Raw genomic sequence first — 123,341 nt, 5'->3', positions numbered from 1 at the left:
AAATGGGGTTACCAATTTACGAATGGGCTTATCATGTCCCTTAGAATTAGCCAAGGGTATTGGAGTTTTAGAAGGGGATTTTCAAGTCTCTATGATTGGGGTTATCCAATATCAAAATGGGGTTACCAATTTTCGAATGGGCTTATCAAGTCCCTTATAAACACGTTTTTACATCCTGTTTTTTCACTCATTCATTTTCACCATTTTTTTCTTTCTACTCTACAATTCATCTTCTTCATCTGTCATTGAAAGGGAGAAGGAGAAATGCAAAACCATAAAACAAATGAAAAACAAAACCTAGATACAAAGAGATAGATGGGAATGTGAAATTCCAAGGGTAGGCCCAAGTGGCAACCTAAAAGGAGAATAGGTTTATAAAAATAAAATTTACCTTTTGAAATTTTAACCCAATTATTTAAACTCTCTAATGAAGGATTAAGAGATAAAAAAATAAAACAATTTAAGCAAGTAAGTTAAATCTAAAGTGCAATGCAAGAAAGGAGCAAGAGACAAGAAAGAGTGCACCCGAGATTTAAAGTGGTTCGGTCCTCAAACACACAAGGCCTACTCCACTCCACCAACCAAACCCGTTGATGGCTTCACTATGTTGATCTTCTTAACCTTGGCGAAGACCGGTGCCAATTACAATCGCTTTAACCTTGGTGGCAATCCTCACCACGGAAAAGGGCTACGCTTCTCCGAACACTTGCCCAAATACAATGAAAGAAAATAGAAAATTAAAACTTCCTCCTTCAAGGGTAGATAGCTCTCAAGCTCATACAAATTCCACTCTTGAAATGATGTACAAATTCAAGCCTAGGTCTAATCCCTTTAGATATCCCAAATTGAGGCACAATGGTGATTACCACTCTCTAATATGTTTAGAACATGTTTAGGAATGAGAGAGATGTGTTCTAAGGCATAGAGAACACATATATATAGAGAAAACCCAAATATGACCGTTACAGGGGCATAGTCGTAATTTTGTGAATTTTCCCAACGACTATAATTGTTTTTGCCGACACAGTGTTCTCGGAGTTCCGGGAATTGAAACAGAAGTTGGAAAATAGTCCCTGGACCATTTCTCGAAATTCCGAGAACTTTCTCGGAGTTCTGAGCTCGAAGCTCCGAGAAGCCTAAATCAGCAGATTTTTCAGATTTTTTATGCTGATAAATTTTGGGCTTCATAGGCTTCCAAATTTCACATAGATGGGATTTTTATTTCAATTAGGGTCAGTTGTTTGGTGACTCCATTATGCCTCAAGGTGGGGTACCTAATAGGGATTAGATGTACAATCTAACACAAGACTTAAGCCTTCAAATCTTCTACTTTTGAAGCACATCTTCAAGTCTTGAACTCTTGCATGGATCACCTCCATTTCTTTAGCTCTTCAAGATCTCTCCTTGAATGCTCCAAGCCTTCATCATCATTTGGCTTCAAATGGTGTTCAAGGATGTACAAGCCTCGATCCATGCCGTTTTCCTTGATCTAAGTATTTGAAATGCTTGAATCTTCAATACATACACTTAAACATCAAACACGTTAGAAATACAACACATTTCAACTTGTGTTTGGAATCATCAAAACATAGGAAATTGCCAAGGTGAGAACCATTAGGCTTAGAGAATGAAATCACGTTTTAAGTTTTCGAGCTTTCCGCCTCCAATGGTGGCTAAACGATGAAGAAGATGATTGGTAGGGTAAAATGAAACAAAATTGAAAATGGAAAAGTAAAAAAAAAAGAGGGAAAGAAGAGAGATGAGGGAAAAGTGGAAAAGTGGAAAAGCAAAACGTGTTACTTAAGAAAAGGGCATTTTTGTCCAGCTTTTACTGACAAGACCTCTTTTGTCCCTCGTTGATAATTTTAGAAAAGCATGGGTCTTGTTGATAATTCCGCCTTATTTTTGTCCCCCATTAGTAATTGTTCCTAGAATTATATTACTCACATCTCTCTCGCTAACATCATGCAAATGGCATGCATGCGTAAGTGATAATTGAAGCCACTTCACCGTTTTATCATCCAATGCCTGAGTATCCAAGCCACTTATTTAAATGTTAAACTTCACAAAACCATGATACCTAATGATTTTAATCAACACATGCGGCCTACCAAAACAATGGGGCCCACTCATGCATTAGGTAGGCCCCCAACTGAAAGAGAGCAGGCCCAATCCCTTCCACCAATCGCTGTGGAGCTAAGTGGGCTTAGTAGCAATGTCTGATAGCCCACTCCATCCCATATCAATCCATATATTTATGGGAAAAAGTTCAATCCTTTCACTAGGCAAGTGATGGGACCTCCCTAAAATTATATAGGTACACCCCCTTGTTTTGTCTTATGTCCTATTATTTGCTTCAATAGGAAGGGTGGAAATACCATTTGGGGCCTTCCGCACAGGTCTAGAGAGGGGCCAGATACCAAGTTGCAAGTTTTCTAAAAGCTATAGATCAAAGAAGCTGAACCTTTTTAGGGCTGAACCCATGAAGGGTTAGGCTTGGGCCTTTGCCTATGGGCCTTAATGGCAAGGGCCAATACTTATCTCTATTTCTGGGGATTTGTTAGGAACCATCGCAAAAGGTATTTTGCAGGCCGGCAGTTGCATGAGAGAGCAGCCACCTCATTGATAAGACAAAATCTGTTGAAAAGTGAGGCTATGTGGCCGCTCTCACATGCAACAGCCGGCCCGCGAAATACCTTCTGCAATGGTCCCTAGCAAAACCCATATTTCTCACTTCTTATTGTCCTTGTCCTTATGTGTATACATAAAAACATTATAATACTGTCCTGTAGTGAAAAGCGTTGCTCAACTAACTACTAAAATAATATTCAAATGAAAGAAATGGCATGAGTTGATAAGACAGTCCTTACCATCCAATCAGAGGACTTAAATGTGGACAATTTGTTCACCTCTTGTTTTTTCTTAACCATCCATTTGGAGTTGTGACATTGGCGAATGGGTATGTTGGTGTGAGTTCAAAAAATCGGAAATAGACTCGAAAGTGAACCCAACTGAGTCAACTCGACCTACCCACTGTAGACTCACTCAAAACTCAAGGTTACTTTTCCATTACAATACCCAAATTTCATAAATTTTGAACTTACTTCCTACATTTTTCATAAGAAAATAGCCGATGACTCGACTTTTGATCGACTCGAGTCACTCGCCTGTTTTTCAACTCGTTGAGTTATAATATTATGCCCCTTGTATGATATATTATTGTCCCCCCCCCCCCCCCCCCCTTTTTTTTTTTTAAGAATTATTGTCTTCTTAAATCAGATCTCTCATCAACAAGGTATATGTCACATTCCACACAATATAAATTATTATGTGTGTCTCGTATAGGCCAAAGGATGCTTATTGCTAACCTGGTGGTTGACTCATAATTACCTTATTTCACCAATCAGCGGCTCCCTACATGACCGACCGCTCATCCTAATCACTAAAACATATGGATTAACTTAAGAGGAATCTTGCTTAATTAGTTAAATCATTTAATTTCCCTGTGTTGGATTCCCTTGTTTATTCTGTACTTGGAACCCTAATATTGAATGAAATTATTTTTCAATAGAGCTGCCTTCTTCAAGAGTGATTATGTCACAAAACATTCCATAATATACTAATAAGTACATTTGCTTTCCATTACAAGTAGATCAATCACATGAGAATAGCATATCTAACAAGTGTGACAAGGGTGGTGTCCTCTACCTTAAAGAAGAAGGAGAAGGGGAGCTGAGAAAGAAGAAGTGGGTCCCAATGGGTCTTTTGTTTCTTAGAGGGAGATTAAATTAACATTCATAAAAGGCACTAGAACACAAAAGGTGGCAATAGTTGTTGATCCAAGGGCCGAGGAAGGCTGAAGCTAGGTCAAAAGAGAGTCACCTATGTGTACGACCTAGGGGATCCCACTCAAACCCTAGCTTAGTTTAAACATTGTCAGGAATTTGCTTACTAAGAAACTAGTTAGAGGGACTCCACCCAAAAGAAAGCCTAAAAATTCGAAGGACCCATGATTGTGTTCACACGTTTTAACATGGATTCCAACCCAAATGCATGGTTTTTTAATATTTGTGAGGAACCCACACCAAATAAACTAGTAGCTTTGGTTCCAACACAAGTGAATGTCTTTCTAATGTTTTTTGAGGAACCCACATCAAATAGACTAGTAGCTTTGGCTGTGAAGAGGGGAAGAAAAGGAGTGGGTAGACCTCATTGTGGGGGATGTTTGACATAGATTAGCTGAGCTTAGCCAAAATACACCAGCCAAATTGCTCTAGTGGGTGTAAATCCAAAAGCATTACCCCACCAATCATATAATCCGCAATATAAGAATGCAAGAGTGGCACATCAATCTAGATAGGAGGTCTGCCTCTCTCTCTCTCTCTCTCTCTCAAGAGGGGAAGAAAAGGAGTGGGTAGACCTCAGTGTGGGGGACGTTTGACATAGATTAGCTGAGCTTAGCCAAAATACACCAGCCAAATTGCTCTAGTGGGAGTAAATTCAAAAGCATTTCCCCACCAATCATATAATCCGCAATATAAGAATGCAAGAGTGGCACATCAATCTAGATCGGAGGTCAATGTCTCTCTCTCTCTCTCTCACACACACACACTCACCACTGAAATATTCAGAGTTAAATGGGAAGAAGTCTAAAGATTCTCTAGATATCAAAGCATCGAAATAAACAATTGAATAAAGAAGATAAAAAGGAAGGTAAAACTACAGTAAATAAAGGCTAAGTTCTAAGCCCTAAGGAGACCTATTCACCTGAAAACTTGACACCATGACAGTACTGTAGCAAGGGCCAGAAATTTTTGGATGAATTAATTAACACATAACCTATCGTGATACTTACTAATCCTTACCATGGTTAGTCTACTTTAGTTAAATTCATGTTTGGTTCAGGTGAAAAATTGAAAAGTTTTAGACATCAATTCTACAGATAGGATTCCTGTCCAAATCATTAAGTTAGGTTCATATAAGAAAATCATGTACATTGATGAGAATCCAACTCATTAAGCGGGGCCCAAAGAGTGTGTTACAAACGAGTCTAACAGGTGCCGTCTTTTAAGTATCTTTTCATATATAGAGTTTGATGGATAGATGCCATGAAGTGATGGTGGAATAAACTAATGTTAGTGTCAAGAAATGATAATCTGGTAAGAATCTTTGAAATACCCCATTGAAGAGAGTTGCTTAATATGAAAAGATGCAAAGGAAGAAAGCAAAGACTTACACAGTAGGGCCTGTTGCATGGATTATTCCTTACTTTAGGGACTAAACAAACCATTTTCATTCCCCAAATAGCTCTAAAAAGCTCAATCCAAATAAGACCCATGTCACATTATTCGGCCTTTGATTTCCCTTGATCATCCTCTCTAATATCGTTTAATTTATTAAAAAGAATAAACAATGATAAAAAATAAAAAATAAAAAATAAAAATAAAATGGAAGATCCATTACTATGGCATATACAATCTGGCTCCAACTGATGAAGGGCTCAGATCACACCGACCGCGTGTGGGTGGGCCCGTAAATGGGATACTAGTAGTTTGCAGTGTAATTTAGTCTTCCTAGCTTGAGACAAACGGATGAAGCTAGATGGCGGGGTGCCCTTCACCCACTTTTTTTGTAAGGGCACCTGTGAGTCTAGCATTCCTCCTAAAAGTAACTATTAAGTTGTCTAATCTAGCTACCACCCTAACGATCTAACGGTCAGATCTTTCTAGATCTGATCTGATATATTCTATCACGTCTTACGGCCAGTCAAGGAAAGCACTATCCCCATGCCGAACATGCCCATTGGGTATGGACTAGAGGCGGGGCATTTGCATTGTTTGGACAGCTGCCAAATTTTAAAGTGGGTGGTACTTAAAATCATCAATCTCGTTTGAAATGGATTTTTCTACCCTAACTGGGTAATGAAATGATCTCTGCAAAAAAGCTGTTTTCATCTCATTCATAAATTGGGAACATGAATATTTGTTAGGTTTAGCAAATGATTAAAGTTCCCTGCATCATCCACCAAGAATTTTGTTTTGAATTCAAAGAGACAGAAACCTAAAAAATGGGAGTGGATAGAAAATTAACTAAATACCCACAAATTTCTCTATTTAGGGAAATGATATCCCCCTTCACCTCTCGGAACGGTTTTTGTGAGAATGGTTCACTGCTTGAGGATAAATTCACCCCAACGTTATTCGTTACAGGCAAAGAAAAACGTTAAAGGGCGTGAATTTATCCTCAAGCAGTGAACCATTCTCACAGAAACCGTTCCGAGAGGGGAAGGGGGATATCATTTCCCTAAAAGTATTACGTTGTCTATGGAGGGAGAACAGAAGAAGTATAGGCCGTTGATATATTGAAATGGACGTTTCCCGGAAGTTTGGAAAAAATGACTAATGTACTTCTTCAATTTTACGTTTATTAGAATCCTTCAAACTATTACAAATTATAATACAAACTGGATCATGCTTTGGACCACTTATGTTGATAGGTTAGGACCTAAAATTCTTCTCGAGAAAATAAACTTAGCCCTGGGATCAATTTGGTGAAAATGAATGGCCTAGGAAAGTGCAAAAAAATATAAATTAAACTCTTAAATATTACTTCATAGATCATATAGTGTTGCATTATAACTTTTTTTAGGCTGCTGATATTTGCACTACCACATTTTGACGACACAAACTCACCTCGTCTTTTACTATTTTACCGCATGTCAAAAGCTATTACAGTTACCCAAAAAAAAACCTGTTAGCAGCACAAAAAAGACAAGGTGAGTTGTGTAATTATCAAAACAGGGTCGTGCAAATATCAGTAACCAATATTATTTACAAAAGGAGTGATATCCGTACTGCCGTATTTTGATAATGCCACTACTCACTTTGTTTTACACTTTTCTGATTGGATGCTGATACGATCTTTGAGTATTGTGACACCCCTGAAAAGCTAATTAAAATAGTGTAAAACAAAGTGAGTGGTGCCATTGTCATAAAACTTTTAGTGTCGATATCAGCTGCCTATTTAAGGTAGATAAACGTATATGTATAAAGTTATAAATACAGTAACGGGCTTGGATTTGGTGGTGGGCATGGCCAAACAATGACCGGCAATATAAATGTACCTAGTTTAATGGATAGACATGGAGATTAGGGCTGCAACTCGAGCCGGGTAAAACCCGACCCGCATCGACCCGACCCGAAAATAGCCTGGGTCGGGTTCAGGTTTCATGGGTTTCGGGTCGAGCCGGGTTCAGCATTCAAAAGCCCGCATGAATCTCGGGTCGAGCCGGGTTTGAAGGGGCCCGACCCGACCCGAGTTACATAAGTTATAGTATGTACATTTTTTTCTATTGTTAGTTAAAAGTTAAAGGGATAATTACATTTACACCCCCTCTAGTTTCTGACACATCCACTTCCACCCCTATAGTTTAAAACGTGACAAATACACCCTTGTAGTTTCAATTTGTTTAAGGTAGGCCCCCTCAGCTGAAGGTTCGTCCATAGATTGAAGGGTTAGGATGATCCGATGGAGCTGATTTTTTGGCACACCCTAACTATGTCAGGACCCATCAAATGAACGCTTTGGATCATCCAAACAATGTGGGCCCACATTATTTGGATGATTTTTTGGTAGTGTTTGGATTCGGGTAGGGGCCCACATTATTTGGATGATCCAAAGCGTTCATTTGATGGGTCTGACATAGATATGGTGTGCCTAAAAAATCAGCTCCATCGGATCATCCTAACCCTTCAACCTATGGACGAACCTTCAGCTGAAGGGGCAAACCTTAAACAAATTGAAACTACAGGGGTGTATTTGTCACGTTTTAAACTATAGGGGTGGAAGTGGATGTGTCAGAAACTAGAGGGGGTGTAAATGTAATTATCCCAAAGTTAAAAGTGAAAACCCACGCACCCACTGTTACTGTATGTGAGTGTAATTTCTGCTTCTATGAGTTGAGTTGATTCAAGTGTTTGATTCAGCATTGTTTGATTGTAATTACAACATTGTTTGATTACAGCATTGTTTGATTCAAGTGTGATGTGAGTGTAATTACATCATTGTTTGATTCAAGTGTAATGAATGTGAGTGTAATTTCTGCTTCTATGAGTTGAGTTGCCTTGCCAAACAAGAATTTTTCTTAAAAATTTGCGTCAACGTGAAAAAACCCGACCCGACCCGAACCGACCCGAGATTTATCATGGGTAGGGCCGGGTTTGGGAATCGTGGGTTTTCCGAAAAAAAACCCGACCCGACCCGACCCGAGATATTTCTCGGGTAGGGTTGGGTTCTCCAAAACCCGACCCGCCCGACCCGAGTTGCAGCCCTAATGGAGATACACGGAAGTAATCAAATCAGAAGGACATGTCCGCTACGACATAAATTTAACGTACCTTAAATGATAAAAACACCCCCAGCCAGCTGGTAACAAGAGAAAGGTACTAACCCTCCTGCCTACATATTCCAATCACATACCGAAAGTTAAATGTCTCCATATAAGCTTTCCATCATCTTACCCAAAGTGGGGCCTTGATTTATCTCAAATCTTTTTCGAAAAGTACAATGGGACCCACTTTGTAGGATGATCCAGACCGTACATTTGTTGTCACTTAACATAAAGAGGCCGTATGCCAGAGGCCATATTCATAGGATGATGATCCTAACCCTCCTATCTATAGAGCTTTCTATAATGTCCAGTCCCTCTACTGGTTGGAGGGTTAGGATCATCCTATGGAAATGATCCTGTGGGATCCCACAATTACAATCCGAAGGTAAAAGATTGGATCTAGAATTAAAGGCATACTTCGTTGGACTCATGGGTTTGAGTAAGATTCAAAATTTTACAAAAATAATCTTTCCATAGCCTAACTATTTAAGAAAATATATGAGGAATTTTTGAAATATTCTACTTAACGAATGTAAACAACTCGATTTCGGATTAAAGATGTGGTAGTTACCATGGTTTAAAATACCAGTTTCGGTCCCGAGAAATGCGAAATTCTGAAATTTCGGTCAAATTTTGGTAAGAAATTAAAAAGAGTATTTAATTAATTTCTAAATTTTGTAACAATTTTTTTTTTTTAAAAATGTCCTAAAAATGAAATTTCATACCGAAATTTGGTATTTAGCGCAAAATGGGATTTCGGGAAATTTCGGTTTCGGTCCCCTCCGAAATCCGAAATTTCGGTCGAAATTTAAAACCATGGTAGTTGCTAAGTCTAGAAGTAGAGATCGAGAAGAAACAAGAGAAAATATCATAATCCATAATTAATGTTTCAGCTTAGGTTTATAAATTTTATTATTGAAAAATATCCCTACAAAGGGTTAATTAGGCACAATGGTTAAATCCGTCGGACCCAATTCGGATCCATATCCAATGGCAAAATAAGTAATATATTTGCCCCCCTCCCCCTTTTGCCCGGTCGACCCCCTATAGTGTATTTATGATTTACTCTTTTTACTCCAAAGGGTGCGGTCTGGGGAAGAAAAGGGGGATACGATCTCATTTCCCAAAACAAATATGCGGAAAGGAATGGCTGAACCGCTTTGGGAGATGAGAAATGCTTCAGATGTCGCACTTTCTGAGATTTTGAGTTTTTAGGACACAAATAAGAGCACGTGGATCTGGCCCACTTTGCCAAGCCACGTGTCAATGTTTCCGTGGTATGAATATCCGACGTGTGATTTGTCAGCAATAGTACGAAATCGTAATTTCGTAATTTAGCGAAAAATGAAAGTTCCCATTAAAGGGTGGGATGAGCAAATTTTAGCTCCCTGGTTTATACTTTATAGTTAAAAACTTAAAACGCAAAAAGGGTGAGCGAAACGGCAAGAGAGAATTATAGCGGTTTGGGGACTTTGTAACGGAGATTTCAGGTTTTCGGCTGTAAAGGAGTTTTTCGTGGGAAGGTAGAGAGAAAGGCGGGTTTTAAACACCGAATGGCAGTTTCGAAAATTTCCCGGCATTTATAGCGGTTTTCCGATCTCCATGTTTTTTTTTTTTTGGGTGCTGAAAGGGAGTTGGAGAGTCGACCGTTTCAGGAATTTGAAAAACCGTTTTTTGTTGTATATATAATGGGATAGATTTTGTAACTGGAAAGATATTTTGTGCTTCTTTTTGTTCCATGGATTATAAGTTGAATTTCTCGAGTGAAGATGCGGAAGCAGGTTAATGAATTAAAGCTTTTAGGCTGATTATAACTTCTTCTTCTTCTTCTTTTTTAAGTGGGTTTATTTTTCTTTAGTGGGTTTTTTGTTTATTAACTTTTTTTTCTGGGTTTAGGAAAGGATGATCTTTATCAGGAACTATGGAGAGCTTGTGCGGGTCCTTTGGTTGATGTTCCTCGGCAAGGAGAGAGGGTTTTCTATTTTCCTCAAGGTCATATGGAGCAGGTACAGAAAAAACATTTCCCGAATTTCAGTTTCTCTCGTTTGTTTTTTCTTCAGGAATTAGAACACCCTTTGTTTTTTTTTTTTCTTCTGGGTTTTTGTTTTTTCAGTTAGAAGCATCGACAAACCAGGAATTGGATCAGCAGATTCCCTTATTTAATCTTCCTTGTAAGATCCTTTGTCGTGTCATTAACATTCACTTACGGGTACGTATCTTTCTTTCTTTTTTGTAAATTTTGTTGACTCATTTGGTACTTTTTTATATATCGTTATGTAATGATTTTATTTATTTATTTTGGGTTTTCAAATTATAGGCAGAACCTGAAACAGATGAAGTGTATGCACAGATTACCTTGCAACCTGAATCTGATGTATGGAACCTGTTTTAATTAATTTATTTTAAATTAGTTTCAAGTTCCTCTATATTTTTTTTATTGAGTGGTGTTTTCTTTTAATTCTATTATCAGCAAAATGAGCCAAAGAGCCCTGATCCAAGCCTCCCTGAATCTCCACGGGCGAATGTTCGTCCGTTCTCTAAGATTTTAACTGCTTCTGATACGAGCACCCATGGCGGTTTCTCTGTTCTTAGAAGACACGCCAATGAATGCCTTCCTCCATTGGTGAGTGTTGATAAGGCACTGTTCTATAGAATGAGAATAAAGAGAGATAAATCAATGAAGATTAGAAGAAAAGGTTAATTAGGAAACCCAAACCTCCAACTTATATCGATAATATTTTATGTTCCTTCTCTTAAAATTAAGTCCGTCTTTATACTAATTCTACCCTAATTAACTCTACGTAGTTACTCGCTAAATCAAGCAATTCTAGAAATATACAATAAAGATAATTTAGTAAGGTTCCTAACAAGTGTGTTTTTTCTTTCAGTTCACTATTTTTATGTTTGTTTTATGACATGAGTGATAAATTTTCTGTGATTAGGACATGTCCCAGCCAACACCGACTCAGGAATTGGCTGCAAAAGATCTTCATGGGTTCGAATGGCGTTTTAAGCATATCTTTAGAGGTATGGATTCATCTTGCTTTTGCATTTCCTACAGAAATTAAGATTTCATTGAACTATAGATGAAACAAAAGTATCCTCACACGATTCAAATGGGTTATACATCTTAATTTTATTTTTGAAAATTGCATCTTAATTTTATATCTAGATTAAATTGTGTTTTAGTGATAGTTGATTGAGAATTCAAAAAACCCTTGCCCCCTGTTTTCATTATTGATTGGTTTATTTCATCCCCAATTAAATGGACAGGGCAACCCCGCCGGCATTTGCTTACCACTGGCTGGAGTACGTTTGTCTCTTCTAAGAGACTGGTTGCTGGTGATGCGTTTGTTTTTCTGAGGTATTTGTGCTCAAATGCCACAGTTGTTCTTCATGTGGATGTTTCTATAATGAAGTAGAGTAACCCTTGAATCTCCATGTGAATTTCCGCAGGGGGGAGAACGGAGAGTTGCGTGTGGGAGTTAGGCGTGCCCGGCAACAGAGTACTATTCCGTCATCTGTAATTTCCAGTCAGAGCATGCATCTAGGAGTGCTTGCTACTGCGTCTCATGCTGTTATGACCAATACCCTATTCACTGTTTACTACAAACCCAGGTTAGAATTATTCTCTCTGATTAACTGGGTCTGGGTGTTTGTTTCATGTGATGTGTGGATATTAAATTGCTGCATCTGTTTTAATGGTATCGATCAGGACAAGTCAATTCATTATAGGAATGAACAAGTATTTGGAGTCTGTTAAGCATGGATTTTCAGTTGGGATGAGATTGAAGATGCAATTTGAAGGCGAAGATTCTCCGGAGAGAAAGTAATTCTTCTACCTTCTTGGATGATTTTCTGAACTGTGTTTTGATGATTTTTTATGGATAATTATGTTTTCATCTACCATATCAGGTTCACGGGTACTATAATCGAGGTTGGAGACGTTTCTTCCCAATGGACATACTCTAAATGGAGATCTTTGAAGGTTAAATTTGCCCTCAGTTTTTACCATTTTATTTGAGTCTGGTCTTTATTTTCTTGTTTAGGATCCATGGCTTAAACTGAAAATTCATTTACAGGTTCAATGGGATGAAGCTGCTACTCTTCAACGGCCCAAAAGGGTTTCTCCATGGGAGATAGAGCCTTTCATTGGTTCTACTTCTTTGAGTCCCCCAACTCAACTGGCAGCAGTGAAGACCAAAAGGCCACGACCATCAATAGATCTCCCACTCCTTGGTGGACTAAGAATCTACTCCCTTTCTCCTTTGTTTATATATAGGTTGAAATGCTTTTTGATGACTTTTCTATTTTTCTTTTCCCTCTTATAGAACCTAGTTCAGCATTCTGGTATCCTGGATCAACCCAATCACACGAGTTGAGTGCATTCAGAAGTACTGAAACTCGTAACTGTGAAACCCAAATTGCCTGGCCCTTGAAGCCAGATGAGATTGCCGGAAACAACATTAGCAGCAACAAGAGCTTGCAGAAGTTCGTGCGACCAGAGAAGAATTGGTTGAAGGAACTCCAAGTCCCATTTATGAAGCATACAGACTGTTCCCACACTTCCCTTGCAAATGTTTCTCTGAACCTGTTTCAGGATGCAAAACAAGAAAGTAAAGTCGAAGTTTTATCGCCAATTCCCTCGGGTTATTCCACAATTGATCACTCATTCAAACTGGGTGATGGCTCCATGCCCCCAGATGTGACTGAGAAAGGGAAGAGACCAGGAAGTTATCGGTTGTTTGGAATCGAATTGATCAATTGCCCCAACAGCTCAGATGCAGTAGCTAAAATATTGACAAGTCCGGTGAGTGTGTCTAGTGCCACGGTCGAGCCCATCACGGCTACTGTTTCTGCAGCTGATTCAGATCAACAATCAGGACTGTCAAAGGCTTCGAAAGAGCAGAAACAAGATTTAGAAATCTCTCCAAAGGAAATCCAGAGCAGGCAGAGTTGTTCTATCAGAAGTCGCACCAAGGTAAAATGCTGAAATTTAGCCAATTTTAGATTGCGTCTGTGAAACAACCAATTACGCCTATTATTGAATCATTTATGCTTCAACACTCCCCCTCACGTGTGGCCCCTCTTTCTTGGGTTGGTTCATGTGGCACATGTGACCCCTCTTTTGGGTTGGCTACACATGGGTTTTTTAATATCTAGGAGGAGTTGGGTTTTAAACCTAGGACCCGGCGTGGGGCAATAACTCTGATACCACCGTGTGAAACAACCAGTTACTCCAAAAGCTTAAGCTTTTAGAGTTGGTGTTATTTAATCATTTATACTTCAGCAACATCCTCTGCCAAGTAGTCCTAATTTTGAAAATTTTGGATGCTGTTAAAAAGGTTCACATGCAAGGGGTTGCAGTTGGAAGGGCCCTGGACCTGACCATATTGGAGGGCTATGATGAGCTGATAACAGAGTTAGAACAGATGTTTGAAATCAAAGGTGAACTCCATCATAGGAAGAAATGGGAAGTTGTCTTCACTGATGACGAAGGCGATATGATGCTCTTGGGTGACTACCCATGGCCGTAAATTTCTGCTTTCCCTACCCTATTAAATTCTTGGGTTATTTCAATCCTAAATTAAGGCTACTGATAATTTTATTGTTCATTACATTTAAATGCAGGGAAATCTGTAAGATGGTGAAGAAGATTTTCATCTATACATGTGAAGTGAAGAAAATGAGTCCAAGAGGGAAGCTCCTTTCTCCTCTAGAGGGTGAAGGGGCTATAAGCATGGATTCAGAGCTGAAATCTGAGACATGAATGATTGGTGTTTCTTGTTATTCCTGTTTTTTTCTTTTTCTGTTATTTGAAGGTTAGAATTTAACAGTAGCAACAACAAGCAAGCTAATTTGAAGCTGGGTTTTTTAGAGCTAAAGCTGGAGTAAGGACCCAGAAAGGGGAAGGATTAACGTGGGGTATGTGCATCATATACACCACAGTAGGCTTAGAACATGGGGTTGGAATTTGTGTATAGATGGGTGGTTCTGGATTGAGGGATTGGGATTTCTATACTTTTTTCTTTCCTTGTAAATATTATGCTTTGTGAAATTGTGTAGGCCATCTTTCTTAGTTGTTTTTATTTTTATGAAAAATGTTATTCATAGTCCAAATGATTAGGTTTAGGAAATTTTCCTAATGCACATGGTCCATCTTGTAATTGGGTTTGTAGATCTACTGAATTTCCGGAAGTCCTTTCAAAAGATTTTAAAACATTGGTTTTGGGGTTCCTTAAAAATGAAGGTGAACTGTTGATTTTTTATGCAAACTGATTTCAGCTCTTGCCAAAAATGAAAAGCTCTAACCTGCTATGATTACAAAGTAAGACCAGATTAACGGTCACTCAGCAGATATATGGTCATGATCTCATGTGCCTGTGGGGGACCCAAGCTAGATAGGATGTCAAAGATTGAATACTTCTTTTAATCCTCTCCCTACGCACGCATGATCCAGCGTTTGGATGTTCAAGTAGTGAGATATTTTTAGGCATCTCAAATGCTGTCAATTGATCCAATTTTGTATGCATTCTTTTCTCTCCCAATACAGTGCCCAAATTAAATAAAGGGTATATTCAACCCCCACATATTGATATTTGCAACCCTATAAGTAAAACCTGTAGCAGTATGGACATTTTCCTTTCCTCATTCTCTCTGCACTCTACTTAATCCACTTCAATGCAACTTTCGCTCTTGCCTTTTTATCTCTGGCCAGAGAGCTTGAGGTCGAAGAAAACCATCAAGATTCAAATCATCTCTCATTACCACCATTACTTTGATAATTTGTCCTTTTTATATTTCAAAATGGAAATGATCATAACTTGATCAACTGCTCTTTATATGCTAAGGATTGATTCTAATCTACTTATCTTTGGATTTAACATAAATATGCCCATTAATCAGATCTAGATGCATTGGTTGTTTCACTAGTCTATTTTGCATGCAGTGCATTTGGCACAGTTTACTAATACAAAATTAAAAGAGAAACAAATGAAAACCAAATGACATTTTATTCTCTGAAAAGAAATGGTAAATACTAACCTCAATCTCATCAACATGATGATTAGATGGAAAATGAAGAAATGGTGAAAAGGTTACAGTCTCTAAGACTAATGAAAACACAAAGCTCTCTCTATTTCTCTCTTCAGTTGGCCTTCAGAAATATCGAACTGGAGTTAAAAAAACAAGAAAATAAACTACTCATATTTTTCTCAGGGCATGAACGGAGCGAAAACGACCACCGAATTGTGCCCGCCAAAGCCAAAAGAGTTGGAGATCCCTGCCATGAAAACAAAGATAAAGTTAATCAGGAGAATAGTGATGAGTAAAGGCATAGGGTTTGGGCTTGAAGATAGAATTTCATGTCAGATCACATGTGTGATGCAATTAACATGTTTTCAACATTTGTACATATTTTCGGACTGAAATGACAAGGACAGTAGAAAAACTATCAATAAAACAGAAAAAATGTATGGGAATTGAAAATCTAGACACTACTTTACACATACCAACATGAACATCATGCTTTTTCTTGACATTTGGAACTGTGTCGATGGTAACAGCAGGCTCCAAGTTCTGCAGAAAAGAAAGACACACAAGTGAAATAATTCGAGAATTGTTATCCTAAATTACAAGTAGCAGAAATGTATACGGAAATTTGAGGAAAAGTTCGCTGATGAGCAATACAAATTGGTTAATGGTTGGATGAAGCCAGCCAGTAGTGATAGCTTTGATGGTTGCTATGGCTTCCAATCCTCCAGCAGCTCCGAGGCAATGCCCGATCATCGACTGGAAAATATGATTTCAAGAGTCGGGAGAATCCATAGTCACGTTTATGAAATAATGAAAATGCCATTAATAAATTAAGAAAAAGGAAACAAACATAAGAGCACCTTAGATTGTTTAAAATGGACACTCTTGGTTCAGATAAAATTTAAAACAACTCTTAGTCTTAATCTTTTGAGACAAATTGCCATAGGTCAGATTTTCTGCCCACACTATAAATGGGTTAAGATGTCTTGCCTTAGTTCCATTCATTTTCATTTCTGAAGTGTCCTTGAAGACCTTCTTGATGGCATTAACTTCTGCTAGATCTCCTGCAAGGGTTGATGTAGCATGAGCATTCACATAGTTCACCTGCAAGTATCAGAAATTTACATTTCCATCATAAACCAAAAGAATGTGACAAAGAAAGAAATCGAGGATTAGCTGAATAATGGAAGTTTGATGTAATAAAACAAAACTGAAAACAAAAAATTGAAGGTGGGTAAATGTAGAAGTAACATGAGTTCCAATAAGATCGGCAGATTCTAGGTCAGGTACAATAGCAAAGGTTTCCTGTAACAAAAGGTGACGTACTGGGTCATATTCTCAAACATATTTTATTGAACAAAAAGGTGTTAGATTATAATGTACAGGTTTTCATCAGATACAGTCGGTCAAGTGCCTAGGGTTTGGATGGACATTGTTAAGCGCCTGTATATAGCTTTATTTATTAGGTTATTCACGAGCTTGATGTAAAAGAAACATGTAGTCACATATAAATAGATAATTCAATTGGCAAAGAATCATCACCTACGCTTATATTTTGCAATTAGGGTTCTGACAAGCAAATGCAATAGATTACCATGGCATGCTTTTATTTTGTAAAATGTGTTTATATGACAATTGCCACAAAAAATGAGACACTGACTCATTAGAAGAGACACTAAATCAAAATTTTCATATAGGTAAGAAGAGACGGCAGTTTTATTAGAATGTATTGATATCCTACGAATGTCATTGCTGGTTAAAATTTCTTTCTGATATCCAGAGATATGTGCACAACCTTTGCTATAATTGTTGCTTACTAGTATTACTAACTTAACTAGCACTTTGACCCTTTAATGAAAGAAATATTAAATTGCAAATATTACATATTTAGAAAACAATAACACTGAATGGAAGCAAATTAGTCTAGCTCAATACAGAGGTTAGAGTGCTCACCTCTTCAGTGGATACTCCTGCATCTTCTAAGCTCTTGAATATGCAAGAAGAAACTCCAAGGCCATCGGAGCGAGGATCGGTCATATGATAAGCATCACAGGTTATGGCACCCCCTAAATACTCTGCAATAATTTTGGCTCCTCTCTTTGTTGCGTGTTCCAAGCTTTCCATAATCTTTCCCCAGAAACCCATATATAAGTTGAAAAATTAGCAAATATTTAAAATATATGCATGCATTTCTTCATGGATACTATATCTACTTATTCAGAACATTTACATGAATTTCCTATCTATTTAAAATATGAAAAAATAGTGTGATTTTCCAAACGATCATGGTATCCTCAATTTTCCAATATCCTTCACTTTCAAAGAAAAGTGTAGACTTGTTTTTGTCATCAAATATTTTATGAAAATAAGCATGTAACAATATATATTAATTTCTAAAATCATTTTACAAAAATCAATGGAATTACTATTATCAACAGCTTATTGAGGCTTTGGATGGGAAGTTCAGTCAATCCAAAATAGTAAAATGTAGAAGTTGGAAACACAGAAATTCAGCGAGATGACAATGTTACCAGTACACCAGAGCCTTCTCCCATGACGAAACCGTCACGATCTTTATCCCATGGCCTTGAAGCTTTTGCAGGCTCGCCATTTCTCTGTGACAAAGCCCTGCATGCGATGAAGCCACCGACTCCGGTAGCCATGACTGCAGCCTCTGTTCCTCCAGCTACCATGATTTCTGCTTCTCCCCTTCGTATGTGATTTGCAGCCGCATAGAAACAGTAGTTTGCAGTTGCACATGCTGTGGAAATGGAATAATTCGGTCCCATTAGGCCCGTATCTATTGCTAACAGTGCAGATCCCATATTAGTGATGGAGTAAGGAATAAAAAAAGGGGTAATTTTCTTGAAGCCCTTCTGGATTAAAGACTCTACTCCACTGCTGAAAGCTGTCAAGCCTCCCATGCCTGTTCCCACCAGCACCCCGATTCTAGATCGGTCCATCTGTGAAATTTACAAAAATTACTGTTCTTATACCGTTTAATCTCCAGAATGGTGCTTGATAAAAAAATGTTTTCTATGGGTCAAGTAATGAACAATTTGAAGCGTTAAAAACATAATAAGAGTTATTAGTCTTAGTCACTGTTTTTGTTTCTTTTAACACAATTCTACTTACATTTTGCAAGACTTCGGGTCCGAGGCTGGCATCTTCAAGGGCTTTTTTACCGGCGACAAGGCAATACCGCCAGCAGTCATCAAGCCGACGGTCATTCTTCCCATCGATGTAACCTTTGGAAGAGAAATCACGGATCTGACCAGCAAATCTGACAGAGAATGTAGAAGCGTCGAACCTATCAATTGCGGTTATTCCACTCTCCCCTTCCAAGAGTGTATTGTAAAATGTATCGATGTCATTGCCAAATACAGAAACTAGGCCCATTCCCGTTATGACAATCCGTTTCTTGGGATCCTTCTCTCGTTTTGGAGCTGCAACTGTGGGGGAAGCCACAGCCCTCACTGCTCTGAATTTTGGAGCTGTTGAAAGAAACCCAAATAGAATTGTTCAAAATTGGTATATGATAGAACAGGGGCATGCTAAGTAACAACATTGGGATGACGCCGATGTTAACGGAATAGTGATTATACCCGCATTGTGTTATTAATTAAAGTTGACAGCATTCTGAGTTGGGGATTAACTAATGTGTAATGTGTGCATGTCTTTTATTGAGAAAATGATTGGGATTTTTAAATCAAACTAGGATGTTAGAGATTAAAGAAAAATAACAAGAAACAAGAACAGAGTATAGAAATACCTCACTTGTGCCTAAATCATTAGACACGAAAAAGATTAATTTGAGAGTGTTTACAAAAGGCTATAAACTAAAACAAGAACAGAGTATAGAAATACCTTCACTTGTACCTAAATCATTTGACTTTATACGAAAACACGCAAAAAATATTACTTTGAGCAAGTATTTGAAAACCCAAAGGCTATAAACCAAATAAGGCTGGTTTTTCTTCCTTCTTTTGTCTTGAACACACTAAATTCACAGACCAACAACAAGATTGATAATCCATTTTTTTGTAAATTCTGTATTCTCCATACTTCCAAACATTTTCATTTTGATTTGTATGAGTGCTAATTACATTTGGTTTGATTACAAAAATGTATATGCGAATATTTTTAGAATACTGTATATAAAAAATCAACTTATTTTATTTAAATATTTGTTCTCCTCTCTACAAATTGTCATCTTTTAAAAGAATCTTTCAGACCTCTTAAAATTCCCACTAAAAATTTAACTCTCAGCACCACCTTGAACTCACCGATTCTAATCGTCACACAATAACTAAAATGGAATGGGTAAGAAACCCAAAGTTGTTTGTAAAACCAAAGATCATGGTATTCAATCAATACGCCATGATCACAAACACAACAGACCTAATCAAAACAGTATTACAAATCTATTAATTCAAGGATCTAACCATCCAAATTACTAGAATACAAAGAAGATATTAGAACAAAATATTTAACTAGATCGATCATGGTAGTGATCGACGGGATGGATCTTCTACTGCCTTTCTGGTCTCTGGTGGGAGAGATCTCCTTTGGTCATGTTAGATGGCAGTAGAGACCAACCCCATATTTATAGAAAAGGCGTCTAAAGTTCCACCCACAATAGAACTCTATTCGGCTTAATTTGGCTTAATTTGTTTAAGAGAGCAACAAACTACACTATCCAAGACTTAACTGATGTAGTTGAATTGGGCTACACACTAACCATTCACGTCTCAAGAAAGACTTAATTGATGTAGTGAGTGTTTAAAAACGCGGATGCAGGTCAAAGGCGGCCAAGAAAAATGCTTGTTGACTCGGCGCAGACGCGGACAAGAACATGTTTGACACGGATGAGCAATCGGTTGAAGCAGTCATAACTCGGGAGAGTCAAAGGAGTTTTTATTAACTATGTAGGGCAAAATGCAAAACGGGGTAGCAAAACACAGAACGCGGCCAAGGGAAAGGGGAGTTGTCAACTCGGCAGAGTCCATAATGATGCTGGGGAGTTTTAAAACTATGCGTGAATTGGGCTACACACTAACCATCCATGTCTCAAGAAGAGGATGAGATACATTAATTACCCTTATACCCTTTACTGATCACTGTCTTCTGTCTTCAACGGGTAATTCCAGTCATTTCCCTCTTAATCACATTCATAAATCTAGACCGTCGATCTTAGACCAATGATAGCCCGTGTAAGATCTTACATTGTGCACAGAGCAAAAATCAATTTTCACAACTTATGAAAGCACAAAAGAAGAGAAATCAGAAAAATAAACAACACCCACATATAAAACAAACAAACCCGGTAACCAATCTAAGCTAGAAGCAATATCAGTGAAATAGTAAGTCAAAAATTATAAGACTCAGATAATTCAGTGGTGATAGAAATCATGGAATGGATGATACTCACTTGATGAACCACGAAACCCATTCGAGTTTCTCACAACTGAAGCCATTTGCTTGTTTTCCAGTGGTCTGAGGCCATTGTACTGAAGCAGAGAAGCCCCATTGCCTCCCAATTCTCTGTTACCAAAGACCAAATTAGAAGAACAAGAACCAGTCATCGTTGCCATCTCTCTCCTTCTCTCTAAGAAGTTGCTGTTATTATATTCACGAGCTTTGATATAAGAGAGAGAGAGAGAGAGAGAGAGAGAGAGAGAGAGAGAGGCTTTGGGTTTTCAGAGAGGAGAAAGAAGCATGTGGAGAGGGATGGAGTTCACGAACAGGCCTTTTCTTGCTTTGAAATCCGTTGGAAAATCCGCCATTGCCACCAATAAAGGCCAAAAATGGCGATACTTTCAATACTATTTGTTCATTCATCCTTTCCTTTTTAATGACGACTCCACACTCCACGCGTCCTACCAACTCAAAACAACCACATTAGTACATTACTTCTCTTTTTGAAATTCCTCTCTTCCTTATATACCCTCCGGTTTGTCTCCAAATGACAGAATTAAACTCATCTTCTAAATCCCTGAAATCCTTTCCCTTTTTTCTTTTTTTTCTTTTTTTTTCTAACGAAGAAAGATAACTAAGGGCCCATTTGGATGGCGAGAGGATTTTGATTTGGATTTGTCACATTTGCAGCCCATTTTGCGTTGTGATTTGGTACACCTGGCAAAAGCGACCAGTGCCCCACCCGCAAATTTACGGGCACGGGTCTGAGTTTTAGTGACCCATCAAAACTAACCCGCGGGTGACCCAACCCGCAAAAACACGGGTCGGGTCGGGTCAACCCGCGGGCACCCGCAAGTCACTTGGCTTTTTTAAGGGTGGTGATTTTGTTATGCTAATTAGTTAGATGGCTTTTTTTTTTCTAATGTAAAGGATGGTGATTTTGTCATGCTAATATATTTTTTAAGGGTTTGATGCCTGAATAGGTTATGGCTAGCACCATAGAATATAAATAGGTTGTGGCTAGCACCATAGGTTGATCCCAACCCTCCGATTTGAATGTTAGAGGGTTGATCACTTGATCCTAACCCTCTATAGATCAGAGGGTTAGGATCAACCTATTGAAATGATTTTTGGGGCACAATCTATGGATGGTTTGGATCATCCCACGGTGCCGGCCATACCCCCCTCATCAAAATCCAGTGATAACATTTTCAAAAATAAACAATTGTTTGAATTTGCGGGTGACCCGCGGGTTGACCCGGCCCACCCAAGGGCCGCGCGGGTCACCTAAATTCTGACCCGCAAAAATGCGGGTCATCTCTTGACCCGACCCGTGTGACCCGCATCATCCGCGGTTGACCCGGCCCGACCCACCCGTTTGCCAGGTCTATGATTTGGATCCGGATCAAATCCTTGGATTTCCAAATCAGCGATTGACGGCAAAAAAAAAATCAGATTTCCAAATATGCTGTGGAAATAAGTAATTGGAAATCCACAGATCTGGCAGTTTCCTTCACCCTCTTTGCTCCTCAACCTCTCCCCTCCACTAGGAAGTACCCCCTTCCCTCTCTGTCTCCCTCTACATGAGCTGGCGGATCTAATTCATTTTGTATTTGAAACTCAATTCCAAATCCAAATACAAAATATGAGGTATCCAAACGGGCCCTAAATTTAGGAATGAATAGACATTACATATTCACGTCAATGGAGAGAAGCCCCAGAGTAAAAAAGGAGTTCCTCAATGCTCCAGATTTAGCAAGGCGATTTGCTAAATCTTTTGCACACCTAGGAACATGATTAAAAGAGAGAAATCTATCATTATCATAGAATTAATCTCATCCAAAAACTTAGCTAGTCTCCATGGACCCATGCTACTGCCTTGAACCCAAGAAATGACATTTGATGAATCCCCTTCTACTTCCAGCTTGCCTTCCCTTTAATCCCTAAATAAGCAAATGCAGACGTGAAGAGCACGAACCTCCGCTTCTCTAGAGTCCATTGTTCCAATTGGTCCAGAGAAGGCGTAGATGATGGAGCCGTTACTATCTCTAAAAACTCCTCCGATTCCCGCTTTGTTGGGGTGGCCAAGGGAGCAACCATCGACATTTAGCTTGAAAACATTATGTAGAGGGAGGCTCCAAATCGCTATCCTCTTTTCCTTTGGAATGGAGTCCACCATGATCGTCTTCCAATTCCTTAAAATGCAATCTGTTGAGTAGCCCCAGAAATCATTATTTTAACGAGCCCAATTTGCCACGCTGAATATGTTCTTCCAAGGTATCATAAAGGAAGATCAAAACCTTTCATTTTTTTAACGAGCCCAATCATTTTTTCATTTTTTCTTTTCAATGATATCTGGTAGGGGTCTTGCCTAACCCCAGCTTACCTATCAAAAAAAAAAAAAAAAAAAGGAAGATCAAAACCTTTCCTCAAAGGTCCGAGCATTCTTTTCCAGCCAAATCTCCCATTTGCGAATGAGATGCCAAGGAACCAAGACCTATCATGTTCCAACTCAATAGAAGATTCCTAATAGAGTCTGATGCTGCCCGCTGAATGCCAAACCAATCATACACACGAGACCATATACAGCGAGTCTCTTTACAATGGAGGAATGAGTGGTTTATAGATTCTTCCTCCAAAAGCAAAGAATGCACCTGTTCGCCATTGGAATATTGCTCCTCTTGAGCCTACCCAGCATATTGATTCTATTCAACACTACCCTCCAACTGAAAGCTTAGATTATAGTTGGCATTAGCATTAAGGAGTTCCACACCTTATTCCATGTAAATGGGGAAGCCAAGGGACGACCGAGAAACCTATAAAGCGATTTGAGCGAAAAAGGCTTCTCGGATCTGGGGTCCTTTCCCTTCTCAGTAGTAACAACAAAGGCACCGTTATTTTGTGTTGCAGCATCTTATATTTATTCTTTGGATGAAGAAATTTGAACAGCGGCATTTTGGTCCATTGGTACCAATGCCTAGAATTCATTAAGGGTGTCAACGGATCCACTTCGGATCTGATCGGATCCACCTACGTCTTAGTCACCATCCATTCAAAATGTTCTTCGGATCCTGCTTCCTGTGTCCCCATCACGATCCATTTGAAATCATACTGACCCTTGGAGATGAGGGTGTGAACTGTGAAGCAGTGGGTTTAGGATTTAAGGTCTATGGTTAGAGAAGGAAGAGAAGGGGGTGACTTGAGAGGGATGAGTGACAAAAGACTTAAATTAGGAATCAATTGAAAAAAATGCATATAATTTAGGAAAAAATACAGGGTTTCTGACACATTCAACTTAACCCCTAATGTTTAAAAAGTTACAAGTAGACCCCTTGTGGTTTCAATTTGTATAAGGTAGGCCCCCTCAGTTGACGGTTCGTCCACAGATTAAAGGGTTGAAGGGTTGGGATGATCCGATGGAGCTGGTTTTTTTGGGCACACCCTATCTATGTCAGGGCCCATCAAATGAACGATTTGGATCATCCAAACCAACTTCGTTGAAGTACCCTACCTTCTTTTTACTATTTTTTCTAATTTCTCATTTTTCTTCGCCTTTGATATAATCTCACACAAGAGGTGAGTTCTTAAATTTGGTGGGTGCCTTTGTAGTTGGAAACAACCACAACATGAGGGCTGAATCAGAATAGGATGCCAATTCCAACAATATCCAAGCCAACTGTTGAAGTATAAATGATTAAATAACACCAACTCTAACAGCTTAGGCACAGTTCGTTTCAGATTGTGACAACCTGATGGTGAGGGCCCCAACCGATTATTGGCCCAGAATTATGTTTTCTAGGCCAATAATTGGTTAGTGCCCTCACCATCGGTTATCACAATCTGAAATGAACTTGGCTTAAAAATCTGTTGTATTGTCCATTCCCATGACGTGGGACCCACTCTCACACACATAAGTTTCCTATTTGAATTAAGAAAGAAGATGAAGATTTCTTTTTTTACAAGGAAAGAAAGAGAGACGCTTGTGGCTCTGACAGTCCAACAGACGTCTCTCTAACTTCTTCCATTTCCTCAAGTTTTGGGTGGAAACTTAAGAGGGGCAACTATCTTTCTAATTTCTTGTATTTCCTTAATTTGGTGGAAACTTAAGAGTGCCATTGTATTACCCATTTTGATTAGTTGACATTTTGTGCCATTGTATTACCCGTTTTGATTAGTGGAAATTATGTTGGATTTGTGAAACAACCCGTTACTCCAAAAGCTTAAGCTGTTGGAGAAAGGGGTTATTAATCTTTTATACTTTAACACTCTCCCTCACGTGTGACCCCCCTTTCTTTGGGTTCGCCTACACGTGGCACAATGTGGCCCCTCTTTTGGGTTTGGCCATTGCATGTGGATTTTTGCTATCAAGGAGGATTGAACCCAGGCATTTGATACCATGTGAAACAACCAGTTACTCCAAAAGCTTAAGCGGTTGGAAAAAGGCGTTATTAATCTTTAACAGGATTCGCCCCGTGGTTTTTCCCTCTTCCTTGGAGGGTTTTCCACATAAATCTATTGTGTTATCTGCTTTGATTGCTCTCTTGATTGTTTGATTCTTTAATCTACATATAGTTTTGCTTTGGAATTTTAGTGGTTTTTCTTAGATCAAAAACCCTAAAAAAATCCACGTCTAAGGCAAAAGGAGAGGGGCAACACCATCTCTACCAGATTAAGCCTTCGGTGTAATTGGTTGTTTCACATCCAATATGTGCTTGATTTCTTATATTGATATTGTTGTTTCCGTTTATGATGTAGGTAAGAGCTGTTACAAGGAAGAACTATGAACCATTGGAGGAGGATTCTTTTAGGCCTATCCTTCACTACTACGACGGGCCCAAATTCCGCCTTGAACTAAACATTCCCGAGGTACCTTCTTTTAGTTTTAGCCGCCCACTCGTTCTCATGTCGCCATGAAGAACTATCCATCTAACTAATCTCCATTTTATGGGTTTTGTTGATTTTCAGGCACTGACATTGCTGGATGTATTTGCAGAGAGCAACTTCTGAAAACTAAGGGCGGATTTAATACTTATATACCTCCAACTTTGTGAAGAGATGAATAGATAAGATAAGGGAAGACAAAATTGAAAGCACTATTACACTGTACAGTTGATGAATCAAATCTTTGGCAATACAGTTAGGACGGGGTTGGCAGCCATGAAATTTTTTTCCTTGGAATATTAGATTATAGAGGTAGAAAACTGTGAGGGCATGAGTGAGAGGGTGGTTAGAATTGGCTGAAAACAGGGAAGAAGACAAAACACTACTTAAAATAAAGATATATTTTTTTGTTGGTATATAATATAACCCATATATGTTCTAATATAAGCCCGATAAGATAATGGACCGGTGTAGTGGGCCTATTTGGGCTAGAGCCCACTAACCTATTAAAACCCTACTGTATCTCTATATATAGGGGCCGGAGGCAACAAACTTGGTATTCCCAATTAGATACCTTAGGTGTAATGCTTCAAGCAACCTCTTGATTGACCTAATTACTCTAACAATCTTGAAGCATTACAAACCCTAGTTTTTGGATCGTTACTCTCTCTCTCAGGCTCGTGGGTTTTTCTTAACGCTTGTTTGGGTTTCTTCAGCCATCCGTTTTTTGCGAGTCATGGTTTTTTGAAGAACAATAGAGAGGACGTCTGCCTCTTGGATCTGTTCCTTCGAATCAACAAAAAAAAAAAAAAATCGCCGGGCTCTTTCTCACGGATTTGGGCGAGGTATACTCTCCCTCGAATATATTTTGGGCGTGTGGTTTCGTTTCTGAAAACAGAGTAGGCTTACTTGACCAAATTTGTGGCGTGGGTTCGTCTCCCTCAACTAGCCGCCGGGCTTCGACCATCTTAGCAGGGCTCGGCAAATCGTACCAGGGAGTCAAAATAGCAAGCCTCGGTTTCTGATTCACGGAAAGAGTTCTGTTACTCGAAGGAGGACGAAGGGAAAACAATAACTCATCACTCTCCTCTGTAATTGCCGTCTAAAACCCTTGTTGCCGGAGATCCGCATTTACCCTCTTTTCAGCCCCAACCGGAATTGCCGGAGCGGTAAAAATCGCATCGGAATAAACCTGGTTTGGTCTTGGATTTCTGCAAATTCCACAACATAGTTGGTGGAGGCCGAAAACTTGCAGTCCTTTCGGGGGAAAATCGTTTCTTGGCTTCGGATTCTTGTAGACCTCTCTCTGAATCTTGTTTTTTGGTGATTTTTGGTCGTGGGTTATCACACCAGCAACTTCGTTTGGGTTTGGGCTTCATCTCTCTTGGTGGACGAAAACCCATATGCAAGTTCTGTTTGTAGAAATCCCGAAGTTGTAACTCTCTTGGAGGACAACTTTCAATTTGGTTATTGGACCTCGGTTTTTTGGATTCGGATCTTGGAGTCTCTTGGATTCGGTTCTTGCGAACGGTTCACGCGGTTCGGTTCTTGCCGTCATTCTTGGATTGGGTTCTCGCAATTTGCCGATCAAGTGCAATATTTTCACTTTTTATTTAATATAAATAATACAATGGAAAAGAATGGTATGCATTTTGAGATGGTCAAACTTCAATCCTTTGGTGGATCTGAGTTTAACTCATGGAAGCAAAAGACTCAATTCGGTCTAAAATATATGAATTGTTTTTATACTGTTTTGAGTACCTTTGCTGAGACGGATGAAGAAGTTGATGAATCTCAATGGCTTACATACTGTTTTGACTACTTGTTGAATTGTGTTTCATATCGTCTTGCAGAAACCTATAGTAAATTTAACACTGCTAAAGCAATATGGGACAACTTAGATGCTCAATTCAAGAAGGAGGAGGAATTGTCCAAGACCCATCTTGTGAACAAATTCATGGATTTCAAGTTTCAAGAAGACAAGAAAATCACTCCTCAAGTTACTGATCTAGAGAATTTGAGATCTAAGTTGCATAATGAAAAAATAGTTGTCTGTGATTCATTTCTTGTGGGTGCAATTATATACAAGTTACCATCTGCATGGCACTCTTTCAAAACCGAGATGTATCGGAAAAAGGTGCAAGTGGGACTGGATGATCTCAAACGATTCATTCGAATCGAAGATGAGAATCGAGCTAGGAATAACTTGGAGATGGTTAGACAGCAACAGTCTGCTGCTAATGCGGTAATATATCCCAAGAAATTTCCTCGGAAATCCAAGTCACCTAAAAGTGAACATCCCAAGTTGGAGGCCAAAAAGACTATCTTTCAGAAAAAGAAGGGCAAGTGCCACAAATGTGGGAAATGGGGTCACTTTGCTGCAGAGTGTAAACAACTAAGAAGGCTAAATCTGACACAACCCAAAAGGAAGCTCATATGATGGTGGGCAGTGCTGCGCCTAAGAGTTTTATTGCCATGTTAGGCAATGGTAAGGCCAGTACTTCTTCAGACTGATGGTTAGATACAGGAGCCACCTGCCATGTTTGCAACTCAAAGAAACTACTTACGGGTGTTGTTGGCGTGAAAGAGACCGTTATAGTGGCTAGTGGAGCTGAGGCAAAGGTGACTCATACTGGAACTGCGAACCTGGTCCTTTCTTCAGGTAAAATACTAACTTTAAAAAATGTTAAAGTAGTTCCTGCTATTCAAAAGAATTTAATTTCTATTAGTCTTTTAGACAATGCTGGCATGTGTTCATCTTTTTTGGGTGGTAGAGTCACTTTAACTGTTAACTCTTATTATTTTGGTTGTGCTTTCTTAATCGATGGTATGTATAGATTGAGTTTAGCAAATGAAACTGTTAGTCCAGTTTGTTCCACTTTGATTGATCCTAAGTTGTTACACACTAGATTGGGACATGTGAACTATAGGAAAATGGTCACACTTGCTAAAACTCATACTATACCTTTAGATACATCGATTAGATTTGACAGATGTGAAGTGTGTGCACAAACCAAGATCACTAGAAAACCTTTTCCTTCGGTTTCTAGGAGCACACAACTTCTTGAGTTAATACATTCTAACCTCTGTGACTTTAAAAGTTTCACTACTCGAGGTGGTCGGAAGTATTTAATCACTTTTATAGACGATTTTTTTAGATATTGTCATATTTATCTCCTAAAATCGAAAGATGAAGCTTTTGATAAATTTAAAATTTTCAAGAATCGTGTTGAAAATCAATTGAACTTGAAAATTAAGCATTTAGGAGTGATAGAGGAGGAGAATACACTTTGACAGAGTTCAAGGAATTCTGTGCCTCTCAGGGCATAATACTTGAAACTACTGCTCCTTACTCACCTCAATCTAATGGCATAGCTGAACGTAAGAACCGGACGTTAACTGGAATGTTAAACTCTATGTTATTGGCAGCTGGCATGCCTACTAGCTATTGGGGAGAAGCAGCTTTAACTGCAAATCACATCCTGAATAGAGTACCACACTCTAAGTTGACCACTACTCCTTATGAGTTATGGCATAAACAACCTTGTAGATATGACACTCTTAAGACTTGGGGCTGTATTGCTTATGTGAGGATACAAGACCCTAGGAGACCTAAGGGAGGACCTAGAACAAACACTTGTATTTATCTAGGTGGTGCAGAAGATAGTGCTGTTGATCGGTTTTTGGATCTATCTACCAATTTTGTTATAGAATCTAGAGATGTAGTATTCTTTGGGAATAAATTTCTCCGATATCATGGTTTGAACCTACCTGGCGATACTAAGATTGTTACAGAATCGCATGTAGAGTTTGAACAGAATATTTCTGGCCCCTGTCCTACACTGATTTCTACATCAGAATCTTTAAGAGTTTCTACAAGAGATAGAGTACCCAAGAACTTTGGTGAGGACTTTGTGACCTACCATGTAGAGATTGATCTATCAACCTATAAGGAAGCGATGAGATCTATGGACTCTTTGTTGTGGGCAAAAGCCATTGATGATGAAATGAGCTCTCTGTTACAAAATCAAACTTGACAGCTAGTCGATTTGCCAAAAGAGGCTAAAACTGTGGGCTGTAAGTGGATTTTGAAGAAGAAACTTAATCCTGACGGATCCATAGCTCGGTATAAAGCACGTTTAGTTGCTAAGGGCTATACTCAAGTCAGTGGGATTGACTACTTTGATGTTTACTCACCGGTCTGTCATTTGGCAACGATAAGAATTCTTCTTGCTTTGGCTTCTATTGAGAAGTATGTTGTGCATCAAATGGATGTAAAAACGGCTTTCCTTAATGGAGACCTTACAGAGAAAATCTACATGAACCAACCTGAAGGGTTTGTCATGAAGGGTTTCGAGAACAAAGTTTATAAGTTACACAAATCTTTGTATGGTCTTAAACAAGCACCTAAATTGTGGCATCAAAAATTTGACACGGTAGTAAAGAGCTTTGGTTTTCAGACCAGCTACTCAGATAAATGCCTTTACTTTCGTTCTGTGTCGAATAAGGTTCGATTATTTGTTTGTATGTAGACGATATGTTGATTCTTGGTTCCGATCTCTCTGTCGTGAGTAACGTGAAAACCACTTTGGCTCAAGAATTCGACATGAAAGATCTTGGTATGGTTCACATCATTCTTGGTATGAAAGTAAGTTTTGAAAGGCAAGGGATTACTCTTAGCTAAGCCCATTATATTGAAAAACTACTTTCCACATGAGGATACAGTAAGTGTAAACAGATTGAGACACTATTTGATTATACCAAGAAGCTGATCTCTAATGAAGGAGACAGTGTGAATCAGTTAGATTATTCTAAACTGATTGGTAGTCTCATGTATGCTATGAGTTGCACTAGGCCAGACATAGCCTTTACAGTTGGCATGCTGAGTCGTTTCACTAGTAATCCTGGCCATGAGCACTAGGATGCCCTTATGAGGCTTATGAGATACTTTAAGGGTACTCAAGGATATGCTCTATGTTATAATGGCCATCCTCCTATTCTGGAAGGGTATTTTGATGCATCATGGGGCTCAGAATTAGGAGACAGTAAATCTACCAGTGGTTATATTTTTACACTGGGTGAAGCCGCTGTTGCATGGAAGTCAAAGAGACAGACTTGTATTGCTCTGTCATCTATGGAATCAAAACTTTATGCTTTAGCTTCTACAGGAGATGAAGCAGAGTGGATAAGAGATCTGATCCTGGACATTCCATTGACCCATTTAAATATTAACTCTTTAAGTTTGTTCTGTGATAATCAAGCTACAATTACGATTGTGAAAAACTCACTCTTTAATGGTAAGAGGAGACATGTCAGGCTGAAACATGCCACGCTGAATTATCTTCTAGAACAATTTATTATCACTTTGGTTGATGTGAGATCAAAGGATAATATGGCCGATGCTCTTACGAAGGGACTAAACAAAGATCGAATATTCAAAACTGCGGGGGAGATGGGGTTAAAGACTGTGTAGACGTGTCTTAACCTATATTCATATTATTTTGAATTTTTCGGATCTCCCTATCTTGGCCAAGATAAGCACTTGATATGTTTCAATGATGTTAACAGTTATCTTTATGTCATTCCACATTTGATGACATGTCCTTCTTGGGAAATGTTGTTTCATTCCAAACTTGATGATACAGCTTAACTCAATTTGGATATGATGCCTGTAACATTTCAAATGAAAACATGGAATGGTTCTTTGTAAAGAAACTGTTTAGGTCTGGTTCTTGATTGAAACTTGACATTGATGCTTATTGATATTGATATTTATTTTTCAGCCATTATGAAATTGTACTAAGTTCTTTCTGTAGAACTAGATACTTTTAGTAAAATACACAAATGATTGGATTCATTTTAATGAAATTCATATTTGGTAATTTACAGGAATTGACGAAAATGGAGGAGATTGCCTCAATTTGGATCTTGATGAGGATAGCTTACTTGATGAGTGAATCCTTATAGAGCAGTGTGAACTATTATTTTCTTTTCAGTTGATTAAATAGTTCACCTACATGAGAAACTGCTTATGTTTGAGTTTAGATTATTTCTAAAACTCTTGGATATTCTTTTAAGTATTTTTGTTTTCAGTTGGATTACAAATCTTTATTGATATGGTGATATGGATGATTCAATAATTTTGTTTGGACATCACATTAACTATCTATTGGATTGTGCTATATGTAGAACATATGAGGAGATTGTTGGGTATATAATATAACCCATATATGTTCTAATATAAGCCCAATAAGATAATGGGCCGGTGTATTGGGCCTATTTGGGCTAGAGCCCACTAACCTATTAAAACCCTAGTGTATCTCTATATATAGGGGCTGGAGGCAACAAACTTGGTATTCCAAATTAGATACATTGGGTGTAATGCTTCAAGCAACCTCTTGCTTGACCTAATACTCTAACATTTTTTTCTATTTTTCAGCCATTTAGCACCATCTCCTCAGTCCTGTCCACTCAAATTCTCTTTCTCCCCTCTCTCACCACTTAGCAAACTAATATTTCTTGAAAAAAAAAATCATGGGTTCTTCCAAACATGGCATTATATACCAAAGAAATTTGAATGTTAATTTGAAAGAGATTGTATTGTCCCCTAACGTACATACTGTGGCAGAGAAAAAATACAAGATCAGCATTTAGAATGCTTGTACAAAAAGTTGTGAGTAGTTGAGTAGAGTTTGATTTTAGAGCGAAATCTATTTCTTTCTTATTGCTTTCTGCTGCTAAGTTTAATCTCACATTCCAAAGGAAGTATCAGCAAGTCAATGGAAACTCGTTTTCTTTTGAGTCTTGGAACTTGATGGAAATTATTTACCCTACGACATTGAGATGATTAAATTTTGGGAAATGATATTTCCGCTACCCTTTTCTACAATTCCCACCCACTTTTGCTTACCCATTACTAAAAATGATTGGACTCCACTCTCTTGATCCCATCACCTGGAAAGAAAGTGAAACGCATTCCCCATCACCGTAGATTCTGATAGAGTGAATGGATTCACATCATTTGATCTTGATTTGCTTGTATTGATCTGAGGGCGATAGGATTCACAGGCGGGTGTTTCATGTGGAGTCATTTATCATTGAATTCATATAATTAATATCCTAAGAAGAATTTAAATGTCAATTAATCATTTTAATGGATTGTTCAAAAGAGGGAGATAAGGTGAATTTGTTCCCTAGTTGCACAAGAAAGTGAAATACAAAACCTGGATTAGACAGGTAAAACAAATAGATAATAAACGAAACCCCTTCGTGTGACAGACGATCAAAAAACACTGCAAACTGTCTTGGGCCACCTTCCTTTGGTGTCCTCCTTTCTGAATGTTGACTCCCAAATTGCCAATTTGAAAAAAAATAATAATAATAATAATGGTTCACAGTAAATGAGGAAAAGCCCTCCAACTGGATGGTTGCCAAATTTGAGAGTTGAGAAGGACCTTCTGAAACACTTTATTTTACTCAAGCAAACACAAATTGACAGTTTCCACATAATCCATGGCCTATGTAAACCAACTTATTGTTCAAAAAATTGCAAAAGGCAACAAAAAAAAAAAAAAAAAAATCATTCCCGAAAGCATTTTCTTATACCTTCTCAAGTAAATTCACATCATGTGACCAAGATATAAAAAGAACTAAATTAAGTCTATACATAACAGGAAATAAATGGATAAGTGAATGAAGAATGGTGTTGTCTTAACTGACATAAGGTGGGTCTATGAAGGCCCATTGGAAGACCTGCTCGTACTGAGCAGCGGCATTGTCCCATGTGTACTCTCTCTCCATCCCTCTCTTTATCAGCCCTTCCCATGAAGACTTGTGCTCTAAATATGTCTGAATGGCAATCCTCAATACCTGCAAGTCACCATATATTAGTTAAAATACTCTAATCAACTCAAGCATCATATGAGCATCGGTTAAAATATAGGCCTCGGATTGATCAATACTGCTGCGTTTATAGGACGGTAGTATTGGCTCAACTGTATAAACGTCTTTAGGATCTTGAATTTTTCAGAATATAATTAACTCATGCAGTGTCCCTGGAAAAACACTCGGAGATGTATGAGAAAGTTAGTGTCATAGACTCATAGTAGGTCTCTGAATTTTGTTTTCTTTAATTCAAAGCATATTATTTTGTCTTTTGCTGGTTGTTTGTGATCTTTTTGATGATGTACCACAGTTTGTGCATTTCACATAACTAATTTTACAGAACACATCTGCATTACTGGTCAATGAATTTCACACGTGATTGTGTTTAGACAGGTTCAATAGTCCATATAAACTGTTTGAATATATGCTCTCCCCGTTCCTGTTGGTGGAAGTGATGGGACATGCCATTTTCATGGGGGTTCCTAAATCATTTCATGGGATCCATCATTTTCAGTGATGGGAGCGGACAGACTTGAGTCCACACTGATTACCGACTTTTGACTCTTGTTTTTTATTGTGGTTTCAAGGAAAATAATGGCAGAAGCTGCGGCATTTGGAAGTGGGTCTATCAAGATACAACAACTGATTCACCAACAAGAAATTTACAGAAGATCTCTTTGATACCCACCTAGTGTTCTTTTCTTCATCTCAACCGTATGTGCCTGTAATTTCTTCTGGTTTTCCACCACGACGAGGCTCAACAAGTGGTAGCATAGATCATTAATCCTAAAGGGGAGTGAGCTCAATAGGAGTAAGCTCTAATTGTTTGCTTGTTTACTTGAAGAAGCTCAAAGACCAATTTGGGAAAAAACAGAGGTCCTTGACCTGCAAGGGTGGCTAGTAGTAATAGCATGCTGTATGGAGTCCCTAAACAATCCAGCAACTAAAATACGAACTGAAATAAATGCTTTTGGCCCATGGCCTGGGGAGCATCATCTCTTAGGGCAGAAGGCTCCCAAAGAATGTCCAGACACTAGAAAAACCCGAGGTGTTAGGAGCAGTGTACAAAGGTAGAATGACTTTGTTTACCTAGGGGTCATAGTAGGGGACAGGCTTGTGGAGCACCATCAAGGTACAGAGGATCTCAGGGAAGACTAGAATAAGGTAGAGACAGGTCAGAGACCTAGCATGAGAATGTTGCACCTGCCGCCTGGAAAATGAGGTGTCAGTAAAACTTTAGCATAACAATCTCACATCATCAAGGAAAAAGATCTCTAAAGTGCTGACTTAGCTTGATCCTGGAAACAAGTTTTTGAAGGAAAAGATTCAACATTCAGTGCGGGAAAAACCAGAACACGGTAGCAGCCATTATGGATTGGGGAGTTGAACCCTCTAATCCAATTTTTAATTTTCAAATGCAAGGGAATATTGAATCCTAAATATCCATTGAAGATAAAGTGGTTTTTGATGGAGGGCCAAGGAAAAAAGGTCAAGTGGAACTAGAGAAAGATGATGGGAGCTAACAGCAAGCGAAGAATCATGGAAGATGCGGAAGCCGAGGGAAATGTTGGAACCGAAAATTTGAAGAAGCAGGTGAAGATTAAAGGGTTCTATCTTGACCTGGTTCCTCCAACAACTATGTTAGTTACTAGAGAAACACTCAATGAGAAGCCTAAATGAGAGCATCTTTTATGTATCACTAGAGTTACAAATGGCAATGGGGCAAAACTGTGCATCATGGCAAGCCTTTAGAGATCCTAATAAGTGCACATACCACTTAATGAGTGGTGCAAGGTCATGTAAGCATGAGTCTGGTAGCAAAATGAGAACAGTTACAAAAGACGGTACAGATTACAAGGTGGAAATGAAGGATATGTGGCCATGTTAACCATATTGGGTAAGATGTTTGGAAACAGATTTCTTTTAGAAAGTGGCACATTTATAATTATTTCTTTTGCAACTGTCATTTATCCTTCTCTCGCTTTCACTGTATGTATATTTAACCCATCAATTTCATATTGATAAAATGAAAAGCAAATGCCCTAAAGTAAATTTTCTGTAGTAAACTGAGACCTGAACTTACCTCCAACATACGCTCCTCTGATAATGGAGAAAATGTCCACCTGCCAAACAAAACACAACCACGAGACCCGTAAGATGGCATCTAACAATTTCAAATAAGCATTAAATGGAACTGGAGATCTAAATGGAAAGATAAGATACTTCTATATATTTGCAACTCTACATATGCATATGCAAATCTACATATACATATGTAGGATACGCAGCTACATATGCAAATTTATACGGATACAATTCACAACACACATACACATACATACACATACCAATAAAATTAGCTCCAGAAACTTGCAACAAGTTATATGTGAAATCAATAGTCATTAGGATCCAAAAAGGAGCAATGTTTTTGTTTTTAACACCTAAGTAGATGTGAAATCAGCCAAACCAAGTAGATTTAGAAGAGAGTACATACCCTGTACCCCGACCACTGCCTTCATTAGCAAATGGGTCAAAATCTTCTACTGTATCCTGCAGTATGAACGACACACAGATAAGAAAAAAAATCTCATGAAATGATTTTGCATGGAAGATCAAGCTGAAGTAATTTCTTAAGGTTAACTCACTCTAAGGCCACCGGTGCAATGCACAACAGGAATAGTTCCATATCTCATCGCATACAATTGATTCAATCCACAAGGTTCAAATCTTGAGGGCATCAATAAGATGTCGCATCTGTGCATTTTCAAAAAGCACAATTCTATTTTATTAGTGATTTGTAAGAAATACTTGAGTTTAAATTGAGAAAGATCAAGATCTTGATTTACCCTGCAGTTATCATGTGAGAAATAGGAACATTAAATCCAACCCATCCCCGGAACTTGTCTTTATTAGTATACTCTGTCCCTCTCATCCATTCTTCAGTGTCTGGGTCCCCTGAACCGAGCATAACCTGAAGCAGTTGCAAATAGGAATCACCAACATTTATTGGATTGTGCAGTTAAACATGCAAGTAAGCATACAAGTCAGATTGGAACCAAGCCTGTGTTTCCTTCAAGGTTTTAAATTTCGGTTTCAGACGGCACAAAAGTGGAAACATTTCAGTTTCGGTGGAAATTTCGGAGGAAATCTTGTAAAATTATGGAAACGTATGGAAACATATGCAGCTGATGAATTCAATTGCATATCTCTCCTCCCCTCCGCAACGGAGTCGCCCTTGCCGGCAGAGCACGTGATCTCTCTCTCTCTCTCTCTCTCTCTCTCTCTCTCTCTCTCTCTCTCTCTCTCTCTCTCTCTCTCTCTCTCTCTCTCTCTCTCTCTCCACATATGTGTGTGTGTGTGTGCGTGTGTGTGAAGTTTTGATGTACCTTACAAGAGTCTAATGAACAGCGTTATCCATATCTCCTTTTAGGTTTTACCCTTGTTTGACCTTGATTAGATCAAACTTATCTCTCTTGAATTGTTTGTGAAGATCTATATGATTGTTAAACGGTTACTTAAAGTGATGTAAGATCAGTGGGGGACATCTTGTTCCTATCTAATTCCTTTATAATTAATACAATGTCCTTTTTCAAAAAAAAAAAAAAAAGATCTATATGATTGTTTATATGGCTGTTCATTTCTGGTAAGTTTTCCACTTTTGATGGCTTTCCAGAAGTTTACTTGCATGGTAATGGTATATATGTTCATCTCCACATTAATATAAATATTACAATTCCATCAATTCAAATAGAAGGGTGTAGCACACTGTGGTTCTTCAAAGGTAAATATTCCATGCATGCCATAGGAGTCATGGTTTTAAATTTCGGCTGAAGTATTTTGATTTCAGCAGCTACTGAAACGAAATCCACTTGGATTTGAAAAAATACTAGATTTCACCCAAAATTTCAGGATTTTGATAATGTTTAGGTCAAGTATGTGAAGCATGCAACTTTTTAGATATAAAAAAATGTTGACATTTCAACAGAAACCCCGACAAAAATCAACTTCACCCACAGAATAGAGAAGAACAATGAGATTCCTTTAAGATATTTCTAAAAAAATGACAAAAAAACAAGGAAAAAACAATGGCGAAGAATCTTACTTAAGATTCCAGCCATGATTTCGTATCGAAATGTCTGTGATTTTACAAGATTTTGGTCGAAATTTCGTACCGAAACTGAAATTTAAAGCATTGATAGGAGTTTAGGAAAGGACAACAAAAGAAAGACAAAGGATAGACTTACAAATTGAACGTCATCTTGCAAAAGCTCTGGTATTGCTGACCTGATCAGATCAGTGCCTTTTTGGTAATCCAATCTTCCAATGAATCCTATCTATGAAGTCCACCCCAAAATCAAATACAAAAGAAATATAGCATGCTCATGCTCTTATTCCAAAAAAAAAAAAGGAGAAAGAAGAAATCTATATCTCACCAGTGGACAGTCAGGCCTGATGTCAAGACCTAGTTCCTTTTGTAAAGCTGTTTTGCATTGGACCTGCATTTTGAAAACTTTAGACTGAGAAGGAGCACCTGGAAGGAAATATGTAAAATATTTTCAAAGAAAATCATGAACAATGATATGGTTGAGTTTCAAGAACTTAGGAGCCAAAGCCACCTTTCCAGAGAGGTCGCTGGGAGAATAATGAAATGGAATATGTTTGTCAGAAGAGGGGTCCCACTCATCAACATCAATACCATTTGTGATTCCTGGTGGTGAGCAAAAACAGTCTTAGCACAGAAACATTTCTTTGAAGCCAAAACAAAACCCAAGTATTGTAAAGAAAATTAAACTTATAATAATACCATTCAAGACACTCTTTCGACTACTTAAGAGCTCATTGAGACCATAGCCACCTTCAGCAGTAGTTATTTCCCAAGCATAACCCTGCCATGAGATGCTGAACTTTAACTCCAATATCATTAAAAAAAAATGAAAGGCACGCAAGCTCCTACAGAAAGATAAGGACCTGGCTAACAGTCAGTATTCGATCAGCTGTGACAACAGCTCCCTTCAGAGCATTGACGGCTTCACCTTTATCAAGAGCATGTGTCCTTGCCCACGTGGGAAACACCCACTCTAGCGCCCCATACCACTCAGGTGGCAATCCCAAATTTTCATAGGTCGTTGCTGCCTCCACTCCCTTCATGAAAAGAACAAATGAAAAATAATTTTAACATGAACTTTAAATATCTGGACCTCAAAACATGTATGCTTTCATAACAGCAGGGATAAGGTCATAAACAAGAAACCCCACATCAGTGTATATGGTTTTTTTTTTAGAAAAGAAAAAATAAAATGGGTTTACCTGATGTGCAAGGTTATGTATGACAAGAATGCTCCGGGCATCATGATAAACCCCATGAGGACGATAATTAGCCGCCAAAAAGCTGAACAAAAGTAAAATGTTGACAAGATCAATATTTCATCAATGTGATGAATTCAACAACAAATGGCAAGTGTTCAAAGGAAGAAACAGAAATGAAAGACGTACGGCAATAAACAGATAATCAGCTTTGTAGTAAAAGGGAAATAGCTGATTAAACAGTATCACTAAATACATTCCTGAATGCAGTTGAGGGAGTTTAGACTAATAATCATTTCTTCTTTATTCTATTGAATAATGCAGAAACTATCAAGGTTAATGCCATACATTGGTACAAGACTAGCATGCCAATCATTAACAAGGAACAAGCACTTCTCTCCATACGTAAACCCTCCTAGGGGAAGTATCAGTGGAGCCTCACATGCGGCATGGCAAAGCAGTGTGAACCGAAACTGTCAAACAAAACAGAACCCTCTGGTCAATGACAAATAGAAGAATTAGCATATGATTAGCTTATCAACTTAAAAAAAAAAACATATGATTAGCTTATCTCCAAATGTATTAAGACCATAACCAATACCTGATTGTCACCAAAAGCACCACGGGTATCGCCATATGGAGTTCCAGGTCTATGATAAGAAGGATGATCGACAAATACCTAGGTATAAAAAAACGAACACTTTATTTTGATAACTGAATCTGCAGACTGGCACCAGATTTTTCAATTGTGAAAAGAGGTGAAACCAAGGTCAACTCAACTAAGCCTTTCTCCCAAACTAGTGAAACCAAAGTCAAATAAAGGAAAAAAAAAAACACATGCAAAGGAAAAATGAAACAGAGAAGGAAAAAAGGATAATGAAAGGAAAACAAACAAATCCCCTATTAGTAAGCAGCGCCTATCATGCCCGTTATTAGTATGGTGTTTAATGGGGTTTTCAGCATACTAACCTAATAAGGGCATGATGGACTGATAGGGTACTCCTTTAAAGTGCTATAAGTGGTGCCCCTATTAGACCTTATTAGGTTAGTATCTTCTAAAAGCCCTTATGTTTATGGCACTAGCCCCTATCATGTAAGTTAGAGTAGTAAGGCATGGCACACATTTAGGAAGTGGTAGGAGCCTTTGAGCTTGTTCATTTACTAATAGGACGTTTACAGATGGGCTCTAAAGCCCCCTATCATGCTCATCAAGAAGTACTAGCCGTCACAAACTTGAAAGCCAAAGAAAGCCGTTGAAAAAAATAATCTCCTGGGTGAATTGTGTTCATCCAAGCAGTTATTTGCAATATTGACAAAACTTTGACTGAGTGTTTAAATTATTTTATCAGATATGTAATAACAAGAGCAATATCCAATTACCCATCATTGCCCAACAACTGACAGGAGATAGACAAGTATATACAGTGAAAAAATAGATAGTTTGAGAAAGAGGCTGTAATCTAGTTTTATGTACATAAAATGGTAAACTGTGAAACCAATATCAAAAGGTTACCAACTTACCATATCTTCTTGAATATGAAGGAGACATCACTTACCCAATCAACACCATCCCTATACTGATGGAAAAATGCAACTTCCTGTTCTCCCCCAAAGCAGGGAATCTTGATGCGGCATCCAACATCAAATGCACCAGCGAAAATCTTGTCTGAGACTCCATTCATATATCTCGGAGTAACTACCATTACACGATGACCACGGGCTGCTAAGGCAATGGGCAAAGAACCGCAAACATCTCCTAGGCCTCCTGTCTTTGAATATGGAGAAGCTTCGGCAGTAACAACAACGATGTTATGTGTTACTTTTGTTTCAGCTTCCCCATCTCCTTCAACTTCAATGCCCTCAGCTTCTTCTTCTTTATCCTCAGCTTCTTCTTCTTTATCAGCAATGGCAGTGGTATCAGACTCCACAAGTTCATCCTGGTCTGCATTTCAAGTGTTCACACTTCCAATCAGAAACTTTATCAATTCCCAAACTTCTTATGAGACGAATGCAATTAACATTAGAGACTTTACACCCAAAATTAGGATAAAGAAATATCTTTAGAATTACATGAACCATTTACAGATAGTTTAGTTTTAAAAAGATGAAATAAAAATTCATGTGGGTAAAAAGAGTTTATATTTAATGTCCATACTAGTATAAAAAGAGATTTTAATAAAAAATAATCACAAGCGTTTGAACAACAATAGGAGACAACCAACATATCTATATATATCCACCTGCCTTAGGGGAGAACAAAGCATGCAATTAGTTTACTATTCAGAACATCAACGATTTTGGTGATATTTGGAAACTAATTATTGGAAACCATTATTTACTTCTTAATCCAGAATACAAAATACAATGAACTATAAAAATGTTAGTTCTTTCATGCAGCAATTCAATGCCTAAAGACAGTTGGTGGTAGTTGCAGTTCCAAAAAACTGTCTTTCAGAGATATAGAGATAAGAAAACTTGAATTTGATTCAGTTTTTCGGATGACCCTTAATATGTATGTGTTCCTCTCGCGATTACCTGATTTTATTTTAGTATAATATGTTTCTTTTCATGATTTTCTATTCTTTAGAGTTTCTCACTCATAGAACAATATTTTTATTGGAATCTTAAATTTCCTTTTTTTTTTTTTTTTTTTGCTCAAATTTGTCATCAAAATTTTCATTGTGTTCTAATTTAAGACTTTACTTTTAGATCTGAGTTTTCGTTCAATGTCAAGTAACCATCCTAAATCATCTCTGGTCTTGAACTTATCGTTGCCGAATTCGAGTTCATTCTGCTGTTTTTTTTAATGGCAAATCCTTCTGTCGGACAACCATCCTAAATCATCTCGTCTTGAACTTCTCGTCACCGAATTTGAGTCATTCTGCTCTTTTTTTCCCTTTTTGAATGGCAAATCCTTCGGCTAGTTTTCTTCATGTTTGGACCTAAATTCTATATCAATACCTTTATTGAATCCAAATCCAAGCCAATCTCTTACTTTCCAAACTGGAAGCAAATGCTTCTTCTAAGCCTCCTTCCATTATAGGTAGCTTGGAAAGTACAACGAAAATCTGGGGGAATAGATTGTGCACACAGTTAACACATTCCAAATAATATATTTGAGGAATCCCCTCCTAAAAAGCCGTTCGAGGTAATAATTCTCTGTTTTGAATTTTTTGATTTCCTAGCCCTAATGCCAGCTTAAAAAACAGAAACCTTAAATACTGATGGGGCCCTCTGGAAAACTCCAACTCGTTTCTCGAGCAAGGCTCAAACTCTAATTTAAGCTTGACAAAACTCACAAGACTTGATCGAATTCACTTATCAATATGAGCGTGACCCACAAGTCATGCAAACATGAATAATGTGCCCTATAGGGCTTTGTTCCTCACAGAAATTGGCAAGCTGGATCGTTATGACTTATGGAGATTTATGGCCAAAGTTTAAGTAGGTTTTGATGGCCTTGTGCAATGAAAATGTCAATCCCTAGTAATTTTTAGGACAGCACCATGTAGGATACTTTTGTATTTTCATTTTGGGTTGTTGTAAAGTAGAAATTAGGCTTTATTTAGATTGATTTAAGGCTGGAATTGATCTAACATTGTTTGTGAAGATCTATTGGATTGTTTGTGTGATTGTTCAATTCTCTCATAAGTTTATCACTTTTGGTGGATTCCTAGCTAAATTTACGTGCATCTTACCCCGGCCGACCATTAATTATTCCTCATAAAAAAATACTATTACAGTTCAAACTTGCTAAATTTCTATTTCTGAATAAACAGGGCAATGAAAAAAAAACATAACAAAACAAAAAAAATAAAACAATGAGACTAACACATACCAGTTGTAGTTGGAGCAACCTTTTGAAATCCAATGGCAGAAACCTCATCCTCTTTCTCCAAACCCTTCTGTTCAAATGAAACAAACCCATCTTGAAAATTACGAAACCCACCACCTTCATTCCTTCCCTTCACACACCTCCTCACACTCAGAGACAAAAACCCACCATTCCTTCTTTTCAAACAAGGCAAACCCACAAATCCTACCTCCAAATTTAACTCCCCCACCCCTAAATTTAATGGGGGTTTTGAAGAACAGCAGGCAACAATCTGCAGAGCCTCCATAAAAAATCAGACACAAAGCAGGAAGAAAAGGGATCCAAATCCAATGAGATGTGGATGTGGCTGACAAAAAAACAAAAAAAAAATAAGAGGAAAACTGAGATAAAAAGAGGACACAAACGTGAATAAAGAAAATTCTGTTTTTTCAGTTTCCCGAGAGAAATGGGAGAAGTTTGTATCCTTGTACAAAACTCAACTGCCGCTGGCACTCTTGCGAGAGAAAGAGATCAGATACCATGCACACGTGGCTAATTCTAGTCCCGACACGTGTAAGTGCTCGATGGGGAGTCCGTGGTCTCTTCATGGCATGGGGGAACTCCTTGTCTCCTTTCATATTCCCAAACCTATAATACCTATAATACCCTTACTTTTTATTAAGAGAGCACGTGATGTGATGCCTACGTGGGGAGTTGAGCACGTGATAACGATTTGGATGGTACGTAAATGCGTTGATTGAAAAGGTTTTAATGATAAATGATATATTCGTCCCCTTTCCTTCCCCAGGCAACCCTCTTGTAGTTAAAAAGAGGACTAATGAATAAACTTAGGGGGGGTTACTGGAGGAAGAAAAGGAGGCAAATATATACACTTACCGGTTCTAAAGAAAAGCCTTTCTTCGAGAGAAGCATTAGACAAGTAGGGTCAGTACCCACTAGATCAACGACCGGAATCCGCTCTTGAACTTGCCGTATGTAATGACCTTGGGCCCACATGAATGGATGATCTAAACCATTCAATTTTTTGGCGTACGGCAGATAAGCCATGGCACAAAATGGGGCATAGGATGATTGTAAACCCCTTGATTTGTGATATTTTCACTACAATGCAGCCCAAAAAGGGGTAGTAAAAGCTCAGCAAATTGAAGGGCTTCGGATAATTTTTTGGGGGTGCAACAAGACCCAACAAATGCATGGTTTAGATCATCCATTCATTTGAGCCCCAGAACATTGTTGTAAATGCCCTCTCAAAGTAGGGCCAAGGAGGAAGGAGTGCAGCATTCCCTTTCTTTGTAGGCCATGTTCGGCAAATATGAAATGATTTTCCATGGAATATTAACTTGCCCAGTGCTGAGAGAAGGGTGGGGAGAGTGGGAAAGGAAGAGAATTGAGATGCCCTGAGTGAGAAGACGATTCAAAATGGATGAAAAATAAAGAGACGAAATACTCTGTTTTAAGAAGAGTCTCTCTCTCTCTCTCACACGAGCTCCTTGCCCCTCTCCCACGACTTGATAAACTAATATTTTCTTCCCCCGACACCCGACCCCCACAGTATTTGTTAGTGCACGTTTTTACACTACAAAAGGTTAGCCCGGGGAAGAAAAGGGGGCGAATATATCATCCACAACTATATATTGCAAATATTCAATTTAAGGGAAGTGATATATCTGCCCCTTTTGATTACTTGGGACACCCGGGGCAGTGTACGTGGCAATCAGCCCCTTTAAATCCTTCTGACATGAAGTACATCAGCCCATCTGTAGTCATTGATACACAGCTGCTGGGTGTCCCAAGTAATCAAAAGGAGCGGATATATCACTTCCTCAATTTAATCCTCAAATGGGATCTAAAACAATTGGGAAAATGCATATCCCCCCAACATGTTAATATATATTTAACAATCGATGCTTTAAATTATAAATTTTGCTTTATTGATTTCTTGTCATTTCTTTCCTTTTTTCTGCAATAACTTACAAACATCCACTCATTCTGGATCCCAAATCTTTCTTTGTAGGAAAAGCTAGAAAAATCTTACTGGCTCTTCATCATGGGGGTAGCAAGCTCGGGTTTAACTTTATCCTTTGGATAGGCTTGCTATCCTCCGTTCACATCAAGAACAGCCCGAATGTATAGGGATTATACCATACAAACAGGGTAGACAAACCTAGGGGTTTATTCGAGATAAAATTATCCAAGCAGGGTAGCCAATTCCAGGAACATCTTATCCAAGGAACATGCTTACAAGTAATTCAAGCAAAGCCAGTGTTGCAGATCTGAAAATGTAGAAAAAAACCTTGCTAATCTATCTACTCGCTTATGTTCACAGGAAAAAAAAAAAGATATCCTCCATTAATCCTAAAATGTAGGATACCCTCCATCAATCCAAAACTGCTTTACAGAATTCATAAGCAGAAAAGCCCTCTACCCAAATGCTAAAACTGGCAAAATCGGTGACGATCAATGGCAGAGGTCCCCCCCTGATGCAGTACTCAAACCCTACAATTTCACAATTAATTGCAGCAAAAAAATGATAAATATCGACTTCGTTACCGTATGATGCGGGGGAGCTTGAAACCGATAATTTAAACAGTTGAGGGAAGGGTTGTTTCCAGATTTGAAGGCATTAGAACATTGAAACCATCTGCAGCAGTCGATATCAGCATTCCTGGAATCTGAGCATGCCAGTGTAATTCCTTCAAGTCTTTCTGACCCTGTTATTCAGTAATCAAAGAACAATTTAAAAGCTATTCTAACATAAGAAAGCGAAGAAGATGAATCTCATGACAATTACTCAAAAAAGAAAAAGATTAAACACCTGATGAACAAAGAGAAGCTGAGGGGGTAAATCATCTGGGGCATTCACTTGCTCTTTCATCTTAGCTTTGAATTCAGCCTCTTCTTCCTCATCTCTTTCCAACGAAAGGTCCCAGACACTGATAACGCAACCAAAACAAACTTTTAAAAAAAAAAACAATAATGCACAGTTATCATTCAATTGGACATGTTTCTCAAAGAAGTCCTACGTTAGTTGATTGTCAGATGATGAAACTGCCAAAGTGGATGGCTCATGTGGACTCCATTCAATTGATGTGATAGGATGCTTATGGTATTCAAAATGAGCCACACGAGGTTCTTCCTGCATGAGGAAAAAAACGCAAGCATGCATTATCTTAACCATATTCAACGAATCCTAAACATGAAATTGTAGAACATGACTGGCGTATGAAATAAGAAACAAAAAGTATCACAAAAATGAAAATGCCATAGATCAAATATCATCAATGATTAGTCAAACCGACGTGATCGAAAAGTTTTTAGGATAGTATGAAGCACTTTTTGGTCTCAGGCTTCTCATCTGGAATAATGCATACTAAAAAAAGCACAAAAAGATACAACTAAACAGTGGATCCAAGAAAAAGATCATTGAAAAGAGAAACAGTGTAAATCCTAAAAAGTCTCAACAGAAAAGCAAAACAATATTATATAAGTCTCATTTCTCTCCTACCTCATATATTAAACCCTATGTTTAATGCCCCTCTCATCTGAATTTTCATCCGAATAAATTAGATTTCCAAAATATTCCCAATAAGTTTTTTAAAAGTACATGCCAAATCTACCACTATTTACAGTAATTAATAAGGGATTTGCTATCGTCCATCGCAGAAGGCATTTCGCAGATGCTCTGTCGCATGTCAGAACAGCCACAGAGGCTCAATTTTCAGAAGATTTTGTCATCATTCATAAGGTGGCTGCTTTGACATGCAACACAGCATCTGCGAAATGCCTTTTGCGATGAACGCTAGCAAATCCCAACTAACAAACTGTAATTAACAAACCAGTATTCTTCTACTCATATAAATGTCACCCATTTAGCACCAAATCTAAACCCTATGTATTGAATTGATGGTAATCCTCCATGACAATTCTCAACTCATATGTTCCAACATGAGGCAGCGGTAATAATCTGATGTTAGGCTAGATTCTGGGAATGCATACACAAATCACCCTGTCTTATTGCCACGATCTTTACGCTGATTTTTTTTAACTCAGATATTTGCATTAGTCCCTCCTTGGGAAGAATACATACTCGACTTAAGGCTTCAAATACAAACATCACTAGGTTGATGGCTCATAACTCTTTCATTTTAAAATAATAACCCTCTTTTGAAAGTATAGGAGAGTACATTTAAGCCTGTTTCACTTTAGGAGATTAAAATACCTCTTTCATTTCAAAATAATAAGTCCCTCCTTGGGACAGCTCACACAAATCAGCCTCTTATTTCTTCTTCTTCTTTTTCTTTGATGTATAGGAGATTACATTTACATCAAGAAAGTATCAAATTCTGATTCACATAACTGTCCTGTCAACCAAAGAAAAAGAATTTGTCCAACACATTCCTTGCAAGAATGTATATGCATATAAAACACTACATTCAACAACAGTGCTGTGACGTAAATGTACAAGTATTTTATCACATCCATGCATAATCCTAATTATAAAAATTGGAATTCGTAAAACATTTCCAACTGTAGAAAGTAACCTTAGAAATGTATCCAGCATGTTATATTGTTGCTTATTGCAAAAAACGCAAAAGGGAGCACCACATTCATACCTTTATCAATCTAAGATCACGAATAGAAAAGGTACCATCATCACTTCCAGAAGCTATCATACAGCTAGCCAGCCTTCAAAATCATGAAAGTACAAAATAAAGAAAAATCAAATGAAACAAAAGAAGGCATGCCAGTACAAATATAAATAGTTTTACTTACCGGTTCCATGAGATAACATTGACATCTGCATTGTGTGCTTTTACAGAAAGTACTGGCGATTTCCCTATACGGGTATCCCATATTGCAATTTTTCCATCCACTGAACAAGAGGCAAAGACATCGGCTTCTGTAGGACTCCACTACATGGGCAAAAGTAGAAAGTATAATCACTAATTGTATCTACTAGAATAAAAGTTCCATAAATAACTTTAACCACAATAAATATTTAGGAATCAAGTTTCTGGGCAGAATACGGACTTGTAGATCTTCAACACTAGCAGAATGTCCAACAAATGGCTTGCTATCTATATTCCATGTTCCAGCAGATGAAGGTTCCCACAGGTGAATACAATTCTTGCAATCACCTTCGAAAACAAAACAAGTTCCCACAATGCCTTACAAATGTTTTCCTTACATTAACAATTTTATTTTATTTTTGAATGGTTTCCTTACATTACAATTAAAACATCTAAAATCTTCAAGAAAGAAATGCGGCTAGATAAACGTATCTTATAAAAAAACATACCAGAGACAAGCCTTCCAGTGGCAACAGGACTCCAGTCTATCGCATAGCCCTCATCTTTGTGCCCATTAAATTTCACTAATGGATCCTGGGAAAATATTGTAGTAGCCCCCATACTCACCTCTGTTTCAGATTCTGCTAAGACATTTAGATGAGAGGTGAAGTCCCAAACCTGCACAAAAAACTCAATGTGTATAATCCATGTTGCATTTTTTTTTTTGGAAAATGATAGCCAATTTATTAATAGAAAGACCGAGGTGGTCAACTTACAAAGAAAGATACATCCTCGAGAGGAGAAGATACAAAAATAAAAAGAGAAATTGAGGAAGAGAGTCAAAGAGACTCCCTGTCTAGCTAGACGGACGGCCACTTGGTTAGCAGAGCGGCGGATACAAGCAAAAAAAAAAAGGTCATGGGAGTTCCTATGAAAGACACGCATAATATTTTTTATGAAATACAAATAAAAAAAACATTATATTTTGAGTTGTTGTTCGATTAAATATTATTTATTCCGAAAAAGGCATCAAATATATGTTAATTCTATGAGGCAAATAAATACAGGAATTTCTAGATGATTTAAAAAAAGCCCAACCTGCACATGACCAGTATCAGCCTATGTTGCACATATATGAGGCATCTGGGTCATTGAGCGTATGCGATTTACGCATCCTTCATGTGCCACCTTCCGTAACTGTTACAAAGTAATGTGAAAGGCATAGGAAGAAAGCCTAGTGGAAAAACATTGTGTAAAGAAAAATGTAAACAATTACTAGAATCAAAATGTGAACCTATGTAGTACATTTAATTGCAGACTTCCTGGAATATGATATTAAACAGAATCTTGCCTGCAAAATAGGGGGCTCAGATTTGCCATTCCCACCACCATCATCTTCTTCATCGCTACTGCTATCACTATCCATGTCAGTGCCATTATCAGCAGATGGTGGCACTAAATCACGCCTTTTTCCAGATATTTTAGACAACTTAAAAATTGCAATCGAGTTCCAGGAAGCTTTCTCAGCCTGTAAAACAAGACTTTCAATCTCAATGGGAAGTGCCAATGTAATAAATAGTTGGCTACTAATAATTCTGTATGACTTCCTGTTTGGGGAAAAGAGAACTAAATAAAAGAAGAGGAGCGATATAGTGAGGTATATCTGACTGGAGATAGAAAAGAGAGAACAGCCCACCCAGTCAAAACTGAAATCATAGAGGCAGCCCTCCATACATAATCAGTGAAGGTTCTGATAATTTTCCCAGTCAGACAAATCTCACTGAAGAGAAATAGTATGTATGTAATGAGGGATCATCCCAAACCTAAGGAATACAGGAATACATAATTCTGTACCAACAGTTAACAATTATCAGAAGTATGTTGATGCATCAACAAGTTAAAGCACTGAGCATCAGACTTGATAAAATTTTCAAAGTAAAACAGATAAAGGCAAGAAATACAATATATTAAGAGAGACCTCATAAAGAGAAAAAGAAAAAAGCCATTTCAAAAGAGAGAGAGAGAGAGAGAGAGAAAAGCTGTGAAAATCATTACATGATGGGGATAGATATCCCAAGAGACATCACGGTCAAAACAGCACTCCCTCTTCAGACGGACTCAGAAATCTCACTTTCTTTCCCACGGACATGATAAAAGAAAATCTCAAGTGCAGCAGATCAAGCACTTTTCCAATACATCCACTAATCTCAAAACTCCTTATATTACACAGAATGGACCTGATTTGCTTAATCCCTTAAACAACTACCTCGGTTCAGCTCATTTTAAGAACTCCTTCAAGTGAAAATTTCCATCTATCAAAAAACTTCATTATATGCATTCATCTCCATTATCTATAGTGAAATGTTTCTTCCAAAACATGTCAGTTGCAATCAAAAAGTGAATGTTTCTGTCAAAATATTCACAGATGCAAACGAGTGGGAGACTACACAGCTTCTAATAATCCTGTGCAACTTTGAGGTAAGAATTTTGCTCTCTATGATTTAGATTTCTGATCATATTCCATATTTTGTACTGCAGGATGGTACTTTATCTTGTATTGTATACTATCATACTATGATCTAAATCTACTGCCTACTTCATATTTCATCACAATTGACTGCAAATAGTGCCATTCAAAAAAAATTGACTGCGAATAGTTGGACTTACTGCATGATTTTTATGTCATTTTCATCTGAAAAATATATCTTTCCATTTTTTATATTTTAGTAATTTTCCAAGCAGGGATGAACAATTCATGAATGCAGCTCAGTTTCAACACACCCCAAATCACACCGTACAGCCAGTTATCAGCCACTGCCCACTGTTACTGAGGCAGACACATAAACCATGTACCCCCCACACATTCTCCCCAAGTTCTTATATAGTTAGTCTTAGTTGTCAACTTCATTTCGTTTAGGATGAAATGTTTCATTCCGTCCGGAATACTGGAACAGAACACCCACAATTTTGTTTCGCACCGAAACAGGACGAAACACCATGTTTCAGCTGAAACGGTTACATTTACTTAATATTTACATGAAATAGGGGAATATTCCCATTCGGATTTATTAAAAATAGTTTCATGACCCAATTCTATAAGGATGAAAAGTCAACTTTCCAGTTCTAATACAAAATTCGACCTTTTTCGGTCATTTTGGACCGGTCAAAATCTTAACGTCCAAACAATGAGGTATTTTTTCAATTTTAAAAGTTCATGAATTCTATCGTGTCTAAACATTATTAAATCCCAAAAAGTCTGGTAAAAAAATCTCATAATTTAGTCTCTAAAATTTTTTTATCTGATCGGGCACTGATCAATAAAGGCTATTTCAGCTAACATTGATTTTCCTTTAAGTAAATGTTGGATCTTTAGTATTTACAACCTTGATGTGATGATGGTTTTGGCTGCATTGGATGACCTTGTTGTCCCAATTTTTAGCAATTTTTTATTTTTTGATTTTTTTAAAGATTTTAAACCATTAAAAAAAATTTCTTCAATCGCAGCGTCTCTTCCATAACGAAACGTCGAAACGTTCCGTTCAACTAACCAAAGTGAAACGGCAAACGAATTACAATCAATAACTAAGGTTATAGGTGTCTTTTATCGTCGGAATCTTATGTGGTTGCTTATTCTGCTTGGCTTAATTAATGATTGTTAAGACAGTACCACTAAAAAAGGATTGTTAAAATAGTATAGTGGCCGCACTAGAGATTATGGTAAAAGAACATTTTCTTCTTTTTTGTATAGTTACCAACAGCTTTTTATTGGACGAAAAGCAAAGAGAAAATGACCGATCTGGTCAAGAAAGAAAAAGAAAGGAGCAAAGAGAATATCAGGAAGGGTCTCCAAAGGGGAAAAGATCATGAACTACATGATCCTCTCCGATCACCTCGACACAGGCAAAACTATCAGCATCCTCGTTTGTCGGCCAATAGGTGTGCTGAAAACAAGGCGTCTGACCCTCAATATGATCCAAAATCTCCTCCTTCGCAATGGAAATCCTTCACGGGAAAGTTCTCCCTCCATCACCCAACAAATCATATTAAGAGAGTCATCCTCAGCAATCATATTATTGAGAGCAGTGTGGTTGACAAGCATGATGTCTTTCGGGTATGAACACTTCAGATGTATTAAATCTATCACACTGACGTACCTTGAAAATGCCCATTTAACCGAGTTTTTAGCTTAAGAAAGCCCAGGGGAGCGAACCATTCATGGGACAGGTGGTCCCTCTAGAGCGAGTTAGCATGGGTCACATCTCAAGAGGAGTGAAGAGTAAGTCTTTGTCACTCCCCTAAACTCTTTCAACCCTAATGCCCAACTCATCATAGTAGAGAAAAGAACATGTCCAATAGCGCACGCCAATCTAGAGATCCATTGTATCTTGTAAAGGCAGATCATCCAAGACAAGGCCATCACATGAGGGGGAGCTAAATCTTCCACACCATCTCTTGGCAGAGGCATGGGAACCAAAATGCTCATCTAACTGACAAAAGAAAGATCTCACAAAAAATCCCACACCTTTGGTCTTGATCTGTCCACAAGAAAGATTTATGGACACAAATGAAGAAATTCAAGAGTACATTTATGGCTTTCAACATGTGTGGAGGTCCGCCAAAGGAGACTGTGACCTGCTATTCCATTTAGGGGTATTCAGGCTCCGCCAGAAAAAAATTTGACCTCCTCCTTAGGAACGCTCACCATTCCAATATTTACTTGCTTGTAGTGGTATTTTTGTTGCTTCTTGTTTGCTACTTGTACTTTGGACAACTAGGTCCTTCTTGGCTCTTAATAATAATTTCATTACCCTTTAAAAAAAATTGGGAACGGTCCCTATTTTCTTTTCAGTTTGCAAGCTTCTATTTCATCTCCCTGAATCATTTCACTTTTTTACGAGCAATACATATCACAGGTGAAAGTATTTTATGCTGGTTTTTCAAAAAGGTTTCACATGTCCGTTTTTTTCCTTTTTCTTTTTTTCATTTTCTCATCATAGAATCTTGTTTACATCCAAACCATAGGAATCGTCTGACAAAAAATATCTTAAAGTTTGGTTTTTGTAACCTCCGAAGTATGGATACGCCTCCATTCTCCTTCAAGTACACAACAGATTGGAATCCACTACTTGAATTTGCCTTCTTATATGCAACCAATATATTAGTGAATCAGATATGTATAACGCGATGACCAAAAAAACCCAACAAACAAGGTATGAGGAAGCTGAGTGTGTGGAAGAGAGTACGTACAAGTGGCTGAAACAAACTTACCCACATAATTAGACAAAACTACACCAAAAATCAATTAATCTCTAAATTTTAAGAATCATGGCAGAAAATATAAATCTGAATGACATTTATGCCGACAAAAAGAAATGAACAAGTACCAAAATGTGACTACACATGTAGACGCCTAACCAAAGTATCCAAGTAGGAAGTACTTGTCTCACATGTTGGGAAAGAATTAAACGTTACGAAGTTTCTAATTGTCCTTAACTTTTTTCAGTGGAGATCAAATTTCAAGCTCATATTTTGACTCAATATTTCTCTTGCTTCTCTAACTCCCCCTGGAAACAATTACGGAGCAAACCAGATTCCAGACTACTTCAAAGTTCCAACCCCCCTCTGATTCTCTAACATAATAAAATTATAAAATACATCCAGCTTAGCTTTTTCAAAATTAGTTGAGTTCTTCGGTTCTTCCACATAGCGGAGTTATTGAAACTTGGGCCAGAGATGCCACCTCTTTTATATTTGTGAGTATCCTTCAAAGCAACTAACCATTGTCTCAGAAGGCCGTAATGGATCAGTAACAATGACATCTAGGTTGTTTCTGCATCCCTTCCAATTAGGCAAGCTACCCCCACAAAATAGTTCCCAACAACCAAAAAGAATATCTATTGGCCAAAATCAAGTGAGTATTCAATAAACTGGCTGTGAAATGTGATTTAATCACTAAACATATTTGCATAACTCAGAAAAGCAGATTGTTCTTAAAAGTAGTCTACTTATCTGGGTAACTCAGAAAACCAGATTGGATTACTCTAAATAATAATTAAGCAATCAAATTGCCTCATTGAGTAGCCCGGATAAAAATAATCAAGTATTTGAAAACCTGATTGAGCACTCCAAGATATCAATTGGGTAATTGAAAAACTCAGGTAAAAAACTCAAAAAGTAAATAAATAAAATGCAGTAAAGCTAGTTCCCATAGATCAATTAAAAAATGAAAATTCCAAAATAAGAAACAGTGCAGCTCACCTGAGTCCCGGCGACACAGTACACAGTATGAGGAAACTCCGTCCGAACCAATCCCAACGAATCACGAACTGAGTCAAAACTGCAAAATCAAGGTGTATATCAGAAGAGAAATAAAAAAAGATGAAAAATAAGAAATTACTTATACCTTAAACAGGGCCAACCAATATGGAAGGCGTGAAGAGAATTGTACACAGATGGGTCGCACTGAAGCTCTTCTCCCTCTTCTAATTTGTCTACACCTGGTTGCCAAACCTATACAAAAATATGCAAGGTATTGGAATGAAAAAATCGTAAAGGGCAAAAAACAAAAAAACAAAATTTTAAAAGTGTGATTGTGGAGAATGATTTGTTTTGTTTTCTACCTTGGCAGGGTTGGAGGGCATGGAAGTTCCTTCTTCCTTTTTGGGGCCCTGCAGAGACAATCCAAAACCCTAAGTGCTCAAACAAACAAAAGAAATAAAAATTGAAAGTACTTGCAAGTGAACAAAAATGATAAGCTAATCTACCTTGTCTTTCCTCTTGAGCTTCTTCGGGTTCTTGAGACTACGAACCATCTTGAGAGAGAGAGAGCGAGAGAAAGAGAGAGAGAGAGAGAGGAGCTTCTGTCTCTGTTAGGGTTTCACACAGGAATATCTCACGAGCACGAAGACATACTTCTCACCGTGTATATTGGATTCCCACGGTTAGCGCTGGAATTGGAATATCATTCTGCTCTGATGCTTATTAGGGTTCGTTCCAATGGGCGTAAATTATTTCTAAGAAAAGCATTTACTGTGATTGGAACGGACCCAAGGGTTTTTACCTTTCTTATCCCAAAAGAGTACCTTGATATATTTGCCAAAAACAGTAATTTAGGAAATGGTTTGAGCTCAAGCGCAAATAACTTATCTCAGAACTAGGGTGGGTGCCTATGTTGTTTTGGTTACGTTAGATATTGATTCCCGTTTGGTTGCCGGAATTTTTTTGGTTCTTGGGATTTTTGTGGAGCTAAAAACTCCCCGGGATATTGGTGGGAAAAAAACTCTTTGGAAGTATCCTGGTAAAATAAAAATCCCATGTTTGGTTGACCGGACTATAGTGTTTGGTTGCTTGAACTGTTGGGAAGAAAAAAAATCTTCTGCAAGCTTATTTTTGTTTCCTAGTTCTCACTACAACATCACAAGTCACATAAGCTAGCCCTTAGGATTAGGAAAATCAACAAAAAGTAGAATTTTTTGCACACATGGCACATTCTCAATATTGGGCTCTCCCATCTGTCTAACTCTCGGTCACGATATCATTTTTCCAAGGATATTTTAATTTCTTTACGAGTCAAAAAAATCTACCATGTTATTTTTTGTGACAGATCAATGGCATGGCTGGATTTGCAACATTCACTCAAATGTGATGATTCTATTTGTAAATTCTCAAACTAGAAGACTGCATGTTTTGTAAGTAAAGCAAAATAGAAGATTTCTTTTGCGAAAACCCATGAGAAACATGAAAGTAATCATTCTGCCCAGCTTGGAATTAAAATTTTATTAGGACTTTTTTTAATTGAATTTTTTAATTTTATTTTTTTTGTGTAGGATCGGAATATTCAAATAGGATTTCGATTTCAATTCCTGCTTGCGCCAATCCAAATGCATCCTAAGAGGTCCCACATCATACTTTTCTTACCATAATCCGCAATCAGAGCAAGCAAGTTCGCCCTTATATACATTGTACTTCTTTTAAGTTTAATTTTGAGTACAATAATCCGTTTTAGATCTCAAAATCCAAAACAAACAGGGCCATTTTATTTCAGTTCGAAGTTGTTTGATTTGTTCAATTGACTTAACTAATTTAATTGTTGTTAACAAAACTATATTATTCCCCGGTGTAGGGCCTTGAGCTCAATTGGTCAAGGCTATGTCCTTCAACCTTGAGGATGGAGGTTCAATCCCAGCTTAATTACTAGGGGAAAAAAACAATGTAATGTTTCTTAAAGAAAAATGCTTAGGAATTGGTTGATATTTTCTTTCCAAATAATCAATGTGATCGGATCAAGTCTATGATCTGATCGGAAGACACAAGTCTGACCTATTGTTGTTTGCCTTACCTCGGTCGGATGATCCTAATCCCTTGATCTATTAGTCCTCACTTTAGGTTTCCGTCAAGAAAAGCTGACCACCGATTTTTGTAGACTTCTGAACAGAAACTACAAGCCCATCCAAATGCTCTTGGGTCCACTGAAATGACGGTGGAACCCACTGCTTAGCTGAGCAATGAGTCGAGACTTGGCTTTAGCAGATTGTGTGGTGGCCATGTAGGGACCACGTAAATGTCTCTACATGTCTCAATCGGGTCGGGCTGCACTCCAATTTCAATAGCGAACACAATTCTAGAGATCCTAGGATATAGAATGTAAGCCTTCTTTTAAAATATAAAGTCATGAATGCCTCCTTTCACATAAAAACGCCCTTACACACAGCCCGTTTGGATACATGGATTTTATAATCTAAGTTTGTAAATTCTAATCTTGATTCTATGAGCTAAAACTTTGATTTCATAAGCTAAAATCTAGATTTAAAATATTGGATTTTACAATCCTCGATTATAAAATCCATGCATCCAAACAGGTTCAAAATCTTATCTTTTGAATGGCCCAATCTTATCTTTTGAATAACCTATTGAGAACCTTCACATAAAAGAAAGTGTCTTCTGAACATTTTTTTTACTCTTAAAATAAGAATATTATAAAAAAAGATCTTACAATTGCCATGTCCATCTCAAACCTCTTCTCAAAACTGTTATCAGTGTTTGTGACGGTGAGGTAACAGCTCTCGTGTTATGGTTTTAAATTTCCACCAAAACCAACATGAAACAACCAAAATGTTTCTATTTTCAACCCCGCAGAAACCGAAATTCAAACGACCAAAATACACAAACCAAAAACGCAAGTGTGATACCAGTATGCTATATCAATATTATTACACAATTATATTTATGCAAATTACCTGCCGAATGTGGTGCATCTATTATGTATAAATATTTATGGGGATTTGTTAGTGTCCATTGCAGAAGGCATTTCGCGGATGGTCTGTTGCATCTGACAGCCGCCACCTCGTGAATGAAGACAAAATCAGATGAAAAGTGAGCCTATATGGCTACTCTCAGATGCAACAGACCATCCGCGAAATGCCTTTTGCGATGGACGCTAGCAAATCTCATATTTATATGAACTACATATGAAATTTGCTACGTGCTAAATTAACATGCATGTGCAACAGTGCATGTCACTGGGTGTTTGATTTTTTTAAAATCATTATGGATGGTTGATGCAATCCAAAAATTAGCAATAAATTTTGAGGATGACTATTTTAGGAAGATTCATAAGTGGAAGTTTCACAAGTGAAAAATACAGAAAGTTTTTGTGAATAAGGAGGTGTTTTGGCGGAATGGAAACCATATAAGCTTACATGATTTTGAGATATGGGAAACTTACATTCTTGGAAAGCTTGTAAGATTACAAGCTTTGAGATTTAGCAAGTTTCAAGATTTTGAAAATATGATTTTCTATTCCCTTAAGCATTTTGTTTCCTAAAAGGTTATCATTTTCTAATTTAGCTATTTACTAGATTTGACAGGCTCTAGTTGCTTTTCTTATTTGTAGCTAGTTTTTAGCTAAAGAAACTTTAATATTTTACATAGATATGTCAATATCATTTTTAGCTACTTTTTAGATTTTGGAAATCTTGAAAATCTTTTAGAGATGTAATAAAAGAGATGGAAAATTGGAGTTGGGGGAGTTTTTGATATTGAACGTGAGATTTTGTACGAGTTCTTCTTGTTACTTGTTCTTTCTTGGTTCTTATTTGATCTTGATATTTGGGAAGGGCCAGATTAGTATCAGAGCAACTTCGTTTCCTGTGGTTGGCGACAGATTGATCAGGCCACCGAAAGAAGAGGCGCTCATATCGTTCCGATGGCGGAGATTGACACACGAGACAAACTAGCCATGCTTCGAAGACAAGTAAAAGACTTGACGGCCCGGATTCTTCACTTGTAAACTTCTGGCCAAGATGAAGAAACTGAAGAGGAAGATGAAACCCGCCTAAACCCTTTCCATGACAGGGTGCAAATGGAGGCTTCAGTGAACCCGTGTGAAAGAGACAACTGCAGTTGGGTATACGGAATGAAAATAGAGATGCCCGAGTTCCATGGTGGATTGTCTGTGGAAGAGTTATTGGATTGGTTACACACGGTGGAAAGAATATTCGAGTTCAAAGGGGTTCCAAACCACAAGCAAGTCCAACTTTTGGCTTTGAAGCTGAGGGGACGAGCCTCGGCATGGTGGACACAATTGGAAGTGAGACGATCCCGTCATGGAAAATCCAAAATCAATACTTGGGAAAAGATGAAGAAAAAAGTGAAGAAAGTCTTCCTCCCTGTTAGATGTCCTCAGTTTCTTTATCAAACTCTACAAAATCGAGAAGGCAAGCAATTGCTTGTTGATATAGACATAGAAGGTCAAGATGAACCTGTCTATGATGAGTACGGGGATGAAGATGAAATAGTGGAACTACGACCCATTTATGACGAGGACAAGGATGAAATAGTATAACTACAAGGAGTTGTTGGGGAAGCCTCGGTCATTCGAAAAGAAATGATTTCGCTTCAAGACAATTTTGTCAACTATTTTAGAAACAATATTTTCCATTCTACATGTGCGGTATCCAGGAAAATTTGCTCGTTTGCTGTCGATAGTGGAAGCTGTGAGAGCATCCTATCAGAGTCTCTCGCGTCCAAGTTGCAAATCGACATATCAAACCATTGAAAGCCCTACAATCTTGTATGGTTGAAACGAGGAAGGAAGGGTGATTCGTCGAAGGACACTGTATCGAATTCGATGGCGAATTCTTCTCAACAGGGGTGACTGATGCAATCCAAAAATTAGCAATAAATTTTGAGGATGGCTATTTTAAGAAGATTTATAAGTGGAACTTTCACAAGTGGAAAATACATAATGTTTTTGTGAATAAGGAGGTGTTTTGGCGGAATGGAAACTTGCTAAGCTTATATGATTTTGAGATATGGGAAACTTACATTCTTGGAAAGCTTGCAAGATTACAAGCTTTGAGATTTAGCAAGTTTCAAGATTTTGAAAATATGATTTTCTATTCTCTTAAGTATTTTATTTCCTAAAATGTTATCATTTTCTAATTTAGCTATTTACTAGATTTGATAGACTCTAGTTGCTTTTCTTATTTATGTAGCTAGTTTTTAGGTAAAGAAAATTTAATATTTTAGATAGATATGCCAATATCATTTTTTGCTACTTTTTAGATTTTGTAAATCTTTTGGAAATATTTTAGAGATGTGATAAAAGAGATGGAAGATTGGAGTTGGGGAGTTTTTGAGATTGAACGTGAGATTTCATACGAGTTCTTCTTGTTACTTGTTCTTTCTTGGTTTTTGTTTGATCTTGGTATTTGGGTTGCGCCAATGGTAGTCTTGTTGATGTGATGGTTTCCAAGTGTGTATTTGTGTTTATTCCAAGGTTGCCAGAACAGGAATCGAAAGCGGGAATCGAAGGTTCCCAGGGAAGAATCCTGCTAAAGGTTGCCAGAGCGGGAATCGAAACGGAAATCGAAAGCGGGAATCGAAGGCTCCCAGGGAAGAATCCTGCTTCCTTGGTTTATTCTAACATTTTCTATAATTCTGTCTATCATTTTGCATACGTTTCAATACATATCCCTTAATTTATAATATTCCCAGCCAAATTTCCAACTAAAAACCGAATAGATCTGTTTCCGTGGCGAATGAAACTGAAACCGAAATTTAAAACCAAGAAGCTTCAGAGATGCATTTGGCGGTAGAGTTTGTGAGAGTATGTATGAGACATGTGCCAAAGGCTGTTGGCATACACTGATCTAGTGAAGACCAATAAATTCAAATAAAGAGTTTCGTCCTGCTACTCCCCAACCATTGAACTTCTCCAGATGTTAAAGATATTCATTTGTTGACCAAGGGATGCTTGATCATCTATTTAATGACAATCAAAGGAGAGAAGAAAATGCTTGAATATTTTTGTTTTTAGTATGAAATCGCTCGAGCTAATCTCACAATAAACTTGACAAAGATAGGGAGTGAATTATCTGATTTCCAATGAACATTTTCCCTTCCTCGTGAGATGTGTAGGCCTTTTCCTTATTCCCTTTTTGGAATGCAAGAAAAACATTTTTAATGGGCAAGCAGGGGTTATGCAGGACCCCGACCAGATATATTGATAAGAATATTCCATATACCTAGGCATGTTGGAAGGGTGCCAATATCGTTATATCAGTCAATATCTCCATATTTAAAACCATGGCTATACAGGTGCTTGTCACTTGCCTATTTAAATCCATCGGAGGCCATATCCTTTCGACCTTGCATCCATTGTAAAAAGGCGGAGTGCATCTATCATCACCTTCTTAGATATAAGAAAATTCAACTTCAATTATCATACCTAATTTAAGGGCGTCTATATTCTACACTATTACAATAAGATCAAATCTTGTAACACTTGACCGTTAATTTGATTGGAGTGGATTTAGTTAGATTAGATTAGGGAACTGAATTAGATTAGGATAGTCTTATTTTATTGTTGTATTTATATCTCCTTGTTTATCCCTTAAGTTCTCTATAAAAACACTGTTAGCCTGATGGCTAACATCTAAGATTAGTAGAAAATCTTTCCTTTATCATGGTATAAGCGCTCCTGATGGTGAAATTCATTTTCTGGTGGACAGCTAACCCAGTATTTAATTTAACTATTTATACAAGATCTGATCTTATTCTTATATGTGCCGCTCACATTTTAACATGAGGAAAGTGTAGCTAATCGATCGAGTAGCTAACTTAGCTCCTCCGTCGGCTTAAAATATATTGGGCCGACATTCTTTGGGTGATCCAAACCATTCATTTGATGGGCCCTCACATAGATAGGGTGGGCCAAGAAAATCAGCTCCATCGGATCATCCCAACCCTTCAAACTATGGAGGCAAAAACTGGACAAAGTTGTGAAGGTTTATACACGTCCATTTTTGCCTTCACAAATTGTAGGGTTGGGATGATCCTATGGAGCTGATTTTTTTGGCACACCTTATCTATGTGAGGGCCCATCAAATGAATGGTTTGCATCACCCAAACAATGTGTGTACCCACTGTATTTTAAGCCAACGGAGTAGCTAAGAGTAGCTACACGATCAAGTAGCTAAGTTAGCTACTCGATCGTAGGGGTGTTCAATCGGTTATAACCGAACTGAATAATCGAAATTGATAACCGAAATAATTTAGGTTATCAAATTTTGGAAAGCGAAACTGAACCGAATTTTACGACAACCGAACCGTACAGATTAAAAATTCGGAATAGTGATAGAAAGAGACAAAAAAAATCTATGTGGACAGTTTGATCTGAGGGCTATGATCAATCTATCGAAACGGGTTTTTAGGCACAGCCTATTGAAGTTGTGATCAATCAAATGGACGGTTTGGATCATCCTACGAAGTGCCCATACACCATTTTTTGAAAAAATAATGTTTTATTTTCGGTTAATTTTGGTTATTCGGTTAATTGAATTTTTTTTCCCGAGATAACCGAAACCGAATAATTGAATTAACCAAAAATAAAAACCGAACCGAATTAGCAAAAAACCGAACTGAACCAACCGAATCAATTCGATTTGGTTATTCGGTTAAAACCGAATAATGAAACCCCTACTCCATCGCGTAGCTACACTTTTCTCTTTAACATACCTAAAGCGACTATCTTTGCAAATGTTTAATCTATACCTAAAGTAACTACCAGAAAGAAAATTCCTAATTAAACTAAAAGCATTGGTACACTAATTTTCAAAGTTGATTGATTAATGTGGACCTTCCACCCTCACATATCTAACACGTGTTTTACATGAACTTAGGGCATGTATGGATTGCAGGAAAAATATTTCTGACAAAAAAAAATTAGGAAAATTTTATCCATTACACGGATTTAGAGGATAATAATATGGTTTTGGCTTATTTAGAGGGGTATCATCATAAATTGAATGTCCCTCTGAGTAAAACTTAAGCCCCAAATTTCCTGATTTCCAATTTCCATTGTTTGATGACACGTGAATAAAATAACTTGAACCAGCTGATTTTCCATTGTGTAATTACATGGAAAAAATAACTGGTTCTAGTTATTATTATTTTCATTTGTAATCAAACAATGGAAAATTAGAACATTTGGGAAAAAATTCAAGTTATTTTTTTGAAAAATTAACTGATTTTTTATGTTTCATTATGCATGAAAAAAATAATATTATAACTGGAATGTTCAAGTAATTTTTTTCATGTGTAATGAAACAATGGAAAATCAGTAAATTTCTAATTTTCTTACTTTCTTGGAATCGAATATGACCCTTATAACCAAATGCCGTGCCCTAATTTTCAAGGCGAAAGTAGACTAGTCACCTGTCCAAAAAGGTTAAAGACGTAATTTCGACAGATAACCTCAGGGTTCACACGTGTTAGTATGAGGTTCTCATTTTTCGCAGCTAATCTATCTATATCGAGTTGGTCTGAGGTTTTAATTTTCTACGTCAGCTGCTGAGCTGGAAACATCAGAGCTTATCTATCCACACGCCGAACACGTTATATTGTTATAAAGAATTTCATAGAAAACACTTTGAAGACGGGATTTCGTTTGGAAAATAAAAATGGGATAGACATGACCGTTGATCAGACCTTTTTAAAGGTATATTTATTGCTTTTATGGGAATTTGAACCTTCTTTTGTCTTTTACTGGACGTGGCTCATTTGACTGATGCCCGTTTTTTTTTTTCCAAAACGGATTCCCGTTTTCCTTGCAAATCTCATAAATAAATATCATTTAAGTGAAGTTCACGTTCCCGTTCGGTTCACGTTCACGTTCACGTCACGTGCCCCTTCACGAGGTTTTGCTGAATGCCTTTGCCGTTGGAAACGAGGGAATTTATATGCTGACATGTGTCCTGAGTGACAGCGGCGATGCCAGAAATTTTGCACAAGGGAGGCAAAAATTATAGTAATTTTTTTTTTCTATATTAGGGATGATTGGAAAGGGAGGGCATATTTTTTAAAAAGGGGTAAGTATAAAAAAATATTAAAAAATAAAGGTATTTTTTTTCCCAAAAAATTAAGGGGGGCAATTGTCCCCCTTCCCTTTCAAGTGCCATCGCCCCTGCGTGTGAGTGATCCAGGATCGGCCACGCGGCAGGTGTGACCCTATATTTTTTTTCTTTTCGGGTCATTTTTTGCCCACCTACAAAGCGTGAAAGACGAGCTGGTTTCTGTGAGAATGGTTCACTGCTTGAGGATAAACTCAACCTCAAACGTTTTTCATGCGTTTAGAACTTAACTGATAACGTTAAAGGGGTGGATTTTATCCCGAGGGAGGTGCGGGAGGGGGGATATCACTTCCCAATAACTAATGCGAAGTATTAAAATAAGGGAAATGATATATCTGCCCCTATTTTTTTACTTAGGACAGCTCAATCTAGTGTAAAAGCGTAGCCATAAAGTCATCTCATAAATACACTAGATAGGGATGTCCCGAGTAAAAATAGGGGCGACTATATCACTTCCATTAAAAAAAAAAGAAAAAAAAGAAAGGAGTTTCTTTGTTAGCTCTGTGAGAGTGGGTTCAGCTCGGCTCCCATTTCTCTTGCTCGTGTCCTTTTGCACACAGGGATGTTTCAGTAATTTACCGTAAATAAATAAATAAAAGATGCTAATAAAAAAAGTCACTTTTAGGCTCTTTACTAAAAGACCATAACTTCTGCCCGTCCATATGATCAGACCATTGATCTTTACCGCAAACATAAGCCGACCAAATGCCGTCCATAACACCCTGATCGGATGATCACAGGTCCCTTGATCGCTCAAGCCTTGTTTAGGATTGCCAAAAAAAATGCTAAACCGTTGATTTTTGTGTTACTCTACCTTACACATGGGATCACTGCTATGTGGGTCCCATCAGGACGTTCAACAAGATCAGCAATCTTGATCTCGATTGTGGGTAGAGCCATGCAAATCACACTCCACTTTGTGATTCTAACAAAAGGCTAGTAGTTTGTATTGAGTCAAAACCAAGATGATGGGATGCTATGTGTAGCAGGTGCTTTACAAGCCCAATAATGGTTTTTATGATGAAAAGTAGTAGAGACACCAATTGTGAGATCCCACATTGAAAGAGGAGGGAAAGATTATGGGCTATATATGTTTGGACACCCTCTTCCTGAGTAGATGTGTTTTTAGAGGAGTGGGCACCGCGGAGTGGGTCGGGCACGGTTAGTGCTACTGGAAAAAAAAAAAAAACTGGGATGGTGGAAAAGTCCAGAATTGGACAATATTTACACAGTGGGGACGGGGCGTGACATAATGGTAACAGAGGGGACTTCCCTAGTACATTGTGCCAGCGATGACTCTGGGCCCCAAGGGGGATTGTGAGATCCCACATCAGAAGAGGAGGGAAAGATTCCGGGCTACATATATGTGGACTCCATCTCTCTGTAGACACATTTTCAGCATCTCCAGGGGTCGGGCACGGTTAGTGCTTCTGGAAAATAAAACCGGGAGGGTGGAAAGACCCAGAACTGGACAATATTTACACAGTGGGGTCGAGGCGTGACACCAATAGAAGATCTTCAAAGTGACGGTGAAATAAGCCAATGTGGAGATTTTTGGTTTAGTGTTATTTTCGAAGGTTGGTTAAATTGCTTTCCAAGTAACCTAGTTGGACTAGGGGAAAGAGAGAATGATGTTGGAGAAAAGTTGTCATACATTAGTAAAATTTGTGATAAAAAGTGTTGGGAATGTTACTGCTAGTGTCGATGCTTACCACCTGTATTTGTGTATAGACGAGAGGAACAAAGTGAAGAAAAAATTTCACGTGAGAGACCATAAGGCTCTGTTCACTTGTTGTCCCGGGAAAGGGAAAGAAAGGAAAGTAAGCAAAATTTTCTCGGAAATCCTTATTTCTCGCCGTTCGCTTCCTTTCTCGGGAAAGTCGAATTAAGGATGTGGAAAAGCAAAACAATTACATGGAAAATCTACTTTCCCACATATTCATGATTTTCCTTTCTCGCAAAATCGCGCAAAATCGGTGGGAAAACAAAAATCACTTGCCCACGGGAAAATATTACGGGCTACTCATCGCGTGTATCTCTCCTCTCCAAACCCTCCCTCGGCGAAACCCTCGACGAACCCGCCGGCTACATCATCTTCTCCGGCGAGCTCCACCTCCGGCGAACACTAGAAAGGTTGGTGCTCGTTTCCCTCTCTCTCATTTGCTTTTTTTTTCGCCCAATCTCGCCATTCCCTCTCATTTTTTCATTTTCTGCAAGAAATGACTAACCTAGGGTTCGGATTTGGGTTTTTTTCGTTTGGGGTTGGGTTTCTTATGAACGAAATAAGGTTTTGAGTTTTTTTCTCTTCTGTGTGTTCAGATCTACATCAATACTCATTTTCATGGAGTTTTTTCATTTGATGTGTGTTCAGATCTACATTTCAGGAGTTGTGTTTTTACATATTTTTCAGCCATTTCTTGACGTTTTTTCATGGCTGGTAGTTGTTTCATGTGGGTTTATTCAAAGAAGTAATTGTTTGGAAAAGAGTTGAAGTTTTCATTGTTTCATGTGGGTTTTTTCATTTTGGATTGTTTAATTGTTTCATGTGCGTTTTTCCATGAATGCTAGTTTTTTCATGTCTGAGTGGGTTTTTCATGTAATTGTTTTGCTATGTGAAAAAACCCAATTGTTTTGCTATGTGAAAAACCCAATTGTTATGTGAAAAACCCAATTGTTTTTTCATGTCTGAGTGGGTTTTTCATGTAATTGTGGGTTTTTCATGTCTGAGTGGGTTTTTTCACATGAATCCATGAATCCATGTGAAAAAACAATTACATGAAAAACAATTGGGTTTTTTTCCATCTTCACTCTTTTCCATTGCTTAAAATAGTGAAAAGGCTATGGCATTTAGCAATTTCATGGCCTGGCCATAAACATCATTGATGAAACTATTGGTTTCAGAGACATAGTTATTATCTGGTTGATATTGGACATAAACATCATTGATGAAACTATTGGTTTCAGAGACATAGTTATTATCTGGTTGACAAAGAACCTTCAATGCATTGGTGGCAACAAGTTCCTTTTTTTCTTCTACTATTATGAATGATATTAGTCTCTTATCTAGTAATAATTGCTGTATTGGTTTTTTACTACAATGTAAATGGGAATGAGGCTAACTAAAGTTGTTGAAATTTCCCTTGCTTCTTATATGAAATATCATGGATAGTTTTGCAATTAGCTTATATGATTCTCCAAATTGGAATTTGTACAGACAAACATTCTACCTTTAGTTGTTGTCCTCAACTTTATAGAATACTAAATTGACCCATGTATTGGTTATTCCTGTGAAAACTTGGTGATAGGTTCATGTTTAAAAGCGATAGGTTCATGTTTAAAAGCTAAATTAGTGAAAAGGCTATGGCATTTAGCAATTTCATGGAATGGCAAGGGCAGTAGGGAAACTCTCTGTTTTGCTTTTCTGTGTGTTGGGATTTGTCAGTATTGTCTTTAGTATTCTATTTTTCTTATGGTTGTTGATGCTAGCTGATAGGGAGGTCCAGATTTATGAATCTATGTCGATTTCATTGCTGCTGTGAAGATCATTCCTTTATGTTGGAGACCCAATGCTCACATTATTATTCGATCCATTCTTTATTTTTGGTATCTCATTTCAGTGCATTAGTTTCCTCAAGATCTCAAGGTTCGTAGGTACCGCTTGAATTTTGATTCTGCATTTTGATTATCTTTGATATTTTCAGACGTAACTTGTCATTTTCTTCGGCCGTTATTTGTCCATAAATTAAGAGGAAAGTATATTAAAAACATGAAGAAAATGCTATTATGTTATGTGTTGTTTAGCATTTAATGCCCAAAAAAAAAATCGTGTGCAAAATATGTTTAATATGGGTTTCTGCATATTTTCCCTTGCTTTCTGGGCAAGTGAACAACGAGAAAAAAACTTTCCTGCATATTTTCCCTCGCTTTCTGGGCAAGTGAACAGCGAGAAAGCAAGAGAAAATCACAGTTTCTTTTCCTTTCCTTTCCTTTTTGCCATGTCAGATTCCTTTCCTTTCTTTTCCTTTCCTTTCCCGGGAAAACAAGTGAACAGAGCCTAAGGGAAGACATAAGTGGCGAGAAAGATCGAGAGGGGCTTTACACGGAAAACAGGAACAATCTATGTTTGCCCTTGTGGAGTGAGCGAGGGAGAGAGAACACATGAGTCAACTCACATTGACTAAGTCCGATGATGAATGGACACCTCGGTGGTAATTAAGTTTAATGCTAACAACACTTATTTGTTTAATTTATCTTGGTAGGACCGACCCTATAAGGATTCATTTCAATATTCACAATATAAAGTAGGAAGGAAGGAAAATAGATTCATGTTTCTTTACTTTCCTTTTTCTCCTGATCTGAGAGAAAGTCCAGTCGTAAAAAAGAGCTTAGATTTAGAAAATTTATAGCTGACAGACAAGGTGTTACGGCAACACAAATAAAAAAATAAAAAATAGAAAAATCATTGTTGTCCTTCCATCATTTTCAAAACCAGTGCTGTAATCTCTTGCAGATCTTCACGTATGAATTCCCAAAACTCCGAAGGCGCAGCTATGGTGCAAGATCGATGGCTCCGATACGACTTGTTATGTTCCTAATTGGCCGTAACAAAGATAGTTTTGTTGAAGACACCGCCAAGGATCATCTTGATTTCATTCAACCATTTGATCATTTCATCTTTTTTAAGTGGCTTAATGAAAAATCTTATTTCCTTTCAACTTTGATCACAATGAAATTTAAAGGCGGAGTTCGAAGGATCACGGCCATTATGATTTGGGACCCCGGCGGATTAAAGTATTTTATTCGATAATTCGACCTTGTCCTCAAGGTAATTTGTAAGGGGGAGGAATGATATGTGCACGTGTTAGTGGGGTTAGTTATGTGGTTATGTGTTATGTGTATTAGGTTGTGGATGTTAGTTGCTGTCTATGTGTTATGTTGTAAGTGGGTTAGTGGTCTAAAATTACCTTTATGCTTTTATTTAAGTTTGGTGTATGCTTGTTTTTAAGTTTGGTGTTTTAATGGCAGGAGGAGGAAGATAAATTACATCAAACAAATGAGACTTGTTTAGGAGAGTCATGGTTTCTCTCGATTTGAACCACTTGGAGGTCTGGTTGCCTCAAATCAACCATCCCCTCAACTTTTTGTTTTCTTTATTTAATTCTGTTACAGCCAATTAGGCACGCAACACAAGGACTATCATGTGAATAGCAAATTTCAACCAAACAATGCTAGGAAAAGTAAAACATGTCTAAGCTTGAGGGTAAAACATTCGATGGGCCCGATCACATCCGCATGGCACATTCAAACCTACAAAGTGGTAGTTAGGAAATAGCATAAATGACAAGGTCATTTTAATATTTTTCTTCTGATAAAAGGTTTAGAAAAGTAGAGTAAGATGTGGTGGGGAAAGTTATGATAAAATATCACAGCCTTTTTGTGTGAGATTTTGCATATTATCTACTCGAAAAGAATATCTTGAATTAGAAAATCGAAATAAAGCAGAAAAAGAACGACCAAGGGGATATAAAATCAGATGCACGAATCAAGAGAAACTTGGATCAAACTTACAAAACCAAGAAAATATGTTGAAAAGGATTGCATGGCGCAACAAACATAAAAAAAAAAAGTGAGAGAAGAGAGATACAAGAGCGACAAGTTACCAGAAGTAGTATAGTTCATTGAAAAGATATTTGCTTTTTCAATTGAGATCTGATGATTCTTTGAATCAGAGAATGATTAATAATATCACAGTATCTTGTCTCCTGCTTACACTAATAGATCCAAGGGAAATTGCTATACCATCTATTCAAAGAGGAGAAGTGAGATGATTATTTGATTGAAAGATCATATCTTTTAATTAAAGTGCAAGACTATGAAGGCACATGAGCCTCCTCCACGTTGAAAATATGACATTGCTTTTCTGCCATAGCAAGAATATCTCAGTTAGAAAGTCCTCTAGTATTGGGGGATGAATCTACACTTGGGGCCTCCCACGTGAGATCATTTTCACAATAAAGCATGGTAATTGAAGAGTCTAGATCAAGTACTACTGGACCTTCGAACGTTAATGAACATAATTTGGGGACAACTGGATCCGACCATGTCTATTGGATATATACATATACTAAGGTTCAAATTTATATTTGGATCATGACCCAAATGTAGCCACAAAATCCTCTGAGATGCGCCCCACACCTCACCTGTATGAAGGGGGCCCACCATGCACGGCAACTTTTTTATTTTTTTGGTAACACACTTTTCACGTGAACGGGACAGATATGTACATAGTGAGACCTAACCATTCATCGAATGATATTACAAAAAGAAAGGAACTGCATATATATGTGGTTGTCCAACAGTCCAAGGAGGCAAGGAGGGTAGATTGCCTAATATATCATTATCATGGTAAGTAATTATTGAGTTAATTACTCGCAAATTGAGAAAAATTGTTCAAACTATCCATATTGACGCGGCGGAGGCATGAAAAACGAAGGCGAAGATCATTGTCTCTAACCTGTTTTAACTTTAAGTAATCCTAATATACATAAAGAAATTCAACACAATCCTAATCTGTCTTGGCCTGATATAAAAAATTAATCAGATTAGTCAGGTTCGGTTAGGGTTGACCCTACTTGGCATGAGGCGGCTTGGGTTGGGTTAGGATTGACATAATGCTACCTCAGATTTGGCTAGCGTTGGCCTCAACTCGACCCCTCCTAGCTTGAGTCGCACTCCTATCCCTGAGGCAGGTACTACCATTGTACGATCTAGTTAAATCTGCAACCAAGTTTATGTTTAATAGGCGGGAATTTTCCCCCCATGAATATTAGTTTATTCAGTGGTGGGAGAGGGAGAGAAACTTGAGAGAAAGGCCGAAATCGAAACGTTACCAAATTTCGATCAAAATTTAAGGGATATCTCTAGAAAATCTGTTTTTTAATTATTATTTAATATTATCTAGAAATTTCAGCTAAAATTACAGAAATTTTGGCAATCTCGACGAAATTTTGTAAATGATAAAATATAAACTAAATCGATTTCGATAGATTTCGAACGAAATTTCATCGTTAAGGACCGAAACGCGTTTCGAAACTGAAATTTAAAACCTTGCTTGAGAGTGCACGAGCAAGGAGAGGGAGAGAAGTGGTTGAAAAATGGAGAAAAGAAAAGCTCTACTAGAAATAGATTCAGATCGGATCTACCATGTCTTAATCGCAATCCATTCAAATCCCTTATTGGTCCTACTTGTGAAGTCTCAGTCACGATCCATTTCAAATCGGAGTATCCTAGTAAGTCCTACTTACATTGTACACGGTTGAAATTCTTATTAGAGAGTGCAGATGAGCATAAGCGGCAAAGTAGGTTAGGGATTTAGCTAACCTACTTTGCCGATGAAATCTTGTATCCTATGATAAGGATTGAAATGTGTCCACAGATGTTGGTAATGTGCTAGATCTTGTCCTTTTAAGTTCGGATTCAAGTTCGGATAGTCCATACTCCATCATCTCTCACCACTCGGAGTTGAGAAGCATCGGCTTGGCATAGTTCACGCCAAAGGGTAATAATAAATTTTCTCCTTTTCTTCCCCGAATCACCCCCTCGTAGTGTAAAACGGGAGTCATAAATACACTATACGGTGGTGGAGGGGAAGAAAAGGGGAGAATTTATCAGTTCCCAAAGTTAAACTGTTTTATTTTTGACAGTTTGTACTTTGAACGTATGTGGTATGTCTGATAATTGTGTACGCCACAAAATCCTTGCCGACTCCCAACTAACCCGAAACTAACCAGAGAGTTACTTTATAACCCTCTGGTTCTAGATCTAGGGTTAGATTTTGTTACAGACACACCCCTCTCTCTTTTTCTCCCGCGGTTTTACTCTTTCTTAGGGCAAACATTCTCTCTTCAACACCTCCTCTCCCTCTCTCTTCACAAACCAAAAAGAGATTAAAAAAAAGAAAAGGAGAGGGTTTTCTTACCAGTTAATCTCAACCGTTGATTCCCACGAAAATCCCCCAAATTCGGTGTTGCTCCACTCGGTATGCTCTTCGGATTCAAAATTTCTTAGATTTTTTTCTTTTTCTGTAAATTGGATGAGAACTTTGTAAGATCTGAATGTTTAGGACAAATCTCCGAAAGAAGAGAAACCTAGGAACCGTGTAGATTTGTCTTTCTTTCTTTATTGTTGGTTTATCCCTTTGTTTTGTTAATTTGTTTGGTTATTCCTTGTTGTTGAAAGATCTAGTATTGCTGTTTTTGCCGGTGGATTGAGAATTTTAGGGGAATTTTTTTTTTTTCGTTCGGTGTAAAAAGGGGATAAAATCTCTACTCTCTTTTAAGGTTGTGGCTTTGTGATTTTCAGGGTTTTTTTTTTTTTGTTAAATTGGTGGAGGGGGAGAGAGATTAATTGTTTGCTTATCCTCTCTTTTGTCCGTTTGTTTGGTTGTTCCTTCTTTTCTTTTCTTTTGAAAAAGGAATCTGTTTGGTTGTTCCTTGTTGATGAAAACCTAGTATTTCAGCTTTTCGTGTTGTGTTGGGAATTTTTGGGGGATTTTTTTCCGAATAAAATCTCTAGAGTCTCTTTTAAGGTTGTGGGTTTGTGATTTTTAGGGTTCTTTTTGTTTGTGTCTGTTGTATTTTTTTTGTTACATTGGTGGGGGGAGAGAGATGAAGACGGAGATGGGAACGGGTCGATTTTGGGACGATGAGGATAAGGCCATGGTCATGGCCGTTTTGGGTCCGCGGGCTTTCGATTACCTTACAACGAGCAACATTTCTTCGGATGGTCTATTGACAGCCGTAGGTAGTGATGGAAATCTTCAGAACAAGCTCTTAGAGCTCGTTGAAGGCTCAAATTCGTCCAATTTGGGTTGGAATTACGCCATCTTTTGGCAGATTTCACGGTCCAAGTCAGGGGATTTGGTTCTTGGTTGGGGAGATGGGTATTGCAGAGAACCCAGAGAAGGAGAGGATTCTGAGAATTGGGTACTAAATCTCGGGGTCGAAGATGATACCCAGCAAAAGATGAGAAAAAGGGTCCTTCAGAAACTCCATACATTCTTTGGGGGATCCGATGAGGAAAGCTATGCTTTCGGGTTGGATAGGGTCACTGATACAGAGATGTTCTTTCTTACATCCATGTACTTCTCGCTTCCCCGGGGTGAAGGTGCGCCTGGTAAGGCGTTTGTGTCAGGGAAGCACATCTGGCTTAAAGATATGCTGAGATTGCCAAGTGATTACTGTGTCCGGTCTTATCTTGCTAGGTCTGCACGGATCCAGACTGTCGTCCTCATTCCCACAGATAGGGGTGTCATCGAATTGGGGTCGTTGAAGTCCATACAGGAGAATTTAGAAGTTGTGAAGGCGGTAAGGTCTGCCTTCTCTGCGGTCTCCCCGCCTGCCCCAATGAAGCAAATGGCACCGGTCTCTCAGATGAGTGTGTCTGTGATGAGCGAGAAGAAAGAAGACAACCCCCCTGTCGCTGGTTTTGGGTCTGGGGGTGGTGATCGCTTGGAGGAATATCCAAAGATTTTTGGACAGGATCTCAATCCTGGGCGATCTCAGATTAATGGGAAGCTTGTTGTCACGAAGGTGGAGGAGAGGCCATGGGACATGTACTCAAATGGTGGCAACCGAATGCCATTTTTGCACAGCAGGAGGGGTCTTCATGGTTTGAATTGGAACCAGATCCATAATGCAAAAGCAGGGGCTGAGGTATATGGTTCTCATAATCAGCTGAGTAACCCACAAAAATTCAACAATGGTGTTGTGGTGATCGGTAATGGGGCTAGGGAGGATCCTCAACTCAGCCAATTTCAGGCTCAGAAGCAGCAACAGCGGCAAATTGACTTTGCCGAAACGAGTTCGAGAGGCCCCCTAATATCACGTCCAAGTCCAGCAGAGTCAGAACACTCAGACGTTGAGGCTTCATGCAAGGAGGAACAAATGGGTCAAGCTGACGAGCGGAGACCAAGGAAGAGAGGCCGGAAACCTGCAAATGGACGAGAGGAGCCTCTCAACCACGTCGAAGCAGAGCGCCAGAGACGTGAGAAGCTCAATCAGCGTTTCTATGCACTGAGAGCCGTGGTGCCCAATATCTCCAAGATGGACAAGGCATCATTGCTTGGAGATGCCATTACCTACATTACTGAGCTTCAGAAGAAGGTCAAGGACATGGAGTCGGAGAGGGAGAAGTTTGGGAGTGTATCTAGAGATGCAGCTTCTGAAGGCGATTCCGGGGAGAATAAGAAGCGGCCTCAGACCCCAGATATCGACATCCAAGCAGTACATGATGAACTTATTGTCCGGGTGAGCTGCCCTTTGGATACGCATCCCGTTTCTAAAGTCATCCATGCATTCAAGGAGGCACAGATCACTGTGGTGGAGTCGAAGATCTCTGCTGGCAATGATACTATTTTTCACACATTTGTTGTTAAGTCTCAAGGATCCGAGCAGTTGACAAAGGAGAAGCTGATTGCTGCACTTAATCGCGAGTCCACTGCCTTATAGCTTTACACTCAGTTGGCTTGCTTCAGACTGGTAGGAAGACCCTTTGGTAGACTGTGCTGAGGTTTTGATGTGGCAGCGGAGGAGTCTAGTGCGAGGGGTTATATGAAATTGGAAAAAGTGTACCACGTAGATTGACAGAGAGGCAGCCATGACGGTAAGCATCTGTCGCTATTTACAAGTATACATATTCATGCGGTCTGAGGAACTTCTCCAGCAAGCATAATTAATTAATTAATCTGTAAGTTTACAAACATTTCTTACTTTCAATTAGTGGATCACTTTTACAGATAGGGTAATCTAGTAATTTTGTTGTTAGGGTTTGAACCTTCCCCTCCCTTTCTTTTCTTTTTCTGTTTTTACTTTCTTTTTTCAACCCGGTAACAGTATATCTTTGTCAGGTGCGGTATTTAACTACTATTTGTTGCTTACGACTGTTGGGAGTTGAGGAAGGTGGGGCATTCTAGCAGATAGTGACCCTTTCGGTGCATCATATATTACAGGATCTGCTGTTGTTGTGTTCGGTTATTCTGTTTGAACACATTATTCTCTCTTAACAGACTTACAACTGAAAAGGATTTGTTTTGGTACAGTTTCCGTGCAACTTTAGATACTTGGTTACTTTTGAAGGTAATGGATTCCTCTTGCAGTAACTATCAGAGAGTTCTTGTACGCACTTATGCACCGCTCTTGTTGATAATATTTTGTAGATTTGTTAGAAAGATATTGATAGAATGTACATAAATGTATGTTGACGAATCTCCTAAAGTTCCCATGGACTTTAAGAGTACTCTTGATTTTGTTTATTATGTGCTTTCTTCAATCCCTTTTTATTGCAATGTATTTAACCTGTCCAGTTTCCTGGCAAGTGTTAACCTTATTAATTGGGTTGTTTAAGTATCATTTTATTTGGTTTTGTTAACTTACCAACTTCTCCAAAAGCTTAAGCTGTTGGAGAAAGGTGTTATTTATCTTTTATACTTTAACACTCCCCCGCACGTCCAGTTACTCCAAAAACTTAAGCTGTTGGAGAAAAGCGTTATTTATCTTTTTTACTTTAACAGGTTTAGGACAATTTCATATTTATATTTTAGTTAGTGTTCAGTGGACTAACATACTCGTCTATACATATGATGATTAACGTACTAGAAACGTTCTACATCAAGGTCTTTAGTATCGAGGTCTAGTCTGTTTGGTACCTACCAGAAATGAGTGACGAGAGGAAGCAGAAAAATTGATTTTTGGGTTACTGGATTCAAGGGAGTGGAATGGTGATTCTTGACCCCTCCTGCGGGCATGTGTACTGTTTTGATGCAATATCACTGTCTTTGATCTCAATTCACTTGGCCTATTGTGTCTGTATCCTTCACCATAGTTTATTAAAAAGTTTCAGTCAAGTGGGAAGATAATTTCAGTCTCTATCTGGATTTACTATGTGACAATTTGACAAGAGGGCTTTTTGTTAAGCCAGGAATCTTGATTCTCTGGCATGAAAGAGTTCTCGAAACTCCTTCCCATTCTGTGTGCCTCAAACAAAAATACCCATTTACGTGTTTAATTAGGCTATATTTCGCGTAAACTCCTAATATCTTAATGTGATTGGGAATCATCTGTTAGTTTATATTTTTTTTCCTTCTCGCTCATGAACTGCTTCTTAAGAGTGGTGCATGTTCCTAGTGTGGCGCTATAGTTTTATGGACCTTCCACTTTGGGTTCCAGTCTGGCTTTAGTTAAATCTCATCTTCCTCTTTGTAGTCGTCCTTTTTTCTTCCTCTTCTAGTGAGTGACAGAGGGCCAGCTCCATGACAAATTTATTAGCCAACAGTAGGGAGACCATTGTAGATTTCAGTTCAGTAGTTCACTGGACTTGTGTGCATCATTGAAGTTTTACTAATCTAATGAGAAAGAAACTTTGACGCCAAATACAACTTCCTGGTGCCTGGTATAAGTTTGTAAATGATTGAGATCATCTGGGAATACCTAGTGTTTGTTTTGATGGAGTGGAGAACAGTTTGATTTTTTTTTTTTTTTTTTCAATTGGTCCGAAATGCGCTGCAACTTGCAACCGTATCTTTTTTTCCCCTGGTGGGCCAGTTGGGATCAAACCTAAGATACAGCCTGTGTATTCACCAAGGGAACTGCAAGTGGGTGCCTTTTTTGTGTCCAACACTTCCAATTTTATGACTAAAAGCATGCCCGTTTCATGCAGAGGAAGTTCAGGTTGAAATATTAGTGCTAATTCCTATATACATTGATAGAGTTGGAACACACATCCATGGTGGTTGTTCTGTAGATTTGAAAATCTTCCTTTACCCATCTGGGTATTTGTCTGCCTGTATAGAGAACAAATTTGTTTTAAGTTCTGTAAACATTTGAACTCTCATATGGTTGTGAAACAATGAACTGAAATAACTAATCGGTCGTTTCCTTGATGAATGTGTTTTTGTCATAAAATGCCTCTAGACTTGTCTGGCTAAACTGGGTATGATCTGTTGCTAGTAGAGGTCTTTCTTAGACAATGGGTTGCTTTAGAGAGTAAGTAGGAGAATTCATGTCACTCTATTTCATTCCTTCAGGAACAAACGGTTTAGGGTCTGTACTTTCCATGTTCCATTGCTTTGGATTATCCTTTCAAAGCACTCGTAATTGTGGGGTGCTTGTGTTCACCTTTTGTTTTGTTGTTTGACATTTTCAGCTCACACATCACATGGTTGGAGTCATGGCCATATGTTTGGAATCCTATATGTGTGACGTTTTAAGGTATTCCATCGCCATCATGGGCCCAGCAGTTGAATGGTCCCGATCATTGCGACGTCATGTGGATGGGCACATGTCTGACATGTGGGACCCAATGGATTGGTTGCTGTCTGAAAAAGGTGAATTGGATGTGCAATTAAAGCTACCAATTTTATTGAAAAATGGACCGAGATGGTCAAATCCAAAGAGATATAAACATCCAAAAAACACACCATAATAATGAGTAAAAAGAGAGACTGTAAGGAGGAAGGAAATTAAAAAGCTCCAACTCTTCCTTCTCCACTCCAACCCTAGCAGGATCATCAGCCACCGTGTTAGCAGATCTATGCACATGATGGAATACAATGGATTAGGATCCCACCCAATCGGTCAACTAAGCCATGATTGTTAAACACTTTGTTTTTTTTCTTCTGCTATGAAGATGATTTTCGGTGCATGACATACTTACGTTTGGGCCCAACAAATGAATGGTCTGGGTCACTGCCCCCACAAACCTTTATCACGTTGCCTTTTACTTTTCAGGAAAATAAAATAAAATTGGTTAACGAGAAAAAGCTCTTTGTTTCTCACAAGAAGAAAGAAGAAATGATATATCCACCCATTTTGATCACCAGGAACCCCCCTGTCAGTGTATCAATGACTAAAGAGAGGCTGTTGTACTTATGTTCGAAGAATTCAATGTATCAATGACTAAAGAGAGGCTGTTGTACTTATGTTAGAAGAATTCAATGCCCCTGATTGTCACAAACACTAACAGGGGGGATGTTCCTAGTGATCAAAAGGGGAGGATATATCACTTCCCAGAGAAAAATCCCCACTCTTACATTTTATGTTTACTGATGATGATAATGCTTTATCAAACACTACCAAGAAAAAAAAGGAAGGAATCTCTCTCTCTCTCAAGCACGTGGTGATCGTGATAAAGGCATTTCTTTTCGTGAAATGAAAGAGATTTATTCACCCCCTTTTCTTCTCCTAGCCACCTACTCAGTGTAAAAAGAATAGTCATAACCATGGTTTCAAATTTCGGTTTCACGCATAGTAAAATAATGGAAAAATTGGATTCAATTATCAACTGCTCTTATCGGAAATAGGATTGACTACGGATTCGAGCCATAGCACACGGTTTCATAAAATTCCTACGATTTTCCGGATCTAAATCGAGCAGGTTTTACAGGAAGAAGATTTTGTTCAGAATCAATTTATTTCGTGGATTTGAATTTCACTTGACTGTCTACAGCTCCATTGCAAGTGCTCGGGGTAGAAGTTTTGTATAAATGTATCGCCGTGTCAATCCACGGCCTACCTCGATACACCTGTGTCACAACGGTTGATCTTTTCAGTGAGTTATGGAAGCCGGAGCATTGGTCAAGAGAGAGAAAGAAGAGGAACTAAAGATCGAGAAAGTCACATTAGCTACACCAGACCAGCTTCAAAAGAAGGCGCTAGCACCCTCTTTTGAAGCTGGGTGTCGTCCCCGGAACGTGATCCCACGTTTCCTTTGGTCCTCGCCGAAATCAAAATCTCGGCCGAATCCGACGAAATCACATTAACGGCTATTTTTTCTCATACATAATTTCAACAGAAATTTTGGGATAATATTAAATAATTATAAAAAATCTAGATTTTCGGGTGAAATCCCTTAAATTTCGTTCAAAATTTCAGCAGAAATAAACTACTATTTCAGGTATTACCGATTTCAAATTCGAGACGAAATTTAAAACCATGGTTTCAAATTTCGGTGTCGGAATGCGTTTCGGTCCTCACCGAAATTTTGAAATTTCGGCCGAAATCAGATGAAACCTAGAAACTAATATTTTATCTCGTCCTAAAATTTCGGCCGAAAGGTTTTATAATCTAAAGGTTTTAGACTGAGCATGACTAAGATAGAGTATATGGAGTGCAATTTTAGTAATGTAAGGAGGCGAGGCGAGGATGTAATAAATATGACTTGGCAGGAGGTACCTTTGAAGGATATCTTTCACTATCTTGGTTCAATCCTGCATAAGGAATGAGAGATTGAAGAGGATGTTAACTACAGAATAAGAGCAGGTTGGTTGAAGTGGAAGCATGCTTCAGGAGTTCTGTGCGGTCGTAAAATACCTACCAAGTTGAAGGGAAAGTTTTATAAGACAACTGTAAGGCGAGCCATGTTGTACGGCTCATAATGTTGGCCACCAAGAAGCAGCATCTACATAAGATGAAGTGTAGTGGAGATGCGAATGCTTAGATGGATGTGCGGCCACACAATGTTAGATCCAATTAAAAATGAAAACATGTAAAAAGGTGGAGGTGGCACCAATTGAGGAGAAGATGAGAGAGCACCGCTTAAGATAGTTTAGGCATATCTAACGTAGGCCTTTGGGTTAAACTGATTTCGGTTTCGTTCTCCACCGAAATCCGAAATTTTGGATTTCGGTTGAAATTTAAAGCCATGGTCATAACTACACTAAAAGGGGTGGCATTGAGCCTCTAGCCTAATGGTTGAGTCTCTATTCTTCAACCCAGAGGTCGGAGGTTCAATCCCAGTAAAAAAACAAAAACACTACAAGGGGGTGGTTCGGGACTCCGGGGAAGAAAAATGGTTGAATATATCATTTCCTAATGAAAGGCGTCTGAAAATAAGTGGTGGTTATTGGATCGATGCGAGTTTTTACGTTGTAGTGAGATTTATAATAGGAAGGAGCCAATCTAGTAGTCAAAAGACGAGACAGAGAAAGAGAGAGCTATTCACGTGAGGGGCAATGCACCAAGGACAACGACCTCCCACCCTCTTCACGTGAAGGGATATTGCTGATACAGGGGGGTACTGACATTTGCACAAATTCAACTTTTCTTTTCTCTTTTAATGTGTTCTGAGAGGTTTTTGGAGCTGTATAACATGAGTTAGTGCCATTATCAAAACAAGGCAGTGCCATGTGATCATGCATATGAACACGTGGAAAAGAGCTTTCTAGAAAAAAAATTAGTTCAGTGTTAAATCTAAAACATAACCTATCTAAAGAGGGAAAAAAATTATATACCCCAACACTTTATCCTGCACTTACCTATTAGCTACTTAGAACCATGGTTTTAAATTTGGACTGCTTTCGGTGGAGACCGACACTGAAACTACACAAAACCGAAATGGTCATTTATTTCGGCCGAAATTTGACACAAAAAATCTGTTTTTTAAATATTAATTTAATATTTCACCGTAATTTCAATAATTCCGGCCGAAATTTCAATAATGAATAAAATATTGTTTTTTTTTTTACCAGATTTCGACTGAAATTTCAAGGTCCGAAACCTGTACCGAAACCGAAATTTTAAACCTTGCTTAGAACCTATTACAATTCCCAGGAAGCTATAACCAACCCAATCAAGAAAGTGGTTAGTAAAATGAGGATTATAAAAAAAAAAGAAGAAGGGAGTGCAGTTATCATTAATCTTGGGCCCGTTGATAGGATGTGGGCCCCGATTTGTCCCAACGCCTCCTGAAAAATTGACCTTAGGCCCGACGAAAGAATACTCCAAATTGTGGAAATGTCGTGTTGTGGGAGCCCAATCACAAACATTTCAGGGAATCCTCCGTCACAAGAATTTGATACTTATCATACTTTTGCATTTAGGATTTTCTATGGAATTTTGCGGAAAGGAATTTCGCAGCTGACTTTTGCATTAGAGAACAACCATCTCAATTAAATTAGATGAATATGACAAAAACTGCTGAAAAGATGGACAACTCTTCAACTTCACCCCGCTATATTTTGTAGAGGAAGTCTAAACTAAAGGGAGCTCTTTGCAAAAAAGAGGTGAAAGGGCTCTCCCATTCGCTCCCTTTCACCTCTTTTTTGCAAGGGCTCCCTTCAGTCTAGAATTCCTCTATTTTGTAAATGATAAAATTTTAACTATTAAATGAAGAGGAATGCTAGACTCACAGGAGCCTTTGCAAAAAAAACTAGGAAAGGGCGCCCTCATTGGTCAAAACCCATTTAGGAAAATCACGGAATAACCGTCATAAAGGGGTTTTGACCAATGAGAGCACCCTTTCCCAGTTTTTTTGCAAGGGCTCCTGTGAGTCTAGCATTCCTCTTAAATGAATTTTTTCATGTTTTTATTTATTTGACCTTTTTTTACTACATTTTTTCGGAACCAATAATGTATTAAACTCGGTTTTTCCCGTACTGTCTCTTTACCGTTTCATGTTTTGCTAACTATGTTCACAACTAGTAAAAACATGTAAAACAAGGGGAGTTCTTTCCATTATAAAAACATGGTCCAGCTAATATCAGTCCCTTTATTTTATTTGTAAAACAGGGTTAGGATGAATTCAAGTTTACCTACAGTCCCTTTATTTTATTTGTAAAACAGGCTTAGGATGAATTCAAGTTTGCTACCTTTTAGGTAAGTAGGTCTTTGAGAACTATATACTTTAGGATATACTACTCAAACATAGATACATAAAAGACCCCTAAGTAGTTAGCCAACCAACTTAACTCTTAATTTAGGTAGAACACAAGAAATATGACACGTTTCTCAATAATCTCTCTCTCACGTTAAGAAAAAAGAAGAAGAAAAACTTAAAGTTTTGGTGCATCTTTGTGAAGGGAAAATCAAGGGAAGAAAAACATATGTTTTGTGCCTCCTGGTGGAAGGAGAGATAGAAAAGAACTTCGTGAAGGCATCTTTAAGGGATTGCTCTAGTTCTTCGACGGCAACGAGAAAGCTTTGTATTCTCTTGGGTTTTATACAAGAGGAAGTCAAGAAGGGGTTTTGAAAAGGGTTACAAGGGAAGGGTTTGAGAATCGATCAAGTGTTGGATCGATTGAAGAATCTATTGTAATCTTTGTATCTTTCTTAATTAGTGGAATATTTCTCTTGGATCGCCAGTGGACGTAGGCTTTGCCGAACCATGTAAAAAATACTCGAGTGGATACTCCACTAATCATCATCATCATCTAAGGATAATATTGGCTAATGCCAAAGAATGCTTGAACTTAGTTGGAATGCTTCAACTCAGCCGTTGTAATTGGTTCTTCCTAGAGACGGGAGGCAACCAAACGAGCCGTATAGATTCAACCTATCTTTTATCACTTTCTTTCCACAGACGAAGGCAAACAAACAGAGCCGTAGGGAATAACATAATCCTTTTTAACTTTTCTTTCTACATATGGGAGGCAACCAAATAGAGCCATAGAGATTCAATCACAGTTCCAGCCCACTCCAACCATTTTTAGTGTAAATGACCATTTGGAGCCAGTCATTAAAAGATACATTCACAAAGCTTATTAACCTTGTAAAAAGTTTTTAGTTATTACTTTTTTAAGCATAGGATAATGATGTATCAAAAACCTAAGAGACTTGCTTTTGTATGTAAACGAGCAACCCAGTTCATATTGTTCCCATGGGCTAATTTTATAGCCAGACTTTCTCCTCTTCTTATCTCCTTTCAGCCCTCAATCCTGCCTAAAGGCTCAATCACTAAAAACATTTCTCCTAGTAGAGTGAATCATATCTGTTTCAGGACCTGCTCGTTTCAGATTTTCAGAATTGATTTTCAATCCAAAATTGATTATTGGCTTCAAAATTACGTTTAATTTGGACCAATAATCAGTTTTGGACTCAAAATCTATTCTCAAAGGCTTCTCATATTGGCACTACCATGTTTTGATAATGGCTCTAATTCACCTGGTCATTTCTTTTTTATTGGCTTCTGAAAGGTTTTTTTTTTAGGAATAGTAATAACCATTGACAGCTAGTTAAATAATAAAAGACAAGGAGAGTTAGTGCAGTTATCAAAACATGGCAGAGCAGTCATAAAATCCAAAACTATTAGGGACTGAATAGTGGGATTTGAACAAGAATACCCAAAAAAAAAAAAAAATGATTCACTGACGTACAGAGACAATGTTTTCAGCAACTGAGACCATTGATCCGGTATGTCATCACCTGATCCATGCGGTACAAATACCCTAGATTGAGGAGTGCAAAGGATCAATGGCCCACAAACATCTTAAGGGAAGTCAACTTCATCACCCTCAATCAAGGGTCTAGGATCATCCGGATAGAATGGGACCAATGGACATTTGAGAAACATGGGGAGGAAATAGTGCTGACATGCTGTCCCAGTCATTTACTGAAGGAAAAATCTTCCAAAACGGAACTCCGTTTTGAAAATAAAGACGAAGAAATATGTGGCCAATTGAAATTTTTATACATACAGAAAATGATTTGAGGATAATGGGTGTCAATTTTGGCTCGGGCTCGGAGGCTCGCTCGGCTCGTTAAGCTTGCCGAGCCGGCTCGCTAAGCTTAACGAGCCGAGCCCGAGTTACGCCAGGCTCGGCTCGGCTCTTAAAGTCAATATAATATGCAAAAAGCAAAAATAACGTACTGATGGTAGGTGAGAGGGTAGGTATGTTCTGTCAACATCACCGCAAATCAAACGGTTCAAAATTAATTTTTTTTCGTAATTGTCATAATTTCTATCATTTTTTGGTATTTATTTATTAATTGTCATAACATAGTACCTGTTCTTCGTAATTTTTCATTTCAAACCATATAAATCAGCTATTTTACATTTTTCAAACTAATGATTACTTTTTTTTTACTTTTGCTACCTTTGCTACCACCATTTGCTACCACCATTTGCCATATGCGAAACTCGATAAATCCAAGCTCGTGAGCGGCTCGCGAGCCTGCCCGAGCCCGAGCCTAGTATTTGAGCTTAACGAGCCGAGCCGAGCCGAGCCTGGCCAAGCTCGGCTCGGCTCGTTTACACCCCTATTTGAGGACGACCCATTTAGTTACCCTTAATAAGACAGGAATCAAACCATTTGCACCAGTATAAATCTCTTCAAAATAAGAGTGTTAATCAGTCACATTATGTTTAATAGCTAGAACACTCATCAACAGCAACTCTTTGCTACTGGTGTAGAATACCCAATTCTTGGCCTTCTAATGATAAGAGAGAATTGATACCAGCGAGCTACTTATTTTGCTATTCACGCCCCCCCTCCAGTTTAGGTATTTCTCATTGCCTGTTTAAGATGACAGAAAATTTTCAGCCCATGCACACAGTTCTAAAAAAACAAAAGCAAAACAAAACACAAAAACACAGGTACAGTGGTTTTATCATAGTTACCACAGTGAGAAACTGGAATGGGAAACGAGAAACGCATGAAAAAAAATACAGGGAAAACGAGAAACGAGAGAAAATCGTGCGAGAAACGTCTTAGGAAATGATATGTTTTTTCCACAATGATTTTCGTAATTTCCACACATGTTTCCTACACATTTCATATGCATTTTGCACGAGCGTTGCATGCGTTTATCACGCGTTTACACATTATTTACATACGTCTTCCATATGTTTCCCATGTGTTTCAAAAATGTTTCTCCAATTTTGTATCATATTTTGGAAATGTTTTCGAAACGTGTTTCACTCATTTTAGGGGAAACGAGTTTCCCAACTGCGAGAAACGCGTTTTAGGGGAAACGGGTTTCCCACCCGCCCAAGGAGTTTCCGGAACAATATTTAACTATTTATTTACACCCATTAAAAGTGCAAAATATAAATTGAATGCTATGTTTCTATTTTTTTCACCTCTTTCCCCAAGGACGAAGTAAAGATGCAATAAGGTTGTGTTGGGAAACCTTCTTGGAAAGGCTTATTTCGAATTTTCTGTGTGGAGACTGGAGTGACAAAAACAAACAATTCTCGAGGAGAAGGCAGACCCGATCTGCGATGCCCATTTTGTCGAAATCCCACCTCTCGAGCAGTAAAAAACTGAGATCTTTCGAAGCAATACGGATTCATTTGTGAGATTCACATTCTCACATTTCTCCTCATTTCTTCCAATCAAAATGAGAAGCATAGTGTAACATACCAAAAAGGTAAAACCTAAATTCACATGCCTTAAGTTGCTAAGAAGAAGATTGAGAACATAGTTGCCCGGGTGGAAGCAACTGCGAGAAGCAATGCAGGTTTAGAAAAGAGAAAATGAAGGAAGCGAAAAAATCGAAAGTACAGAAGAAATGTGTGGAAAAGGTCGTTGAAAATCAACATGAAGCATGTAACAAGCAACTGCAAGAAGCCGAGAAGAAATGCAGGTTTAGAAAAGAGAAAATGAAGGAAGCGAAAAATTCGAAAGTACAGAAGAAATGTGTGAAAAGGTCGTTGAAAATCAACATGAAGCATGTAACAAGCATTGTTGGAAGCGAACTAGAAATGTATAGAAAGAGTAGGGTTGGTAGGTTTGATTTAATGTAGGCAATGATTATAAGCACTAAAGAAGGCTTCACGACTGATTAAAATTACAAGTAGTTTTCAGGATTTATAATTTCACATGTTTTATTCATGCAGATTTAATGTTATGTTTTTGGAAAAAGACCCACACAAATATTTGAAACTTAAAATAGGATTTTAAGCTTCAAATACATTTTTTTAAGAATATACTCCAACAAAATTATGAAAAAAAAGAGGAGAAAACACTCATTTAGGGAAAAAAATGACCTATATAGGAAGCACACTCTTAATTAAGAAGAAACACGAACGATACACATGGGAAGCGTGTTTCCTACTAAATTTGGGACGCAAAAAAAACTTTTCTTAAGCGAGCTTCTGGGAAAACGAGCTTCCTATCCAACTAGGAAGTTTATAGTAACTATGATCATGACGTCATTTGGGCGCTTTTAGGGCCCATTGGATCAGATGACGCTGGTGAAGCCGTGGTTAGAGATGTGCTCCAAGGCATCCGCTGGTATTAGACAAAGTAATAGTAGAAGGGGATTCTCTTAATACCATGCGGTGGCTTAGGGGTTCGTTGGTCCCCCCTGGAGATTTGCTCAGTTCTTTGATGAGATGCTAGATAAAATTGAAGGGTCTTCGATCACTTTTAACCATGTTAGAAGATCGGCAAACAACATGGCAGATCGGTTAGCTAGGGAAGGAATAGATGGACTCTTGTTGGAGTGTTTTTATTTTCTGCCCCCTTGACTTGGGGGTCCTATTGTATTTTTCTTTTTCTTTTTCTGTTTCTTATTTTTCTGCCCCCTTGACTTGAGAGTCCTGAGGGATGCAAAATCTCAAAATTCCTTAAAAGGTATGCTCATGCTACTTGCAAGAACCTTCCAATTCATCAACAAACATAGAGCTCATAACCCCTATGACCCCTCTTTACATTGGACAGGAACTTGGTTTTGGTTACTGGTTTCTGCAGTCATCACAATGTACCGACCATGTATCAAGTTCTATAGAAGTTCATACGTACCCTCAATTCAACCTCGACTCCAGCTTCTCGATGGCCTCTTCTATTGCAGGGACGGATTTACTGAAGGCTAGCCACTGTTCAGTTGTCAAGCTTATGCCTGAGGGCACAACAACTTGGTCAAAACATTAAAACAGAGGACAATTGTAGAATTGTACCAACAAGCATAGTAAAAAATGAGACAAGAAACCAAAAGCAATCCATGGACTATTGACAGTTTCGGACTCACTGCTCCTGGGAATTGAAGCTTATTCATAAATAAAACCATGCAGTATCAGGAAAAATAAAACAACAATTTGAGAACAAATATGGAAAATGGCCCAAAAGCAAGAAGAAATATGAGCTCTCCTAGCAGATATCTGGGTTCGGCTTCAATGGCTGGGAAACCTATAAAATACTGGTGGAGCAGAGACCAATCAATTCATCCGCATCGGCCCACTCCTTGTCCTAGACTAAATCATCTGAGTCCATAAAGCCAGCATCACCCTTTGAAGTATCCTTTGTTAGCCTGCAAATTTTTTGAATCATGGTTTGGCCAATATACTAGGCAGTCATTATTCCTTGTTAAAGTATAAAAGATTAAATAACGCCTCCAACAGCTTAAGCTTTTGGAGTAACTGGCCATTTTGAACTGGTATCAAAGCAAATGTCTTGAGTTCAAACCTCCTTGATAGCAAAAATCCACATGCAATGGCCAAACCCAAAACAGGGGTCACATGTGCCATGTGTAGGCCAACCCTAAAAAGAGGGGCCACACGTGAGGGGGAGTGTTAAAGTATAAAAAGATTAAATAATGCCTTCTCCAAGAAGGGCCACACGCGAGGGGGAGTGTTGAAGTATAAAAGATTAAATAGTGCCTTCTCCAACAGCTTAAGCTTTTGGAGTAACTGGTTGTTTTCACACTCTTGTAGTGATAATACGGACAGCCATTCCCGGATGATTGTCGAGAGTTTGTGTTCCACCTCCTAGATATTCTGACCAGTTCCAGAGCCATTACCATTCAGACCAGCCTTTGCTTTTGCAGAAGAGAATCCTACTCTCCATGACTTTTTACACAAGCAAATAACTCCAATACAAAATATAAAGAAATGTGACCAGCAATTAGATTTCACTACTTGTAGATTCCTAAATTTCTATGTTCACATCTCAAACCATGATTACATCCAAAAAATAAAAAAACATGATTGCATCCATAACTTTCAGATTGTCTATCAATTAACCAGAACTTGCCAATCACAGGCATGCCAAGCACTGCAATGAGATGGACTAGATAAACACTAAAATCGATGCCTGAGCCCCTTTAAGATTGACAAAAGCTACGAAAACATAATCTCAAAACCAACATGGAACTGTCTATGAAGAACCAAAGTGATGATCAACTTTAGAACTAACGATAGTATTGCAACAACTGCTTGAAGCAAACAACACTCCATCCCATTACCTTCTGAACTATTTTACAATCTCCCAACTATATTTTCCAATTCTAATGAAACTCAACTATGAAGGAGCATCTTCCATCGCTGTACAAGGGAGAGCACATCCAAAACCATTTAATCCCAGGTGACCATTTCAATATATATATATTTGATACTAAACAATGTTCAACAAATCAAAGTATTGTAAAATCACAAGCTGGATCAAACTGAACAATAATTTAAAAAAAATTCTAGTAACATCTTTGGCCAAATCTATTTGCAGTTCAAGGGGATTTATTGCGAATTTTGTAGCTATGCATTTGACCACTCAGCAATAACCACCTAAAGGAAATCACCCCAGTTGTCATCTTCACTGCTAGAATCACAATACCGCAAAAAGTACTCAAAAATATTTGTATACAGGAATAATCAGAAATGACATTTCTGAAATGGGAAAACACATCTGAACCAACCTCAGAACTGCTAGGTGGCATACAATTTTAGAACCAAAACCAAATCAACATAACCGAAAAGACAACCCAATGCCATTCAAGACCTCTCATCCTTGATGGATCAGCTAAAAATTGCCTAAATCTCTATAATTAAAAAGTAATATTCTGTTTAAATATAAAACAAAGAACTTTAATTTATAAGGTTTCTCTAAATTATGGAGCAACCATAAAGAATTGAAATCTGGTGATTCATCACTAGATTACAAAACAAAAGTCTAAGATTTCCAGTTCAAAAACTTTACTTCTCCAACCTAATTCAAGATCACATCCATTAGAACAATAGTACCCAGAAACACTGAAACCAACAGAAGGAAAAATGACAATACCTTTGGAAGAAGGCAACTGTTTTCCATCTTTTTCATAGTACTCTCTTATAGAAACCAAAGTCTTACCCCTAAAATCTTGAATCGTCACCCTTCTCTTGTTCGATAACTGAAACAAACCACCCACAAGACACAACAACAAAATTAGATACATAAAACAAAAAGAACTTCTTTTTTGCCCTAATTAAAAAAATGGAGGGTTTTTCTAAAAATCTCATGCAAACACACCCGACAAATTATGAGATCTCCATCATCATCAAACTCCTTCTCCTTCTCACTGCTGCCTCCTTTCTTTGCCTCTTCTTCGTTTTCGTTCTCTTCTTCTTCATCTTTCTCCTCTTTATTCGAGAGTAAAAACGATTCAACAACGTTTCGGACAAATCGCTTGTATTCGGAAGATGAAAGATCGATTCCGAGCTTCTCTGCAGCCATATTTCGGACCTTGAATTCTGTCATTTCTGCCATATCCGCCTCTTTCAAGATCTCTATCACTGTCTCTTCAATTTTATGTTGGATTTCTGGTTCCATTTCCTGAAAAAACAACGCTTTGTTTTTTGCTCTGGTTTTAATGAGCAAGATGATTTTGTTCGTTTTGTATCTAACGTGCGCATCTAGCTGTATCTAACGTGCGCACTTACCTGATCTCGTTCTTTTTTGACATTTGTTGAGAGATCTCAACCGTCCAATTGATACACGTGTTCGGATCACCTAGCAAATTAAGGTTTGTTCTTCAGTGATTTTTATTCTGTTCCCCTTTTAGACCAGGTTTTGCTTCGAACTACTCCACAGTTTTATTTCACTTCTTTTTTGGGAAATGATATCAGGACAGCTGTTCTTTAATAATTCCACAAATGCAGCTTGTCTTTTCCTTTTAAATTGGCGTGTAAGAACTTTTGGGGAACTGTAATAGTCGCTGATACTTCTTTAAATGATAAAGGACAATATGGGTTAGTGCAATTATGAAAACATGGTTGTGCTGATAGCATTTCCCTTTTTTAATTAGTTCAACCATGCAAAATAGCGTGCCAATCTCCAACATGTTCTAGTCCTAGTGGTTAGAGGGAATAAGTTCCCTGTGACATGTGACATGAGCCCATGAGGTGTAGGGTTCAAAAGAGATTAAGAACCATGCAAAATAGCGTAGTTCGTGTACCAGTTACTTCAAGGCGAGTTTCAGCAAATGCTAGATCGAGTCGCATCCAATATTTTAACACGGACAGAATTTTGTGTCTATTTAGGAGAATTTTACAAGTTTTAAGATGAAAAATTGGGTTTAGAGCGATCGCCCCTTGTCAAACAGTTGAACAATGAAAATAGATGGCGAGTGCCTGATTGAATTGATCGGGTCATGTAGGAACAAGGTTCAAATCTCTCCGTCGATGCCTCCTCATCGGGTCCGGGTGGAGACCAAAGATCTTGAGCGACCGATCCGGCAGAACAACTCAAAAGATAAAGAAGTATCGTTAATTTCTCCCAATACACCCAATGCCAAATGGCTGCTAAGAAGCACAAGCCAGAAAACACAATATGCTTGTCGGGTAAGTTCCGACCCGCACGAAAGGCGTAACGGGAGAAGGGGTGCCTCCTCACAAAGGGGGTCGCAGTGACCAGGCCCGGGCGACTGTTTACCAAAAACACAGGTCTCCGCAAAGTCGTAACACCATGTATGGGGGCTGACGCTTGCCCAAGAACGACCAATCTTGTCCTCTAGATAATATATAATGGGAAGACTTGGGTTTTCAAGCTATTTAACACCTTATAATATAGATTTCTTTATAACTATTAAATCATATTATACTATATAATGTGAAATCTTGGGTTGCTATTTCTACTCCCTCATTTTTATTTAAAACATTGTAAATGTAAATCCTTTAAGCTATTAAATAACTTTCAATGTAAAATTTATTAATCAAAAAATATTGTATAAATATAAATCTTTATACTATTAAACACATTGAACATTTAAATTTCTTTATAACTGCTAAAGAAAATTCTTGGTCTGCCAGATATGTCCCAAGTGTTTCACCAACCTTTCACTATATAAATATCTATGAACAACATCATTATCATAAAATTATTGAAGTCTTCTCACGTGGATGTAGACTTGGCCGCACCACGTAAATCTTTGGTGTTTATCTTGTGTGCTTTATTTGTGATTTATCTTGTACTTTATTTATTTTGTTCTTGCAGATCTACTTAGGAAAACGTTGCATATTGTTAACTCACAAAATCGAAAATACACTTTCGTGTTCGGATCGTCAACGCCTCACCGCGGAGGGCTACTCGGCACCCCAATTTCATAATAAGATCCCATTGAACACATTCATGTGTTTTAAAAGATTCATGCCTTCCCACATTTTCAGCTTGTACGATTTACGAAGAAGATACTCATGGAGAAAAAGACTCAATTATTCTTGCAAGTGGAGTCGGACAGAGGCACTAAGAAATTTGACTCTCTAATCACTGTTTGGCATTGACAATCATCGATTGGCAAAATCTTATATAGTCATAGGTTTCATCGTTGCCATAGCTTCTCCATTAATGGTTAGGTCTGAACTTTGCAGCCAGCTAGGTCAAATTGGAGCAACATTGGATGAGAACATATTACCCATCTTCGAAGACAGGGGAGGGGGGATAAGTGTACGGACCTAAGATGAACAACGTTATGCACCCAAGCCATCAATCTTGGCTCTGAAATTGGCTACTGTGATTTTACAAAAATCCACATGCACTTTTTTTTTTTTTTTTGAATGTAGAAAAACCAGATGCAAAATGTAGTAAATAAAATGAGAAAATATGGAGAAAACAACACACACAACAAGAACATCAATAATTTATGTGGTCTGGCAATGGTGCCTGTGCCCACAGGGTGAGAACTGATCTACTACTATTAGAGAAAAAAAAAAGATAAGGATTACAAGAGATTTATAAATATCACAAAACCATAACCCTTTTGTCTCTCTCAAGATGAGCATCACACACACTCTCTCAAACCCTCTCTTTCTCTCACTCACTAAAGTGTCACAAATATTCAAATGTATGCATAGAAGATTATCACCTATAATATTCAATTAGATTCCTCGGAGGAAAGGAAAATAGATTCCCCTTTCTTTACATTTCATTTCCTCTTGATTTGAGAGGAAAGTCAGAGAGCGAAAATGACTTGCATTTGCAAAATTTGCACAGTCACTGTCGCGTGAATAGCATTTGGCAACCAAACAATGTAGGGAAAGGGAAAAAGTATGTCCTTTTACTTTGATTTTCATATAAAAACACAACTTTTACTGCAACCAAACAGACCCTTAGCACTAGAATCTTTTTAATCCCACTCTTGTAATGATTGTTTATGAGTATGATATGAACTCTTTGTCTCCTCTTTTTCTTTCCTAGGGAATGATGTCATCTCTCTTTCTCTCTCTCTTCCCTTTTCATTTTTGGTAATGACACCCCTAAATTTTGGCAGGAATTTTAGGAATTGTAGGAAAAAAAAAAACCTAGCAAATCCCGTTGACTTCACTGTTGGGATTAAAAAGCTCCTTAGATAAAAAATTTACTGGCAACCAAACGGAGAGGGTTTTGGTTTAGAGATATTACTTTCTTTTCCAAAACCTAGAACTGTTGCTAGTTAAACTAGGAAAGAACGGATTTGCTAGCGTCCATCGCAAAAGGAATTTGGCATCAGATTTTGTCTTCATTGACGACGTGGCTGCTGTTAGATGCAACAGACCATCCGCGAAATGCCTTCTGCAATGGACACTAGCAAATCCCAAGAAACAAATAAGAGAGAACCTCCCAGCGAATAAAAATTGGGAAAAACAAGGTTCCACCGAGATTTGAACTCGGGTTACTGGATTCAGAGTCCAATGTCCTGACCACTAGACCATGGAACCATTTGGTTGCAATAATTTTGTTAAATTAATTACTTAGTTGAAAAACGATTAGCCGTTTTTTTTAATACTTTGCACAGCCTCCTTTCTTGTTTCTTTCATGTGGGGCCACTACTCTTTTACACTGTATGGGGCTGTCCTAAGTAAATAAATGGGCAAATAGATAAAGGGTAAACCGTTTTGGGGGTAAATATTGATGATCTGAAAATTAGGCATGACACCAAATCAAATAAACTTACACAAAAACATGTAGCAAAATGCCCAAATTTATTAATATAAAGTGCAGGATGATCAATATACTAAAAAGAAGTAAAAAACAATTTAAGATTGACAAGAGTAACACTTTCAGGTCCTCCTTGTTTTTGGTCGTTGAGAACCGATTGTGGGTCCAAAACTGATTATTAGGCTCAAAACTTTTTTGGAGTCAATACTGATGAACTCGGAAAAAAGAAAGAAAGAAAAAGACCCATGCCAGGTTAAGGCTCTTGATCATGATAGCTAAAATGTATCCAACATGCTGACAATCGCCATCACAAGCTTACCAAGAAGTAGGACCATTTTTAGCTGGAAATCAAACATAACAACTAGGAGAACCATATTTAAGTGTGGAAAAAGGGCTCTTTGATGTCTTGATGTTGGGCTTCTGGGACTCACATCACACAAACATTGATTCTAGGGTTTTCTATATCTACCTTTTTGTTTGATTTTGACCCTATCGAAATGATAGTGGGTGACTGTGGTAAGGCTCTTGATCATGATAGCTAAAATGTATCACCACCATTTGACAATTCAATCAATCCCTGATGGTTTGATAGGTACACCCTCTTCTTTTTAACCTGTTTCATTCGTTGTAGAAGAAGATAATTGCATCTGTTGCTGAAAATAAGTTTAAAATAAAAATAGGGTGTATCTAGCAAAATAAGGGAATGTAAATATCAAATTCCATTTGATTCTCTTCTTGTATCTTGTTTCTTAAGGTTTTAGAAGTTGTAAAGTTTTAAATTTGGATTCTTAGACAAAAGCCAAATTCTTTGAGTAGGCTTGCTTCTCTTCGTATACTGTATAGAGGACAGACTTAGCAGTCAAACTTTAAATATGTTACAAGATTAGCTTCTACAGAACTCTATGAACTATTAATAAGTTTCCCTAAAAAAGAAGCTCCTAATTCTCACCCTTGAGAGTCAAGACTCATATCTCATATCGTGTTAGATTTTTATTTTTAAAATGTGTTAAGATTTTTTTTTTAAATTCCTAGATGTATTAATGATGGGTTTTTGCCCATAGTTGGAACTAAAATGGTTTTGAAAAAAAAAAAAAAAAAAAAAAATTTTAATTAAAAAATTTCAGTCTCACAAGGCCTTCAGATGAAAAATGAGATGTGTTGAGCTAGGAGATGGGGTTGAGCCTCTAGCTCAGTTGGTTAGGCTTTATTCTTCGACCCTGAGGTTGGGGATTCAATCCCAGCTTGGTCACCAAAAAAAAAGTGTTGAGCTAAGAGGTTTAGTATTAGATGTAGGATACACATACTGTTTGGTTTTCTGAATTAGTGTTTTCTTGCACAAAATTTAATTTAATCTTATCAATGAAACTCCAAGATCCTTATAGAGACTATAAAAATAAGATTCTTTCTCGAGTGCTTTCAATTAGTAAGTTTCAAGTTGCGTCAGTTCAAAGTTGCTGTGTCTGTTCGGTTGTCCCAATTAATACATAATTGATGTTAACAATAATACATGTAAGGGAGATTATTTTTTTGCTCCCCGTACAGGATAATACACCCCCTTTTAAATTGATTTGACGTTAAAAGTGGGTGTATTATCCTACACGGGTGCGAAAAAAATCATCTCCCTGTATGTAATAGCCTATTCCAAATGTGATTTGTTAGGCAAATTCGCATAAAGCCATTCCGCTGCTCACTTTTTCAAGAGAATATGACAAAACCTGCTAAGAGGTGGCTGTTCTCCTGAAAATGTGAGCCCCGAAATGGCTTTCTGCGAAATTGCCTATTAAATCTAATGCAAACCCTAGGGGTTTGATACCAAATTGATGCGAATCTGGGATTCACAAGACTTCGTGAGGATATGATCAGTCGAGTTATTTTCATGTTGGGAACTAATGTGATTAAGTGGTCTTAGCATCTATTAGATTTATTTTTTCATAATAGACTGTTAGACATGTATTATTATTTTTATTAGTATTTTATTTGTATCAAAGTCTCTCTAAACACAATAGCTATGAAAGTTATAAATAATAAGATCCACACAAAACAATGTAAACCCCAGATCCAAAAGCTAAAATAATGGTCAGATCGCTCTCATTTTATTTTCACTTCAGATATTTTAATCTATATTTTGGGGGGCCAAAATCATTAAAATACATTGATTTATGGGCAATTTCATGGAGAGCCATTTCACGGCTGGCTTTTGCAGGATAGAACAGCCACCTCAGATCAATAGAAAGAATAAGACTAAATTTGACAAAAAGGTAACCCATGTGGCTGCAAAAGCCAACAGTGAATTGGCTTTCCGCAAAATCTCTTCATTTATTAAGGCCATTGATATTCCCAGTACCATTCATTTAATAAGGCCACTGGTATTCGGTATTCCCACTGCCATGTTTTGATTATGAGACAAGCCCATTGAAGTTCTATGGGCTCTAGCAGACTTTGTTAAGATAATTTTGGGGGACGTCCTATCGCGAGGACCAACAAATAAATGATTTAGACCATGCAAATATGTAGACCCAACTTGTTCTTTTGCCACTAATATTTTCCTTTAGAAGATCCAGAGAAAGAGAAGTATGAAATGGGGCAGTTCATATCACTGGAAGATGGAACCCAACTCTGCTTAAGTTTAAAAGATTAAGTAATGTCATCTCTAAGCTCTTATTTGTACAAATGGTACTTCGAACTTGGAACGAGCATGAAGAAATTAACGATACTTCTTTATCTTTTGAGTTGTTCTGCCGGATCGGTCGCTCAAGATCTTTGGTCTCCACCCGGACCCGATGAAAAAAATGGGATCACTTCTTATGGATTCGTTGAGAATGATTCTGATCTAGTTCATGGCCTATTAGAATTAGAAGTAGAAAGCGCTCTGGTGGGATCCTCACGGACAGAAAAAGATTGCAGTCAGTTTGATAATGATCGAGTGACAATGCTTCTTCGGTTTTGGAGTCATTGTGGATGGCTTAATTGGACCTTATATCACTTCCTATTGATCACAATGGTCGATGTTAGGTGTATCTGCACTTTTCCAGTGGTACTGCGAACCATGGGTTGGTCATCCATAAATAATTGCCACCACCTCATTCCTTAAAATTATAGGAACATAGGATGCAAAGGATTCATAAATGGTTCATTTTACTGAAACCTTATTCTTATCCTACGGCAAATGACGAGATTTGAACGATAATTACCAAATCCTAATTTATCGTATCACGAGAAAAATGTCCGAAAAGGATACTGCGAATATTTAGATTCTATGCTCCCGCATAGGTTTATTATTACATTTCTCCGCATCTGTTGCATTTCGCTTTTTAATCTCTCTCTCTCTCTCTCTCTCTCTCCCAAACTCAAATTCGTTGGATATTTGATCAGTTATTTCTCATTTTCATTTAGTTTGCTATTGCTATTGTTTTTCGACGGTGAAGCTTCAATCCCTCATAACTGGGATAAGGGAACAAAAAGCACCTCTCGGTGGGTTTTCTCTCTCTCTCTCTCTCTCTCTCTCTCTCTCTCTCTCTCTGGTTTCGATCTTTGTCTGTGTTGTTCTCTCTTTCTCGAGAGAGAGAGAGAAAGAGAGAGGCAATTCAAAGATAAAAAAAAAAAACCCAATAAGGATTAGGTTTTTTTTTTTTTATGAATGGAATTGGATAACATTGAATGCATCTCATCATCGGATGGGATGGAGGAGGATGAAACCCATCACCATCCGTTCTCCAAACCCTACAATATCTCTATCCCACCGGCGATTCTGCCGGCGATTATTCCTCCGGCGACCAGCGTTCATGAGCTCCTCGAATGCCCAGTCTGCACTAATTCCATGTACCCACCAATCCACCAGGTCGGTTTTTTTTTTTTTTTTTTTTTAATGATTTTGGGGTTTTATGTTTCTTTGTTGGTTTATTGGGTTTTGGGTTTATATTGGTTTGGATGTGTATGTTGGCTTGGGAATGTGATGGGTTTTGAAGAATTCGTTTGTGGGAATGGGTTTTTTTTTTTGGTGGTTGAGTGTTCTAAATCGTTGTAGGATTACAGGGGACTAAAATTGGGGGAAATAAAGAAAGAACATGGGTTTTGAAGAATTCGTTGATCTGATGATATGGTGTTCTCAATTGATTTCTGTCTGGTCTAGGGTCACTGGCTAATTGGATTGGGACGAAATGGGATATGAGTTTTTATAAATTTTCAATTTGATCTTGATTTTGCCTTTGGTTGTACTTATTTTTCATGTACCTTTTTCAATCTGATCTTGAAATGGGACTTGCTTATATGATATTTTTTTATTTATTTTAGCTTGTGTGGTGGTTATTGGTCTGATGGTCATGGGTTTTGCTTCATGTTTCCTTTCAATGAAGATAATGTGTAGGATGTGAGTAATTTTTAATGTGCATTTGACTATCGGAGGGGATCTTCCTATTTAACAAGAATATGTAGGTATGTTAGTTTTCTCTTCATTTTAGTTTTGGTTTCTAGATGTTTTGGTGTCTGTCTGTTATGGTTAACATAGAGGACTTGTCTGATTTTCCATATATCAGTGATAGCTATATCAATTTTATTCTGAGATTTCTTAAGGGGCCTTTCCAGAAATCGATTAGTAGAGCTCTCATTAACTGGACGGGTGGTGGGTTTGGTGAGACCGGTAATTTGCTTTGGAAATTACTCCCATATTCCGTCATATGGAATATTTGGAAAGAAAGAAACAATCGCATATTTGGAGACAAGATAAAATCTCTTGACTGTATCGGTACTGAAGTAAAGGTGGAGTTGATTTCGTTGGGTCAAGATTACTAAAGGAGGCACCTTCCGAATAGGGGATGTTATGAGGTATTGGACCGCAATTATCTGGAAAAGGAAAGCAAAGCAACAGACAACCCCGAAATGGAAGGCTCCACCGACGGGATGGTTAAAGTTGAATTTTGATGGCAGCTCTATCGAAAATCTAGGGAGGTCTGGGATTGGTGGTCTCTTTCGGGATGAAAACGGACGCACGGTGATGTCTTATTCGGGACCGATTGGAATATGTGATGCAAATGAGGTGGAAGTGAGGGCGCTATTATTCGGCATCAAGTGGTACTCATCATATTCCTCCAAACCTCTAATAGTAGAGGAGGATTCGGCTAATGTGATCGCATGGGCTTCGGAAAAATCAAAGGGACCTTGGCGGCTGAGGAACTACATTGCGGAAGTAAAGGACTTAATTCATTCAATCTGGACAATTATCAACCATAGGAGATGCTCGGCTGATGAAGCGGCGGACGAATTGGCTAAACAGGGCTTTTCCCTGGACTCGATGAGCATTATGGGAATGTAATGGGGGCTAGGGCTGGGTAGTTGCTTACTGTTTTATATTGTATCTCCTTGTTGTAATGGTCGCGGGTTGATTGGCCCAGGCTCCGGCTGGGGACATCTTGTCCCCTTATCAATTTTCTCATTAATAAAGTCATCTTTAAAATAAAAAAAAAAGATTTCTTAAGGGGCCGTTTGGATACGTGGATTTGGAATCTTGGATTTTCTCAAAATCGGTTAATGGGAGACGAGAGAAGGAGCCCAGCAGTCGTTTTCTGATTTCTCACCCTTCTTTCTGTCAGCAAGAGAGTAGGAGATCATCCCATGTTTCCACGTTTTAGAAATCTCAGGATGGGGGAGAGATTTCTAAAACCTAGATTTCTTACTTAAAATCCAAGATTCTAGAGAGAAGTGAAACGGACGGTCTCCTTCTTCTCTTGTCTCCCATCTAGGATTTCGAGGAAATCCAAGATTCTAAAATCCGTGTATCCAAATGGCCCCTAAGTGTTTTATTATTAAAAAAAAGTGATTTACTTTCTGACTACAATCATGTTCATATATTCTTTCAAAAGGTTTGGAATTATGGATCATGCTTGTTACTAATTTATTTTTTCTTATTCACATTGGTTCATCGTGCTATATACCCTGGGCCTGTTGCTCTTCTAACGTGAAAGGGGCTAGGTCATTTGCCAAAGCCCAGGAATCTGCTAGACACCTCAGCAGCGCCATGTATACTTGCATCCAAAGTTCCATTTTAGTGTTCCCCCCAAAACACACACAAATAAAGGCTGAATTTTCTATGCCTCGCTGTTCCACTGGAAGATGTGTAGTGTTACATACAAACGTCGTGTAGAAGTTTGTATTGCTTCGTGTTTGGCAAATATCTTTGCTTCTGTTCATCTGACTCTTTTTCCATTAAGTGTTCTTTACATGGTATAATATACTATCATGTGCTGGTGTGGAATTTATAGAGTTTTAGGATACAAAGAATTAAAGAGAAGAATCAGCAGCTCTTTGTATTTTTCTCTGTGTATTTTGGACATTGACATGATGTATATTTATATACAATTATAGAATCACAGATCTACATTTACAAGATTACAATGGATATGGAGAATACGTTTGCTTTGTAAGCTTTGGAAACTCATCAAAGTAAACATAGTAAGTTGCCAATCTATGGTCATAGATTGCAACAGCTGTTGACAAATCTTTGCTCAAATATATGCAAGTCTCCAAATGTAGCAAGTCAGGACATCAGTTTTCCTTAAGTCCCAGCATGATTCTTTGCTGTAATAATTATATCCAAATATGGTAAGGTTGGACAGCAGTGCAGGATTTCCTTGCTAAGATGAGTCATATCTTTGACTTTGATTTGAAACGTATGTTGAACTTGGTGTTGCCATGTGGCAGGTGGAGGTTTCTCCTTCCTTGTCATGTAATGGGCCTTCTATAGAATTAGTGGCCTAGCACTTAACCTTTAAGTATTTACCCCAGAAAACTGTGAACGTTTCCTATATGATCACAAAATTATGAATATGTGGAACAAGGGATGTTTCCATGACAAGGGTATTTGTTATTTCTTCCGTGTGATTTGGACATGATACACATGTAATGTGGATCAGTGGATCACAAGAAGCAATGTGATATGGAACAAGTACCTTGTTCTGTCTCCTTGTAAATGCAATGCTATTCAGAAGATAAGAGAGGATGGATCTTGTAAAGCATATAATAGCTTAAATAAAACATCAGAAGCTCTTCTGTATCTTGTGAATGGAAATGTTCACATAAGGTGGTTCTTATCAGTCTAAGTAATGGAATAATTCATGCTCCATTACTTACCTTTTTAGGGGAAGCTTTTGGTTATAGGTATCAACCAGAAAATCCAAATCGTGATTCAACTAAGAAGTAATTCTCATCCAAAAAAGTTGCAGGATTCACCTTTTGCTGCTAAAAATTCAAGAGATGAAGAAATAATGCAAAACAGATCATAAACTAGGTTGATTACAGCTGCAGTCTGATCTGATGAAAATCCTACAAAATACAACTGCGGAAATTTTCGTATGGAAGTTTCTTTCCCAAGAAGTGGTCGGAGAATGCTTTTCTAAGGAAGTGGTTGTCGAGGATTGGGACGAGAGAGGTTCTATGGAGAAAGGTAGTTGTGAACAAATATGGGGAAAGGTGGCTAGGCTAGGGTGGTTCGGATTGTAAGATGTAGGAAGAGGAAGAGGCTCAGGATCTTGGAGGTCTGCTTGTTAATTCAGGGAATAGTTTCTTTCAGGGATTAGGTTTAGGGTGGGAAGTAGAGGGGAGGGGGGATTGGTGAAGGGATGGGGAGTTGATTAAATTTTGGGAAGGATAGGTGGCAAGGAAATGTCCCTTCTGTGTCAAGCTTTCCCGAGTCTCTATAGGATTTCTAGGGATAAAGGAGTGAGCCATTCTGATTATTTTGAGAGGTTCCTGGCGGGGGGTTGGGTTGGGGATGTGTCCTAGGAGTCTACAGGATGGCATATTTCTTAGATGGAATATGATCAACAAATTTGGGTGTCGAATTCTCTTGGCCACTCTTGGCTGAGTCTTGCTTCAACATATTGTTAAAAGAAGACAAACTTGAGAGGAACTGGGTTAGGATTAGGAAGGCTCATTCCTGCTTACAGTGCAAAGTTCCTGTTGGGCGACAATGCTTAAAAAGACCAACTCGCTGGATATATTTAAGAGGAAGAGATTAAGGCTAGCTAATAGATGTGTTATGTGCACGGAAGCGGAGGAGATGGGTAACTGCATCTTCATACATTGCAAGGTGGCTAAAAGAATTTGATATGCTGTTTTGACATGGTTTGGTCTCTATTGTGTCTTCCCGAATTCTTTGGGGGATCTTCTAGAGGAGAATGAGATGCAAGCATCTTGGGATCAAAGGCAAGGTTTTATGGTTATGGGCCCATATTCCATGTGTTGAACCATTTGTGTAGAGCAACCAATACATTTTTGAAGATGAAGTCCCAATAAGAAGGGTGTTATTCAAAATTAAAAATAAAACGGTGAGCTTGGCATTGATGAGGGAGGAATTTTGTGGAGTTTCAACACAATACTTTATTTGGAAAATGAATGGAGATTGTGGAGTCAACAGTGAAAAAGGATAAGAAAGCAGCAAAGTGGAATCTGCCCTATCGGCATGCTTTCATACTGAATTTTGAAGGTTGCTCTCTCGGGAATTTGGGGCCAGCTAGGATGGGGGGTGATCTTTAGGGATAATATGGGGGAGGCTAGTTTGGCTTTCTCTGATCCTGTCAGTATTTTGGTTTCCATCAAAGGGGAGGGCTGTATGGGTTGAAGGTGATTCCATCATGTTCATATTTGTGTATCTTCAAATATGAAGTAAGAGGGCTGTATGGGTTGAAGGTGTTTCCATGAACATGATAGGCTGGGCCTTGGGCGTTATGAAGAAGTAATGGTTTCCTTGGAGATTGGCTCACGTGCTCAAGGAGATATTTGACATTTGTGAAGAATCTTTCCATGTTTTAAGGATTGCTATGAAAAAAAATATGTTGCCGATGCCCTTGCCAAAGAAGGAGCTAATAGAAATGTATTAGTTGTAGTCAAGGTTTTAAATTTCGGTTTTGGAATGTGTTTCGGTCCTCACTGAAACTGAAATTTCTGTAGTTTCGCTCGAAATTTCGGAAGAATATTAAATAACGTCAAAATTCCAGATTTTTTGGGATTTTCCTTACGAGAAAAACAAAATTTTGTAAGGTTTCGGGTTTTACACGATTTCGGTTTCGTTCTCCACTGAAATCCACCGAAATTTCGGATTTCGGTGGAGACCGACAGCGAAATCACTAATACCCGAATTGGTATTTTATTTCGTCCGAAATTTCGTTTTCCCCAAAATTTCACCCAAAAAACTGTTTTTTTTTATTTATTTATTTAATATTTTACTCAAAATTTCGGAAATTTCAGCCGAAATTTGGTATCAAATAAAATAGTGTTTTTATTGTTTCGACGGATTTCGACCGAAATTTTGATTTCGGTGGTGTCCGAAACCGGTACCGATACCGAAATTTAAAACCATGGTAGTAGGCAAGCTGTGCACATCTTGTAATTCACTGCCTTTTCTTTTAATAAACTGTTATTGCTTTAAAAAATCATCATGTTGACAACTCAATGCATAATCTTATTCAACCAACTTTGTTATGGTATAATCTATAATGAGCATACTTCAGTATATATGTTCCAATACAACCTATGAATTATGATAGCTAGAAGTACTCTCGAAATACTGTAATACTCATTGCAGGTGCTTGAATTATGATAAGTGATATGCCTAGGGATGAGTCAATTGTATCCTCCTTTTCTTTCACGATCTTTCTTCCCTCCATTCTGCCCCCTTTCTCCAGGGTTGAACTCCAGACCTACTGATGTGGATGAAAATCATAAAGATTGTTCCAGTCGTTGGCGATGAACAAGTTTTTATATTTGAAGTACTATTTTCTTCATTTTATTTGCAGTATTTTTTTAGGGCATCAAATCTTGTTCTTTTGGGCTGATTTTGGTATTTTTAGAAAGGTTTTTCTATTACCTATCTAAAGAGCCCAAGATTACGCGATTTAGACTTGATTTGGCTAAGTTATAGGCAGTTTTAGAATATGGTAAGTGTCTATTACGGGATTTACTATTTTAGGTAAGTTTTAGTCAAGGTTTTATTTATGTTATTTTAGATGGAAGGCTATGATTAGTTGCTCGGGTATTAAGTTAGTTTTTAGGGTTTCTTTTCTTATAAATATATCTTATCAAAGCAATGTAAAGAGAGTTTGGAATATTGAATAAAATTGAAATTTTCTTTTGTGAGAGCTATTGTGGCTTGGATTTCTTCTTCTCTTCTCCTCTCCTCTTGTTGGTTTGGAACCATCTTCTCTTATCTCCTCTCTTCTATTTCTTTAATCAAATCAGCACAAAGAAGGTTAGTAGATCAAATTTTCTTTTTTTCTTTGTTCTTGAACCCTAAACTACAAAAACCCAAAATCCATAGATCTCCCTCGTTCTTCAAGATCTTGTTTTGAGATTTTGAGGGATTGTTTTTATGATTAAACCTTAGCCTAAACATGCAAGAACCCTAGCTTTAAACCCCTTTTGAGCTTTATTGCAATTTTCACCATTTTCAAGCCCGAAAACCCTTTTAAAAGACCCGTAGCCTAAACCTACTACCAAATCAGAGCCTAAACCCTAGATTAACCTTTCTTTTACCTTCTAAACCCTATCCTAAGATTTGGACAGCAGTATTAAACCAATTTCCAGATTTGCAGAAATTACCAAAACACCCTTTTGGCCTAAATTGAGCTAATTTGACCCCGTTTTGTTGCTACCCGTAAAATAATCACATGTTAATTCAGTCTTAGGTTAGTCTTTTAAGTGTTTTCTAGTATTCTATGTTAGCCTTAAATATTTCCTAAACCTTTATCCTATTAGGAGTGTAGGATCTTCCCTATTCTAGGTATTGTCCTGCATCACCTACCTAGCTTTTGAACTATGGGACTTACAGTTATATAGAATTGTAGTGCCTGTAGCCCCTTGTAGATATTTGAAAACACTAAATGTATTGCTAAACCATGTGCAACCATATGCTTGTAGACATTTGAAAACCCTAAACCTTTTATGTTAGTCACTGTATCCACAAATGTGAATTTTCATGCATCCACAAAAGACCTCATTTGTTTAGAAGATTGGATACTGCATGAGCCATGTAGTGGAAGTCTGTTTTACTGTGGAACTTCAGCAAAAGGTTCTGAAAAGGTGTCACCATGGATCCTAGAGAAAGCCATGATGCCTTTTGGGAAAGGTTTACATTTCGGTTTCGGTCACCATGGAAACGGAAATGTTTCGGTTTGGGTTGGAAATTTCAATGAAAATCCTGTAAAATTCTAGAAACATATGGAAACATATGCAAATGACAGAATGCGAAGATGAAACTTCAGGAAATGCAAGAATTAACATAAATACACACTTAAGAAATCATCACATAAGCAAGACAACCACCCATAATGATTTAAAAACATAGAACAACTAGTGACATACACTGTTGCGCAGTCTGATAATTTAGTACATATCAAATTTCACATGATATTTATACATAATACGTGTACCACATTTCGCATGCAATTTATATAAATATAATTATGTAACACATACTGATATAGTATACCACTGTTACACTTGTGATTTTGGTTTATGCTTTTCGGTCGTTTCGGTGGGGATGGAAACGGAAACATTTTGGTCGTTTCGTCTCGGTTTCAGTGGAAATTTAAAACCATGCTTTTGTGCGTAACTGCCTATAGCTTGAGAGTAAAACCATGCTTTTGTGCCTGTAGCTTGAGAGGAGAACCATCCTAAATCATTGGTATTGCAATACTTGGATCAATGAGACCCCATTTGACCTTGAATTTGAAGACAAGAAAAGTTTTGAGAAATGCTAATTTCTTGAACGTATGACTACAACATTGCCAAGGCATCTCAAGAATATTTCTTTTCAACGAAAATGTGTTATTTGCCTTCAATAATTTAATATGACAGTTGAATGTTTGCATTTGAAGAACAAAATTTGTTATACTCATTCAAAATATACGAGTAAGACAGAAAGGTATACTCATTCAAAATATATGGGTAAGACTTCTAGGGATTCCAGACATGGGCATGCTGAAATGTAAGTAGAAAATCATCAGCCATTCACAGAAAAATAAAAGTTGAAAATCATCTCCATACGAAAAAAGGATGAAGTTGAAAGTCATTTAATCTAATCTTGAGATGAGTGCTTCTCTTTGTGACCTAGTATATGTTTGATATCACTGATTGTGAAATTTATTAACTGAGATAGACCTTCAATTTTCAAAAAAAAGATAGACCTTATTGATGATATCACATTTAGTGGACATGTTATTACTTGTTAGACATCGAAATTATATGTGCCAATGCATATTCTCAATTATTGTCAATAATAACCAGCCTCCTACGCTTTTTCTCCTAGTAATCTCAGATTCTCAATGGACAAGTGACAACATCTACTTTAACTGTGGACACAAGAAAAGCATTAGTGATTGAGATGCTACCTATGAGTATAAGTCATATAGGTGAACCAGTATTTGAGGTTGGTAAACCCAGTATAGTAGAACGCCCTTCAACAAGAACCATTCACTTCTATAATGTGTTGCTATCCTAAAATATCTTGATTTTTTTTTTTTTTTTGGATTTCTTGCACTGAATGTCTGCTGTTAATGATGCCTTGTATAATGATTCATGAGATATATCACCTGTAGAATGTGTAATGGTTAAGGTTGATTGTTTGTGTTTAACTAATAGAAAAATTGAAGATCTATGTGCCTAGATGTGCAACATACTTACAAGTGCTTCTGACTGTCGATAATGGATGATATCGTCATTGTTTTGTCCTAGAAGCTACTGGCACTTGTGTCATGGCTATAAAAGCTGTGAATGCTCTTTCTTGCTGATTTTGACAAGGTTTCTGGCAGAGTTGACCTCATCTACAAACTCTTCTATGAATATGGTTATATGTTCATGTCTGGTGTTGACCTTATCTACGAATATGGCTTTATTTTCATGTCTCTTATATGATTGATGTTGCATTTAAGAACCTCAAAAATGATGTGGATGGATTGGCCAAAAGGAAAGAATCCCTCATGTCATAGTAAAAGCAGGCATGGTCCCCAAAACTAGGAATTGGTGGTTATGCTGTTATTTCTGTAAGAGAGAGATAACATCAGCACCCAGTCCCCAAAGATATGATGTAACTAGTCCTTATCAGATTCTGTGGTTTGGTTGCCTATATCTTCCAAAGTTCTTTACGGGCCATTTGACACACAAGACGAGAGCTCCCTTAATGTGGTTGATCCTGCAATCCTAGATTCATTACTTTGGCAACTATTTAGCCATAAGAATCATGTAGATCACCCTGTGAGGTGTGATTTTGAAACGTCTGTATAACAAGGGGAAATTTAATGGCAGGAGAGTTGAACTCACCCAAGTGACTAGTGGTTTTTACCAATCCATGGATCTTTGTCTGGCTCGATCAGTGATTTCTTGGCTTGCTTTCCTATTTGGCAATGAGACATTTTCTGCTATGTATTCCAAAGGCGTAGTATGATTGCGATGCAAATTCAGTGGACCCCCATCCCTTTGAAACCCCCTCTTAATCTCTTCTTAAGACCTACAGCTGCAGGGAAAAGAGGAAAGACCCAAAATAGGTCATATCGTTCACCATAGCATCATCATGGCATCATTCTGACATCAGCAGAGACCCCCCTATAGTCTGAAAACTCCGCAAACTTGGAGATCATGCTGATTTTAATTCAGGGGATTTGTAATGAGCAATGACTTATTGATGAGTTAGAGATGGGTTTTACAAAGAGCTTCTATTTGAGTTTTGGACTTCAAATTTGGGAATTTTCTTTTCTACCTTGAATAGCAGAATTTTTTAGGGGATTTGGCAACTTGTTTGGGCTGGGAAAGAGTTCTAAATTGTAAAATTGTAAATAAGAAACTACCTACTGCTGCTTAGGTAAAATTGTAAATAAGAAACTTTTGGCTGAAAAGAGAAATCTCTTTTAGATAATTCAGAAGTAGATTGCAATGTTGTGAGAAAGTTGAGGAGTATTTAAACTTTCGTAGACCAGACACCATGTTTGTTGTTAATAAAGTCTCTATCAAAATGTTGAGGAGTATTTAAACTTTCGTAGACCCGGGATCATGTTTGTTGTTAATCAAGTCTCCGTCAATACTTGCACCAGTATTCAAACTTTCGTAGGCCACTTATATTGCATGCTATTATAAGATTACATATTATAATGGATCTAAGTTGTAAGCTGCAATCCAAAACAAAACCAATTTGATGAGTCAGAAAGTGCGAAAGAAAATTAATTTGGACAGTTTACTAACAGGAACATTCTTAACTAATATGTTAACTCTATTTCCTCTTTGATCCATCTTGCTATGATGATTCGTATTGGGGAAGTTGAACTTTAAACCAAAATTATACTGATTAAACCTACAATAACACAAGTTATGCATCTGTACTTGCAAATTAAAGTAAACAAAAAGTTATTCTAGGTTTGTCCTGGGCTTATTTATTTCCTGCCCAGGTCTGTGTTGTAGACTTTCGATACATTTATTCAATATCCATCTATACCACAACAACTGGCATATCTTGGCCATATTCTCCAATCATATTTGCATAGGCCTACATGCTCCTAGTGGCAATAGTTTTATTTGACATAGTTCCATATCTATAGTTTTATTCAACACAGGAAGCATGGAGAGTTACTCAGAAGGATTTAGTTGAATTGTGCATGGACATGTGGTGATCAAGAACTGCTTTTTATTCTGCTTGCACATGATATTTTCTGGCATTAGCTGGAACCAAGAGCGAATTAGGAACAAGACATGGATGGGTTATTTTACTGTGTTTTCTCAAAATTATTGGTATTGTGGGTTTTTTTTCAAATATTTGTATTTGTGTCTGGTCATCTTTTCCAGGTGCACAGATATATAATTCTAACGATTAGTGCTCTTCTTGCAGTGTCATAATGGGCATACACTCTGCTCCACCTGTAAATCGAGGGTGCATAATAGGTGCCCTACATGTAGACAGGAGCTTGGAGACATCAGGTGTCTAGCATTGGAAAAGGTGGCTGAGTCACTCGAACTACCTTGCAAATACCACACGCATGGCTGCCCGGGGATTTTCCCATACTACAGCAAGCTCAAACATGAAGCTCAGTGTAACTTCAGACCATATACCTGCCCATATGCAGGTTCTGAATGCTCTGTTGTTGGAGATATTCCTTTTCTAGTTGCACATCTAAGGGATGACCACAAAGTAGACATGCACACTGGGTGCACGTTCAACCATCGATATGTCAAGTCTAATCCCCGCGAAGTTGAGAATGCCACCTGGATGTTGACGGTATGTTCATGTGCATATTTCAAAAATCATGCTAGTGGGTCCTCCTCCAGTACATATATACATATGTTTTACTACTGTAAATGCTGTGTATGATATCATAGTTTATCAATAAAATAAACAGAAGAAACAACGTTACATTGTTTGGAATGCGGTTTGAAGTCTCTGATAGATTTAAGGATACTTGACTATCATTAGATTCTATTAAAACAACAAGAATGGAAGCAAAGTCTTACTTACTATTATATTCATATTTGATTAGTGTTAAGACACTTTTATGTATTTCTTGGGAGGATCAAGAAATCCTGATTGCTGCACTGTTTGGGTTTGGAAGATGTTTCGGGCTCTGATCTTCGAGAATGTCCGAAGTGTTTTTTATTTTAAGTAGATGATGAAAACAAGCTGATTTTTTCTTGAACAGACCAAGTACTATGGTAACCACTTCTTCTGAATTCTGGACAACTTTATTGCAATGCTGTCTTTGCTTTTGTATAAATGGATTATTTGGGAAGAACTAGTTGATGCAGAGAGGGAAACAGAGTATGAGTTGATAAGATTGCATCTACATCTATTGTTTCTGCCTAATGCACCTCGAGGGATCCTGTTTACATCTTCAGAAAAAAGAAGAATAACACCATTGGAGTATCTTCAAACAAACAACACTCGTCTCTGGTGTTATTTGCATTCTTGAACAGTTACATGATTTTTTTTTCCTGACTGTTGTGAGTTGTGAATATGATATGTTGTACGCGTCTCTGTTTCTTGCTCTCTATTTTTCAGGTCTTCAACTGTTTTGGGCAGTACTTCTGCTTGCACTTTGAGGCTTTCCAGCTTGGCGTGGCGGCGCCCGTCTACATGGCATTTCTCCGCTTCATGGGCGATGAATCCGATGCAAGGAATTTCAGTTACAGTCTTGAGGTCGGGGCGAATGGTAGGAAGCTCATATGGGAAGGCACCCCTCGGAGCATCCGAGACAGCCATAGGAAAGTCCGTGACAGTCACGATGGTCTCATAATCCAGAGAAACATGGCACTCTTCTTCTCCGGCGGTGACAGGAAAGAGCTGAAGCTACGGGTTACTGGCCGGATTTGGAAGGAGCAACAGAACCCTGATAATGGAGTATGTATACCCAACCATTGTACCTGAAGTGCGCGAATGCACCCCCCTTGAGTGTATTAATTGTGTCTGTGTGTTGTATTTTTATCGCTTTTCGGGTTGTTTTTGTATCAACTGGCACTCTACTCTTGTGGTTTTTAATTATGAATAGAGATGTTGGGAGTGTTGAAACATATGGATACTGAGGTGTGAGCTTCTATTAATTAACTAATAAGCTATTTTTTCTTCTTTTTTTTTCCTCCTCCAGTGACAATATTAGATGGGATATTTTAAATTGAACTTGTATTTTTAAATGCACCGAGCTCAGTAATGAAGAATTTTCTTAATTTATTGTCTTTCATTCTTTCTCCTTTTTTTTTTTTTTTTTTTTTTACAGGGCTTTAAGTTTTTACTGAGGTGTTGATAGTTGGTTGAGTTAGTAGAGCTTATCATGGGAGATGAGATGGCCAGAAAATTACCCTTATCTGACAGTCCCAATTGCTCGATCAACGGCTTGTGAATAATGGGTTTTCATTAAGGTGTATTGAAAACATGTTTTGATTAAAAAAGGAGTCTCAAAACATTCTCCAAACAGGTGAATTACGAAGTGCCCTAAGCAAAACCCATAGATAATTAATAAAAATTAGCAACAGGCGCCCCCCACATGAGATTAACATAATTGCCGGCTATGATCTGTCTATTACAGAGTTTTTGGACATGTATCAATCTGTGACTGGGTAGCACAAAGTTTTAGGATTTTCTCCTGGGGCGTAATTACTTGCTTATCCTCGTCTTGGTGTGTAACCTACCCCACTTTTACCCTTGGTGCCACGTGTCAACTGGTGATTGGGTTACCTTTTTATACCCCATCACATATGATGGGCCATAACGTAAATAGGTTGTGCCTTAAAAAACTTCCATAGGATGATCCCAACCCTCCGAACTAAAGATTAACAGCATATTATGGAGACTTCTATAGATCGGAGGACTGGGATCATCCTATGAAAATGATATTTTGGGCACAACCTATTTAGGTTATGGCCCATCATATGGACGGTTTGGATCATCCTCCTATAGTGGGTTCTTTCAGTACTCTTTAATTATAACATTAGGGACTATAAAGGCTTACACAGTATAAAATCTTAAGTTTTAAAGGCAAAGAAAACCGTCACAGGGGTGAATTTATCCTCAAACAGTGAACCATTGAGGGTGGGGATTTTATCCGTTTAGGGGGGCGCTTTTCTCATCGTATTAGGGCGACTCCTCGTGAAACATATCTCCATCTTTCTCTCTCTCTAATATCTGCTTCTTCTTCCATTCCATATCTAAACCCTACAAAAACCCTCCTCCATGTCTCTATCCAAACCCTAGTTTTTCCTCCTTCTCAAAACCCGAAAACCCTAATCGCAGGCTTCTCTCATTGTATTAGCCCGAGATCACGCCCTCGTCAAACATCTCTCTCTCTCTCTCTCTCTCTCTCTCTCTCTCTCTCTCTCTCTCCGCATCAAAACCCTACTCCATGGCTCTATCAAAACCCCTATTCTTCCTCCGTCTTAAAACCCCCAAACCCTACTCCTCTCCTTCCCTCCTCTCCCTCCGCCCCTTCTCCTTCGCCTCCCCGGAAGAAGCCGCTGCCGAACGCCGCCGGAGAAAGCGGCGCCTCCGCATCGAGCCACCTCTCAACGCCCTCCGCCACCACCAACAACCACAACAGCCCCGCCAACCTCCTCCCAATCCCAACGCCCCCAAACTCCCCGATTCCGTCTCCGTCCTCTCCGGCAACCGCCTCAACCTCCACAACCGAATCCTAACCCTAATCCGCCAAAACGATCTCGACGAAGCCTCTCTCCTCGTCCGCCACTCCATCTACTCCAATTGCCGCCCCACCGTCTTCACCTGCAACTCCGTCCTCTCCGCCCTCCTCCGCCAATCCCGCTACTCCGACCTCCTCTCCCTCCATCGCTTCATTACTCAGGCCGCGGTCGTACCCAATATCATAACCCATAATCTCCTTATCAATGCTTATTGTGATTGCCGCAAAACCGACACTGCTCTAGAACACTACAAACAGCTCATCAATGATGCCCCTTTCAATCCTTCCCCTACCACCTACCGAATTCTCATCAAAGCCCTTGCGGCCACTACCGACAATTCCAAGCTCGATCGTGCTCTCGCCCTTAAGGACGAGATGCTTGCCAAGGGGCTTGCTCCTGACCCAATTGTCTACAATCATCTAATGTTGGGTTTTGTTAAGAATGAGAACCCTGATAAGGCATTAGAGATTTACGCTGAATTGAGAGAGAAATTGGGTGGGTTTGTGCCAGATGGTGTTGTTTATGGGTCTTTGATGAAAGGGCATTTTAAGAAAGGGATGGAGACGGAGGCAATGAGTTGTTGTGATGAAGTGCTGCTGGGTGATTCTAGGGTTAGGATGGGAGCAATTGCTTATAATTCGGTGCTGGATGCGTTGAGTAAGAATGGGAAGTTTGATGAGGCGGCACAACTGTTTGGTCGGATGATGGAGGAGCATGATCCGCCAAGGCGGCTTACTGTGAATTTGGGGAGCTTTAATGTTATGGTGGATATGTTTTGTGTCCAAGGGCGGTTTACGGAGGCGATTCAGGTTTTTAGGAAGATGGGTGAGAAGAAATGTGTTCCAGATGTGTTGTCTTATAACAATTTGATCGAACAGCTTTGTGCTAATGCGATGGTTGTTGAGGCAGAGGATATTTATAGAGAGATGGGTGAGCAGACAGTTAGTGCAGATGAGTTCACTTATGTTTTGATTATCGATGCTTGTTTCGGAGAGAATCGGGTTGATGATGCGGCTGAGTATTTCAAGAAGATGGTGGAATCAGGGCTGAGACCAAATGTTGTTGTCTATAATAAGGTGATTGGTGGGTTGGTGAAGGCAGGTAAGATCAACGAGGCAAAGCGCTTTTTTGATCTGATGGTAGAGAAAGAACTGAAGCCTGATGCGACGAGTTATGATGTAATGTTGAGGGGATTCTGTGAGGCGGGGATGCTAGATGAGGTGCTTAAGATGGTTGGGGATATGCTGACAGATAATGAGGAAGTATTTAGTTCTGAAATACGCGATTTTGTGGAAGAGGCTTTGAGGAAAGAGGGGAGGGAAGAGGACTTGACTAGGTTGTTTGAGGAGAAGGAGAGAGAGAAAGCTGAAGCTCTAGCTAAAGAGGCTGAGGCTTTAAAGGAGAAAGAGAGAGCTGAAGCTCTAGCAAAGGAGGCTGAGGCCGAGAAGGCTGCAGCTAATGTTAAGGCTATATCAGCAAGTATTGATGTGCCGGCTAGCGAGGAAGAGGGTAATTCTGAAAGTCTGGCTGTTGAGGCCAGCCCTGTGGAAGATGGTCAGAGTAACAATGATGGTTCAGTTGAAGAATTGAAGAGTGGGGATGGCAAAGCTTCTGAACAGGTAACAGTGGCTTAGCAAATGTGAGTTCTCACATTGTTTTCTTTGATGTTACTTTTCTTTGTTGAAGTAGTAGTACTGAAGTGCAGCAGAAAATGTAGCATCATCTGGTTATTGTTATGGGACTTATTTAGTAAGTACACAGGAATTGGGAATATGTTCTAGGGTCTGAATGGAATGTTGATGCGTATAGGACCTAGGTTTTAGATCAGCTTATACCCAACTCACTGTGATTGAGTATTACATTTTCAATGTTAGTATTATTGTTTTAGATTGTGAATTTTGATGCTTGTCATCTTCCATTACAAGCGGTTTAGAGCTTCATGTTATCAGAATATCTTATTGCAACTGTTTTTTTTCCATTTTTGATGGGTAAGCTGGGGTTAGGCGGACCCCTACCAGATATATTAAAATAAGAAAGATTTACAATTAGAACTAAAAGCAACCCTCATCTCCAAGAGAGACTGGGGAACCACACAACACCCAAAAAGAGAAGGGCCCAAAGAACATATGGGCAGCAACACAAGAAGAAAAAAGGACCCTAAAAGCAAAACAAGCAAAACCTAAAATGGGCACAATATCCAACAACCATAACATAACTTCCTCAAAACAGCCAAGACCCCAACTTTAACCTAATTTTGGGGGAAGCTTGGATAGGGAGGGGAGAATACAAGAAGAAGATGGGCGAAGGAGAAGAGCCAGGGATTTTCCTTTTCTTTCTTTCTTGCTTTAAACATTTTGCCTTGGGCTATCTTCCCTAGTAGCTTCCAAAGTGGGGCAACCCAAAACTAGAGGATGTCGAAGATGGTGGCCTTCTTTGGAACATTGGGAATTGTCAATTTTTTGGAGGGCTGAGAATCTGGTAGCATGGGAAGGAGATTGTACTATTGGGGCCTTGTTCCCAACTTGAGTAGTCTTTGATTCCGGGCGCTGATGGGCTGCATTTTCACTTATTTTTTCAACCTGCCTCCATTCTTTTTTTTCTTCAACCGACATCAATGGGATTGATGGGAGCATACTTCTGTGGTATGGCTAAAATCGTTGCAAAACTTACAAGCATTGGGCTTCCAATTGTATACAATCTTTTGAATAATTTCTTCTGTGGACGATTTGAGCTTGAAGGAGTCGGGGAGGTGCTGATTTGCTTTGATTTGAACTCACATTCTAGCAAAGATGAGATGGGTTGCCTCGGCATTTTGAGTATCCATATACAGCGGCTTGCCTATCAAACAATGGGAGGACCAAAACTTTAAGTGAAGGCCAGGGAGCCTGATCCATACCGGAATGTCTTCAATGCTTATTTTTTCTAAGGAAGAATCAGGTTCCCATCTTTGGAGGATTAGGGGACGACCGTCATAGTTATGACTAGGGTCTTCCAGGACACACGCACAATCATCCGAATTGGGAAACTTAAATAGAAAAAATCCATTTTCAAGGGTAAACAACTGAGAATCCTCCCTCAACTTCCATTTTCAAGCTAGATTCTCTCCAAGAGAGAGGAAATAAGGCATTTTGCCTAGAAAGTAGCCCACAAGGCAATTTGCCCATTTATCTTCATTTTCTCGGGTTTCCACATCTTGGAAAAGAATTTTCATGTTTTGTCTTTCTTCCTCCTCAGGATTGATGTAGTTGAGCTCAATGGGAGCTGTAGTTGTTGCTTGGCTGATAAATAAGGATTTCCATGGAGCAAGCACAGAACCAACCACTTGGACATATTCAGAAGGAGACACTGGATTTTGCTTTGTTAAGGAAGGTCCCTTGCCCCCGGCAATGACTTGAGCACCCTTTGATGAAGAAGAAAGATGGGGATTTGTCCATTTCCTTATCTAGGGGATTACATATTGGTTTTTGCAGAACTTGTCCTTTGTAGCAGATGTACTAGGAGAGGCTTGGGAAGCTGGAGTCTTCTCCCCACGTCAGAGGAAGGACAACAGTAACCAGCTTCTTCATTTAATGCAGCAGCTGCCTTGAGCTTGACTAGTCCCTGATTCACCTTAGATTTTGAGGTCTCTTCTTGGTCAGCTGAGAAGGAAGGAGTTGGGATAGCTTTTGGACTATTCAAAGGATTAAAGTCATTAGCCTGCGGGTATTGCACAGAGTGCAATTCTTTATGGTCCAGGGCGGTTTTGACCGAACCAGGGAGGTGGTTCCCTCTTCCAAGGTACTGGTTTTGTCCATTGAGGAGAAGGAAGCAACAAAGATAGATTTTCCAGTGGGACTAGCATCCATTAGATTGTTTACTCGATCTTCACAACTGATGAAATTTTCTTTTTCATCAACAATGTGTTGTTGAAGGTGGTAGGTTTTGGCCGCCTTCTTACTTTTCTTACTCCCTTTTTTCTGTTTGGAGGAAGTGCTGGGGTAATTAGAAAGGGATGGATTGGAGTGTGTTGGTGACTGAGATAGCTCATAATCAATGCTTTAGGAATTTCTATTTTACCATTTAATGTCAGAGATTCTCCAAAGCTTTCTCCAATGGCAGAATGTTTGAGCTTGAGGAGACTCTCACTGAGGACTTTGGGTTTGCTCAGCTTGTACTGGATGAATTGGGAGAAGGTCGGAGGTTGAAGGTTTTCATCCCTCAAATCAGGTAGGCAGAAGCTGGTTCCATCTTCTTCATGCTTTGATTGAAAGCCCGGAGACCAGTCCACTCTCAGATTTGCAAAGGACTTTGGGATAGAAACTTCATCTGATTCCTCACGTTTGAGATGGGTATAAAGGGATTCCGTGGAGAAGAAAGGAACAGAGAGGATCGGAGGAGAAAACCAGAAGAGGAGCTATTACAGGGTGAAGAAAACTAACTAGCTGAGGAGCTACCATAAGACCAGTTCGAGTTCTCTCTATGGTTAACTAGAGGCATTCCTTAACCCTTCTCTGTATGGTCGGACATGGAAGTGTACAGTTGGAATTGTGGGTATGCAGGATTTTCACATAATAAACTTACAAATCATTTTTGGGTATTTTCTGGTGAGACTCTTATTTCAACTGTTTATCTTTACACTCTGTTACACTGGAAACTCTTTGTTTCCAATTTTGAATTCCTGTCTAAAATCTAAATACTTTGGTATCCTCCAAGCACTGAAATCCAAGTCCAAGTCTCTGGTCAATACTAAAGTCAACTTCAATGATTGTCAGTGTAGTCCAAAACTAAATTTGGCTTCGCACCAGCTATGTATGTCTGCACTTTTTGGATGAGGACTTCCAATAATTCACATGTTCATCTTCATTTCAATGGAGGTGCTCATCTTCATTTCAAATTTTCAATAGTGGTGCCTTAGTTAAGTCTTGGCAGGAACCAAGTGACACCCGAGTATAGGAGCCAATCTACATTCATTGTCCTTTTGACACCCTTCTGTGTATTTTGATCTGGGCCTTTATTGATGTACTATCCTGATGCACTTTTGTAGGCCTCCCACGGCTTCAGGTTTGATGTTTCTTTCTCGCCTGCTGAACACCATCAACTCATCAGCATTTAGTGAACGTGAATTAGGGGCAAGCCGAAAAATGGGTCTTTTCTTTCCACTCTGCAAAGCCTTTCTATGCACGAAACAAAGAAAAGTGGTGATATTTCCTTCGCACTGGTTTCCTCATTCCTGCATACCAAACAGGAGTTTAATCAAGGAAATAAAATAAGGGTACTCGTATTGGCACTACCATGTTTTGATAATTGCACTAACTGTCTTGTCTTTTATTAGTTAAACAACTGTCAAAGGTTATTAGAGTTGTCAGAAGCCAATTAAAACACAAAAAGACAAGCCGAGTTTGTGCAATTATTAAAGGGATTTGCTAGGAAGTTTTGCGGAATGGCATTTCACTAGAAAGAGGACCACGTTCTCCTCTTAAACGAAAATGATCATGACTCAGTGCTAGGGCTGGCAATTAAACCCATCGAAAGAGAGGGGCGGGGCGGGGATTCCCCGGTTCAAGCGGGGACAGGGATGGGAAAAATTCCCCGAAGCGGGATGGGGCGGGGATGGAGATTGCTCTGGTCCGCCCCGCCCCGCTTTCCCAATACAAAATTGAATTTTTCGCTAATAAATTTGGGTTTGCCGCTTTTAATTTGGGTAGCCACATTTGCCATCGAGCAAATTTCCTTTGGTATTCTTAAATTTTCCCTAATATCTTTTTAAGATGCATTTTTTAGTAGAATTTTTCGAATAAAAAATCCATCAAACACGTTTCATCATAGTGTGCGCCGCGGGGATGGGGAATTTCCCCCAAGGCGGGGACGGGGAATGCAACATCCGGCCCGGCCCTGTTGCCACCCCTACTCAGTGCACACGATCACATGCTTTGTGATCGGTACCGTGATCTGGTAGCCATCATAGGACAACCAAGTGGGCCCAGATCTGACGTTAAACAGAAGAGCGAAAATCAACGGCTTGAAGGCATCTTAAAGATAATTTTTCCATCATGCTCGATCAAAGGTTTATAATCATGCGATGAGAGTGAGGCAAAGGGCAATGGACTAGATTTGTAATGGCCAACAGTATTTATGCATCCGTCCATATGAAAAATCAACGGTTTCATTTTTCTTGAACATTTTAAATCCCTGTCGATCAAAGGTATAAGATCACACCATCAAGGTGGGACCAACGACAATGGGCTACAAATAATCAGATCTGTTGATGTGATTGAATGATCCAAGCCCTTCGATCCTAAATCCCTATCTCTTTAGGAACTTTCCCAGAAGAGTTTAGTTGTAAAATTTGGGCCCTTTATCTAATACACGGATCTTATTTCAGCGTGGGATTGGACCAACAGTATAGCCCAATGGTGGCCTATTCAGATTGACGGTTCTGATCATCTGCCATGGCAACCATCAAAGTAACTTTTATGCGTTGATCATTATTTTAACCATTGATTTATAGTCCTAAAAAAGTCCTTCAATTGGACTGTCACGATGGTTCCATCAGTATGAGTTCTGGGCTACATAAATAGTTTAGATCTCAGGCACTCATGTTGCTTATGCTGATTTAGGCACCCCCATTGGATTTTGAGCAGAAGCTGATTACTCGAATCAAAAGTAAACATAAATGAGTCTCACAATCGATTCTCAAAATCCAAAACAAACAGGGTATAAAGATAGAATAACCCTAGATAAGTAGATATGCAATAAACCCCTTTAAAGGGCTCTATACTAACCAAATTACATAGAGAGATTGAAGGACTTAACTTTTGGGATGAAAATAGGAAGCCTACAAGTGAAGACATCTTTACAAGCTTTGATACTAGCATCAACCCTTGCCAAAAACCAAATATAGTAAGTAAAACTAATAACATGATTTTCTTTACATTTTGCCCAGATATGGAAGGAAAAGCCATCTGATTTATGCTAAAATAATGAATAACTGATAATCCTAACTCGCTTTATGTAAAGTGGATACTACACTGATTCTACAATTAGAGGGTATGGAGTTACCCCTGATTTCTGCACAATGGGGTTCCCTGTTTCGGCATTTATAAGATCTTCAAGTTCCATATTATTTGAAGGCACAAGGATGAGAAAAAAGCTGCCCAAAACAATTGTTATTTTTGTTTGAAGATGATGCCCAAATTCTATAAAATGAGAAAATAAACAGATGGTATAAATCACTGTACATTTTATATACATTCAAACAGTATCTATCCAAGAAAATTGTTCGTTGAGGTTAATTTCAGAACCTCTAGAATTCTGATCTTTTGAGCATGAAAATGGATGATCCTTATTACCCAAATTGATCAAGGTGGCAGCCTGTGATTTTTAATCTGCAAAATGCAAAAAAAGGAAAAAAGGAAGGTACAGATGACGTCATGAAGTTTGAACAGCAATGGCTCATATTTTTTCCTTAGCAGCCTCAACATATTGCTCCGCGAGCTTTTTCACCTTATCACCTTCCTTGATGAGGAAATTAGCACTTTTGGCTTTGAAATGGTATTTCATAACTTTCTCGGCTGTTTTCCTAACAGCCCAACGATACTGTTCAACTGTGATCACACCGCTTTTGGACAGCGGCCTGATATGCTCTTTGATATAGGCTTCCACCTGCAAGAGTTAATTTGGATTAACATTCTCTAATACGAAAAAAACAAAAAAAAAAAGGTACAAAATGATTGGAAAGGAGAGAACGGGAATTGGGGTTGAAACTGTTTATGGACTCATCTTGGGGAAACCACATAAACCAGTAGGCTTTTGGATTAGAAAATGTTAATGGCTGGATATATCTGTATTTGGGAAAATATTACCAATGCAGTGAAAACACAGCACCCTTGTACCTTTCTAGATATAGAGCGACAGAGATCAGACTGCTGTTTAGTGTTGGGTTTTGCCTCTTTTCTCGGGGCATTCTCACTCGTCAAAGAATGATTTGGTGAATTTTCACCTCCAGAGGAGTTGTGATCAACAGGGAAACGGCCTCTGAGGTTATTTTCCGCACAGGACTCAGTCAAAAACTCGGACACCACAGCTGCTTTATCCGACCTATAATTTTCAGCCTCTCCAGGAATTATCTCTTCAGATGTTGCTTCCTTTTCCATGACTTTATTTGGCTCCTTTGACACATTGTCAGAAATCCTATTTACCAAAGGTTCTTTGTCCGGGCCATATAATTCTTCACACTCTGCAAAGGAAGGCTCTTCATCTCTTTCACCTTGAAAGGTTTTTTTTGGAGGACACTGACTATCCATCTCGACCTCCAAGATCGAACTTCCTGTGACTTTGTCTTTAGAGGCGGGGATATCCATTTGAGCCTCGGGGATCTCCAATCTGTCAGGATCATCTGTTGCTTCCTCATTTTTACAATTAAAATGATCTATGAAATCATCTTTCGAGTCCAGAGCATTACAAGTTTTTTCACAGATGGTGGAAAGTACCACCTTTATTTTTGAGTCCCCATCGTCTGGTTGTAACTTGGATGCTCTCAAAGCATTTGACATGCTGGAAGGACCAATATAGTCCTCATCTTCCAAATCATACTCAAAATCTCCATAAATGTCCAGCTCCGGATGAGAATCTATGTCAAATACATTCTCAAGGCCTTCCTCTCTGACCTCATCTTTCTCATCAAGGTCATTTTTCAATCGAAATGGACTGCTTGGGGGAGAATCGGAGAGAAGGCCAGCCAATTTCAGTGCAGCTTCGGCATTTTCACATGTTTCTGCAAAATCAAAGGATGCTTTTTTTACTGCTTGTTCTGCACCTTCAGCAGGTTCTGTCGTGGGAAAAGGGGCATCTGTTTCCAATGTTGTAGGCTTGCTGTTATTTGTACGCTGAGATAGCACTTGAGAACAAAGATTAAGATAAACCAGCTTGCTTTTTGATTTATTGCATATCTCCTTTTCAATATTAACTGCATCTGCAACAGCCAACTCTGTATCTGCAGTTCTACGAATAACAGGGAGATTTGCTTTCCTCAAGTAGTGCTCCGTAAGGCGATAGAGTTGTGCCTGTAAGATAAAGAATGAATTTTAATAATTTAGTTAAGTTGGGAAATAGAATATTTAAATTACTCTAGATTAATCTTATCCCAAAACATGGCAGATCGTGAAACTGCAAAGGATAACTGCTTATATATTAATCTAACAGTGCAAGATCATTGAAAAAGAAGTGTTGTAAATTTGGTATGTGCTAGTTTTAATTGTGAATAATTGATCTAACAATGCTATATCATTAAGAAAGAAATTTTGTAAACACGATATGTGCTAGTTTTACTTATGAAGAGCAAACTGTACTGGTGGTGAAAATGGAGATAAGATCCAGATCAGGACACGGGAATAGTAATAACGTTTTGGAATTTTCTGAAATTTATGACATGGATTGGAAAGGTGTGAAACTAACAAGCAGAACACATAAGAGTTAATTCGGAGACTGGCCATTCAAAAAAAATATATAGTTAATTCGGAGAGTAACATATGTTTGAAACATGACAATTGTTTTGACAATTTGTCTTTTGGTTCTTGAGAAATTCAATATAGCATAAACAAATGAACCCGAGTCCATAAGTCTACTAACACTCATCCGCAGAGATGCCCCAATAGAAATCTTATATCAAGTATAGAGAATGCCATACAATTTGTGAAAAAGGAAAAAGAAAAAAAGAGAGCCCTGACTAGAAGTAGTAGCACTTCGTTTCGTAACCATAAGATAAAAGCAGTACATTTAAAATATGATGCTGAAGATGCAATTAACAGAAGGTGCAAATATGTGAGCATAATGATATGTAGCTAACTGCGAAACAAAGCATTGCATGTCCATCAAACCAACCGCCATATTGGCCATGTATGGTGTTTGTGTTAAGGGTAATAAATATTAAAATATCTAAAGGTAAAATATGAATTATGAGAAAAAAATGCATGCCAAGATAGTTGTAGATTTCCAAAGCTAATAAAGATTCAAAAGAAACGATATTGACAACTACATATGATAATCCAATCTGTCGTGGCCTTCTTGTTATGGATTAACATAAAATAGCAATTCCATTACTTGGCAAATCTCTCATATGAAAGTAACTCATGAACAATAATGAATCAATTCATAGTTTAGTACCCAGTCTATGCCACTGCCATCACATACCTGCCTAACTGATACAGGCACTTTACTATGGTGAATCGGTGCCAGTACCGGTCTCATATCTGTAGGCAGCTGCACCTACACACATCAATTTGTCAAAAAAAAAAATTGAATTAGATGGACAAGAATAAAAAAAACTAAAACCAAATGGCAGTCCAAAAAATTATCTACTTTAAGTTTCAGAAAGGCATTAACATACTAATAGGGGATAGTTTCGTTTGAGAACGGTGTTTTCTTCCTGTTTCTCTTGAGTTGCATCCTTACTTGTTAAGGCAGTCTTTCTAGCAAGAACCTCCAGGGCCCACTTCCTTTTATCACTCTTAACATCATCAGACTTACCAGGATTTTCCTTCGTAGTTTGTGAACTCCCTTTGGAACCATTTGACATTAAAATGGAGGTTGGTCCTCCCGTCAGTCCATCTGGATATGCTTTTCTATGAGAAGCTTCCCCTTTGAAGCTTGGAGAATTGCTATTTTTAGCTGTATTACCAGACGAGGGAGCTCTATCTTGTGATGAGGTCCTGGAAATTGGCATAGAGACCTTTTCAGACACGTTGCTTAACTTCTGCACTGTATTCTGTTCGTTGTTACCAACCACAGGTAACTCTGTAAGAGCAGAAAGTGGCTTAATATCTTCCTTCCTTGGGAAAACAGATGTATCAGCTAAATATAATCTTGAAAGAATTGAATCCTTAGGCTCTTGTTTCATCTCCAAACTCTCCGAGCATGTACCAGAGCCCCTCTTAAGAAGGTCAAGAACTGACTGCAGAGTCTCAACTTTTTCAGCCTTAGTTTTCATACAGCGATGCTTCCAAAACTCAACTTCCCAATCCCTATCCCATGCACGTCGCCGCTTTCCACCGGTTGTTCCATATATTTTTTTAGTTAAGTTTTCACGTATCTTTCCTTTTTGGAGCATCAACTTCTTTGCTCTTACAATAGGAGGACTGCTTTTCCTAACCGGTTCATTTGTGGGTCTTGCTACTGCAGCCCTGAATGCCGATAAAAGCTTTATATCAATAGTATCATTCTTGCCGGAATCTTTTGAAGCTTTATCACGAACGGCTTCTCTTATTTCTTGCCTTAGTTTCTGAACTAGCAATGATGACTCTTTGTCGTCTGCAACTCTTCGCATGATCTTTTTCATTCTCAATCCAACGGTAGTGTCTCTTTCTTCTGTGGATTCACCTGCAGCGCTTGGGCATGTGGACCCACCCATGGAAAATCTACGGTCAACTTCCTGAACTATGCTTATGATCTCCGAAGCAGTAATTTCCTTTTCAGGAACATGCCTAGTCTTATTTTTAGAAACTGCTGCCAGTTTGGAACATCTTTGAGGGCCATCTGAAGAAGCAGAAGTATCGATTCGGCGCTTCAAAGGGAAAATCTGAGACATCCCATCTGATCTGGCTTTCTTTGTGGGAACCTCGGGTTCCATTTTGATGTCCGTGTCACTTTCCTTACGTCCAATACAATCACTCATATGAACGCCATCTCTAATAGAAGGGAAAATTAAAAGACAAGAATATATATTGGATTGTTTTTTGAATGGCAAAAATATCATTAATAAAGACCAAGATGGTCAAATACAAGGAAAGAGGGAAAAAAACAAATTACACAACCAAATGAAAAGGACTATATATTATGGATAGATATGGGTATCCTAAAGCAGTAAAAGGAAAACGGAATTTCAAACTGAAAAAAGTTGGGCTTATTTAGGAGACAGAGGGACAACCAATTGTCATTTTATCAGAAAATGAATAAATCACAAGATACACCAGCGTGATTAATAGTTTCAGAAGAACTTACAAATGTGTAAGCTGCAAATATCACAAAAGAAAGTGCCTTTGGATAGAATCTCAATTCATCTAATGTGCATTTAGGAATTGTAGGCCCTATGTACAATCGTGTTAATGAGACGATGCAAACAGTGAACACAAACAGGAAACATGAGAAAAAACAAAAAAGGGTGGGTGAAAACAAGAACAAAGGTTGCAGCAGACAATCGTTTAAGAACTACATTTAGAAACATCTAGGAAGAGTTTGGGAAGTGACAAGTGCTTAGGAAAAGAATGTGGAACATTTCAAAAGCTAGGGACACCCAAGACCCAATCTAACAAATGCAAACATATTTGAAGCCTGTGACACAGGAATGCCTGGACTATTCACTGTGAATCCAAAAGATCTGAAATATTTTTTTATTTGAAAGATAAGATCTTCTGAAACATTAGAAAAGTATTTCACAGATGCTTCGCAAGCATTTCAGTCATTTTTTGCAAGTTTTTCACAAGCATTTCACGGACACTTATAAGATGCCTCCAAGTAAATAATGAAAACAAACTGCTTTTGTTTTGGGAATGCCTTCCCCATAAGCAGATTTCTCACGGCTACAGAGCTCTCTTACGATCAGAACATGGGAAAAACACATTTTCTTAGAGTTTTGTGCAAAGGTCTTCATAATTTCGTATTCCTAGGGTTTCACCCATCCCACTCTTTTTCTATGGCCTCAAGAACTGCAAATCCATTCTTTCATCGTTGCTTTAAATATATCAAGATTTACTTCCTTGTTTCTGTGATGTGTAAATACAGAAACAGACACAAACATGGATTGAAGGAGAAGTGATATGACTTGCATTTTCGAAATCCAGGATACAAATACATACACAGGAACATGGAGAGAAATTGTTAAGCATTCGGAAAATAAAGAACCTAATACAATAGGATGCAGTTAAACTCTATCCTATAAGTATATTTACAGAATCTGCCTATCCAATATTAGTATAAATATCTCAATATCAAATCATGTTGACACCCCTTAAGTACATTCAAGCATCAGGGTATCCTAGCTGCCTTCCTGAAATGGTTTCCTTTAAAACATTCAGATAATTTGTGTTCCTTACTCACATTAAGTAGATGATGTTTCCACCAGGGTTATCTCCAAAGAGTGATTTCAATGGATCAGGAGTAAGTTGGGAGTGTCAGGCCTCATTACCCTACTTTGGGGGAGGGTAAGCCATTTTTGTTGTATTTTTTTCTTTCTTTCTTTTTTTTTTTTTTGTGTGAGTGTGTGTGTGTGTGTGGTGGTGGGGTAATAAGAGCCAATGGAAATTTTCCTAAGTGGAAAAGGGTGATAATACCAAAACTTACTCGTTGTTCTTATTCATGCCCCTAGCTCTTCATAACACTCCCTCATGATATTTTA

General features: G+C 38.3%; 8 protein-coding genes, 1 non-coding gene and 1 pseudogene across 12 annotated transcripts in view; 4 read left to right on the top strand and 6 right to left on the bottom strand.

Annotated features, from left to right (window-relative positions):
* Positions 1-9,773: 9,773 nt before the first annotated feature.
* On the top strand, positions 9,774-14,447 carry LOC143890497 (auxin response factor 18-like). Of its 2 annotated transcripts, none has more exons than XM_077395204.1 (14): positions 9,774-10,170; positions 10,286-10,395; positions 10,503-10,598; positions 10,707-10,763; positions 10,860-11,012; positions 11,332-11,416; positions 11,663-11,753; positions 11,846-12,007; positions 12,105-12,218; positions 12,305-12,377; positions 12,472-12,628; positions 12,721-13,370; positions 13,735-13,922; positions 14,021-14,447. In XM_077395204.1, exons 1-14 carry the CDS (start codon positions 10,128-10,130, stop codon positions 14,157-14,159), a joined length of 2,118 nt encoding a protein of 705 aa, XP_077251319.1. In that variant the 5' UTR covers positions 9,774-10,127; the 3' UTR covers positions 14,160-14,447. The 2 variants fall into 2 exon arrangements, with proteins under 2 accessions (XP_077251319.1, XP_077251320.1); XM_077395205.1 differs by having other exon boundaries at positions 9,789-9,912.
* A 936-nt stretch (positions 14,448-15,383) lies between these two features.
* LOC143890498 (3-oxoacyl-[acyl-carrier-protein] synthase I, chloroplastic-like) lies at positions 15,384-21,238 on the bottom strand. Its single transcript, XM_077395206.1, has 8 exons — positions 20,856-21,238; positions 18,560-18,918; positions 17,956-18,387; positions 17,378-17,551; positions 16,415-16,528; positions 16,079-16,180; positions 15,901-15,967; positions 15,384-15,671 (listed from the first exon to the last, which is right to left on the bottom strand). The coding sequence occupies exons 1-8, from the start codon at positions 21,016-21,018 to the stop codon at positions 15,604-15,606; spliced, it is 1,479 nt and encodes a 492-aa protein (XP_077251321.1). The 5' UTR covers positions 21,019-21,238; the 3' UTR covers positions 15,384-15,603.
* A 12,067-nt stretch (positions 21,239-33,305) lies between these two features.
* Positions 33,306-43,234, bottom strand: SS1 (Glycogen/starch synthases, ADP-glucose type). Its single transcript, XM_077395203.1, has 15 exons — positions 42,750-43,234; positions 40,468-40,853; positions 39,513-39,590; positions 39,260-39,384; positions 38,915-38,996; positions 38,576-38,749; positions 38,412-38,493; positions 38,224-38,315; positions 38,041-38,103; positions 37,852-37,941; positions 36,454-36,578; positions 36,253-36,361; positions 36,102-36,157; positions 35,691-35,730; positions 33,306-33,592 (listed from the first exon to the last, which is right to left on the bottom strand). Exons 1-15 carry the CDS (start codon positions 43,030-43,032, stop codon positions 33,434-33,436), a joined length of 1,944 nt encoding a protein of 647 aa, XP_077251318.1. The 5' UTR covers positions 43,033-43,234; the 3' UTR covers positions 33,306-33,433.
* Positions 43,235-44,901: 1,667 nt separating this feature from the next.
* Positions 44,902-54,609, bottom strand: LOC143890495 (protein HEAT STRESS TOLERANT DWD 1-like; annotated as a pseudogene). Its single transcript, XR_013255191.1, has 13 exons — positions 54,301-54,609; positions 54,157-54,204; positions 53,940-54,046; positions 53,795-53,873; positions 48,888-49,064; positions 48,635-48,733; positions 48,046-48,214; positions 47,778-47,884; positions 47,520-47,659; positions 47,360-47,432; positions 45,770-45,882; positions 45,562-45,679; positions 44,902-45,457 (listed from the first exon to the last, which is right to left on the bottom strand). The product of XR_013255191.1 is annotated as a protein HEAT STRESS TOLERANT DWD 1-like (transcript).
* Positions 54,610-70,776: 16,167 nt separating this feature from the next.
* LOC143890494 (transcription factor MTB1-like) lies at positions 70,777-74,334 on the top strand. 2 transcript variants are annotated; one of them, XM_077395202.1, is made up of 2 exons: positions 70,777-73,611; positions 73,856-74,334. In XM_077395202.1, exon 1 carries the CDS (start codon positions 71,616-71,618, stop codon positions 73,455-73,457), a length of 1,842 nt encoding a protein of 613 aa, XP_077251317.1. In that variant the 5' UTR covers positions 70,777-71,615; the 3' UTR covers positions 73,458-73,611; positions 73,856-74,334. The 2 variants fall into 2 exon arrangements, with proteins under 2 accessions (XP_077251317.1, XP_077251316.1); XM_077395201.1 differs by having other exon boundaries at positions 70,777-73,695.
* An 8,677-nt stretch (positions 74,335-83,011) lies between these two features.
* On the bottom strand, positions 83,012-88,275 carry KELP (transcriptional coactivator p15 (PC4) family protein (KELP)). The gene is made up of 4 exons (XM_077395199.1): positions 87,941-88,275; positions 87,716-87,821; positions 85,466-85,562; positions 83,012-83,233 (listed from the first exon to the last, which is right to left on the bottom strand). Exons 1-3 carry the CDS (start codon positions 88,238-88,240, stop codon positions 85,468-85,470), a joined length of 501 nt encoding a protein of 166 aa, XP_077251314.1. The 5' UTR covers positions 88,241-88,275; the 3' UTR covers positions 83,012-83,233; positions 85,466-85,467.
* A 3,255-nt stretch (positions 88,276-91,530) lies between these two features.
* TRNAQ-CUG (transfer RNA glutamine (anticodon CUG)) lies at positions 91,531-91,602 on the bottom strand. Its single transcript has one exon. It is a non-coding gene; the product is annotated as a tRNA-Gln (tRNA).
* A 3,512-nt stretch (positions 91,603-95,114) lies between these two features.
* Positions 95,115-108,412, top strand: LOC143890492 (E3 ubiquitin-protein ligase SINAT5-like). Its single transcript, XM_077395198.1, has 3 exons — positions 95,115-95,660; positions 106,683-107,069; positions 107,847-108,412. Exons 1-3 carry the CDS (start codon positions 95,460-95,462, stop codon positions 108,210-108,212), a joined length of 954 nt encoding a protein of 317 aa, XP_077251313.1. The 5' UTR covers positions 95,115-95,459; the 3' UTR covers positions 108,213-108,412.
* A 1,035-nt stretch (positions 108,413-109,447) lies between these two features.
* EMB1796 (Pentatricopeptide repeat (PPR) superfamily protein) lies at positions 109,448-111,871 on the top strand. The gene has a single exon (XM_077395197.1). It carries the CDS (start codon positions 109,681-109,683, stop codon positions 111,607-111,609), a length of 1,929 nt encoding a protein of 642 aa, XP_077251312.1. The 5' UTR covers positions 109,448-109,680; the 3' UTR covers positions 111,610-111,871.
* Positions 111,872-117,093: 5,222 nt separating this feature from the next.
* LOC143890489 (RING/U-box protein) overlaps positions 117,094-123,341 on the bottom strand; it is a 22,125-nt gene continuing 15,877 nt past the window's right edge. Inside the window, exons 12-15 of the mRNA XM_077395196.1 lie at positions 120,339-121,635; positions 120,143-120,217; positions 117,847-119,016; positions 117,094-117,616 (exon numbers count right to left, since the gene is read on the bottom strand). Of these exons, the coding sequence (XP_077251311.1) occupies positions 117,407-117,616; positions 117,847-119,016; positions 120,143-120,217; positions 120,339-121,635 (2,752 nt within the window). The 3' untranslated portion in view covers positions 117,094-117,406. The remainder of the gene's footprint in view (positions 117,617-117,846; positions 119,017-120,142; positions 120,218-120,338; positions 121,636-123,341) is intronic.

This window comes from Tasmannia lanceolata, unplaced genomic scaffold, assembly GCF_043159265.1.
Source record: "Tasmannia lanceolata isolate RefF3 unplaced genomic scaffold, GAP_Taslan_0.1 ptg000013l, whole genome shotgun sequence".
Classification (NCBI taxonomy): domain Eukaryota; kingdom Viridiplantae; phylum Streptophyta; class Magnoliopsida; order Canellales; family Winteraceae; genus Tasmannia; species Tasmannia lanceolata.
This window is presented reverse-complemented; position numbering and strand designations above follow the sequence as displayed.

What these genes read in the sequence shown, in the direction of transcription:
- LOC143890497 (XM_077395204.1), top strand. Translation starts at nt 10,128, where the DNA reads ATGGATTATAAGTTGAATTTCTCGAGTGAAGATGCGGAAGCAG. An exon ending in CCTTGCAACCTGAATCTGAT is followed by an intron (nt 10,764 to 10,859) that starts GTATGGAACCTG and finishes TTCTATTATCAG; the next exon opens with CAAAATGAGCCAAAGAGCCC. An exon ending in TTGGGTGACTACCCATGGCC is followed by an intron (nt 13,923 to 14,020) that starts GTAAATTTCTGC and finishes ATTTAAATGCAG; the next exon opens with GGAAATCTGTAAGATGGTGA.
- LOC143890498 (XM_077395206.1), bottom strand. Translation starts at nt 21,018, where the DNA reads ATGGCAACGATGACTGGTTCTTGTTCTTCTAATTTGGTCTTTGGTAAC. An exon ending in GACCCGAAGTCTTGCAAAAT is followed by an intron (nt 18,388 to 18,559) that starts GTAAGTAGAATT and finishes TAAATTTCACAG; the next exon opens with ATGGACCGATCTAGAATCGG. An exon ending in ATCCAACCATTAACCAATTT is followed by an intron (nt 15,968 to 16,078) that starts GTATTGCTCATC and finishes TCTTTTCTGCAG; the next exon opens with AACTTGGAGCCTGCTGTTAC.
- SS1 (XM_077395203.1), bottom strand. Translation starts at nt 43,032, where the DNA reads ATGGAGGCTCTGCAGATTGTTGCCTGCTGTTCTTCAAAACCCCCATTA. An exon ending in GTGCTTTTGGTGACAATCAG is followed by an intron (nt 39,385 to 39,512) that starts GTATTGGTTATG and finishes TTTGTTTGACAG; the next exon opens with TTTCGGTTCACACTGCTTTG. An exon ending in CAGAGGAGCGTATGTTGGAG is followed by an intron (nt 33,593 to 35,690) that starts GTAAGTTCAGGT and finishes GGTGACTTGCAG; the next exon opens with GTATTGAGGATTGCCATTCA.
- LOC143890494 (XM_077395202.1), top strand. Translation starts at nt 71,616, where the DNA reads ATGAAGACGGAGATGGGAACGGGTCGATTTTGGGACGATGAGGATAAG.
- KELP (XM_077395199.1), bottom strand. Translation starts at nt 88,240, where the DNA reads ATGGAACCAGAAATCCAACATAAAATTGAAGAGACAGTGATAGAGATC. An exon ending in GAGATCTCATAATTTGTCGG is followed by an intron (nt 87,822 to 87,940) that starts GTGTGTTTGCAT and finishes GGTTTGTTTCAG; the next exon opens with TTATCGAACAAGAGAAGGGT. An exon ending in ACAGTTGCCTTCTTCCAAAG is followed by an intron (nt 85,563 to 87,715) that starts GTATTGTCATTT and finishes TTGTGCCCTCAG; the next exon opens with GCATAAGCTTGACAACTGAA.
- LOC143890492 (XM_077395198.1), top strand. Translation starts at nt 95,460, where the DNA reads ATGGAATTGGATAACATTGAATGCATCTCATCATCGGATGGGATGGAG. An exon ending in TGTACCCACCAATCCACCAG is followed by an intron (nt 95,661 to 106,682) that starts GTCGGTTTTTTT and finishes CTCTTCTTGCAG; the next exon opens with TGTCATAATGGGCATACACT. An exon ending in ATGCCACCTGGATGTTGACG is followed by an intron (nt 107,070 to 107,846) that starts GTATGTTCATGT and finishes TCTATTTTTCAG; the next exon opens with GTCTTCAACTGTTTTGGGCA.
- EMB1796 (XM_077395197.1), top strand. Translation starts at nt 109,681, where the DNA reads ATGGCTCTATCAAAACCCCTATTCTTCCTCCGTCTTAAAACCCCCAAA.